Here is a 144,179-nt window from a genome sequence, read left to right as displayed (position 1 = left end):
CCACACAACATAGATTAATTTCATCTGTTTTTATTCTGTTATTTCCCTGATCTTTGAGCTTACTCTGGATGCTACAAATATGAGCAAGGGAGTGTAACTGCTTAGCTTCAGCTAAATAATTAGGATCACAATTTAAGCATTTGAAGTATTATAAGTTTATAAGGAGAAATGTAATAATTCAGATATATGGATGGATACATATAATTTTATAGATGCTAAAAATAATTAATATATTTATATTAATTCTTATCTTTTTTGTAAATCTATAGAGGCATTTTGTAAGATACTTACCCTGCTGTCCTGCAGCCGCCTCATTCAGTCCTCGGCACACTGACTTGGCACTATGGGGATCTCCAATATAAACATCAAAAGTGTCCTGACTGATTCACAAATTACATTGCTGTGCAAAATGGATTATTAATAGTGATGAGTGAATATGTCCTGTTTCGCTCTGCTGAAAAATTTGCCAAATTACTAGTTATAATAGATTTTTTTCATCAGGCATGGATTTGCTGCAAAATTCTGTATTTCGCCATTGCCAGATTTTTTCATGAAGCTGCTACAAAAAAATTGGTGCACCAAGATTTTGACGATTTAAGAAAAAGTTGCGATTGCATTAAAAAAGGTAGTGTTTGCATCAAATAAATCACGGTTGAGTCAAAAAAGTAATGTGGTTGCCACGTTGCAAATTTTTCACCATTTTGCTTTGGCGAAAAATTCGCAACACTGCTGAAAAATCTGCAAAACGGCAAAAAATTCATGACAGATTCGCTTGTCACTAGAAACTACTGAAAAATTCAGCAACAAATTTGCAAAATGCATTGAAGTCAATATGCCTTTCTATGCTCTTTTTTTTCACACAAAACACACTAAAGACCATGGATGTTTTTTTTTCTCACGCAAAATTTTTTTTTTTGGCAAATCAAGTACTGAAAGGGGCACTTGAAATATATAAAACTGGATTATATATACATGTAAATAATATTGCCAATCCAATCAATAACCCAAAGGCAGCAGTGGCAATGTCCATAATTAATACACAGTCAGTTAAGCATCAGATTCCAATGGGAACCAGTCATACTGGCAGATACATTGTATAGTTTTAAGAAGGGGCTGGATGGCTTTTTAGCAAGTGAGGGAATACAGGGTTATGGGAGATAGCTCTCAGTACAAGTGAGGGAATACAGGGTTATGGGGAGATAGCTCTCAGTACAAGTGAGGGAATACAGGGGTAGGGGAGATAGCTCTCAGTACAAGTGAGGGAATACAGGGGTAGGGGAGATAGCTCTCAGTACAAGTGAGGGAATACAGGGGTAGGGGAGATAGCTCTCAGTACAAGTGAGGGAATACAGGGGTAGGGGAGATAGCTCTCAGTACAAGTGAGGGAATACAGGGGTAGGGGAGATAGCTCTTAGTACAAGTGAGGGAATACAGGGGTATGGGAGATAGCTCTCAGTACAAGTGAGGGAATACAGGGTTATGGGAGATAGCTCTCAGTACAAGTAAGGGAATACAGGGGTAGGGGGGATAGCTCTCAGTACAAGTGAGGGAATACAGGGGTAGGGGAGATAGCTCTCAGTACAAGTGAGGGAATACAGGGGTAGGGGAGATAGCTCTCAGTACAAGTGAGGGAATACAGGGGTATGGGAGATAGCTCTCAGTACAAGTGAGGGAATACAGGGGTAGGGGAGATAGCTCTCAGTACAAGTGAGGGAATACAGGGGTAGGGGAGATAGCTCTCAGTACAAGTGAGGGAATACAGGGGTAGGGGAGATAGCTCTCAGTACAAGTGAGGGAATACAGGGGTAGGGGAGATAGCTCTTAGTACAAGTGAGGGAATACAGGGGTAGGGGAGATAGCTCTTAGTACAAGTGAGGGAATACAGGGGTATGGGAGATAGCTCTCAGTACAAGTGAGGGAATACAGGGTTATGGGAGATAGCTCTCAGTACAAGTGAGGGAATACAGGGGTATGGGAGATAGCTCTCAGTACAAGTGAGGGAATACAGGGGTATGGGAGATAGCTCTCAGTACAAGTGAGGGAATACAGGGGTAGGGGAGATAGCTCTCAGTACAAGTGAGGGAATACAGGGGTAGGGGAGATAGCTCTTAGTACAAGTGAGGGAATACAGGGGTAGGGGAGATAGCTCTTAGTACAAGTGAGGGAATACAGGGGTAGGGGAGATAGCTCTCAGTACAAGTGAGGGAATACAGGGTTATGGGAGATAGCTCTCAGTACAAGTGAGGGAATACAGGGGTATGGGAGATAGCTCTCAGTACAAGTGAGGGAATACAGGGGTAGGGGAGATAGCTCTCAGTACAAGTGAGGGAATACAGGGGTAGGGGAGATAGCTCTTAGTACAAGTGAGGGAATACAGGGGTAGGGGAGATAGCTCTTAGTACAAGTGAGGGAATACAGGGGTATGGGAGATAGCTCTCAGTACAAGTGAGGGAATACAGGGGTAGGGGAGATAGCTCTCAGTACAAGTGAGGGAATACAGAGGTATGGGGGATAGCTCTCAGTACAAGTGAGGGAATACAGGGGTATGGGGATAGCTCTCAGTACAAGTGAGGGAATACAGGGGTAGGGGAGATAGCTCTCAGTACAAGTGAGGGAATACAGGGGTAGGGGAGATAGCTCTCAGTACAAGTGAGGGAATACAGGGGTAGGGGAGATAGCTCTTAGTACAAGTGAGGGAATACAGGGGTAGGGGAGATAGCTCTCAGTACAAGTGAGGGAATACAGGGTTATGGGAGATAGCTCTCAGTACAAGTAAGGGAATACAGGGGTAGGGGGGATAGCTCTCAGTACAAGTGAGGGAATACAGGGTTATGGGGAGATAGCTCTCAGTACAAGTAAGGGAATACAGGGGTAGGGGGGATAGCTCTCAGTACAAGTGAGGGAATACAGGGGTATGGGAGATAGCTCTCAGTACAAGTGAGGGAATACAGGGGTAGGGGAGATAGCTCTCAGTACAAGTGAGGGAATACAGGGGTAGGGGAGATAGCTCTTAGTACAAGTGAGGGAATACAGGGGTAGGGGAGATAGCTCTTAGTACAAGTGAGGGAATACAGGGGTATGGGAGATAGCTCTCAGTACAAGTGAGGGAATACAGGGTTATGGGAGATAGCTCTCAGTACAAGTGAGGGAATACAGGGGTAGGGGGGATAGCTCTCAGTACAAGTGAGGGAATACAGGGGTAGGGGAGATAGCTCTTAGTACAAGTGAGGGAATACAGGGGTAGGGGAGATAGCTCTCAGTACAAGTGAGGGAATACAGGGTTATGGGAGATAGCTCTTAGTACAAGTGAGGGAATACAGGGGTAGGGGAGATAGCTCTCAGTACAAGTGAGGGAATACAGGGGTAGGGGGGATAGCTCTCAGTACAAGTGAGGGAATACAGGGGTAGGGGAGATAGCTCTCAGTACAAGTGAGGGAATACAGGGGTAGGGGAGATAGCTCTCAGTACAAGTGAGGGAATACAGGGGTAGGGGAGATAGCTCTCGGTACAAGTGAGGGAATACAGGGGTATGGGAGATAGCTCTCAGTACAAGTGAGGGAATACAGGGGTAGGGGAGATAGCTCTCAGTACAAGTGAGGGAATACAGGGGTAGGGGAGATAGCTCTCAGTACAAGTGAGGGAATACAGGGGTAGGGGAGATAGCTCTCGGTACAAGTGAGGGAATACAGGGGTATGGGAGATAGCTCTCAGTACAAGTGAGGGAATACAGGGGTAGGGGAGATAGCTCTCAGTACAAGTGAGGGAATACAGGGGTATGGGAGATAGCTCTCAGTACAAGTGAGGGAATACAGGGGTATGGGGGATAGCTCTCAGTACAAGTGAGGGAATACAGGGGTATGGGAGATAGCTCTCAGTACAAGTGAGGGAATACAGGGGTAGGGGAGATAGCTCTCAGTACAAGTGAGGGAATACAGGGGTAGGGGAGATAGCTCTCAGTACAAGTGAGGGAATACAGGGGTAGGGGAGATAGCTCTCAGTACAAGTGAGGGAATACAGGGGTAGGGGGGATAGCTCTCAGTACAAGTGAGGGAATACAGGGGTAGGGGGGATAGCTCTCAGTACAAGTGAGGGAATACAGGGGTAGGGGAGATAGCTCTCAGTACAAGTGAGGGAATACAGGGGTAGGGGAGATAGCTCTCAGTACAAGTGAGGGAATACAGGGGTAGGGGAGATTGCTCTCAGTACAAGTGAGGGAATACAGGGGTAGGGGAGATAGCTCTCAGTACAAGTGAGGGAATACAGGGGTAGGGGGGATAGCTCTCAGTACAAGTGAGGGAATACAGGGGTAGGGGGGATCGCTCTTAGTACAACTGAGGGAATACAGGGGTAGGGGAGATAGCTCTCAGTACAAGTGAGGGAATACAGGGGTAGGGGAGATAGCTCTCAGTACAAGTGAGGGAATACAGGGGTAGGGGGGATAGCTCTTAGTACAACTGAGGGAATACAGGGTTATGGGAGATAGCTCTCAGTACAAGTGAGGGAATACGGGGTTATGGGAGATAGCTCTCAGTACAAGTGAGGGAATACAGGGGTAGGGGAGATAGCTTTCAGTACAAGTGAGGGAACACAGGGGTAGGGAAGATAGCTCTCAGTACAAGTGAGGGAATACAGGGGTATGGGAGATAGCTCTCAGTACAAGTGAGGGAATAAAGGGGTAGGGAGATAGCTCTCAGTACAAGTGAGGGAATACAGGGGTAGGGGAGATAGCTCTCAGTACAAGTGAGGGAATACAGGGTTATGGGGAGATAGCTCTCAGTACAAGTAAGGGAATACAGGGGTAGGGGGGATAGCTCTCAGTACCAGTGAGGGAATACAGGGTTATGGGAGATAGCTCTCAGTACAAGTAAGGGAATACAGGGGTAGGGGGGATAGCTCTCAGTACAAGTGAGGGAATACAGGGGTATGGGAGATAGCTCTCAGTACAAGTGAGGGAATACAGGGGTAGGGGAGATAGCTCTCAGTACAAGTGAGGGAATACAGGGGTAGGGGAGATAGCTCTCAGTACAAGTGAGGGAATACAGGGGTAGGGGAGATAGCTCTTAGTACAAGTGAGGGAATACAGGGGTAGGGGAGATAGCTCTTAGTACAAGTGAGGGAATACAGGGGTATGGGAGATAGCTCTCAGTACAAGTGAGGGAATACAGGGTTATGGGAGATAGCTCTCAGTACAAGTGAGGGAATACAGAGGTATGGGGATAGCTCTCAGTACAAGTGAGGGAATACAGGGTTATGGGAGATAGCTCTCAGTACAAGTGAGGGAATACAGGGGTATGGGAGATAGCTCTCAGTACAAGTGAGGGAATACAGGGGTAGGGGAGATAGCTCTCAGTACAAGTGAGGGAATACAGGGGTAGGGGAGATAGCTCTTAGTACAAGTGAGGGAATACAGGGGTAGGGGAGATAGCTCTTAGTACAAGTGAGGGAATACAGGGGTATGGGAGATAGCTCTCAGTACAAGTGAGGGAATACAGGGTAGGGGAGATAGCTCTCAGTACAAGTGAGGGAATACAGAGGTATGGGGGATAGCTCTCAGTACAAGTGAGGGAATACAGGGGTATGGGGGATAGCTCTCAGTACAAGTGAGGGAATACAGGGGTAGGGGAGATAGCTCTCAGTACAAGTGAGGGAATACAGGGGTAGGGGAGATAGCTCTCAGTACAAGTGAGGGAATACAGGGGTAGGGGAGATAGCTCTTAGTACAAGTGAGGGAATACAGGGGTAGGGGAGATAGCTCTCAGTACAAGTGAGGGAATACAGGGTTATGGGAGATAGCTCTCAGTACAAGTAAGGGAATACAGGGGTAGGGGGGATAGCTCTCAGTACAAGTGAGGGAATACAGGGTTATGGGGAGATAGCTCTCAGTACAAGTAAGGGAATACAGGGGTAGGGGGGATAGCTCTCAGTACAAGTGAGGGAATACAGGGGTATGGGAGATAGCTCTCAGTACAAGTGAGGGAATACAGGGGTAGGGGAGATAGCTCTCAGTACAAGTGAGGGAATACAGGGGTAGGGGAGATAGCTCTTAGTACAAGTGAGGGAATACAGGGGTAGGGGAGATAGCTCTTAGTACAAGTGAGGGAATACAGGGGTATGGGAGATAGCTCTCAGTACAAGTGAGGGAATACAGGGTTATGGGAGATAGCTCTCAGTACAAGTGAGGGAATACAGGGGTAGGGGGGATAGCTCTCAGTACAAGTGAGGGAATACAGGGGTAGGGGAGATAGCTCTTAGTACAAGTGAGGGAATACAGGGGTAGGGGAGATAGCTCTCAGTACAAGTGAGGGAATACAGGGTTATGGGAGATAGCTCTTAGTACAAGTGAGGGAATACAGGGGTAGGGGAGATAGCTCTCAGTACAAGTGAGGGAATACAGGGGTAGGGGGGATAGCTCTCAGTACAAGTGAGGGAATACAGGGGTAGGGGAGATAGCTCTCAGTACAAGTGAGGGAATACAGGGGTAGGGGAGATAGCTCTCAGTACAAGTGAGGGAATACAGGGGTAGGGGAGATAGCTCTCGGTACAAGTGAGGGAATACAGGGGTATGGGAGATAGCTCTCAGTACAAGTGAGGGAATACAGGGGTAGGGGAGATAGCTCTCAGTACAAGTGAGGGAATACAGGGGTAGGGGAGATAGCTCTCAGTACAAGTGAGGGAATACAGGGGTAGGGGAGATAGCTCTCGGTACAAGTGAGGGAATACAGGGGTATGGGAGATAGCTCTCAGTACAAGTGAGGAATACAGGGGTAGGGGAGATAGCTCTCAGTACAAGTGAGGGAATACAGGGGTATGGGAGATAGCTCTCAGTACAAGTGAGGGAATACAGGGGTATGGGGGATAGCTCTCAGTACAAGTGAGGGAATACAGGGGTATGGGAGATAGCTCTCAGTACAAGTGAGGGAATACAGGGGTAGGGGAGATAGCTCTCAGTACAAGTGAGGGAATACAGGGGTAGGGGAGATAGCTCTCAGTACAAGTGAGGGAATACAGGGGTAGGGGAGATAGCTCTCAGTACAAGTGAGGGAATACAGGGGTAGGGGGGATAGCTCTCAGTACAAGTGAGGGAATACAGGGGTAGGGGGGATAGCTCTCAGTACAAGTGAGGGAATACAGGGGTAGGGGAGATAGCTCTCAGTACAAGTGAGGGAATACAGGGGTAGGGGAGATAGCTCTCAGTACAAGTGAGGGAATACAGGGGTAGGGGAGATTGCTCTCAGTACAAGTGAGGGAATACAGGGGTAGGGGAGATAGCTCTCAGTACAAGTGAGGGAATACAGGGGTAGGGGAGATAGCTCTCAGTACAAGTGAGGGAATACAGGGGTAGGGGAGATAGCTCTCAGTACAAGTGAGGGAATACAGGGGTAGGGGGGATAGCTCTCAGTACAAGTGAGGGAATACAGGGGTAGGGGGGATCGCTCTTAGTACAACTGAGGGAATACAGGGGTAGGGGAGATAGCTCTCAGTACAAGTGAGGGAATACAGGGGTAGGGGAGATAGCTCTCAGTACAAGTGAGGGAATACAGGGGTAGGGGGGATAGCTCTTAGTACAACTGAGGGAATACAGGGTTATGGGAGATAGCTCTCAGTACAAGTGAGGGAATACGGGGTTATGGGAGATAGCTCTCAGTACAAGTGAGGGAATACAGGGGTAGGGGAGATAGCTTTCAGTACAAGTGAGGGAACACAGGGGTAGGGAAGATAGCTCTCAGTACAAGTGAGGGAATACAGGGTATGGGAGATAGCTCTCAGTACAAGTGAGGAATAAAGGGGTAGGGAGATAGCTCTCAGTACAAGTGAGGGAATACAGGGGTAGGGGAGATAGCTCTCAGTACAAGTGAGGGAATACAGGGTTATGGGGAGATAGCTCTCAGTACAAGTGAGGGAATACAGGGGTAGGGGAGATAGCTCTCAGTACAAGTGAGGGAATACAGGGGTAGGGGAGATAGCTCTCAGTACAAGTGAAGGAATACAGGGGTAGGGAGATAGCTCTCAGTACAAGTGAGAGAATACAGGGGTAGGGGAGATAGCTCTCAGTACAAGTGAGGGAATACAGGGGTAGGGGAGATAGCTCTCAGTACAAGTGAGGGAATACAGGGGTAGGGGAGATAGCTCTCAGTACAAGTGAGGGAATACAGGGGTAGGGGGATAGCTCTCAGTACAAGTGAGGGAATACAGGGGTAGGGGAGATAGCTCTCAGTACAAGTGAGGGAATACAGAGGTAGGGGGGATAGCTCTCAGTACAAGTGAGGGAATACAGGGGTTATGGGAGATAGCTCTCAGTACAAGTGAGGGAATACAGGGTATGGGGGATAGCTCTCAGTACAAGTGAGGGGAATACAGGGGTAGGGGAGATAGCTCTCAGTACAAGTGAGGGAATACAGAGGTAGGGGGGATAGCTCTCAGTACAAGTGAGGGAATACAGGGGTATGGGAGATAGCTCTCAGTACAAGTGAGGGAATACAGGGGTAGGGGAGATAGCTCTCAGTACAAGTGAGGGAATACAGGGTTATGGGAGATAGCTCTCAGTACAAGTGAGGGAATACAGGGTTATGGAGATAGCTCTCAGTACAAGTGAGGGAATACAGGGGTATGGGGGATAGCTCTCAGTACAAGTGAGGGAATACAGGGGTAGGGGAGATAGCTCTCAGTACAAGTGAGGGAATACAGGGGTAGGGGAGATAGCTCTCAGTACAAGTGAGGGAATACAGGGGTAGGGGAGATAGCTCTCAGTACAAGTGAGGGAATACAGGGGTAGGGGAGATAGCTCTCAGTACAAGTGAGGGAATACAGGGTTATGAGAGATAGCTCTCAGTACAAGTGAGGGAATACAGGGGTAGGGGAGATAGCTCTCAGTTACAAGTGAGGGAATACAGGGGTATGGGAGATAGCTCTCAGTACAAGTGAGGGAATACAGGGGTAGGGAGATAGCTCTCAGTACAAGTGAGGGAATACAGGGGTATGGGAGATAGCTCTCAGTACAAGTGAGGGAATACAGGGTTATGGGGAGATAGCTCTCAGTACAAGTGAGGGAATACAGGGGTAGGGGAGATAGCTCTCAGTACAAGTGAGGGAATACAGGGGTAGGGGAGATAGCTCTCAGTACAAGTGAGGGAATACAGGGGTAGGGGGGATAGCTCTCAGTACAAGTGAGGGAATACAGGGGTAGGGGGGATAGCTCTCAGTACAAGTGAGGGAATACAGGGGTAGGGGAGATAGCTCTCAGTACAAGTGAGGGAATACAGGGGTATGGGAGATAGCTCTCAGTACAAGTGAGGGAATAAAGGGGTAGGGAGATAGCTCTCAGTACAAGTGAGGGAATACAGGGGTAGGGGAGATAGCTCTCAGTACAAGTGAGGGAATACAGGGTTATGGGGAGATAGCTCTCAGTACAAGTGAGGGAATACAGGGGTAGGGGAGATAGCTCTCAGTACAAGTGAGGGAATACAGGGGTAGGGGAGATAGCTCTCAGTACAAGTGAAGGAATACAGGGGTAGGGGAGATAGCTCTCAGTACAAGTGAGAGAATACAGGGGTAGGGGAGATAGCTCTCAGTACAAGTGAGGGAATACAGGGGTAGGGGAGATAGCTCTCAGTACAAGTGAGGGAATACAGGGGTAGGGGAGATAGCTCTCAGTACAAGTGAGGGAATACAGGGGTAGGGGGGATAGCTCTCAGTACAAGTGAGGGAATACAGGGGTAGGGGAGATAGCTCTCAGTACAAGTGAGGGAATACAGAGGTAGGGGGGATAGCTCTCAGTACAAGTGAGGGAATACAGGGGTTATGGGAGATAGCTCTCAGTACAAGTGAGGGAATACAGGGGTATGGGGGATAGCTCTCAGTACAAGTGAGGGAATACAGGGGTAGGGGAGATAGCTCTCAGTACAAGTGAGGGAATACAGAGGTAGGGGGGATAGCTCTCAGTACAAGTGAGGGAATACAGGGGTATGGGAGATAGCTCTCAGTACAAGTGAGGGAATACAGGGGTAGGGGAGATAGCTCTCAGTACAAGTGAGGGAATACAGGGTTATGGGAGATAGCTCTCAGTACAAGTGAGGGAATACAGGGTTATGGGAGATAGCTCTCAGTACAAGTGAGGGAATACAGGGGTATGGGGGATAGCTCTCAGTACAAGTGAGGGAATACAGGGGTAGGGGAGATAGCTCTCAGTACAAGTGAGGGAATACAGGGGTAGGGGAGATAGCTCTCAGTACAAGTGAGGGAATACAGGGGTAGGGGAGATAGCTCTCAGTACAAGTGAGGGAATACAGGGGTAGGGGAGATAGCTCTCAGTACAAGTGAGGGAATACAGGGTTATGGGAGATAGCTCTCAGTACAAGTGAGGGAATACAGGGGTAGGGGAGATAGCTCTCAGTACAAGTGAGGGAATACAGGGGTATGGGAGATAGCTCTCAGTACAAGTGAGGGAATACAGGGGTAGGGAGATAGCTCTCAGTACAAGTGAGGGAATACAGGGTTATGGGGAGATAGCTCTCAGTACAAGTGAGGGAATACAGGGGTAGGGGAGATAGCTCTCAGTACAAGTGAGGGAATACAGGGGTAGGGGAGATAGCTCTCAGTACAAGTGAGGGAATACAGGGGTATGGGAGATAGCTCTCAGTACAAGTGAGGGAATACAGGGTTATGGGGAGATAGCTCTCAGTACAAGTGAGGGAATACAGGGGTAGGGGAGATAGCTCTCAGTACAAGTGAGGGAATACAGGGGTAGGGGAGATAGCTCTCAGTACAAGTGAGGGAATACAGGGGTAGGGGGGATAGCTCTCAGTACAAGTGAGGGAATACAGGGGTAGGGGGGATAGCTCTCAGTACAAGTGAGGGAATACAGGGGTAGGGGAGATAGCTCTCAGTACAAGTGAGGGAATACAGGGGTAGGGGAGATAGCTCTTAGTACAAGTGAGGGAATACAGGGGTATGGGGGATAGCTCTCAGTACAAGTGAGGGAATACAGGGGTAGGGGAGATAGCTCTCAGTACAAGTGAGGGAATACAGGGGTAGGGGAGATAGCTCTTAGTACAAGTGAGGGAATACAGGGGTAGGGGAGATAGCTCTCAGTACAAGTGAGGGAATACAGGGGTAGGGGAGATAGCTCTCAGTACAAGTGAGGGAATACAGGGGTAGGGGAGATAGCTCTCAGTACAAGTGAGGGAATACAGGGGTAGGGGAGATAGCTCTCAGTACAAGTGAGGGAATACAGGGGTAGGGGAGATAGCTCTCAGTACAAGTGAGGGAATACAGGGGTAGGGGAGATAGCTCTCAGTACAAGTGAGGGAATACAGGGGTATGGGAGATAGCTCTCAGTACAAGTGAGGGAATACAGGGGTAGGGGAGATAGCTCTCAGTACAAGTGAGGGAATACAGGGGTAGGGGAGATAGCTCTCAGTACAAGTGAGGGAATACAGGGGTAGGGGAGATAGCTCTCAGTACAAGTGAGGGAATACAGGGGTAGGGGAGATAGCTCTCAGTACAAGTGAGGGAATACAGGGGTAGGGGAGATAGCTCTCAGTACAAGTGAGGGATTACAGGGGTAGGGGAGATAGCTCTCAGTACAAGTGAGGGAATACAGGGGTATGGGGAGATAGCTCTCAGTACAAGTGAGGGAATACAGGGGTATGGGAGATAGCTCTCAGTACAAGTGAGGGAATACAGGGGTATGGGAGATAGCTCTCAGTACAAGTGAGGGAATACAGGGGTAGGGGAGATAGCTCTCAGTACAAGTGAGGGAATACAGGGTTATGGGAGATAGCTCTCAGTACAAGTGAGGGAATACAGGGTTATGGGAGATAGCTCTCAGTACAAGTGAGGGAATACAGGGGTATGGGGGATAGCTCTCAGTACAAGTGAGGGAATACAGGGGTAGGGGAGATAGCTCTCAGTACAAGTGAGGGAATACAGGGGTAGGGGAGATAGCTCTCAGTACAAGTGAGGGAATACAGGGGTAGGGGAGATAGCTCTCAGTACAAGTGAGGGAATACAGGGGTAGGGGAGATAGCTCTCAGTACAAGTGAGGGAATACAGGGTTATGGGAGATAGCTCTCAGTACAAGTGAGGGAATACAGGGGTAGGGGAGATAGCTCTCAGTACAAGTGAGGGAATACAGGGGTATGGGAGATAGCTCTCAGTACAAGTGAGGGAATACAGGGGTAGGGAGATAGCTCTCAGTACAAGTGAGGGAATACAGGGTTATGGGGAGATAGCTCTCAGTACAAGTGAGGGAATACAGGGGTAGGGGAGATAGCTCTCAGTACAAGTGAGGGAATACAGGGGTAGGGGAGATAGCTCTCAGTACAAGTGAGGGAATACAGGGGTATGGGAGATAGCTCTCAGTACAAGTGAGGGAATACAGGGTTATGGGGAGATAGCTCTCAGTACAAGTGAGGGAATACAGGGGTAGGGGAGATAGCTCTCAGTACAAGTGAGGGAATACAGGGGTAGGGGAGATAGCTCTCAGTACAAGTGAGGGAATACAGGGGTAGGGGGGATAGCTCTCAGTACAAGTGAGGGAATACAGGGGTAGGGGGGATAGCTCTCAGTACAAGTGAGGGAATACAGGGGTAGGGGAGATAGCTCTCAGTACAAGTGAGGGAATACAGGGGTAGGGGGGATAGCTCTCAGTACAAGTGAGGGAATACAGGGGTAGGGGAGATAGCTCTCAGTACAAGTGAGGGAATACAGGGGTATGGGAGATAGCTCTCAGTACAAGTGAGGGAATACAGGGGTAGGGGGATAGCTCTCAGTACAAGTGAGGGAATACAGGGGTAGGGGAGATAGCTCTCAGTACAAGTGAGGGAATACAGGGGTAGGGGAGATAGCTCTCAGTACAAGTGAGGGAATACAGAGGTAGGGGGGATAGCTCTCAGTACAAGTGAGGGAATACAGGGGTATGGGAGATAGCTCTCAGTACAAGTGAGGGAATACAGGGGTAGGGGAGATAGCTCTCAGTACAAGTGAGGGAATACAGGGGTAGGGGAGATAGCTCTCAGTACAAGTGAGGGAATACAGGGTTATGGGAGATAGCTCTCAGTACAAGTGAGGGAATACAGGGTTATGGGAGATAGCTCTCAGTACAAGTGAGGGAATACAGGGGTATGGGGGATAGCTCTCAGTACAAGTGAGGGAATACAGGGGTAGGGGAGATAGCTCTCAGTACAAGTGAGGGAATACAGGGGTAGGGGAGATAGCTCTCAGTACAAGTGAGGGAATACAGGGTTATGGGAGATAGCTCTCAGTACAAGTGAGGGAATACAGGGGTATGGGGGATAGCTCTCAGTACAAGTGAGGGAATACAGGGGTAGGGGAGATAGCTCTCAGTACAAGTGAGGGAATACAGGGGTAGGGGAGATAGCTCTCAGTACAAGTGAGGGAATACAGGGTTATGGGAGATAGCTCTCAGTACAAGTGAGGGAATACAGGGGTAGGGGAGATAGCTCACAGTACAAGTGAGGGAATACAGGGGTAGGGGAGATAGCTCTCAGTACAAGTGAGGGAATACAGGGGTAGGGGGGATAGCTCTCAGTACAAGTGAGGGAATACAGGAGTATGGGGGGATAGCTCTCAGTACAAGTGAGGGAATACAGGGGTATGGGAGATAGCTCTCAGTACAAGTGAGGGAATACAGGGGTAGGGGAGATAGCTCTCAGTACAAGTGAGGGAAAACAGGGGTAGGGGAGATAGCTCTCAGTACAAGTGAGGGAATACAGGGGTAGGGGAGATAGCTCTCAGTACAAGTGAGGGAATACAGGGGTAGGGGAGATAGCTCTTAGTACAAGTGAGGGAATACAGGGGTAGGGGAGATAGCTCTCAGTACAAGTGAGGGAATACAGGGGTAGGGGAGATAGCTCTCAGTACAAGTGAGGGAATACAGGGGTATGGGAGATAGCTCTCAGTACAAGTGAGGGAATACAGGGGTAGGGGAGATAGCTCTCAGTACAAGTGAGGGAATACAGGGGTATGGGGGATAGCTCTCAGTACAAGTGAGGGAATACAGGGGTAGGGGAGATAGCTCTCAGTACAAGTGAGGGAATACAGGGGTAGGGGAGATAGCTCTTAGTACAAGTGAGGGAATACAGGGGTAGGGGAGATAGCTCTCAGTACAAGTGAGGGAATACAGGGGTAGGGGAGATAGCTCTCAGTACAAGTGAGGGAATACAGGGGTAGGGGAGATAGCTCTCAGTACAAGTGAGGGAATACAGGGGTAGGGGAGATAGCTCTCAGTACAAGTGAGGGAATACAGGGGTAGGGGAGATAGCTCTCAGTACAAGTGAGGGAATACAGGGGTAGGGGAGATAGCTCTCAGTACAAGTGAGGGAATACAGGGGTAGGGGAGATAGCTCTCAGTACAAGTGAGGGAATACAGGGGTAGGGGAGATAGCTCTCAGTACAAGTGAGGGATTACAGGGGTAGGGGAGATAGCTCTCAGTACAAGTGAGGGAATACAGGGGTATGGGAGATAGCTCTCAGTACAAGTGAGGGAATACAGGGGTATGGGAGATAGCTCTCAGTACAAGTGAGGGAATACAGGGGTATGGGAGATAGCTCTCAGTACAAGTGAGGGAATACAGGGGTATGGGAGATAGCTCTCAGTACAAGTGAGGGAATACAGGGGTATGGGGGATAGCTCTCAGTACAAGTGAGGGAATACAGGGGTAGGGGAGATAGCTCTCAGTACAAGTGAGGGAATACAGGGGTAGGGGAGATAGCTCTCAGTACAAGTGAGGGAATACAGGGGTAGGGGAGATAGCTCTCGGTACAAGTGAGGGAATACAGGGGTAGGGGAGATAGCTCTTAGTACAAGTGAGGGAATACAGGGGTATGGGAGATAGCTCTTAGTACAAGTTGATCCAACGACTGGGCCGATTGCCATCTTGGAGTCAGGAAGGAATTTTTTCCCCTCTGCAGCAAATTAGAGAGGCTTCAGATGGGGTTTTTTGCCTTCCTCTGGATCAATTGGCAGTTAGGCAGGTTATATATAGGCATTATGGTTGAACGTGATGGACGTACGTCTTTTTTCAACCCAACTTACTATGTTACTATGTTACTAATATCATAGTCTATGCAGGGCGCAGCCTCCTCAGGTAGTTGGTCAGACTACAGGACTGTACGAATGAATACAAAGAGAGGGCTGCGCATTAAATCAATGGCACAAATGTATTCAATAAAAGTAATGCACTTACAAGCTTTTACAAGTGCTTTCAGCTCATCAGCATATTGGCCCAACATGTTTCATTGTGACTCCATTTTCTCAGCGGCATGTTTAGACTGATATCACAATAGAAATTTAAAGAGTTGGGGCGGACACCAAAGGAAATAACGTGAGCAAGCACAAAGGAAAATGCTCATGTACAAACTGCATAACTAAGGGGAAATGAAGTGTGAAAGGTGAATTTCCGCATTTCACCATTGGCGAATTGTTTTGCGAAACTTCCATGAAAATCTGCCGGCGAAAAATTCGTCAGGGGTCAAAAAAAGTCACATAAAAAAAAAGGGGGGCGGGCGACAAAAATAGAACGCGGATGACAAAAAAAAGTCAGACGACAAAGGCGTTTCTCAGATTTTTCTTGTCATTTCGCAAATTTTATGGCGAAGCAAAATGGGGCAGATTTGCTCATCACTACTTACAAGGAGTCTGCAGTGTGCACTGTTTCCCTACCAGCACTAAATCAAATCAACTGCTTAATGCAGGCTAGACTTAAACCTAGACTTGGCAAATACTTATGGTTAGTGAGTAAAAAAGAAAATTAATTCATACTTACCGAAATTTTCTTTTCCTGGTTAATAGATGGCATCATTTACAAATGGGTAATCTCCACCCCTACCTCTGACTGGACAGAGCACATCCCTTAGCAATTAAATCTTAATTATAGTCTATATATGCAGGCCCCCTCCCCCTGCACCTTCGTCTTAGTGATAAAGCTTATAGGGAGGGTTTTGTAAATGATGCCATCTATTAACCAGGAAAAGAAAATTTCGGTAAGTATGAATTAATTTTCTTTTTTCCCTGGTTAATATGGCATCATTTACAAATGGGACGTGCCGAGCAATGTTGTGGGAGGGTATATTCCAAATAATCAGAAAGAAAACCCAACAGCTTAAATGCTTGAATATAGAATATATTTATTCCTTTCTGGTTTGAACCGTTCTCAACACGCTTTGTCCAAACTCAGTCTCTGACGTTGAACTGACGTCTAATTGGTAATGTCTCAAAAAAGTATTGAAGGAACTCCAAGCTGCCGCTCTGCATACTTCACTTGACGGAACATTCGCTTCCACAGCCCATGAAGCGCTGACTGCTCTGGTGGAGTGTGCCTTAATGCCTAATGGCATTTGTTTCCCCTTAGAAGCATAAGCCTTCTGTATAGTCATCACTATCCAACGACTTATAGTGGATACTGCCGCCGGTTGACCCTTTCTTACTCCCGCTGGAATGACAAATAGCTGTTGTGACTTTCTGTATTTTGCCGTTCTCTTTAAATAAACTGATAAACATCTGACAAGGTCTAATGTACTCCATTTCTTTTCCTGCTCTGATTGTGGCTGAGGAAAAAAGCTTGGCAGTACAATTTCTGAGTTCAGATGAAAAGAAGTCATTACCTTCGGTAGAAACGCTGGGTTAGGCCTCAGAATAACTTTTTCCAACAAGAAAATTGTGTACGGTTCTTGAGCTGATAAGGCTTGTAATTCACTAACCCGCTTCGCTGAAGTTACCGCTGTCAACAAGACTGTCTTGTAGGTCATCATTGTGTCTGAGACTTCTTGTAAAGGCTCAAAAGGTTGCTCCATCAGTGCTTCTAACACTAAAGGTAGATTCCAAGATGGTGAGAGATTCTTTTTCGGAGGTCTTAACCTTAACACTGCGGCCATAAATTGGATAATTGCTGGTTCTTGTGCCCAAGCTTTCCCTGTAAAAGCAGAAATAGCTGAGACCTGTGTCTTCAGTGTCCTCAAACTAAGATCTTTTTCTAAACCCCTTTGTAAAAAATCCAAAATTTCTATAGAGGTGATTTTATCCCCAGACATGTCTCTTTCCTTTAAATATGTCATGAATACCTTCCAAGTCTTTTGATATGTTTTGTAGGTAGATCTTTTTCTGGCCTTTAGCATTGTGTCTACCACCGGTGAAGACAGACCTGACGATTTTAATCTCTCCCTTTCAAACGCCATGCCTTGAGGGCTAGCGTATGGGCTACCGGGTGCTGTACTGGTCCCTGCTTCAGTAACCAAGGAACTAGCGGTAAGCTCATTGGAGCCTCTACCATCATCCGCCTGAGCAGCGGGTACCAAGGCCTCCTTGGCCAATCCGGAATGATCGCTATTACCTCCGCTCGATCTTGCCTTATTTTCCTCAGAACTCTTGGTATCATTGGGATTGGAGGAAATACATATAAGAGGCCTGAGCTCCAATTCTGCATCAAAGCGTCCGTTGCCATTGCTTCTGGCTCTGGTACTCTGGAATAAAAATGCTTCACTTTCCTGTTGGCTTCTGTCGCCATCAGATCTATGTGTGGTCGACCCCATCTGTTGATCATCCTCCTGAATATTTGATGATTGAGTTCCCATTCGTGTCTGTTTAACAGACTTCGACTCAAAAAATCTGCAACCTTGTTCTCCTTCCCTGGAAGGAACATTGCTGACAGATCTTCCAGATTGTCTTGGGCCCAAAGCATGATTGGTTGCAGTATCTGCATCATCTGTCTGCTCTTTGTGCCCCCTTGCTTTTTTATATAATACATTGCCGTCATGTTGTCCATTCTGACTAGCAATGACTTGTTGCCTAGCAAGTGCCCAAAATCTCCTAGGGCTAACGCTACGGCCTTCAACTCTCTGACGTTTGCCGGGAGTACACTGTCTTGTGCCGACCAAAGTCCTTGGGTCACTTCTGACCCCAAATATGCTCCCCAACCTGTTGAGCTGGCATCGGTGGTCATTACTTCCCAAGAAACATCTCCCAGTCTCTTTCCTCTTGATAGGTGACTGTCTTTTAGCCACCATCCCAAGGATATCTTTATTTCTCTTGAGATAACTATCTCCTGTTCCCAATCTGGGTTCGACCTGTCCCATTGGGATAGAAATTCTGTTTGTGGGACCCTGACATTCCATCTTGCCCACTGCATCATTGGTATCACCGATGTTAACAGTCCTATAAGACTCATGAACTGCCTCGCCGTACAGACTGACTTTTCTCGTATCCAAAGCACCATCTGCTTTATCTTTAGCTTCTTGTCTTCCGGTAATGTCACTACCGCCCTGTCTGTACGAAACCTTGCCCCCAAGTATGTCAGATCTTGTGAAGGGGACAACTGACTCTTGTCTAAATTTATTATCCATCCGTGTCGCTGTAGATATGATATTACATAATCTCTTTGTTCTTGTAGGACCTGAGGCTCTCTTGCTAACAGCAGAATGTCGTCTAGATAATAATAGATGTGGATTGCTTTTCTCCTCAATTCTGCTATCAGAGTAACCAACACCTTTGAAAATACCCTTGGTGATGTTGCTAATCCAAAGGGCAGGCAAGTGAATTGATAATGCTGATGGACTCCGATCGTGAACCTCAGAAATTTCTGATGTGACACAGCAATTGGCACATGTAGGTACGCATCTTTTAGATCTATTGAGACCATCCAATCTCCTGGTCTTACTTCTGGAATTATGGTGTATAATGATTCCATCTTGAATTTCTTTACCAATAAATATTGGTTGAGATGTCTGAGGTCTAGTACCGGTCTGAAATCTCCTGTTCTTTTCTTTAACATGAATAGGGGTGAATAAAACCCTTTCTTTCTTTGTGAAATTGATACCACCTTGATTGCTCCCTGAGATTGCAACTGTTTTGCATATTGCAACAGGACTTCTCTCTTTTGCTCTTCTCGCGGAATGTGCGAAACCACAAAATGATCCTGTTGGGGGATTTTCGTAAACTCTAGAAAATATCCTCTCTTTATTGTGTCTAACACCCAGACATCTGATATCGACTTTGCCCAGACCTCTACAAATTTTGATAACCTTCTGGGGATCTTCTCGGTCTGGGCTGCCCCCCTTTCAGAAATATTTTCTAGTACCTCTTGCAGCGGAACCTCTGCCTCTAGAGGATCTGGAAGACATATTGCTGTCTCTTCTCCAGTTCTGTGCCTGTGTATATTCTCTACCAGGCCTATATGTTCTCTGTTCACGAAAGGTTGATCTATCCCGAAAGGACTGCCTTTGTCTATCAGAAGTTAATGATGAAGAAGAAAAACCTTGTCTTCTTTCCTGAGGCAAAAAGACGCTTTTTCCTCCTGTAACTTTCTTTATTAGCTCCTCTAATTTCGCTCCAAAAAGCATGTCCCCCTCAAAGGGCATGTTGCATAAATTTGCTTTAGAGGCCTTGTCCGCATTCCAGGACCTCAGCCATAGCGCTCGCCTCGCTGCTACTGATAATGCTAGAGCTCTAGACGAGGTCTTTACCAAATCGATTGATGCGTCTGCGACAAAATCTGTGGCCAATTTCATTTCTGAAAGAGATTTTATAATCTCCTCTCTTTCCACTCCATGTCTAATCGCTCTTTCTATTCCATGAAGCCAGGATTGCATAGCCCGTGCCACTGACGTTAGGGCAATAGCAGGTCTACAAGAAGCTGCTGTTGCTAAATAATTCTTTTTCAATACTGCCTCCATCTTTTTATCCATTGGATTAGAAAAAGATGAAATATCATCCACTGGAAGAACTGTCCTTCTGGATAGCCTGGCTACCGCCGCATCCACCTTAGGTGGCTTTTCCCAAATCTTTTCTTGGTCCGGCATGAAAGGATATAATCTTTGAATTCTATTCTGTACTGTGAATCTAGCATCTACTTTCTCCCATTCTGCAGTAATTATCTCTTTAATTGCCTCATGCAATGGAAAGGTTGTCCGCTCCTTCTTAAGAATCTTAAAGGGATTGCTTGAAGATGGCTGACTGTCTTGAATTTCTGTTAATTTCAATTCTTGTCTCACTGCCTTGACTAAAGGCTCCACCAAGGCAAAATCAAAACCCACAAATTGTTCTGAACTCTCCTCTTGCTCTTCCTCAGATATTTCTCCTGTTGATGACTCCTCCATTGGTGAATTTTCTCTAGTAAATACCTCTCTTTCCGCTACTCTCTTGCGAATTTGTCTTGAAGTACTTGGTACTGTTGCATCTTTTATGCCTTGAGCCACTGCCTCCTTTATCCAGTTCATGATATCAACAGGTTCTGCAGATGTTTCTCCTGACAGCTTCTTTGAACAGGACTGACAAAACTTTGCATGTCTAGCGGCTGGGTTATCACAAGCTGCACATCTTGGCTTTTCCTTAGTTCTTATTGGGGAAGACACACTGCAGGGGTAAGCAGAGAGTAGGAATAACTATGCAACAATTTCCTCTTTTTTGAATTTCAAAAAAAAAATTTTTTTTTTTTTTTTTTTATTTTTTTTTTTTTTTTTTTTTTTTTTTTTTTTTTTACCTCCTATCCTCTCTACAAGCACCGTCTGGGCTATGCGAATGGCGGGACTCCATGCTGTAGCTGTAACCAAATAAACTCTGGTGAATAGTGTTCCCCAGCAGAGTTTCCCCTAATGCAAAACGCCAATTTCCAAGAGACAAATACCTGCTCTCCAACTTTCGCTCCCTCTCCCACGCTACCGTCTCAGTCTGCCGGCGCTATGCGCCCTAGACGCGCTTCCTTATACGTCACGTTCTCATGCTCACGTGACCGGTAGGGTTCTTGAGATGCGGAAGTCAAAACTCTCATACGCGTCTAGCGTATCGGCATTTGACATTCGTCAGCCACCAGGTCTGACCCTTATTTAGCGCTCGCTGCCTTCACTTCCACCAGGCAAGTACTGCGCAGCATCGGGGAGCTTATACTCTTGACTCGTTGGCTGGCCACCAGGCGTGCCATTAGCGAGTCCCCAGTCATATAGTCCTTAAGTTATTTTCTTTTCGCCTGCCCATATCATAGGCAAGCTTCCTAACATCCAGTCAGTGTCGGACAGAGAAAAAAAAGACGAAGGTGCAGGGGGAGGGGGCCTGCATATATAGACTATAATTAAGATTTAATTGCTAAGGGATGTGCTCTGTCCAGTCAGAGGTAGGGGTGGAGATTACCCATTTGTAAATGATGCCATATTAACCAGGGAAAGGAGTTCATAAGAAATGATCAGAAGCTATCTTTATTGATTTATTCAGTAAAATGAACCCAGTTTATATTGACTTTAGAAAGATTGTAATTAGTTACATATACTATGGTAGATGTGTCATGAGATTACTATTTTATGCCAAAAAACAGGGGTCCTTAATTAGATGGGCACAACGCTCTCCAATTGGATGCATCTAACAAATACACATCTTGAGTTATGGCTTATCTACCCAGATAATGTCCCAAAATGTTTAATGATAGGTGAAAGCCCAGGCGTCAGTGGCTTGCTACTTCAACATGATAAACATGTTAGGCTCTTGTGAATTAGTTTCTTCCTCCTGTTCCTACCTCCTTTCTCCTATCTACAGTATTCACCTTTTAATAAAGTAGAGTTAATCTGGACATATAAACTGACATATAAAAGGTGTCAAATTTATGGCAGGGTGCAATCTGCCATGATATTTTCCTTTTGTACCCTGCCCTGCACCTTGAAAAATTGTCACGGTATTCTGCACTCCAAAATGAGCCTGATTCTACCCACTGATGGCAGCTCTGTATTCATGAGGGGTGGGCAGAGCCACATAGGCCTAAGCACTACAAGATATCATTTAGAGGTGTTATTGGTGCCCTAAATTACACACAGATTTAATATTTGCACAATAACTGTTCACCCACCCAGTTAGGACAGGGGGATCACTAGTCATTTTACCGGTAGTAAAAAAAGTTCACTTTTTGCTACTTATTCAGAATTTCTTAAGTTTTGCAGTCATTTACTTAAGGTATACATAGGGGAAGCCAAATGAGTAACTTGAATAATTAAACCCATGAGATAAAAGACCTTCTCTTTCTGCATTAAACTTCCTATAAATAGAGCTGAGGGATAACCATCTTCGTGTTACTCTGAATGCTGTGTGAAATGTAAGTTGTATTATGTTTGCAGGGAAACTGATCATCTGTGTAATGGTGCACCCCATGAACCTGGATACAATGGCACTGAGCACAAACACCCTCCACAATCACCCAAGTCATTAGCCTTACTACCCAATCATAGCACTTGCTTCATAAGCACCAAGGCCATTGTGCTCATCAGAAGATAATTGCTGGGAACCTGTTTTTTTTTTTTTTTTTTCTTTAAATACCTTTATACATTTGCAGATATTTGTTTGCTGCAATCATTAGTAATGTATTTTTACTTGACATAACACAAGAAGCTTGTTCCCATTTCTCAAAGGTTTCGCAAATGAAAAACCAAACAACTTCAAAATGTTTATACTTTTTTGCATTTTCCAATCATGGAGAAAAACAGCCTCCTCTTTTCATCATATTTTTCTTGATTTATGTGACTGTAGTATTATTGAATCTGGTCATAATTGTTGTTATATACTTGGATAGTCACTTACACACCCCTATGTACTTCTTTCTGTGCTCCCTGGCCTTTGTAGATATCTGTTACCCTACTGTCACTCTCCCTAAACTGATGGACATTTTGCTTTCAGGGAATAACTCAATATCCTTTGTGCAATGTTTTACTCAAATGTACTTTTTTGTGGCATTTTCTGGGTTAGAAGTAACTTTATTGTCTTCTATGGCATATGATCGCTATGTTGCTATTTGCAAGCCCTTAAGGTATCACGTCATTATGAACAGGAAATTTTGTGCACTGGTGATTGCAGGGACCTGGATTTCTGGCTTTGCTAACGCAGCCTTTTTTACAAGTCAAGTATCAAAGCTATTAATTTGTGGTTCCAATAAGATCAGACAGTTTTTCTGTGACATTAAGGCTGTGGCCGACATCTCCTGTGATAGAACTGCATTTTACAATGCCATTTATGTGGAAGTATTTTCATTTGGACTCATGACATTTTCTCTAAATGTAATATCATATATAAATATAATAAGAAACATACTACATATTAAGTCCAAACATGGCAGACAAAAGACTTTCTCCACTTGCACCTCCCACTTTACTGTTCTGATCGTTTTTTATGGCAGTATATTCTGGATGTACATGAGGCCGCCTTCAGAATCGGAGAACCTGGACCCTGTATTCTCTGTGCTTTATCTTGGGGTGACTCCCATGTTAAACCCCCTCATATATAGTCTAAGGAATAAAGAAGTAAAGAATGCTCTGATAAGAACTGTAATGAAGAACCGTCTATAGCTACATTTCAGTGTCTTAAAATTATAGACAAGCAAGCCAGTTCTAGGTTGCTCTAGCAGTAGCAGCATTTTTCCATTTTTACCTGTTTTGTCCAAGTTTACCAATTACACCTAACAAACTGTCTTGGTGTGTTGCATGGAAGACCTTTGAAATTGTGCATTCCCAAATAGATAAAAAGATCTTGCCTGAATATTAATATCATCCAGCAGCAGCACTTGGTGAAACAAGATTTTTTTGGTATCACCAATCACTTCTGAATTGGTAACATTTAAGCAGCAGACATCTCACACCAATTATTTCTTTTCAACTCTTTTTTATCCCTATATTTACACTGCACTTTTTTAAAACATTTTATAGGCCTCCATTTGAGGTCCAAAGCTTGATTAGCTGAACCTTACCTAATAACAAGATTACAGATATACCCTATGGGCAGAGTTCACCTGCTTTTGTAACATTCTCTGCTCTTCTGGGAAGGCTTCCCGCTACTAGATTGTGTAACATTAAATTAGGAATTGTTAAGACTTTCATCATACTCTGTAGCTTTGAAGTCTGCTTTCAGTGAAACCAGGCACCCTAGGCCAAACCATGAAAAAGACTATTATTATTATCCACCATTATGCATTCAGTCAGGGTTATTGACCTGGCATCAACCCAACCCTTACTTGTCCATCAGACTACCTAATGAAGATGCTGTAGTGAGTGTGTAGACATTGCTTCAAGAGACTCCATAGAAAGTGTTTCAAATTAGCTCATTTACTATATGAATATACATTATAGTCATATAATAGGAAATCATTGTTGTGTGTGACTATTTTTAGGAATATATGTGGGGGGGCAACTAATATAAATTCTTCTCAAAATTCGGATTAGTTCAACCTGAGCCTCCCATTTCATTGCTTTAGTTCTCTCTAGGAGCTACAGTTCTATAGTATTGTAAGCTACCCTATATAACACTTTGATCTTTTGATCAAGGCAGGACAGTCTTGGGGGCACATTTATGAATGCTTGAGTATTCGTATCCCAAAACCATGCAGGAGTGCCCAAACTGTTGCGTGGTTTCTCCACCTGAATAGTCCGATTCCCGCAAATCGGGTTTTTCTTTTTTCACAACCAAAAAATAAAACTCTTGGCACCTAAAACCTGCCAAAATTTTTGTTTTTTTGGTTGGGGAAAAGAAAAACCCGATTTGCACGAATCGGACAATTTGGATGAAGAGACCATGTAAGAGTTTGGGAACTGTTGAATGGTTTTGGGATACAAATGCTGGGGCCCGAAGGCTTGAGCGTTCAGAAATGTGCCCCTATGTGTTGTAGTTTTGTACCTACTGTAAATTATTATGTCAGCCCCATAACATCAGGTAATTATCCCTGGGCAGTAGTGATGAGCGATTTTTTTGCCAGATATGGATTCATAGCTAAATTCGCATCAAAAACTGCAACTACTGTACGTCCTTCATTTCTATAAGCAGGGTTTACCTTCCAAAGCTGACTTAAGGGAAAAATGAGGATACCCCTAGAACTAAATTGTCTCTTTAATCGAAGACAATACAGAGGAAATGCTGAATATTTCTCCAGTAGGGACAGGAGGAAGAACCAAAAGGGACATCAATTGAATCACACAAGATATTTCCTACTCATGACATGGTCATTTTGGAACTGAAACCCCTGGGTTGATGTGGTCATCTCAGCACATGAAATATTAAAATGTATCACACACCTGTTTACTAATACAGTTATGTGGGTCATTTATGCCCCACCCTATTTCTGTGTAATATAGTTTATTATTTAAACATATTTTAAGATATAAAAAAAACCTAATATTAAGGATTTTTTAATTTTTTTTCTATTATTAACCTAGTCTAGTCACCAGTCCCTGTAGTTTTAAACTTTTTGTGAAATGGGATGTAGAACACAATGATAGCATTAAAGGGCAAGGTAAGTCATATTCACTGGGGAGGTGTCCAGTTTGGAACCCTTAGTGAATATAATGGCTTATCTTGGACCGCAACAGGCTCTCCCCTTCAATGAAAGATTTGACATAGAAGATAAAAGCTAAGAGGAGATGGGGTCCAAGGTTAGTATTTATATTCAGTGGGGGGTAGTTTACAATATGGTATGTATATACAAGGATACAGAGCTCTGTACAATCTTACAATGTATAAAATACACACAGGGATGACAAGTATTATAATTAATAAAATAAATAAGTATAAATACACAGAGATTAAGTGCCATGTGGCAACAGACAGTAGGAAACAGGTCCCTGACCCATAGAGCTTGTACTAAGTGCCTGTATGTGTCAGGACCTGCCTGTACCAGAACTCTGGACTGTATGTTAGGCAGGTTCAGCATTACCTCACTGAGCCACTGGAGACCTTGAGCACCCAGCCCTGAACTTTCTGTTAACCCCTCTTCTTTGCTTCTGTGTTTACGTTCACCTTCTTCTCCCTTAATTAGCCCAGGTGGTTGTAATCAGTCAATTAACGGGCTTTATAAGCCTGTCACAAGCAACCCCTGGTTGCTTGATCATTGAGCCTTTTACATTCCAGTGACCTTACCTGCTTGTTCCAGTCCCTGTTCCTGCCTGACTCCTGCCCGCATACCTGCCTGATTCCATTCTCCTTACCCTGTTCTACTACTCCTGTTCCTGACCTCTGTTTGATCTCCCGGTATTGACCTCGGCCTGATTATTGGACTCTCCCTGCCTTCAGCCTGCCTTTGACCACTGCCTGTTATTCCGGACCCTTCTTGTTCGCTGCCAGTCCAGACCCTCTGCCTGTTTTACGGATTGTTTTGTCTTCTGCCTGCCTCTGACCACTGGCCTGTTGTAAGGACTTCCATATTCTTATTACTCAATTTTCATTAATAAATCATGTTTCAGCAACATAACTTGTTTCCTGGCTATCCACAAGCGCAGTACCCCCTGTACCCATATTACACGGCATATAAGCTCCTACCTGCCAGCCACTCACCTGTGGCTGCGCCTGACAGTATGGTATCTGCATGACCATCTAGCATTCTTGCATGGCTGCATGTCCCCCCATAGGTGGTGATATCATCAGGAGGTGTCACTGACAGGGTGGAGGTATTGCTTATATAATTACTAGTGATGAGCAAATCTGTCCCATTTCGCTTCACTGGAAAATTTGCAATCTTTCAAAAGATTTGTGAAACAACGATAAATTTGTGAAACAGCAAAAATGTCCTACAGCAAAAAAAAAAATATTGCAACAATTTTTTTTACGCAGGTGTAAAGATGTAGAATATTAAAAGTACGAGATTAAACACATACTTAGATAGTGTTTTATCATAGGATCCCTATTCTGAAACTAAGGGGCAGAGTTATCAAAATGTGAGTTTAAACACTCTAAATAGGAACACCAGGGGTTTACTGAACAGTCTGATGCCCAATTTGCATTTATTTTGCCAAACTATGGGCACCCAAATGGATATTGCAGACAAAATTTCCATCACACATCTGAAAAGATGGCTGCTGCATTATAAGCACCTGGTATGTGTATTATGTGCCATAAGACCTCCTAATAGTATGGAGACCCTAGAAAACCATTATTTTCTAAAAGAACACATTCTTACAATGCCAAAATGGGTACATACATCTTTCTACTACAAACTATAAAGCTATGCTAAACATAGCAGACTTTATGAATTTATGAAAAACATTCTAAATATGAATGCCAGAGGTCTACTCTACTGAAGAGTTTGATGCCCAATATGCATAGATTTACCAAACTATGTGGTGTACAGAGGAACCCAAATGAAAATAAAGTGTTTGAATTTTCACGTCTGACAAGCTGGATGCTGCAGTATAAGCACCATTATGTGCTACGGACAGTAGTGAAGAGGAGCCCGTAAACTGCCGGGAGTACCTTTTAGGTGTAGCAGGAGAGCCCCACCAACCCCGTTGGGGGCAAATTATACAAGGCTTTAGCTAAGATCTATAATCACAGAACCAGCTTGGGCACTTAAAACAAGCAGAAACCAGAATTTAAATTCGAATTTAGCAACAAATGTGACATCAGCATGTCTGCTGACGTCATGTCACAGCGCCGAGTGGCATCAGCGTTACTGTGCATGCCTCCAGAGTGCTTTGAGGACGGACGCCCACAGGAGCACGCTTCACCAGAAGAGACCGGGGTGCATCAAGGTAGGAATGAGCACCAGTCTCCTGGTGCTCCTTACATTATGGAGCCCTTAGCAGTTTTAAAAGCTGCTCCTATGCTTTCCAAAAGGGAAGTGCTGTAGATCGTAGAATCTACGATCTGTGGCACTTCAGTCCCTTTATCCACAGATCATAGACTCTCTGATCTGTGGCACTTAAAGGGTTAAACGAGTTTACAACCCATGAAAATACACATAGTAATTAATCTGCCTCTTCATTTTCCAGTTTAGCTCTTTCTCAAGTGTCACAAGTGTAGTGTGTTCACTTCACAATAAAAACAGCAGATTATCAACACACTGCAAGTAGCTGTCTGATGTATCCTCTACTAAAGAATCAAATATTTAAGTTTCTTTCCAATCTGGGACCTGATAGAGTCTCAGGAATCTCTCTGTATCTATATAGAGAGATTCCTGGGGCTCTATCACGTCCCAGATACCTCCATCCCACAGGCAGGGGTTGAAGAGTTTGGAAATATAGAGGGTGTGGGCTTAAGAATCTGTTGAGGATTTGGGATATGTAATTTGGAATGGGAAGAAGGGTCCCAAACTCAAATTCTGCAGTTATAGCACTGGTTGGGTGGGTCAGATTTGGTCCTCAGTATAATCCACCCCAGCTCAACTACTTTTTCAATCACAGTCATTGTTAACTAAAAGAAAATACTATGTTGTAGCAAATAAAAAAAATCAGCAAAAAGTACAATGTAAATCCAGTAATAGGCATTCTATATTCACTAATGTATACTAAGGGGCACATTTACTAATCCACGAATCCGAATCCGAATGGGAAAAATTCGGATTGGAAACGGCGGGCAAAACTTTCAGACTTTGCATGATTTTGGAAGCCTCCCATAGGACTCAATGGCACTCTGCAGCTCCAACCCAGCCCAAGGAAAGTCTCCCATAGGGCTCAATGGCACTCTGCAGCTCCAACCTGGCCCAAGGAAAGTCTCCCATAGGGCTCAATGGCACTCTGCAGCTCCAACCCGGCCCAAGGAAAGTCTCCCATAGGGCTCAATGGCACTCTGCAGCTCCAACCCGGCCCAAGGAAAGTCTCCCATAGGGCTCAATGGCACTCTGCAGCTCCAACCCGGCCCAAGGAAAGTCTCCCATAGGGCTAAATGGCACGCTGCAGCTCCAACCCGGCCCAAGGAAAGTCTCCCATAGGGCTCAATGGCACTCTGCAGCTCCAACCCGGCCCAAGGAAAGTCTCCCATTGGGCTCAATGGCACTCTGCAGCTCCAACCTGGCCCAAGGAAAGTCTCCCATAGGGCTCAATGGCACTCTGCAGCTCCAACCTGGCCCAAGGAAAGTCTCCCATAGGGCTCAATGGCACTCTGCAGCTCCAACCTGGCCCAAGGAAAGTCACGATACTGAAGCTTGAATGAATCCGAAACTTTCGTACTCGGCGCGACGGCTACAAAAAAGTTGCGACAATTTGCGCAAGTTGTAATGGCTACGAAAAAGTCGCAACAATTTACGAAAAAGTCGTAACGCCTACGAAAAAGTCGCGACAATTTACGAAAAAAATGCAAAATACCGATCATTACGAAAAAAATTCGGACACTTTTCGGACGTTTGTGGATTAGTAAATGTGCCCCTAAATGTTGTATTTTCCATGCAGGTGAATATCCCTTTAAAATACAATATTCTTGCATTAATCAGTCTCTGGAGATTCACTCAAAGTAGATTCTCCCAGTTCTATTTAAAGCTGGTGAATTAGCTGGAGCCCTGGGGTTTCTCAGGTAAAATGTACCTCTGCCAGCAGAAGGAACTATAAAAGTCACAGACGTGGATGCCTAATCAGAAGCCATATTGCTTATCCTATCAGCTCACCATACTGTATTCCTCCCAGCAGCGCTCAGGTATTTTTCCTTTGTTGAAGACTTTTTGATCTGTTTCAGACACTCAGATAATGGTCTCAGCACTGTCACTTCTATTGGGAGAAAATGAAATGTACGTACAGAAAAAACAGAAAAAAATCTTTGGTAAAAGGACAACATACAGCTCCATTTATACTTTGTTCCATTTAGCACAATTGTAGTATACACTACACTTTTATCAATTATTTTGAATATTCCTAAACAGTAACATGTACAGAGGTTGGCTTTCCAAAAACCATGGCCAGGCCGGAGTAAACCAGGCTTTTCCTTAGTAAGCCTCCTACAAGGATCTTACTCATAGGCCTACTGTATGGTTACATTCCTTGTAGTATAAAAAGCCATTTATGTTACTATAATAATCATTTTTCTTTAGTTCTGCCTGGTAGAGAGCTTTATGTTTGCCTCACCAAATTAAGCTCAAATTAAGCCACTTAATGTCTGTGAATGCAGATACGTCTTCACTGGCCGGTGCAACTCTGGAACACAAAGAGCAGAAGGAATCAGGAAGGGTAAAATCATCCAATTTGTATTGTACCCATGTACAACTAAGGCATCTATGTTTTTAATGTTTATATTAAAGATTGGATAATTTTACCCATCTTTTGTTGCTTGTGCTCTGGAGTAGTACCAGCCATTGAAGACTTATCTGCTCTGCTTCCGCTGCCTTTTCCAATCTCCTTTCTATGCCCTATAACCACCAAAGAGTATTCAGCAGAGGTGATACAAGAGGTGTACAAAACAAATTGGGTGTATGGACAATGCCTGCACATAAGAGCTCTATAAAACTTATCAGCTGCTCTCTTCTGCAGGTCCTGCATTTATGACTAAACACATCCCACATAACAGTCAGTTTCTTCTTTTGTTAGTGGACCTATAGAGACCACAAATAAAACATATATTTAAGTTTTTAGTCTGCATCATATCTTAACCTGTTTTACTGAGCCTCAGCAGTGAATAAAACCTATGTACTGAGACATGTATTGCCTACACAATATTTCAGTCCTACTTGTCTGATTTTCATAATGTGCTATTTTGACATGTGCTGACATATCTCAAGGCTACTGATGCATGACAAGCCAGATGGAGGATGTGGATCAGAATGGGAACTATTTGCACTTAGAATGTGTTGTATCCCAAAATATGAAATAAGATCAAAGGGATGAATATATTTACAGTTTTTACATGTGCACTTGCATTACTCTACAATACCATAACATGACTGGAAATGAAGTAAGAAATGTCACATTGCAGAGAGAATTCCACCTCTTGGCATTTCTAAGTCATGAAAAACTACAACTTCTGATCTTTGTTTGGGTGCTACTGATGTACATTCTAACTGTATGTGCAAACCTTATCATTACTGCACTTGTATGTTTGGTGCCCCGCCTGCACACTCCAATGTACTTTTTCCTCTGCAACTTGTCTGTCCAAGACATTGTCTATGTCACTGCCATATTGCCAAAGCTTCTGGCCATCACTATAACAGGAGACAACGGCATTTCTTTCCTGGGCTGTATAACTCAGCTGTATCTACATGTATTATGTGTTACAGTGGATTATCTTCTCCTGACCTCCATGGCTTATGATCGCTATGTAGCCATCTGTATCCCCATGCGCTACTCTCTCATCATGCAGAAATACATATGCCTTCTTCTTGCCTTTGTTCCCTGGATCATTGGTGCTACAAGTGCATCCATGTTTTCTTGGCTTGTTTCTAATTTATCATTTTGCGACCATCAAGAAATCAGTCATTTCTTTTGTGAGCTTAAAGCCATACTGGAGCTCTCTTGCAGTGGCACTGGAAATATTAAAATTGCATTAATTGTAGTATGTATAGCTTTTGGACTCATACCCTTTGGTTTAATTTTGATCTCTTATGGAAACATTATATATTCTGTCTCAAAGATCCGAACTTCAGCAGGAAAACTCAAGACCTTCTCCAGCTGCTGCTCCCATCTCACAGTTGTGGTTCTGTTCTGTGGGACGTGTTTATGTTTGTACATGAAGCCAGATTCTGGGAATCCCCAAGAAATGGATAAGCTGCTGTCTCTACTGTATGTGGCTGTAACTCCATTACTAAACCCATTAGTGTATAGTTTAAGGAACAAAGATATTATCAATGCCATTAAAAATATAATAAAGCTGTATTTCTAATACAAACACTTGGCAGTTAATAATAAATAATGCAAACAATTGTGTTCTTATATAGACCCAGTTATGCACAGAGAGATTCTGCTCCCAAGAACAAACTGCCTGTACTGTTTTGATGTACAAGATTAAGGAAAAGGAAGTTATAGGCCACCTTAGTGATTATTGGATGCAGTTGTAACTCATACGTAGGACAATAACCATATACTTGCCTGTTGCACAACAAAAAATTCTTAATATTGAAAGTTCAATATGACAAAACTTGACTCCATATATATCGTTCACACTATGATGCTGAAATAAACATAGGGTAATGGTTCCCAAGTTGGTGGGTGCCCGGAACTACCAGTGAACTAAAGATTAATCAGGGTAAGATTTGGGGTGAACACTTAGGGGCACATTTACTAATCCACGAACGTCCGAAAAGTGTCCGAATGCGTTTTTTTCGTAATGATCGGTATTTTGCGACTTTTTCGAGCGCTCAATACGAAAAAGTCGCAACAATTCGCGAAAGTCGTAATGGTTATGAAAAAGTCGCAACAATTCACGAAAGTCATAATGGCTATGAAAAAGTCGCGACAATTCACGAAATTTGTAATGGCTATGAAAAAGTCGCGACAATTCGCGCAAGTCGTAACGGCTACAAAATAGTCGCAAAAAATACGAAAAAATCGCAAAATGTTTGTTTTCCAATCAAAATTTTTCCCATTCAGATTTGTGGATTAGTAAATCAGCCCCTTAGTTTCTGACCTAGATATAAATGGCGCTATGGCTAAAATTGTATACTTATATGTCACATTTTATGAACCAAATTGAGCCTTGACCAAATAATGGACCTCAGAGACTCAACATGCAATGCAGTAATAGTTAAAACATGATTTTATAAGTTACATCTGCTCTAAAACTAAACTGCTGTTATGGATCAAAAAGAAACAAGCACTTGCTTTCATAAATGTCACTAGTCGGCCTATCCTGCCCACACACCTTCCATAGTTGAGAGCCTGGGTACATAGTACTGGTAACTGAAGCATAGGGCATACTAGGGTCACAAACAATAAAAAACCCTTCTCATCAAAGGGATGCCATGTCAGCACCGCTGTTCACATGTGTTGGAATTTTTAGGGAAGGTATTTCTTGATAGCAACTAAACAACAAAGACCCAGGACTTGGAGGTCTGTAATATATTTGTATTTATAGTCTTTTGAGGACTTTATGAATCTAACCATCCCATTACTAAGAAATGGAAATACTGACAAAGTGGATTAGGGGCTTACACATAGTTTACTTGACAGGGTCAACATATACTGTACGTTTTCATATGCAAAGTCTGCACGTGTATTTTATTCTTCATTCAGCAGAAATGTCATCATAGAAAAACAGTTACCTGGTTGTCACTAAACAAGATCTCCTATAGCACAACAGTAAACAAATTGAAAGTGCATTGGAAGTCTGGGAAGGATATAAGCGTATGTCTCGGAGATCAAAATTCTTCCTTTCTATTGCTTACTTTCACCCAGCTGGTATGTCCTTACCATGATCTCCCAAATTATTATTATATTATATAGATTAAGAACTGCCTGCACCAAGCCAGAAATACAAACATCTGTAGAGACACTGGCCCAGTTAATCACATGGAATCCCTTTTACTTCACAGTTCAGTAACTTACCCTAATTTAGTGCTCAAACAGGGCATTATTGAGTTAGAGAGGGTCCAGAGAAGGGCAACTAAGCTGGTAAAGGGTATGGAAAGTCTCAGTTATGAAGAAAGACTGGCCAAGTTGGGGTTGTTTACACTGGAGAAGAGGCGCTTAAGAGGTGACATGATAACTATGTATAAATATATAAGGGGATCATATAATAACCTTTCTAATGTTTTATTTACCAGTAGGTCCTACACATGGCAGAGATAAGTTCAGTTGTGAGGTATGAATTGAATAATAATAATGCAATAATATCTGCCATCAAAACTGGTCATCCATCCCAAGACTTAGGAGATAGTAGAGTCATTTACATTGCAGAACGCAGCATGCAACGTGCAAAATAAAGGCCACAATCAGCCATTTTTGCTCTTTGCCTGATGCATCCTGCATTGTCTGATAGAATGAAATGGTGAAATTTTGGTGCAAGTGTGTGGAAAATTTGGCTAGTGACAAAATAGTTCATTTTGATGAGAACCATAATGTTAACTCATTACTGCTGGAGAATGACATTAAGTTTTCTAAATAAGGGATTTTTCTGCAGTGTGCACTTTTCTCATATACAGGTATCAGACCCCTTATCCAGAAACCCATTATCCAGAAAGTTCTGAATTACGGAAAGCCCATCTCCCATAGACTCCATTTTAATCAAATAATTCACATTTTTAAAAATGATTCCCTTTTCTCTATAATAATAAAACAGTACCTGTACTTGATCCCAACTAAGATATAATTACCCCTTATTGGGGGCAGAACAGCCCTATTGGGTTTATTTAATGGTTAAATGATTCCCTTTTCTCTGTAATAATAAAACAGTACCTGTACTTGATCCCAACTAAGATATAATTACCCCTTACTGGGGGCAGAACAGCCCTATTGGGTTTATTTAATGGTTAAATGATTCCCTTTTCTCTGTAATAATAAAACAGTACCTGTACTTGATCCCAACTAAGATATAATTACCCCTTATTGGGGGCAGAACAGCCCTATTGGGTTTATTTAATGGTTAAATGATTCCCTTTTCTCTGTAATAATAAAACAGTACCTGTACTTGATCCCAACTAAGATATAATTACCCCTTACTGGGGGCAGAACAGCCCTATTGGGTTTATTTAATGGTTAAATGATTCCCTTTTCTCTGTAATAATAAAACAGTACCTGTACTTGATCCCAACTAAGATATAATTACCCCTTATTGGGGGCAGAACAGCCCTATTGGGTTTATTTAATGGTTAAATGATTCCCTTTTCTCTGTAATAATAAAACAGTACCTGTACTTGATCCCAACTAATATATAATTAATCCTTGTTGGAGGCGAAACAATCCCATTAGGTTTAATTACTGTTTAAATAATATTTTTAGCAGACTTTAGGTAGGAGATCCGAATTACGGAAAGCCCCCTTATCTGGAAAGCCTCGGGTCCCTAGCATTCTGGATAATGGGTCCCATACCTGTACCACAAAATCAAATAAGCTGCTTTCTTAGACTTGGAGGAGGTCACTTGGAATTACTGGACTTGTAGAAAACTGGCAAGATGAACTCTATGTATGTCATAGGTTCAAAGTCATTATGAAGAAAGGGGTTAATCAGAAATGATCAGTGATTTCCTATTTATAGATTTTTTTAGTAAAATAAACTCAGTTATACCTCTGAAGAAAAATGGGCATTATTTACTAAAAGTAGAGATGATACTTCTTGGTGCCAGCAAACCATGTCAACAAATGCCAAAAAATTAGGGATCCTTGATTATATGGGTTTAAACTCCCCAAATGGATACAACTGATACACGTCTATAGTGAGAATACAGGTCTATGGTGAGAATACAGGTCTATAGTGAGAATACACGTCTATAGTGAGAATCTATAGTGAGAATCTATGATGTATCTAGCCAGAGGATGTCCCAAACAGTTTGATTATAGGCAGAAACCCCAGCTTTAGGGGTTTGCTATCTGCTACCTCTAAGGGATTGACTTTTTAGGAACTAAAATTGAAATTAGTTTCTTCCGCCTGTCCCAGCCTCCTCCTTTCTCCTTTCACACTTTCAAAAAGTAGAGTTGATGGATGTATAAACTGGTAGAGATGTAGCGAACCTCACAAAAAAAGTTCGCGAACCCGTTCGCGAACTTCCGCCAAAAAGTGCGAACTTTTGCGAACTTTGCGAACCCCATAGACTTCAATGGGAAGGCGAACTTTAAAAACTAGAAAAGCCATTTCTTGCCAGAAAACTGATTTTAAAGTTGTTTAAAGGGTGCCACGACCTGGACAGTGGCATGCAGGAGGGGGATCAAGGGCAAAAATTTCTCTGAAAAATACGTTGTTGACATAGCGTTGCGTTTTGTGCTGTAAAGGGCAGAAATCACACTACATTTCTAAACTTGTGTAATAAACTGCTTTAAAACGTCCGGCGTCTACATGCCAATCAAGTTGTGTAACGGTTACAGCCGGTTCACACGCAAAGACAAAACGCCGCAGTAGTGGATACGGAATATATTATTGCTGGTGGAAAAACATCGCTCAGGTGATTTTATTGCAATGCAATGTCACTACTACTATGAACAACAGCAAACAGCACTGGACATGTTAAAGAACAGTAAGTTAAATAAAAAAAAATTAATAATAAAAAAAAGTGATCTCTGGTTGGTGCTGGTGGTGAACTACTAGGAGCAGCACACCAGTCCCCCACAGCTAGACTAATAGCACTGGGCTCTATAAATTACAGTAGCAAAGTAAAAAAACACAAATAAAAAACGTGAATGTGAATGTGTGGTTGATGCTTAGTGCACTACTATGAGCAGCACAGCTGTCTCCAACACACACAGACGGAGCTGCAGTACACAATGAAAAGAAGAGTAACAGTAATCAGAAAATAAAAGCAGTCCTTACAAGGACTATTGGGTTACAGCAGATGAGATCAGCAGGACAGCTGCCCACAGCAGCTACATACAGAGCAGTAGAAAGTAGATTACTAGTCAGCAAAGCTACCTAAACTGTCCCTCAAACCCCTGCACAGCTCTCTCCCTATGCTAACTCATCAAGCACACACAGGCAGAATGTAAAATGGCTGCTGGGCTTCGGTTTAAATATGGAAGGGAGTGGTCCAGGAGGGAGAGCTGCCTGATTGGCTGCTATGTATCTGCTGGCTCTGGGGTGAGAGGTCAAAATTTGGCTCCAGCTAAGGCGAACCCAAAATTGCGAACTTCGCTAAAAGTTCGCGAACTTGCGAACTTGCGAACACCCGATTTTCGTGCGAATTAGTTCTCCGGCGAACAGTTCGCTACATCCCTATAAACTGGCACGTTTTAGGAGTCAAGTGCAAACAAGGGTGCAAGTGGTAAGGCCCAGCACCTTACAAAATGACCACAGCATTCTGCACTCCAAAATAGAACTCAGAGACCTGCTTCTATTCCCTTTGAATACAGCCCTGCCTGCAATGGCAACACTGTGTTCATGAGGGGTAGGCAGAGGCACATAGGCGGAAACACTACAAGTGATCATAAGGGTGTCCCACCAAGCTTGGAAAGGGGATCACTGAAGAGGTAGTACAATATTCACTACTTTCTTGAGTTGTGCCATAATTTACTTCAGCTGTACATTGGGGAGACCTTAAGAGTAACCTGACTAATTAAACCCTTCAGATAAAAGACCTTTGGATGGAGTCATAGAGCACTTTCTGCATTCAAAGTTCCTATAGATAGGACTGTTTTTCCTATAGTAGAGGGATAACCATCTTCATGTTACTCTGAATGCTACACTGCTCGGTGAAATGTAAGTTGCATTATGTTTGCAGGGTAATAATGCAATAAATTCTTATAAAAAGGTGAAAATAGCTGAAATTGTAATTTAGAATTTCTTAAGCCCCAGTAAGATTTGTAATTTTATTTTAAATGTTGCTTTCAAATACAAAATCATTTAAATAAGTGCTGTGCTAAAATATATCACTGACAATCTACTCTGTCCTGTCAATGAAAAACAACTCGATATAAGACTTTAGACTGACTAACCTTAATTTGGAGGAAACTAACTGAACCTTTGGCAACTTCAGCTCATATAATCCAAAGGCAGAATGTAAAGCAAAAAAATAAAACTGATCATCCAGAAGTTTAAGCTAAAGAGCAATAAACATTAAAGAGACAAAACCTCACTGTGTATTGGATAAGATGACCCTCAACACAAACACCCTCCATAATCATCCCAGCCAAAGGCCTTACTACCCAGTCATAGCACTTGCTTCAAAAGCACCAAGGCCATTGTGCTTATCTGAAGACAATTGCTGCAAATTGGATTTTTTTTTCTTCAAATGCGTTTATCCAGATTAGCAAGAAGTATTTGCAGTTGTTTCCTGTAATCATTACTAATTGTTTTACAGTAATGTATTTTATCGTGACATAACACAAGAAGCATTTTTCTATTTCTAACAGTGTCAAAATGTTTATACTTTTTTGCACTTTCCAATCATGGAGTAAAACAGCCTCTACTTTCCATAATATTTTTCTTGATTTATGTGACTGGCATTTTAGGGAATCTCGTTATAATAATTGTTATATACTTGGATAGTCACTTACACACCCCTATGTACTTCTTTCTCTGCTCCCTGGCCTTTGTAGATATCTGTTACCCTACTGTCACTCTCCCTAAACTGATGGACATTTTGCTTTCAGGCAATGACTCAATAACCTGCATACAATGTTTTACTCAAATGTACTTTTTCTTGGCCTTGGTTACTGTTGAAGCCATTATATTGTCCTCTATGGCATATGATCATTATGTTGCTATTTGCAAACCCTTAAGATATCACCTCATTATGAACAGGAGAATTTTTGTGCTGGTGATTGTAGGGACCTGTTTAGCTAGGTTTACTAATTCAGCATTGTTCATATGTCAGGTATCAAAGCTATTAGCTTGTGGTTCCAATAAGATCAAACAGTTTTTCTGTGACATTAAGGCCGTGGCTGACATCTCCTGTGATAGAACTGCATTTTATGGCGCCATTTATGCAGAAGCATTTTCATTTGGACTCATGACATTTTGTCTAAACGTAATATCCTATTTAAATATAATAAGAAACATACTACATATTAAGTCCAAACATGGCAGAAAAAAGACTTTCTCCACTTGTACCTCCCACTTTACTGTTCTGATCATTTTCTATGGGAGTACATTCTGGATGTACATGAGGATCAGAGAACCTTAACGCACTGTTTTCTGTACTTTATCTTGGGGTGACTCCCATGTTAAACCCCCTCATATATAGTCTACGGAATAAAGAAGTAAAGAATGCCCTGATAAGAATTGCGAGGAAGAACTGTCTATAGCTTTAGTTTAGTGTCTTAAACATAGAGATGAGCAAGCCATCACCAAGCACTTGGAACATTTTTATGTAAGGATGTCCGCCGATCCAAAGGTCTCCCCGTGCACGCGTCTAGTAACCGGTGCACGAGAACAAATGCGCGTTTAGTCGCGCGCGGTAAGACTGAAGGTCGGGCGTGCATGTACGCACGCTCCGGCATGCGTCTTGACGCAACACATATATGCGTCTTGTCGCCAGCCTGTAAATAGTCACAAATTACATGTGTTCTTTGCATGGTTATCAAGTTTACTCTGTGCCTGGCGTTTTCCCTATCCTGATCCTTCTGTTTTTAATCTCTGCCTGAATACCGCTTGTGAATCTGTTCTGCCTGCCTTGACTCTGACCCATTTGACCATCCCTTCGTTTGATCCTGCTGTGCTTCGTTTTTGGCTCTCCGGCCTCTCTCCACTACCGTGCTTCCTGTTCTCATCTTCAGGTAAGCCTCCGGTTAGTGTGAGATGTTTGTGGGCTTGCTCGCTACGACCCATCACTCGGCTTGATATCACTCTACAGCCTGACATTTTACCACTTCTAAAATTTTAAAATACCTGTTTTGTCCAGGTTTAGCAAACTGCATTAAAATCTAAAATTGTGCATTCCAGGTAGAAAAAGACAAAAATATATCTTGCCTGTATATCAATACTCTGCAGCACAAGGTAAAAAAGGATTTTATTATTAAGATTTTTATTATGCACCTATCTAGCCTCACCAATTATTAAGTAGCAGACAGAGAAACCCTTCCAACTCACACCAGTTATTTCTTTCCAGTTCTTTTTTATCCCTATATTTATCACATCACTCTATAGCAGTGTTTTTTTTAGACTTTTTCATAGGTCTCCACATGAGTTCCAAAGCTTTATCAACTCAACCTCACCAATAACAAGATTACAGATATACCCTATGGGCAGTAGACATATAGATACCTACCGGCCCAAAACCAAGGGTTTAAATATAAACTACTGTTGTGAGAATGCTTCCCACTACTAGATTTAGGGCTCTGGCACACGGGGAGATTAGATAGCAGCTGCTATCTTAAACAAACGGAGGGAGCTTCTAGGGCTGTGTACTCAGGTATGCTAAAGCTTTCTAAATAATAAATATAGCATTCTAGCTTCCACTAATGTGGCTAATCTATTGGCCACAATGGCCTTTTTCTTTAAGTACTTTGAATTTGAAGTTTCATATTGAGGACAGGAGGCAGAACCAATTGGGCCATCAAATGAATCAAACATGCTATTTCCTGCCCAGTGTTCATTTGCTGGTGTTGACATCTCATCACACACAAAATATGAGAATTTCACATGCACCTGCTAACTGATACAATAATACAGGCCAGTTGCAGATCATGGGTCACTAATGCGTATTTCCCTATTCCTTTGTATTAGAGGATATTATTATTAATTCTTTTAATGAATAAAAAAATGTAAATCCTATTAAGAAAAGATTGTTGTTTTTATTTTCTCTATTTACTTTTTTTATTAAACCGACTCTGACAACTTTTTTCTGCTATTTACCTATTCTGTGCATTTTTAAACTCAGTTTTTTGTTATTAAACTTTGACACCCCACAGTGAGTATAATGGCTTTAACCTTTGGCCCAACAGGCACTCCTCTTCAGTAAAAGATGAAACGGCCGTGGTACTTTCGACGCAAGCTCCTGCGCTGCCATCTAATTTTCCTAGGGGTTCCTTGCCATAATCGAAAAGTGCACAATAGGGTACACAGTGCACTAGCCCTGGACCACCCAAAAAGTTGCAAGAGGACTAATATAGTGTACATTCAGAGCCCATAGAACCCTTTGGCAATTCATTAAAGATGAGTTGACATAAAAGGTAAAAATCTAAGATAAGCACTGGCCCTGGTCCAAGGTTAGTTATATTCAGTGTTGGACATATAGAAATCTACATAATAATCCAGCATGCTTGCATATATACCAATAGGTGGTGTTACTGACAAGGTGGATGTATTGCTTATATAATAACCAGATTTCCCAGTAACCACTGAGTTTTTCTGCGTTTCACTGATTTACAGCAGGTAGAATATTGGAGTGTAAGATGGGTGGGTGATGAATAGACTTGTGTCTGTGGTTATTTTCACATAATAAAAATATGCTCCCGACTAATAGTTCTTGCTCCAATGTCCCCACGAACTTGCCAATGAGTGTTCCAACTGAGGACATTTGATTTTAGAAGGAATGTTCTTCTACTTTTGCCCATATAATATAAGCTATAATAAAGATGTGGAATCTTACAAATACATCATTAAACAAGTATGTTGATAGTTTTTAATGATAGGATCCCCATTCTGAAAATAAGTACTTACTTCTTGAAAGACAAATACCTATCGTGCATTGTTAAATTAACCATTAACACATTCCTATTCTGAAGATTAGAAATGAAAGGAGAAGATTCAGCTAAATTATAGTGCATAATGTATTACCTTAGGCATCCACAATATGGCATTAGAAATGAGCTGTTAGGGTTAAATTTGCTTGTTGTAAATGCACTTGGACACTGCACTCTGTGCAATAGGTATTCGGGGAAAAAAAATATTCAAATGTACAAACTAAGTTTACCTGTGCCAGAAAGCCCTTATACAATACAAATGAATGTCCCAATTCACCTCCCTTCTACAAACCGGATTCCAAAAAAGTTGGGACACTAAACAAATTGTGAATAAAAACTGAACGCAATGATGTGGAGGTGCCAACTTTTAATATTTTATTCAGAATAGAACATAAATCACGGAACAAATGTTTAAACTGAGAAAATGTACCATTTTAAGGGAAAAATATGTTGATTCAGAATTTCATGGTGTCAACAAATCCCAAAAAAGTTGGGACAAGTAGCAATAAAAAAAAAAAAAAGTAAATTTGAGCATAACGAAGAGCTGGAAGACCAAATAACACTAATTAGGTCAATTGGCAACATGATTGGGTATAAAAAGAGCTTCTCAGAGTGGCAGCGTCTCTCAGAAGCCAAGATGGGGAGAGGATCACCAATTCCCACAATGTTGCGCAGAAAGATAGTGGAGCAATATCAGAAAGGTGTTACCCAGCGAAAAATTGCAAAGATTTTGCATCTATCATCATCAACTGTGCATAACATCATCTGAAGATTCAGAGAATCTGGAACAATCTCTGTGCGTAAGGGTCAAGGCCGTAAAACCATACTGGATGCCCGTGATCTCCAGGCCCTTAAACGACACTGCACCACAAACAGGAATGCTACTGTAAAGGAAATCACAGAATGGGCTCAGGAATACTTCCAGAAACCATTGTCAGTGAACACAATCCTCCGTGCCATCCCCCGTTGCCAGCTGAAACTCTACAGTGCAAAGAAAAAGCCATTTCTAAGCAAGATCCACAAGCTCAGGCATTTTCACTGGGCCAGGGATCATTTAAAATGGAGTGTGGCAAAATGGAAGACTGTTCTGTGGTCAGACGAGTCATGATTCGAAGTTCTTTTTGGAAATCTGGGACGCCATGTCATCCTGACCAAAGAGGACAAGGACAACCCAAGTTGTTATCAACGCTCAGTTCAGAAGCCTGCATCTCTGATGGTATGGGGTTGCATGAGTGCGTGTGGCATGGGCAGCTTGCATGTCTGGAAAGGCAGCATCAATGCAGAAAAATATATTCAGGTTCTAGAACAACATATGCTCCCATCCAGACGTCATCTCTTTCAGGGAAGACCCTGCATTTTTCAACAAGATAATGCCAGACCACATTCTGCATCAATCACAACATCATGTCTGCGTAGGAGAAGGATCCGGGTACTGAAATGGACAGTCTGCAGTCCAGATCTTTCACCTATAGAGAACATTTGGCGCATCATAAAGAGGAAGGTGCGACAAAGAAGGCCCAAGACGATTGAACAGTTAGAGGCCTGTATTAGACAAGAATGGGAGAGCATTCCTATTCCTAAACTTGAGAAACTGGTCTCCTCAGTCCCCAGACGTCTGTTGAGTGTTGTAAGAAGAAGGGGAGATGCCACACAGTGGTGAAAATGGCCTTGTCCCAACTTTTTGGGGATTTGTTGACACCATGAAATTCTGAATCAACATATTTTTCCCTTAAAATGGTACATTTTCTCAGTTTAAACTTTTGTTCCGTGATTTATGTTCTATTCTGAATAAAATATTAGAAGTTGGGTGCTGGGTTTACTCGGATGGGTTGAACTTGATGGACAATGGTCTTTTTTCAACCCTATGTAACTATGTAACTATGTAACTATGTAACCTCCACATCATTGCGTTCAGTTTTTATTCACAATTTGTTTAGTGTCCCAACTTTTTTGGAATCCAGGTTGTACTATAAAACTAGAACTCGGCATCTTCCAGTAATTAGAAGCAAGACATATATAATATGCATTGAAAGAAAGACAACGACAAATGGTTGTCCATTATCAGAATAGGACATTAAGGGGTGGGATTTAATAAAACTCTTTTTTTTTAATTTGGATTTCAATTTTTAAGAAACCATGAAATTTCCACGAATGACAGTCATTTATCAAAAGATATGCCATATATTTTTATATTTTAATATAGTTATGCATATACCTGTAGTCATGAAATACCCTATATGATCTATAATTTCTCTCATTTTAACTACTGTAAAATCCACACATTTACTGCATTTTTTGTGGGATTAAGGCCACAAAAAAGTAATTTCACCCCAGAAAGACATATTTTTGGAAAACATGCATTCTCCAAAATTAAAATGGGTTAATATGTCTTTATATTCCAAACTAAAAAAAGCAAAGCTTCCCTTTCCAAGAATCACCTCAAAGCTCCCACTTTGCAATGTCTTGTCTCTAATAGATACAAAATAAAGATAAAACTACCCAAATGTTAATGCCAGGGGTCCACTGAACAGTTTTATAGATTTCCTGATGTGGCATGTAGGCATGTAAAATGAAAATGTCCCATGTGATCTATAATATCTGTGTAATTGGCCTTCCCCTCCAAAGACTGTCCCCACTCTAGTCTATAATGAATACTGCTGCCAGGCTCATACACCTTTCCAACCGCTCCTCCTCTGCCATGCCACTCTGCCAATCCCTGCACTGGCTTCCCCTACCATCCAGGATAAAATTCAAACTAATGACTCTCACATACAAAGCAGTTCATAACTCTGCCCCACCCTACATCTCTGAACTCATCTCTAGGTACCATCCAACCCGCTTGTTACGCTCCTCTACTGACCTGCTCCTCAACTCCTCTCTTATTCCCTCCTCACACGCTCGCATTCAAGGCTTTGCAAGGGCTGCCCCCCTTCTCTGGAATTCGCTCCCACAAACTATCAGACTTTCTCCCAATCTCTCTGCCTTCAAGAGATCTCTAAAAACACATTTATTTAGAGAAGCCTACCCTAATCTAGTTTAGCAATACCCTGTGCCCCACCTCTCACAACTCTGGTCATGCCCATTCCCACACCTTGTGTCTCAATCCTTCCTCCTTGTAGATTGTAAGCTCTTTTGGGCAGGGCCCTCCTCACCTCTTGTATCAGTTATTGATTGCTTTATATGTTACTCTGTATGTCCAATGTATGAAACCCACTTATTGTACAGCGCTGCAGGATATGTTGGTGCTTTATAAATAAATGTTAATAATAATCTGTGATGTTAGCTACTGTAAAATCAAAACATATACTGCATTTATGTGGGGTACAGCTCTAAAAAAGTTCACCCCAGAAAGTTATATATATATATATATATATATATATTAAAAAAGTATACATTCTCTTGAATCCAAAATGGGTAAAATCACATTACAGCTTCCACTTTTGAGCATTTTATCTCCCATGTGTGAATAGACACCAAAATGAAAAGCCCTAAATATGAATGTTTTAGCTCTAATGAACAGTTTGATGCCCATTGTCCCATTACCTATGTATATGCCAAGTAGGAGTAGAAAACTGAAAAGCTCTGCTAAATTAGGCAGTTTTAAAGAAAACTCTAAATATTGCCTAAAATATTAGATTTTACAGCTTCTTATCCTCCACAAATCCTTAATTAAATAATTAAAAAATTAATGCTTGAAGTCTGAAGAGCTTTTTGATGTAAACAGGTTTACCCAAGTACATGACATGTAGAAGCCCCATTTGACTGTTGCAAAATAAGCACCCTTTATGTGACATGAGAGCCCCTAGGAATACACTGACCCCTGAATACCATATATTCATAGCAAACATTTTGACAGACGCAAGACATTTTTCTACTTTAAACTGCCAAACTGCAAAACATTACTAAATATGGCATTTTTGTTTATGACATTTCTGACAAATAGTAATGTTGCAATTTGATGCATTTATCTCACACTATAATTTGATGTCCATTATGCATAGATATTCCAAACTATGTGACCTATAGAGATCCCAAAATAATGCAAAAACCATCAATGCAGAGAGCAACGCTAACAGCCAAAGAATATGGCTTTGTCTGCCAGAATGTAGGAGCTCCATGCTTGGCAGGCAAAGGAATAAAAACAACTCAAACTGGTGCTTAAGTAACTTTGTATGATGCTATTGGCATCCCAATTTTCTAAAAAAGTATAAGACTGTGTAACCCTTTCTTGGCACACTCCAGTAAAACAGACTCAACTCACTTTACCCCTGGTGTATTTTCTGTGGCAATCAGGAAGACCAAGCCTCTTTGGTTATTGAAAGATACTGGGTAAATGGGATTTACAGTGCAGTGCCTCCACCTAGTGGATACTGGGGAGTACACCTCAGGGGAATTCCACTAGAAAAAATAAACACACACAGTTTACTAGCAACAATAATAAACTTTATATAGAAATTAGAATGGGCAACTACAGTAATGCAGAAAATTTGCAGCGGAAAATTGGGCGGTTGCATCAAAATAGGTGCGGTTATGTCAAATTGGGCGCGGTCTCATCCAAATGGCACGGTCACGACAAAATAGGCGCTGTCGCAGCAAAACAAGACGCGAGACAAAAAAAATATGCAGGCAACAAAAAACTTGCTCAACAAACGTATTTCGCTAATTTTCCGCTGTTTTGCAAATTTTTCTGTCAAATTTTTCGGGGGAAGAGAAACGGGACAGATTCGCTCATCACTAACTTCCACTTGCAGACACATACACAATACCTGTCCTTTAACAGGGTCTCCAAAATTGTATCCTTGCCATTATCCCTCCTTTGGTGGCTCACTCACCTGGGTGCTCTCAGAGGCAGATACACTGGTGATTACAAGCAGCTTAGAAGTGCAGACACTCTCCACAGTGGCACCAGTAACCACCTAGATTTCTAGCAGCTTGGCAGGAAACAGGAAGAAAGAGTTCTTTACAGCTGGGGCTCTAACCCTTTCCTCCTGGCTGAGCTACCCAAGTCTAAAGATTAAACCTGTCTGATGTCCTGAAAAGTCTCTTTCACACTGGTACTGGCTGGACACTGCAGCAGGGACCCTTTAAAACCTCTGTTAGTCAACCCCATAAATTTGGCTCCAAACCCTAGCTCTCTTTGGATACTCCTCTTTCCCCAGATGTGCACTGGAGCTCCCAGACAATTGGCTTCTACTCCTGCTTGTAACCAGGTTGAATGATCACAGGCAGAACAGGGGGGAGAGTTATCTGATCCCCTACACTCATTTGATTGGTAATGATTCAAACCCGCTTGGACTTTTATGGGCACTATTTGTTTGCACGCCTGCATATTTGTGTTGTTACACTTTATGGGGATGCAGCTGAAGTGTTTATAGAGGCCCAAGTCAATTTAGAGGTCCTAATGATGCCCTGATTGATGCATAAATGTAATATTTGTCATCATAGTTGCCAAGGTTTAAGAGATTGAGAGGATCTAAAAGTATTTTACAGTAGAGGCAATACGTTTTAGTTTCACCAGCTGTAGTTTATTTAAAGAATTTGCTTCTCGTAAGAAATATGTTTAGTTTTGCAGCCAAATACCAAATGCAGAACGGGACAGCATAAGAAAGAATAACTTGAATAATTAAACCCAAGAGATAAAGGCCTATGGGAAGTGTAGTAGCTTACTTTCTTCATTCAAATGTTCTTATAAATAGGACTAAGCTTCCTGGAGCCCAGCTGGAACCAGCTTTATATCTGAATACTGAATAAGCTGTAAGTTTTTTGCCAGGTAACAATATAGGGAATACTCGTAATGAAAAATAAATGCAAATAGTACTTCAATATTACAGATATTTATCTTTAATATTATTTCTTAAACCTTTCTCTAATGTTTACTTTATTCCAAATTTACTTTGAAATATAAAATCATTTATCCAATGGTTACAGATAATTCTTGCTCTTTTCCAGACCTATTTTTACCATGTATTAGAGATGTAGCTCTGTTTTCAGACCTCCATTACATTACTGACTCATGTCTTTAGGAGAGGAGCATTGACTGAGTATCCACTCTTAAGCTCTTGTCATTTTTTTTCTCCAACATTTTTACATTTAATTGGTTTGAACATGTTCAAATGTCTTCATGCAGATATGCTCTTAAAATAAACTGTTTCATTCCTTTGGTTGATGTGATAACTTGTAATATGTTGCCTTTTTCATAGAATAAAACAACAGACATTTTTTATTTCCTAACAGGAAGCAAAACTGATGGAGAACCAAACAAATTCAAAATATTTATATTTTTTAGCATTTTCCAATCATGGAGAAAAACAACCACTTCTTTCCATTGTCTTTTTCTTGATTTATATAATTGGGGTAATAGGGAATCTGATTATAATAACTGTTATATATTTGGATAGTCACTTACACACCCCTATGTACTTCTTTCTCTGCACCCTGGCCTTTGTAGATATCTGTTACCCTACTGTCACTCTCCCTAAACTGATGGACATTTTGCTTTCAGGGAATAACTCAATAACCTTCATACAATGTTTTACTCAAATGTTTTTTTGTGTGGCCATGGCTGGAGTAGAAATAACTTTATTGTCTTCTATGGCATATGATCGTTATGTTGCTATTTGCAAGCCCTTAAGATATCACCTCATTATGAACAGGAGATCATGTGTGCTGGTGATTGTAGGGACCTGGGTTTCTGGCTTTGTTAATTCAGCATTTCTTACAAGTCTGGCTTCAAAATTGTCAATTTGTAATTCCGATGAGATAAAAGGGTTTTTCTGTGACATTAAGGCTGTGGCAGACATCTCCTGTGATGCAATTTCATTTTACAATGCCATTTACTGGGAAGCATCTTCCTTCGGGGTCATGACATTTTGTTTAAACGTATTATCCTATATAAATATAATAAGAAACATACTACATATTAAATCCAAACATGGCAGACAAAAGACTTTCTCCACTTGCACCTCCCACTTTACTGTTCTGATCATTTTCTATGGAACTGTATTCTGGACATACTTCAGTCCACCATCTAGGAACCTGGACCCAGTCTTTTCTGTGTTTTATATAGGAGTGACTCCTATGTTAAACCCCCTCATATATAGTCTAAGGAATAAAGAAGTAATGAATGCTCTAATAAGAACTGTCCAGAAGAAATTTAAAGTTTCTTTACCACTAACCACTAAGCATGGCCAACCTTCATAACATTACATTATAAAGTAATTTTTGGGGGGGGTTTGTAACTGTCAGACCTTGTTTCACTGTTGTTTTTCAATTAAGACCATTAAAATGTGCTGTTCAGGGATATATCACTGGTTTGGATTGGGCTAAATAGAGCCAATGTACCAGAAATATGTAACATGTAATGCTACTGTTTTAGCGCTCCACCTGTCAGTCTTGGTTCATTAAACATGTTTCCTTAAGCTCAATATTACAAGGAGGTTATTTACTCAAATATGCTGAATGAGAAGAAGATTTATCTTGGGCTGCCTTGTTCCAAAATTATATAAATAGAAAATGATATAAATAATATACAGATTTAATAGAGGAGGCAAACAAACACTATGGAGGCCTAGTATGGCATTACTATAATGAAAGGTTTAGGCAAAGATTGCACCTCACCTAGAAATGATGTGGTAAAAAAGTTGTTGCATTGTGTAGAATGTACAAACATGTTTCCAAAAAAGTAAAATGTAAATAAAATCAGAATGCAATGATCTGCAAGTCATTTAAACCACATATTTCATTCAAAATAGTACATAAATAGTATAAATGTTGACATTGAGAAATGTTATTGTTTTCTGAAAAATATATGCTTGTTTTAAATTTGATGCCAGTAATACAAAAAAGTGAGGCATGGGGTATGTTTTCCACTGTGTCACATCACCTCTTCTTTTTACAACACTTTCTAAGTGGAACAAAAGAAACCAGTTGCTGTCGTTTTAAGTGAAATGTTGCCCCATTCTTGCCTGATAAAGGATTCCAGCTCAACAGTTTGGGGTCTCCTTTGTCCTATTTCTCATTTCATAATACCCAAATGTTTTCAGCGGGTGACAGGTCTGGACTGCAGGCAGGGGAGTTTAGATAAATAAAGACAAAATTTAGATGGAAACATACAGAAAGTTGCTCCAAAACCTTTATATATCATTCAGCATTAATGGTGTCTTCCCAGATGAGCAAGTGCCTATACATTGTGCACTAATGCACCCCCATACCATCACAAATGCTGGCTTTTGAACTGAGTGCTGATAACAAGCTGAGAGGCCCTTCTGTTCTTTAGCCCAGAGAACCTGGCATTTTGGTTCATCAGGCCACAGGACAGTTTTCCACTTTGCCTCAGTCCATCTTAATGTGCATGGGCCCAGAGAAAGCAGCAGTGTTTCTGGATTCCTGAGCCCATGCAGTGATCTCCACTACTGAATTGTTTCTGTTTTTAATTTAGAGGGTCTGAAGTTCACAGGCTTCCAATGTTGGCTTTCGGCCTTGTCCCTTGTGTACTAAGATTTCACTTGATTGCCTGAATTTTTTGATAATATTATGTAATGAAATCCCCAAATTCTTTGCAATTTTATGTCGAGGAACAGAATTTTTAGATTGTTCCAAAATTTGCCCCCGTAGTTTCACATTGTGGTACTCCTACCTCATTTTTATTTCCGACAGCCTATCAGGGATGTGCTTTTTATACTCAATTAATTACTGAATTGTTTCCAATTGGTGTTATGTTCCACCAGTATTACACAACTTTTCCAGTCTTATATTGCCCCTGTCCCAACTTTTTTGAGACATATTGCTGGTATCAAATTCAAAATGTGCCTATATTTTTTAGAAAACAATAACATTTCCCAATTTCAACATTTGGTAAGTTGTATTTGTACTTTTTGTAATTAAATATAGGGGTTAAATGATATGCATATCCTCCCATTCTCTTTTTAATTCACAGAGTCCTAGCTTTGGTGATGGGGTTGTAAGCTCCTAAATGAAATGTTATTGTAAAAATAATACCAAAGTAGTAATAATAAGACCAAAGTAGCAGATCTAATTTTTTATGGGCATTTAATGAGTCTGTAAATGTCAAACAATGTGGGCTCTCTGTTCAGGAGCCCACCCGGCCTTTGGTTTTGCTGAAAATGTTGCAGCTTAATCAAGGCAACAAAGAAGCAGCCGGGCAAGACTGACAACCCCTGTGAATTGATTTAAAATCTTCCCCTGTCCAGAGGTCTATGAAAGTCAGCAGATGCCAGGGAGAAGTTTTAGGTAAGTTTTATACCATCCAAGTTTTATACGACCCAATGAAAATTCAATGTACTCTAGTTGTATGTATGTATATGTATGTATATTTTTATTTATATAGCCCTACTTATGTATGCAGTGCTTTACAGAAGAACAATAACTTGATAGAACAAACAGGGGGGTTATTACAATAATAGATACAAATAAATACAAAGTACAGTTGCATTAAAGATTGCCCAGAGCTAAGTGTCCAAGAGACAAGAAGATTGAGGTCCCTGCCCATAGAGCTTACAATCTAACTTTTTAGTGCTATTATTATTATTAGTGCTGCAGGATACAGTAGGTGGTGCTGCAATATATCTGCCAGTTCCCAGTTTAGGTGATATGTTAGTGCTCCAAGAGGTAGTCTTTGAATTTAGTTCTGAAGAGACTGAGGGAGGATTTTTCTGGAGGAATTCAGGGCTAGCGTTCCAACTGTAAGGGGCAACAAGGCAGAAAGGAAAGCTGGGAATCAGCAGTAGCACTGGGGGTCCTTTTTCCAAGCTCTCCCACCAACTATCTTCCCGTTTCCTACTTCCTTTTGCACCCAAATTGTTGTTAAGGCTCCTGAGGAAGCATGGCAGACCATGTGAAATGAATAGTTGACTTTAGAGGACTTTTTTTTTAGAGACATTTTTTTCAACCTCAACTACTGCAACACTGCAGCTAGACTCATTTATCTATTTGATCACTCCACATCAGCCGCTCAACAATGCATATCCCTTTGCTGGCTCTCAATCTCTACTTGAATCAAATTCAGATTACTGACACTCACATTCAAGGCCCTTAACAATGAAGCCTCTCCATATATTTCAGCTTTGATGTCAAAATACACTCCCTTCCCCAACCTGCCCTCTATTTCAGACCTTTGCCTCTCTTTTCCTCTCATCACTTTATTCCATTCACACCAAGTTAACTTTTATGGTCTAGCATAAAAACTATCCATTAAAAATAAAGTTTCAAGGTCCACATATTTCTTACTGTGCTAATAACTAGACCAGAACCTAGCAATAATCTCCAATAGTCATTGGAAGGAGAGTGGACTGATTGGTCAGATCAGCCAATACATATGCCAAGCCTTGCATCTATCTCTAGGCGCCTGAAGGGGAATTCTACATCTTAATTGTGGGCACTGTTGGACCTGGCGTGCTTACAACCAAACACTACCTCTGCACATCCATGAGTTATCCTGGCATCTCTCTAGGATTTACTGACTGATGTACTGACTGACTATGGCATCCTTTAATGGCTAGTGTGCCATCCAGTAAGAACCAGGAATTAAGCACCATAGCAGTGTGATCAACTTCTAATAGAGAAAAGTATTTCTGACTTAACTCAACTGTATGTATGTATGTATGTATGTATGTATATTTTTATTTATAAAGCGCTACTTATGTACGCAGCGCTGTACAGTAGAATACATTAATACAAACAGGGGTTAATAAGATAATAGATAAATACAAAGTATAACAATAAATACAAATAAATACAAGATACAGTTACAGTTGCAATAAGTTAAGAATCAAAGACACAAGAGGATGGAGGTCCCTGCCCCGTAGAGCTTACAATCTATATGGGAGGGTAACTTACAGACACAAATAGGCAAATATAAGTGCTGTAGGTCACAGTGGGTGACACTGCAATCTAAGTGCCAGTTCCCAGATCAGGTGCTGGGCGAGTGCTCCAAAAGGTAAAACAAGTAACCATTGTTTGTGTAATTACTGTAAGACCCCTGTTACTTATAAATTAATATAAAGCTGACTCTCTATAAATAAATGATGATAGGATAATTTACAAATTTGTCAACATTTAATTACTATGCATTTATAACAGTACAATTGTTAACACTGTTTACCTCTGCTAATTCCTTAATATTATATTTGTTACATAAGTGAGTGTATTTATATATGCTGATTTATATAGGCTCTCATCTTTGTTACCGACGCAGATATTGGAGCAATAATTCATGACTTAGAGGCACTTTAGAGTTTATCATATAAGTGGTGTTGCTACTATTTAGACTCCTTGTTATGGAAACAAAAGTTTTGGAAAAGTCAAAACTATGAAAATGGCTGAATTCCTTTTCTTAACGTATCTCATTTACAGTTTTCTAGGTAACTATTTTGAGTACATTTTAAAAGATGGTCCAGCAACCGAAATATGGGCCAAAAAGAAAGCTCCACAAACTATGTTGAAAGATATTTGATATTTGATTTAATATTGATTTAATTATCATTAAGGAACTATTTTCATTGTACGGAGAAGGTCTGTGGTTCTACCACTACCCATTTAGTTGCCTGCTAAATAAATAATTATAACAGCCAAGAAACCCAACCAAGCTTTCATCTGGAAGACAACTGGAACTAAATGCATCCACTTGGGATTTTTGATCCATACAATCCTGACATTCTTTATCTCTCTTTTTTGCCTAATGTATGAATGGGTGCCTGATCATCCAAATCAATGGATGGGACACTGAAAAGAGAAAACAAAGATACACTAAATAAGAGCTGGTCTCACATATATCTGAAACCTAAGAAGAGCTCCAGCTACCCAGCTTTTGGAAGAACTGGTCCTCGTGACCCATGATTGTCTTAAACTGCTTGGGTGGGATGTGTAATGCTACAATGGTTCTCTTTAAACTTAGGTAAACTGATATGTAGTGTGGGATACAAGTAGCAACAGGTAAAATGCCTGGTTTTACTGCAGGTAATGCTGTGTTTATGTTACTGTCTTAGGAGAAGCCAAATGAATAGGTCCCTGGAGTAAATGGAGGGTTAATTGGTTAGATCCTCCATTCCATACTCCACCTAGTATTTTCATTTGGCCAGCTGTAGGGAGCTGCCTGATTAGGCTGCAGGTGAGCAGCCAATAAAAGGACTGTGTGATTTACACAGAGAGAGAGAATGAGGTTGATTTTGACTCAGAAGGTCACTCTCAGAGCAGGGCACAGGGCAGGAAGGTTGCCTGCATGTGTTAGGAACTCCCATAGGTGCTGGGGGGACCTCCTGCCACTGCAAGAAGCAGAGGGAGTCGAGAACAGTCAGATGAGTGCTGACAGGAGTCAGCAAGGCTTAAGGGGAAGCCTGAGTGTGAGTTACTCTGGAAGGAGAGAGCCCTGAAGAAGGGACAAATCATAATCCTGAACTGTATGTTGATCTGTTGAACTGTCTTATGTTGATGTTGGGAGTAATTGGCCCTAAATAAACCTGTGTTTTGCCTGAAGACATGGTGTCCCTGTCTCTTATGCTCCAGATCCTCTGCATGCCTGCCTGCCTACCATTGCTAATTCCCCCAAAATTGCGTGTACAGGCAGTCAGCATGTTACAGTAGTTAAGAAGAAACCATCCTTATGCATGAAAAAGGGGCCTGGTATTTTGGGCTCTGAGCATAGATTTTATAGGTTCCGATAGGACAAATCATCTTCTCGCTTTTGTTGTCTAATAACACGACCACTCCATTCTAAGTTTATCAGTTTTTGCCCTGTGCAAAAACAACTTATGTGATTTGTTGGCTAGATTAACATCCTCCAGTGACAAAGCACCTGGCGTCTTTTTGCTCAATGAATCTGATTCACTAACCCAGAGCGCCGCAAAAAAGGAAGGTATAACAGCAAAGAGAACATAGAGAAACCTTATGTGCAACATAAGAGGGTCTAATGTATCTTATTGAAGGGGCAATACGTTCTAGTTTATCGTTTCTAGCTATAGTTTAGGTAAAAACTCTGCTTTTCATAAGAAATATGTTTCGCTTTATTGCCAATTACCAAATGCAGAGAGGGGACAGTATAAGAAAGAATAACTTGAATAATTAAACCCAAGAGATAAAGGCCTGTTGGAAGTGACTTACTCTTACTGTCTTCATTCAAACGTTCCTATAAATAGGGCTGAGCTTTCTGGATACCGGTAGATCCACCTCTGAATACCGAACCAGCTACAAGATTTTTGCAAGGTAACAATATAGAGAATAATTGTGATCAAATAAAGGTGCAAATAGTTTTTTCATATTACAGATATGTTAGGTCATTTCTTAATGCTCCCTTTTTGATGTTTACTTTTTTTCAGATTCACTTTGAAATATAAAAATATGAAAATAATCACTGGGCATGAAAGACTTCAAGTGAGAACTCTTGCTCTGTTCCAGACATTGCTTTATATTAGGAATGTATATAATGTAAATTTAGTGACTTAAGGAGTGAGATTGCTGTACGTCATTTTGTAACCATATGGAATAAGTGCAGTGATTGTGGAGTGGTGCCATCCTTGCAAAAAGCCAACTCTAAAACTTGACATGAGACATTAGGCTTCCATTGTGCTGCTGCCTGTGCTGCCGGGGTCTTTTTATAACTGCTGTCACTGAGCGGCTATTTTGAATTCTTGTCATTTGTTTTAATTTTAATTGTTTGAACAGGTCCAAGTGCCTTCATCCAGGTACGCCAATAAAAACGTGTTTGATGTAAAAAATAATATGTTGTCTTTTTCAAAAACTTTTCCTATTTTCCAACAGGGAGCAAAAACGATGGAAAACTTCACAATGTCAAAATGTTTATACATTTTAGCATTTTCCAGTCATGGAGGAAAACTGCCACTTCTTTCCATTGTCTTTTTCTTGATTTATATGATTGCAGTATCAGGGAATCTGGTTATAATAACTTATATACTTGCATAGTCACTTACACACCCCTATGTACTTCTTTCTCTGCTCCCTGGCCTTTGTAGATATCTGTTACCCTACTGTCACTCTCCCTAAACTGATGGACATTTTGCTTTCGGGGAATAACTCAATAACCTGCATACAATGTTTTACTCAAATGTACTTTTTCGTGGTCTTGGGTGGAATAGAAACTATTGTATTATCTTCTATGGCATATGATCGTTATGTTGCTATTTGCAAGCCCTTAAGATATCACCTGATTATGACCAGGAGAGTTTGTGTGCTGGTGATTGTAGGGACCTGGGTTTCTGGCTTTACTAATTCAGCATTGCTTACAAGTCTGGCTTCAAAGTTGTCAATCTGTGGTTCCAATAAGATCAAACAGTTTTTCTGTGATGTTAAGGCTGTGGCCGACATCTCCTGTGAACGAACAGCATTTTACGGCACCATTTATGTGGAAACATCTTTCTTAGGGCTCATGACATTTTCTCTAAATGTAATATCATATATAAATATAATAAGAAACATACTACATATTAAGTCCAAACATGGCAGGAAAAAGACTTTCTCCACTTGCACCTCCCACTTTACTGTTCTGATCATTTTCTATGGGAGTATATTCTGGATGTACATGAGGCCGCCTTCAGAACCTGAGAACCTGGACTCAGTGTTCTCTGTATTTTATGTTGGGGTGACTCCCATGTTAAACCCCCTCATATATAGTCTAAGGAATAAAGAAGTGAAGAATGCTCTGATAAGAACAGTGAGGAAGAATTCTGCATAGCTACAGCTCAGTGCCAACAATAGGAACCTGTATATTATACTGAATAAAATTATTGAATATAATTATGCTGGAAAAAGCAGTGTAACAAGCAGTGTAGAATAAATGGCAAATGTATAAGTGTGAGTAATTTTGTTTGCACAATTCAGGAGCAAATGGTATTTACTGTAGAAACAGCTTAACATTTTCAAGTGGCCACTGCTTTTTACGATGAAAATAAATGCATAACTTTACTATTATGACTTTTGTACATGCTTATGGCACCAATCAGATGGCAACGTGTGGTGTATTTTATCAGGGTGGCTTAGGGGTGCAGGCAGCAAGAAGGGGTGAGTGTAAGTGATAAAATAATCTGTCCCGTTTCGCTTCGCCAAAAAATTCACAAATCTTTCAAAAGATTCACAAAACAGCGAAAATGTTGCGCGTCACGTGCATCAAATTTTTATTTTTTTTTACACGGGTGACAATATTTTGTTGCAAACAAATTTTCATGCAGTGAATTTTGTCCCTCACTAGTGAGTGTGTGTAACGAGAAGGAAAGGTGGGGATGATCATTGGCCAGAAATGTGCTTTTTAACATAAAGGTTTTAACATTTTTAAAACAATATGGCATAAAATAAGTATACATTTGCCTAGTTGCAATTCCTGTGTTTTTTTTTTTATTATTTTTAATGTGCACGTGCAAGAATTAAAGATGGAAGTGAGGCAAAAGGGCTTTCTCATTACAAGAAATAGCTTTATGCCAGTTCAAGTTGGCATAATAGGGCTACCCAGACTAAAGGAAATGGAGGAAGGGGACCTTTGACTGGGTTAGGCAGGCCAGGGAGGGGACGGTTAACCTGCCTGTGACAATCACAAATAGGGGGCGGAGCTAGGGCAGGGAAGAAGGGAGAAAATTGCTGGAAAGCATCAGTTGGTTTCTAGTAGTGGTGGAAGCAGCATCCTATGGTAGCCTTGAAGATAGTGAGGACTTGTAAAAGGGGTTAGTTTTTGTTATGTTGAGTATGCATTATCACAGTCTGGTTAATGGGGGAATGCGTGCTGGAGCAGGGGAATGGGGGTGGTATTCCCCCTATTCTGTAGAGTCTGGCTGATACCACCCTGGGTAATGGTCCTGGGAGGCAAGGGTTTGAATGAGGCTTACAACCACTATTTGCCCATCTGAGTGCAGCAACACGGGATGGTTGGCATGACTGTGGCCGGTTCACTCAGTGAAGTACTATGGGCAAGCGTTCCAGTTGAGTAATTGATTCTATCATTTTATAGTTACTTTTTGGTTAACATTGTTAATAAAGCTGCAGCCTTTTAAGTTCAATCCAGATGTCCCAGTGTCTTGATTTTGTTATCAGGTAATTGGTGGGTCAATAAAGGTAAGGACGAGTAGTAGCCTTAATGCTGTCCAGGTCAGGGGAAACAGAAATATCACACAAAGATCCTCACCAAATGAGCTTTTTAAGGCTGAACCGAATCACGAAAAGTAAGCATTTCCAGCAGTTTCAATGGGCCATTAGCTAGCGGAAACTGCTTATGGAACTGGAATTGGATTGAATTGGAAAGGGACTAAATACCACTTCATGGAGAATTGAATCAGGCCCAATATTTGGTTCTTTGCCTGTTCCTCCCTGCAGTGGGAAGTGGCAGAAGATTTGTACTTACAGTGATTGCTTGGAGAAAAGGAGACTTTTTTTTAATATCATCTGCCATCAATTCTGTCTTTTCTTTCTGGGAAAATTAAACAAAAAAGGAAGTTTTAGATTTGGGGAGTAAGGCAGATTTTGGTATTCCAAGCTAAGCAATACTGTTGTTGGGTATCCATACATGGGAAAAATTTTATACTTCTTAGATTGCCTAGCATGTCACAGTGTAAGAGAGAAATCCAGATTTAAGAATAATATAGTGAATAAAGTAGGCCTTAGGCCTCATGCTTTTATATGGTCATGGAACTCTTCTGTGACTTCTAATATCCTCATATTTTACAACAGGGGGTACATTATTTATTATAATATACAAGTTTTAGTGAGTCATGTGACTAAATGGCGGCTCAAGGGAAAAAGGGCAATATTTACTGATACATCACTGAGCTCCAAATATAACTGATGACATCACTAAGCACAGTTTATAAAGATATAATTTCCTTGGTTCCTTGGTTTGGTCCCATAGGGGAATTACCAAACTGTATATTATATTGTAGCACACAAGTACAAATTAAGCATGTAATGATGCCTTTACACCAAAAGCAAAGTTTACCTAAGACAGCCTGAGAGGAAAAGCTAGGCAAATCAATGTTTGACATATAATGGGAAAAATTATTTCTTAAAAATTCTGTTCTTAAATTATAAATTACTTTCCAGTCCAGATTCCTTACTACCAATTCCTTTTTTTTTTTTTTTTTTGCAAGGCTTGAGCAATCATAAATAGGCCCCTTAATTTTGCTGCTAAACCCTACCAGGCAAAACTGTTTGCTCATTACTACTGGAGAATAACAGTATTTAAAGGAGACATATCATGAAAATATATAGAAGAATTGTACTTAAAAGAGTTTCGGACTGATTTTTTGAGAAATTTCCCCAAACCCCACTAGTCCCACCAATCCGTCCCATTTTCTGCTGGCTGAATTCTCTGGATGTGCAGGGGTGGCGGCGGCTCTCAGCACCCTGCACTGTAGGATAGTAACCAATCAGCAGCTAGCCTGACTTGCCAGGGAACTGAAGCTTGTCTTTGCAAGGCTGTGATTGGCTCTCCCCCTCCTACTGTTCTTCTGGCTGGGACCGTTAGGACACGCCCACCCCTTATTTGAAACATGGACAAAGAACGGATAGAATCTATAGGGAGCTCCAATAAAGGGGCCATTGTTACAGATAGGATTAATGTTTAGCCCAAAGGGAAACTGGCACCATATTATTATTTATAATTGCCTACAAAATTAGGGTTTTTTCCATTTATTCAATATGTCTCATTTAAGTGTGATTTAAATTAATGTACAGTAATGGAATGGCCTTCCCATTATTCTGAACTTTTTGGATAACTGGGTAAGGGATCCCTTGGTTTCTGGGTGAGGGATCCCTTAAAATCCAGGTCAGTCACAGAGCAAATGGATGTAGACATATTTAGTAGTTACTTACACATACAATCCTAACATGTCTCACACACTTTAGCATATGCATACATATTATATTGTCACATTAGACTTTTAAAAGGAACCTGGACTGACATAACTGTATGTGACTTGTCAGCTTACAAAATGTACCCCTCAAGTTACGTAGTATGGTTGGGTTAAAAAATGGCCAAAGTCCATTGAGTTTAACCCCTCCAAGGGAACCCTAGTGCACACATATATACACACTCTGCTTCCAACCTATCTATACACTCTCATTTGGAAATGATAAAGAATCCACGAAAATCTCAAAATCCATGGAAAATGTTTTTGTATAAATGAAAGCGTCTTTTTTTGATGCAACCGTGTCTCTTTTTTCGCGATTAAATTTCGCTGGAGTTTCGAGAAACAATTTGCCAATGCCGAAATGTGAAAATTTGCTGCAAATTCATGCCTGCCAAAACAATTTGCTCATCACTAGTTGTCTTTATTCATTGATTCAGTGACAAAGGTTGGAATCGGTTGATAAAAGTCGAGATGACCAGGAACGATGTTAGATGTTTCATGAGATTACTATTTTATGCCAAAAAATAGGGGTCCTTAATTGGATGGGCTCAAAACTCTTCATATTGATTCAACTGACAAACATGCATCTAGAGTTAGACTGAATGTCTTATCTAGCCAGAGGAAGTCCCAAAAAGTTTGATAATAAGTGGAACTCCAGACTTCCGTGGCTTACTACCTGCTACCTATACCGGATAACTGTTTTAGGTCAGGGGTCTCCAACCTTTTTTACCTGTGAGCTACATTCAAATGTAAAAAGAGTTGGGGAGCAACATAAGTATGAAAAATGTACCTGGGGTACCAAGTAAAGGCTGTGATTGGTTATTTGCTAGCCCCCTATGTGGACTGACAGCCTACAGGAGGCTCTATTTGGCAGTACAACTGGTTTTTATGCAACCAAAATGTGCCTTCAAGCCAGGAAATCAAAAATAAGCACCTGCTTTGAGGCCACTGGGAGCAACAGCCAAGGGGTTGGGGAGCAACATGTTGCTCTGAGCCACTGCTTGGGGATCACTGTTTTAGGCTATAAAATTTGAATTTATTTTTAATCATAGCATAGCAAGTAACATAGCAAGCTGGGTTGAAAAAAGACATACGTCCATCAAGTTCAACCATAATGCCTATATATAACCTGCCTAACTACTAGTTGATCCAGAGGAAGGCAAAAAACCCCATCTGAAGCCTCTCTAATTTGCCACAGAGGGGAAAAAATTCCTTCCTGACTCCATCCTGTTCCTGCCTACATTCTTTCTTTTATCTATTCACATTTTCAAAAAGTAAGGTTAATATGGAAGTATAAACTGGCACATTAAAGGTGTCGAATGCACAGCAGGGTGCAAAGTGCAAAACACGAGTGCAATCTTCCATGTTTTCTGCAGTTTGTACCCTGCCCTGCACCATGAAAAATTGCCACAGAATTGTGCACTCCAAAATGGAGCTCAGAAACCTGCTTCTATCCCCCAAATGGCAGCACTGTATGCATGAGGGGTGGGCAAAGGCACAAAGGCGTAAACACTACAAGATATTATGGTAATGGTGCCCTAAAAGACACAGATTTGATATTTTTATAAAAACAGTTCACCCACCAGATTGGGACAGGAGGGATCATGGAAGAGCAAGTAATTTCAACACTAGTATCTAAAGTTCACTTTTTATTACTTTTTCCAGATTTCTATAATTTTGAAGTCATTTACTTTAGCTGTGCATAGGGGAGACCAAATGAGAAATGTAAATAATTAAACCCATGAGATACTGTAAAAGAACTTTCTGCATTTAAAATTCCTATAAATAGGGCTACTCTCTATAGTAGAGGGATCACCATCTTCATGTTACTCTGAATGTTAGGCTGCTGAATGAAATGTAAGTTGTATTATGTTTGCAGGGTAACAACGCAGAGAATACTAATAACAGGGTTATAGTAGCTCACAAAGAACTTAACAATTAGATCTAAAGCCCCACTAAGGTTTGTAATTGTTTTATTTTTCATTTTGCTTTACAGACAAAGTCATTCAAATAAGTTCCACGCTTAATAAGCATCACTGAGAATCTATTCTGTTCTCTTTTAGCAGTCAGTGAAAAACAACTTGACATAAGACTTTTGATCTAATTACCGTAATTTGCTGAAACTATAACATCAGCTTGTAGAATCCAGTGCCAGAATGTAAACTAAATAATAATAAAATAACCACAGGCCTCTGCGCTCCATTTTGGAATGGAGAGACGGGTGGACTGTGCTTTGAATCAAACACTACCTGCTTTAGTGCCTTACTGAATGAGAACTAAGAGGCATGAATGACCCCTGAAATCTCACTGTGTAATTGTGCGCACAATGAAGCTGGATAAAACCTCTCCTCAATAATCCCACCAAGCACCAAGGCCATTGTGTTGATCTGAAGATAAGTGCTGGAAATCCAATTTTATTTTTGCAGATAAGCAAATGAAACAAAATAAATTGCAATTGTTTTCTGCAATAATTAGGAATTGTTATTACAGTAATGCATTTATCTTGACATAACACAGGAAGCATTTTCCTATTTGTTTATAGGTTTCACAGATGAAAAATCAAACATCTTCAAAATATTTATACTTTTTTGCATTTTCTAATCATGGAGGAGAACTGCCACTTCTTTCCATTGTCTTTTTCTTGATTTATGTGATTGGAGTGTTAGGGAATTTGATTATAATGACTGTTATATACTTGGATAGTCACTTACACACCCCTATGTACTTCTTTCTCTTCTCCCTGGCCTTTGTAGATATCTGTTACCCTACTGTCACTCTCCCTAAACTGATGGACATTTTGCTTTTAGGGAATAACTCAATAGCCTTCATACAATGTTTTACCCAAATGTACTTTTTTGTGGCCTTGGTTACTGTAGAAGTAACTGTATTGTCTTCTATGGCATATGATCGTTATGTTGCTATTTGCAAGCCCTTAAGATATCACCTCATTATGAACAGAAGAGTTTGTTTGCTGGTGATTGTAGGAACCTGGATTTCTGGCTTTGCTAACGCAGCCTTTTTTACAAGTCATGTATCAAAACTATTAGTTTGTGGTTCCAATAAGATCAAACAGTTTTTCTGTGACATTAAGGCTGTGGCCAACATCTCCTGTGATAGAACTGCATTTTACAATGCCATTTATGTGGAAGTATTTTCATTTGGACCCATGACATTTTCTCTAAACTTAATATCATATGTAAATATAATAAGAAACATACTAAATATTAAGTCAAAACATGGCAGACAAAAGACTTTCTCCACTTGCACCTCCCACTTTACTGTTCTGATCATTTTCTATGGGAGTATATTCTGGATGTACATGAGGCCGCCTTCAGAATCTGAGAACCTGGACCCAATGTTCTCTGTGCTTTATGTTGGAGTGACTCCCATGTTAAACCCCCTCATATATAGTCTAAGGAATAAAGAAGTAAAGAATGCCCTGATAAGAACTGTGAGGAAGAACTGTCGATAGCTACAGTTCAGAGTCTTAAACATAAAGATGAGCAAGCCACCACTAAGCACTTTCAATATTTTTGCCAATATTTTTATAACAAAAAAAAAAACATTTGTCCGGGTTTAGCAATTACACCTTCTTGCTAAACTGTCTTGATGTTTAGCAAAAAAAACATTCGAAATTATGCATTTCCTGGTAGAAAAAAAATATATCTGGCTTGTATATTAATATTGTCCAGCAGCACAAGATAAAACAAGATTTTTTCTTTCAGGTCGTATATTATGCACCTATCTGGTTTCACCAATCCCTTCTGAATTGGTAACATTTAAGCAGCTGACAAAATATCCCTTCAACCTCACACCAATTATTTCTTTCAAACTCTTACTTATCCCTATATTTATCAGGTAACTCTATATTTATCAGGTAAACCTCAACCCCTTCCCCACTCTACTACCTCTCTCCCTCTACCCCACTAACTCTTACCCACTTCCCCCCATCTTTCTTTTCTTTATCTTATCTTACCCCAAAAACCACACAATCAACCTCAGCCCGATAGAAGGAAAACGGAAATATCCGCGTAAACAGGGAAAATTACACTGAGCCACTCTGTTACCAATTTTGAAAGGTTTATTGCATAACAAGAAAAACAAACGTTTGAAATGTATAACAATCATAATGTCTGTTTTATCTTCTTTCTTCTTCTGTTAAAGAGAAAAACCAATAAAAAATTTTGAATTAAATGGTGGATCAGGGAAAGGATGTAAAAGGGCAATATTTACTGATATATACAGTGTATATTCCAGTTTGGCGAGATTTAATAGGTCACTTAACATAATATAGACTATCTGTTGGTTACGTATTCATTCCGGGGGTATAGTTTTCCTCTAACTAACTATTTAATGCTTCAAATAAAACAACTTATCTCCAATTTAATATTAACTCCATTTGACTGATCGAAATATAAAAAATAAATGACTGACATCCACAGTAACTCATTTAGACCCCCTTGGCTTTGAGTTGATGCTATGAATTTGAATTATTGTAACTGGATATGGTTGTTAGTAGGAATGCCCTCACTACTGCTATTAATTGATGCTGTTTATACAAATATTAATATAAACATTAATAACAATGTCCTCATTACTTTATAAACTTCAGCTGCTTTATATACTAATATGAAAGTACTTCAATGAGAAACCTAATTATAAAGACTAGCTGTATATAAAGTCTGTGTATATAAAATATGTACAACATCTCAGAGTCAATTAAATTATTTTACAAATGGTAAATGTATGTCAATGGATCCAACTGACAAACACACATAGAGTTAGACTGAATGACGTATGTATCCAGAGGATATCCCAAAACGTTTGATAATAGGTGGAACCCCAGGTTTCAGTGGCTTACTACCTGCTACCTATACCAGATAAATATTTTAGGCCCTAAATGTCCCCATCTTTTTAACCTGTGAGCCACATTCAAATGTAAAAAGAGTTTGGGAGCAACAAAAGCATGAAAAATGAACATGGGGGTCCCAAATTAGGGATGTGATTGGCTATTAGGTAATCCCTATGTGTACTGACAGCCTACAGGAGCATCGGTTTGGCAGTACAACTGGTTTTTATGCAACCAAAATGTGCCTTCAAGCCAGGAATTCAAAAATAAGCCCCTGCTTTGAGGCCACTGGGAGCAACAGCCAATGGGTTGGTGAGCAACATGTTGCTCTAAACCACTGAATAGTAATAAATTAGGTTAAGAAAGGGAATCTAAAAGTTATATCCCACTGATAGGTCTGATGTATCCCACCTCCTCTGATGAAGCACCACTAACGCGTTAGGAAAGTGGGTACCATGAGGCACTGGGATGCACCTATCCATTGTTTGGTATAGTATGTCTTATATGTATGCTTTTTGTTGATTTGTTTAATTTGAGCCGATAAATGTTGTTGTTTTAATTCCACTGATATAGGCTATAAAATTTGAATTTGTTTTTACATCCTTTCTTTTATTTATTCACATTTTCAAAAATTAAGGTTGATATGGAAGTATAAACTGGCACATTAAGTCAAGTGCACAGCAGGGTGCAATTTTCCATGTTTTCTGCAGTTTGTACCCTGCCCTGCCCCCATGAAAAATTGCCACAGAATTCTGCACTCCAGAATGGAGCTCAGAAACCTGCTTCTACCCCCCAAATGGCAGCACTGTATGCATGAGGGGTGGGCAAAGGCACAAAGGCATAAACACTACAAGATATTATGGTAATGGTGCCCTAAAAGACACACAGATTTGATATTTTCATAAAAACAGTTCACCCACCAGATTGGGACAGGAGGGATCATGGAGGAGCAAGTAATTTCAACACTAGTATCTAAAGTTCACTTTTTATTACTTTTTCAGGATTTCTATAATTTTGAAGTAATTTACTTTAGCTGTGCATAGGGGAGACCAAATGAGTTATGGAAATAATTAAACCCATGAGATACTGTAAAAGAACTTTCTGCATTTAAAGTTCCTATAAATAGGGCTACTCTCTATAGTAGAGGGATCACCATCTTCATGTTACTCTGAATGAAATGTAAGTTGTATTTTGGTTGCAGGGTAACAACGCAGACAATACTAATAATAGGGTAGCTCACAAAGCATTTTAGAACTTAACAATTAGATCTAAAGCCCCACTAAGGTTTGTAATTGTTTTATTTTTCATTTTGCTTTAAAATACAAAGTCATTCAAATAAGCATCATGCTTAATAAGCATCACTGAGAATCTACTCTGTTCTCTTTTAGCAGTCAGTGAGAAACAACTTGACATAAGACTTTTGATCTAATAACCTTAATTTGCTGAAACTACAACGTCAGCTTGTATAATCCAGTGGCAGAATGTAACGTAAATGATAGCATGAAACTGATCATTTAGAAGCTTCATCTAAAGAGCATTACGATTACGATCTACACAATTAGTCATTTTTTTTGCCCTGCGCGGGGCATTGTGCAAATAACCGCAGGCCTCTGCTCTTCATTTTGGAGTGGAGAGACCGGTGGACTGTGCTTTGAATCAAACACTACCTGAACAGAGAGCCATGAATGACCCCCTGAAATCTCACTATGTAATTGTGCACACAATGAAACTGGATAAAACCTCTCCTCAATAATCCCACCAAGCACCAAGGCCATTGTGCTCATCTGAAGATAAGTGCTGGGAATCCAATTTTATTTTTGCAGATAAGCAAATGAAAAAAAAAAATGGTTGCAGTTGTTTGTTGCAATAATTAGGAATTGTTATTACAGTAATGTATTTATCCTGACATAACACAGGAAGCATTTTCCTATGTTTCACAGATGAAAAACCAAACATCTTCAAACTGTTTATACTTTTTGGCTTTTTCCAGTTATGGAGACAAACAACCACTTCTTTCTATTGTCTTTTTCTTGATTTATGTGATTGGGGTATTAGGAAATCTGATTATAATAACTGTTATATACTTGGATAGTCACTTACACACCCCTATGTACTTCTTTCTCTGCTCCCTGGCCTCTGTAGATATCTGTTACCCTACTGTCACACTCCCTAAACTGATGGACATTTTGCTTTCAGGGAATAACTCAATAAACTGCATACAATGTTTTACTCAAATGTACTTTTTTGTGGCCTTGGTTACTGTAGAAACAACTGTATTGTCCTCTATGGCATATGATCGTTATGTTGCTATTTGCAAGCCCTTAAGATATCACCTGATTATGAGCAGAAGAGTTTGTGTGCTGGTGATTGTAGGGACCTGGATTTCTGGCTTTGCTAACGCAGCCTTTTTTACAAGTCATGTATCAAAGCTATTAGTTTGTGGTTCCAATGAGATCAAACAGTTTTTCTGTGACATTAAGGCTGTGGCCGACATCTCCTGTGATAGAACTGCATTTTACAATGCCATTTATGTGGAAGTATTTTCATTTGGACCCATGACATTTTCTCTAAATGTAATATCATATGTATATATAATAAGAAACATACTTCATATTAAGTCCAAACATGGCAGGAAAAAGACTTTCTCCACTTGCACCTCCCACTTTACTGTTCTGATCATTTTCTATGGGAGTGCATTCTGGATGTACATGAGGCCGCCTTCAGAATCTGACAACCTGGACCCAATGTTCTCTGTGCTTTATGTTGGGGTGACTCCCATGTTAAACCCCCTCATATATAGTCTAAGGAACAAAGAAGTAAAGAATGCCCTGATAAGAACTGTGATGAAGAACTGTCGATAGCTACAGTTCAGTGTCTTAAACATAAAGATGAGCAAGCCACCACTAAGCACTTTCAACATTTTTGGCACTACTTGCTAAACTGTCTTGATGTTTAGCAAAAAAAACATTCGAAATTATGCATTTCCTGGTAGAAAAAAAATATATCTGGCTTGTATATTAATATTGTCCAGCAGCACAAGATAAAACAAGATTTTTTTCTTTCAGGTCGTATATTATGCACCTGTCTGGTTTCACCAATCCCTTCTGAATTGGTAACATTTAAGAAGTTGACAAAGTAACCCTTCCACCTCACACCAATTATTTCTTTCAAACTCTTACTTATCCCTATATTTATCATGTCACAATATAGCTGACTTTTTTAAGTCTCTATTTGAGGTCCAAAGCTTTATCAGCTCCACCTCACCAATAACAATATTACAGATATACCCTATGGGCAGCATTTAGGCATCTGCCTGTCCAAAACCAAGGGTTATATTTAAAGTTAGTCCTTTGCTTTTGCTAACTGCCTCTGCTCTTCTGGAAAGGTTTCAAACTACTTGGTTGTGTAGTGTGAATATGATTTGCTTTCATCCAGCCACATTAGTAAGGTTAGGCAATGATGCTGAGCAATCAGTCCTTGAGGCCAGGGTTGCAGTCAGAGTTATATGCAGGTCGGTTGGATTTTGACACATCTATTTCAGCCAATTGTATTTGGACCTCGCTTTATGCTCTGGAGCAAGATCTCGTTTCAATATGATTTCAACTAAAAACGAGCTTATTCTGAAAATATGTTGTGTAATTTGTCACAAATAAAGGGAGCTGCAGAGGTTTGTCCATTATTTGATTGGTGCTTAAAATACTGCATGATATACACTGATTGTATCGGTTTTTATTCATTTGTTCAGTAACAATTTGCGTAGAAAACGATTAATGTCAGTGATAGTATTGAATAAGTCAAAGTTTTTTACTGGACAAAAAGTTAGACCTTTTTCTAACACATGCTTTTCATCTGTACTCAGAGGTCTGTCAGATAAGTTCAGTATCTTTTCCTCCCTCCGGCTCTCAATGAGTATTTCGATGTCTTCTGATTTTCCTCTTCTTTGCCGGATTTGCTTGAACGATGACTCCTTTTGTTTTTCCATTCTGTACAAGTGTCCTTTCCGTTTTTTGAAGATGAAGATGTAGAATTTTTTGGTCTGTGATCCCCGTCTGAGAAAGTTTCTTTTATTCTTAAGTCACGGAGGGCCTGGGAAGATAAAGGAGAGGAGCAGCAGCCACCAGTATCTGATTCACAATTACTTTTAAAAGCTATCAAAGTCTGTGCCGGAAAAACTAGTTTTTTCATCTTTGGTTTTTAAAATAGATCTGCGCGTGTTGCTTCTATTCCTGCCAGCATTGAATTTTCTTTGTTTTTGCACATATTGTTTCCAGTTATAAACTGAGTTTGTATCATAATCGTTTTTGTCTCTTTTGAATTTATTGGTCTTAATATCCATGATTTCTCTCTCAGTGTTATACATTTTTGTTGTTAGTTTTTCAGATAGTTTGTTATAATCAGAAAGTTTAATGAGATCAGTATGATTCAAACCTAAATCCAACTTCTACCCCGTTTATCTTAGAGACCAGACCATTAACATGTTCCAGAAAAATATTGAACTAGAACTTACTCAAAAAATTCCTAATAATAATAATCTCACTATTAATGTATCTAGAGCCCTTGAAAACATAGGCGGATTTTCCATAAGGCCAGGGGAGGCTAAGCCTCCCCAAACCTGCTTGGCACATTAAAAAACAAAACAAAACAAAAAAACCTTACTCCGTTTCTGCACTGTGCTGGAAATCTGTACCTGCAAGCCCATTTTGCTGTGCTCCGATTGGATCTTTCTTCTTGTGGATTCTCCAATCAGAGCACAGCTTTCTTGAAAGACAGTAAAATTGACCAATCAGAGCACAGATGCACACAGGGATCGGGAGATTTTGCAAACTGGAAGCAGTGTGAGCAGAAATGAGGACTGAAAAGAAGAATCTGCAGCTGTAACTTTACCTAAGAACCAACTCTCAACTTTTGCTGCAGTTTTCATCCCACAGGTACTATACACAGGCACTATACACAGGCACTATACACAGGTACTATACACAGGTACTATACACAGGCACTATACACAAGTACTATACACAGGCACTATACACAGGTACTATACACAGGCACTATACACAGGTACTATACACAGGCACTATACACAGGCACTATACACAGGCACTATACACAGGTACTATACACACAGGTACTATACACAGGCACTATACGCAGGTACTATACACAGGTACTATACGCAGGCACTATACACAGGTACTATACACACAGGTACTATACCCAGGCACTATACACAGGTACTATACCCAGGCACTCTATACACAGCTACTATACACACAGGGTACTATACACACAGGTACTATACACAGGTACTATACACACAGGTACTATACCCAGGCACTATACACAGGCACTATACACAGGTACTATACCCAGGCACTCTATACACAGCTACTATACACACAGGGTACTATACACACAGGTACTATACACAGGTACTATACACAGGTACTATACACAGGCACTATACACACAGGTACTATACACAGGTACTATACACAGGTACTATACACAGGTACTATACCCAGGCACTCTATACACAGCTACTATACACACAGGGTACTATACACACAGGTACTATACACAGGTACTATACACAGGTACTATACACAGGTACTATACCCAGGCACTCTATACACAGCTACTATACACACAGGGTACTATACACACAGGTACTATACACAGGTACTATACACAGGTACTATACACAGGTACTATACAGTTCTAAAGAATCACTAGCTGACATTAAATTGTTTTTTGCCTGACCTGACATCTATAATAATTTATAATCTATCCCCTACCCTAACAGATGGAGGGTACGTTAACTCTTTCCCTCTGAAAAAGCTCATTGTGTGTTTATATATTTGTTGATGTTTTTTGCACTTACTATTTTTTTTTTGTCATTGTTTTGTTCATTTATAGTAAGTTACAGTGGGGCCAATGTTGTGTATCCGTGCCAGTGTTATAGTGCCAGGGCCTGAATAGCTGCCATCAGTACCCACTGCTTCTCACTGTATATAATGTGCTGGTTTTGTAAATACGGACTGCGTCTCACTGTATATAATGGGGAGTCAGTACCCACTGCCTTTCTTGCTATAAAACAAACATAAACACATCTAAAGGGGTGGTTCACTTGTAAGTTAACCTTTAGTATGTTATAAAATGGCCTATTCCTAGCAACTTTGCAATTGGTCTTCCTAATTAATTCTTTTGAATAATTTGCCTTTCTCTTCTGCCTCTATACAGATTTCAAATGGGGGCCAAAAAATATTGCTCTGTGAGGCTACAATTTTATTATTATTATAATTTTGTATTACTTATTTTTCCAAGTAGGCCCCTTAACTATTCATATTCCCATCTCTTGTTTAAACCACTACCTGGTTGCTAGGGTAAATAAGACCCTAGCAACCAGTTAGCTGCTGAAATACCAAATGGAGAGCTGCTGAACAAAAAGCTAAATAACTGAAAAACCATTAAAAATAAAAGTGAATTAGAATGCGAACTACCCCATTAAGCTAACTGATCACAAACACAAATGTTTGCAGATCCCCTAACAGAAGTGCGCGTATGAATACTTTTACATCCTAAACATTTTAGGGTAAAAAAAAAACACCCCCACCCGCACTTTTGCACAGTATCCCTGGGAGTCAGTGGGAACGGCAAGAGGTAGTTGGGAGGTTAACTTTTTATGCCAGCAGCTAATCCACTAAGTGTCACATTAGCTGTAGGTCAGTCTGTGTACGGCCCATATTTAGCCTGCCCAAACAAAAAAGTCACCCTCCGCCTATGCTTGAAAACCTAAAAAAAGATAAGAATATAGTTAGCAGAAGGTCAAATAGTGATACTGAATAAGGAAAACTACCTCACTGAAGCTCAAAGACAACTATCTATTACAGACTCATATAAAAAGTTGAATTACAATCCGACTTTAGCATATAAATCTGAATTAGATACCCCTTCTACAGGATGCACTTAAATGTAATATTATTGATGATGGTATTTATACCTTCTTAAGACCTGGGAACCCTTTTAGGTATGTACTTTACCTAACGTACATAAAAAGGAAAGACCCCTTATAGGTAGACCTATCATTGCTGACATTGGCTCGCTAGGAGAAAATTTATGTGAATTTGCGGACTATTTTTTTACAACTTCTTGTACTTCCAAGTTACCTGAAAGATAGTGGACACCTTATACATGCTTTAAATAACTTTGTCTAGTTAAATGGGCATCTATTGATGTAGTATCCCTTTATTTATGTATTCCACATTATTTAGGCCTAGAAGCAATCAAATATCATCTTTATAGCACTTACAATGAAAACCTAATCACTTTTATTCTAAATGCCATCCAATTTTTGCTTACCCATAATTATTTTATTTTTGATACTACTTACAAAGCTGTGGCACCACAATGGGAGCGAAATTTGCACCTTCCTATGCAAATCTCTTCCTAGGATGGTGGGAGGAGAAAAATATCTTTAATAACACCTTCCAATCACTTTTCGAATACTATGGTTGTTATATTGACGATATCATAGTGATATGGTCAGGTACCATAGATCAGTTTGAAGACTTCATCTCTGTAATAAATTCTAATACTTATAATCTAAAATTCACTTTTGAAATTAATTCTTTTTCTCTTAACTATTTGGACATCACCCTCTCATCCGAGGAGCACAACATTATCACAACAATTTTTAGAAAAGAATGTGCAGCCAACACAATACTTAATGCCACCTCTAGTCATCCCAAACATTTAATTAATAACATCCCAAATAGCCAATTTCTGCGACTTAGGCGCATCTATTCCAAAGAAAAAGATTTCCTTTTGAAATCCATGGCCCTCTTTCATAGACTTAAAGAAAGAGGTTACCCAACTGATATTCTTAATCAAGCTTTTCAGATAGATATAAGTCAAACTATGAGACTAGAACATCTCTTAGCACTAATATTGTACCCTGTGAAACAAAATATAAACGTAAATATCCGAAGAATAAAGATGATCAGAATAAACCCTTTCAAACGTTATCTTGTGTACTTACCTTCAGCCCCTCATTCAATTTTATAGACAAGCAGAAGTGGGGCTTCCCCTGGATTACCATATATACTCGAGTATAAGCCGATCCCAAGATAAGCCGAGGTACATAATTTTACCTAAGAAAACTGCAAAAACGTATTGACTTGAGTATAAGCCTAGGGTGGGAAATGCAGCAGCTTCTGCTAAGTTTTAATAATCAAATTAAATACCTATAAAATTACATTAATTGAGGCATCAGTGGGGTATATGTGTTTCAATATTTATTTAAAAGAAAAACAGTAAACTAGCTCTGTAAGCGGAGAAGAGGGTCAACAAAAACAATATGAGTACTACCCCACGCTCATTGCACATTGGCAAACTGGCAGCACACCCGGTCCCGGAGGGATGTAAGGGGAAATAAGTATTGCTAGTGGGAGCCTGGGCCAGGGCACTGGAGCGTCTGGTTGCGGGTGGCCTAATTTGCACACAAAGGAGAGAGGGTGCTAGTTTAGAGGGACCCATGGCACCCGACTTGAGTATAAGCCGAGGGTGACTTTTTCAGCACATTTTGGGTGCCGAAAAACTAGACTTATACTCGAGTGTATACAGTAAATTCTATTGCAGGTAGAATCTAATAAAACTCTTAGGGGCACATTCATGAAAACTTGAGTTCGAATCCCGAATGGGACAAATTCGGATTGGATACGAAAATTTCTGAAGATCGCAAATATCATGAAAATGCTTCAGAAAAAATCGTATTAGTCACGATAATATCGTATTGGCGATCCGAAAGTCACGAAATTTTCATACCGAACGATTGTAAACAGCGGGAAAACCTTTCTGATTTTTTCGCGCAAGCGTACAAAGAAGTGTCTTTGTAAATCCGAGCGTTCGTGTCTTAGTAAATCTGCCCCTTAGGGTAGTGAAATTGTCTTCTTTTGCTTTAAAATTGGCTCATGTCTCCACTTACCAGGGGTTTATGTTTTTCTCAAACAACAAAATCACACAAATTCTCTGTAGTTAAGGACCTACATTTGTTTGCAAGAAAGTAAATGGCACACCAATAATGGTGTTGATTGCACAATAAATGATCAAGTCGCTATAAATAATCATTTCAACATACAAAGGGAAAATGAGAATTCTGTATCAGCATTAGCTGAACTGGAAATGACAGAAGCTTTGGATATTGGTTATACTGACATTAAATCTTGTTCACGTTCGCCTCCTAGTCTAACCAGGTATTCCAATATATATAGTTTTGTGATTCTTGTGGAGGGGGACTTAGAAAGGATGCCACTCGGAGAGATTTTGTGGCACAACTTGAATAAAGGGGAATGCGGGGCTCTCAGAGAACTGAAACACCCAGAAGTTGTTATTAAAATGTCGGAACGGGTGGGTAAAATGCATTGGAATTATGTTGCTGAAATTAATAAGCAGGTGGCATCAGTATCAATCGCTCAGCTAAACCAACATATCAAAGAAATAAAAAACTGCAAGGTAGATTACAAATGGCCTTAGGAAAAAAACATCTTTAATAAAATCAAGTTTGATTATGTTTGTGCCAAATCCGAGAGTTACAACTTTTTACACCTTCCCCCAAAATCCACAAAAATGCATAGGGAGGCCAATTGTGCCAGGGATTGTTGGAGAGGCCAAGATGGAAAGTCACTATTTAGACTGGTGTATCTGCCTTTTTCTAAAAACCCTTTCTTTTTTTCTGAAAGGCACAAACAATGTAGCTTGAGAGGATACTTAAGGTACTTTAGGATTTGCTAAGTGGTGATCAAGTTCTAACTGGAGAGAGACATCTATGACTGCAAGGTGAGCCCAGAATGTGTGTGAGTATTTGTGTAATAGCCTCTTTTGAAGTCCCTTTGCCTGCAAATCAGTTTCGATTTTTTTGGTCGAAAACATTTTCAAAAATGTAAAAGCTGTGGGAGATGTACGGCATGTAGCTGTGCCACTCAGGCTTGTGACTTTGTAAATGTCAAGAATGGCGCTTTCAAGATAAAACCAAATGTGTGGACATTAAGGGACCAGTGTAAATGAAAACAGTACATTACACATTTCCTGGATATGCACAGAACCAATACTAATTTGTTTTTATGGCTGTCGGAATCTTGCCTGAAGATCCAATGTAACACATCCAAAGGGATTTTGGAGTGAGAACCTCTATTTAAATTGACAGTGCAATAAAGGAGCGCTTGAAGATTTCAAAGACTTAAACTGTTAGTGAGATACAGTAGCTTGCACTGTTAGTTAGTAAGGCCCTCTTTGCCATTTAGGAGTGTTTTATGTATTAGATTCCCTTTTACTTTCAGATTAAAAGTTCATCAAGTAGTGTGTTTGCATTATTATTGTTCCTAGTGGGGCCACCTGTAGGTGCACTCCCAGATCCCACTAGGTGGAGGCACTACGCTAATAAGTATCAGGTACCCAGTCTCTCCCAATACCACTGCAGAGTGATTCAGGTTTGTCCCGTGCCATCAGGTAAGCGCCACACATGGAGAAGTGGTGTGGATAGGGTTACACTTCCTACTCTCTACCCTGCATTTAATTTCAGCCACAGTGGGGGGGGGGGGGGGATTCGACTAATCAAAGTTTGGTTAAACCTATGAACCTGCGCAAGTGGTTTGCCCAGCAAGAAGATGCTTGGGTCAACTGGTATTGAGACGCATAAAATCCTATTCATCAGCTCAGAGACCTCAGATCGTATTGGAAGTATGACTGGACAAGTCAAAAAGTTATGGGATAGTGGTCGTCTCCTCACAGTTCCTCCAGCAAAAAGAGTAGTGGCCTGGGAATAGTGTATGTAACTTAGCAGAGTATGATCCCAGAACATCAGAATGTTCTTTTTGTCTCAGGCAGATAGTCATCCTTTTTGGGTTCTCCCAAAGAGAGGACCATTCCCCATCTGAAAGAGGTTAAGAGAGAAACTGATCCTATTTAATCATAAATGGGTGTTTGGAAGTGGGGACTAAGGTTTGGAAAGTAATTGATAGACCTTAGAAATCAATCATTTCCGTGGGATGCCTGAGCTGGTAATAGTTTGAATGATGCAGGTTAAGCCTTTCCACATGATCGTTGTAGGACTAAATAAAGTGCCTTAGTTGAAAATATTTAAAAAAATTTAAAGAACTCTGAGGGGCTTTCTGTCAGGGATGGTCAAAAGGTAAGTCCTCTTTAGGTATAGGGTGCAGCAAACCGCCTATAGTCTGAATATAATTTCATAAGAAATAAGTTTCGTTTTGCAGACAATTACCAAGGGCAGAGAGGGGACAGCATAAAAAAAGAGTCATTTGAGTAATTAATCCCAAGAGAAAAAGGCCTATGGGAAGTGAAGTAGGTTGTTTTCTTCATTCCAACTTTCCTATAAATAGAGCTAAGATTTCTAGAACACAGGTAGAACCACCTTTATGCTGAACAGCTGTAAGTTTGTTGCAAGGTAACAATATAAGGAATTCTCCTAATGAAAAATACATTATAATAGTACTTTCATATTGCAGGGATTAATTTCTTGAACCTCCCTGTCCGAATATTTTTTTTTAATTTTCTTTGAAAAATAAAAACAGGTAACCAAGGAAATTCCTTTTCTGTTCCAGACATATCTTTACTATATATTAGGGATGTATCTACATTTTCAGACTTCCATAACAACTGACTCATGTCTTCAGGAAAGGAACTCTGACTCAATGAGTGACATTTCTCTACTTCATTTTGTAACCAAATGGAATCAGTGCAGCGCTTGTGTAGTTGTACCCATCCTTGCAAGCAATAATCCACAGAAAAATCAAGTTAAAACTTGACATGAGACTTTGAATGTGCGGCTGCCTGTGCCACTGGGGAGTCTTTACAACTGCTGTCACTGAGCGGCCATTTTACAGATTCATTAATAAGACAATCAGACACTCTAAGTTCTTGACATTTTTTCCCAACATTTATATTTGTTTGAACAGGTCTAAATGCCTTCATCTAGAGGCTAATAAAAAGGAATCTTTTTTATTTGTTATTTAGTTGATGTAATAAATTGTAACATGTTGACTTTAGCAGAGAATAACACAACAAGTGTTTCTTCTTTCCCAACAGGGAGCAAAACTGATGGAAAACCAAACACATTCAAAATGTTTATTCTTTTTAGCATTTTTCAATCATGGAGAAAAACTGCCACTTCTTTCCATTGTCTTTTTCTTGATTTATGTGATTGGAATATTAGGGAATCTGATTATAACAATGGTTATATACTTGGATAGTCACTTACACACCCCTATGTACTTCTTTCTCTGCTCCCTGGCCTTTGTAGATATCTGTTACCCTACTGTCACTCTCCCTAAACTGATGGACATTTTGCTTTCAGGGAATGACTCAATAACCTGCATACAATGTTTTACCCAAATGTATTTTTTCTTGACCTTGGCTGCTGTTGAAGCCATTTTATTGTCTTCTATGGCATATGATCGTTATGTTGCTATTTGCAAGCCCTTAAGATATCACCTCATTATGAACAGGAGAGTTTGTGTGCTGGTGACTATAGGGACCTGGGTTTCTGGCTTTGTTAATTCAGCATTTCTTACATTTCTGGCTTCAAAATTTTTAATTTGTGGTTCCAATAAGATCAAACAGTTTTTCTGTGACATTAAGGCTGTGGCCGACATCTCCTGTGATAGAACTGCATTTTACGGCGCCATTTATGTGGAAGCATTTTTCTTTGGATTCACAACATTTTCTCTAAATGTAATATCGTATATAAATATAATACAAAACATAATCCATATTAAATCCAAACATAGCCGACAAAAGGCTTTCTCCACTTGCACCTCCCACTTTACTGTTCTGATCATTTTCTATGGGAGTGGATTGTGGACATACTTGAGGCCGCCTTCAGAATCCAATCAGAAGTTGGACTCAGTGTTCACAGTGCTGTTAGTTGGGGTGACTCCCATGTTAAACCCCCTCATATATAGTCTAAGGAATAAAGAAGTAAAGAATGCTCTGATAAGAATTGTGAGGAAAAAATCTTCATGCCCATAGCTGAGTGGGACCTTGTTACGATGCTGGGTACAATTATTTATGCTGGAAAAACAGCATGAGAACTAGTGAAAACAGCGAAAAATAAATGACAAATGTTGATATTTCCTTTTATAAAAAAGCTTTAACCCTTTTAGTGCCACAGGATGTAGAATCTACGTCTTGGGTATCAAAGTACCTAAGTGCCACAGAACGTAGATTCTACGTCCTGCTGCACTTCCAGTTTTGGGAGCCTCCAGACAACAGTCAGAGGTGGGGAACGAGTGGCCCCTGGGTCGTGATCGCCCAGGGGCCCCATAGGACATACCTGGAATCCATGTGGCTTTCATGGGCAGTTTCTCTCCCTTCTGCAGCTTCCCCCTCTGGCCCCCCCTGCTTCCTGCCCCGCCTACTCACATGAGCTGCTGTGCCAGATCGTGTATGTTCTGCAGATCCTGACCTTCTAGACCCGAAGTAAGTGGCAAATACACACACAAACACACAATCACACACTTATTACACTAATACACACTAATACTCACACAATCACACACATGCATTTTTAGGAGGGGTTAGGGGTTTTAAACATTCACAGCACATATATATATAAAGCACTCACACACATGCACACAAAACACATTTTACCTAATGTACACACACACTTACATACTTATGTAATTTTGTCATTTATTTTTTTATCGCATCATTTTTATTCTTGCCTGAAAAAATTTTTTATTGCCATTGCGGATAACCGCACTGCGCAATACCTTTTGTGTATTATTTTGGTGTTTCTACTACATTTTCTATTTTGGGGTATTTTATTGCATTTTTAGCCATTTTACTGCATTTTCAGTTATGTATAGTTGTTGTTCACTTGACTTTGTCTGTGAAACTTATTTGCCCAAGCCAAAATACTCAAAAAAAAAAATGATTTTAGTGATTTATTTTTATTTTTTATCAATTTTATTGCTTTTTACATTGTTCTTTGTTACTTGTCTTTGCACATGGCCATTTTGTCTGCTGTATTTCAATTTGGCATCCTTTGTACCCCACATAATTTGGTAAATCTATTCATATTGGGCATCAAACTGTTCAGTAGACCCCTGGCGTTCATATTTAGAGTGTTTTATGTTGGTACATTACGAAATGTGGGGAACATAATGGGACAACATGCAAGCTTTGTGACGATTTTCAGAAATGTCACAAAAACCGTTCTGTTTAGTATAGCTTTGTAATGTGGTAGTTTGCAGTAGAAAGTTTTATTTACCCATTTTTGTTTTGTCAGAATGTGTACTTTCAGAAAATATATGGTTTTCTAGGGTCTCCTTACTGTTAGGGGGTCTTATGGCACATACTGTAATACACATACCGGGTGCAAAAACTGCATGAGCCAAATCATCTTATGTGAAAATTCATATGCACTATTTTTACTTGGGTGCCCCTGTACCCCGCATAGTTTGGTAAATCTATGCATATAGAGCATCAAACTGTTCAGTAGACCCCTGGCGTTCATGTTTAGAAAGTTTTATGTTGATACATTACAAAATGCGGGGGTACATAATGAGGTAAAATGCAAGCTTTGTGATGATTTTCAGAAATGTCATAAAACCCGTTCCGTTTAGCATAGCTTTGTAGTTTGGTAGTTTGCAGTAGAAAATTTTATTTACCCATTTTTGTTTTGTCAGAATGTGTACTTTCAGAAAACATATGGTTTTCTAGGGTCTTCGTACTGTTAGGGGGTCTTATGCCACATAATACACATACCGGGTGCAAAAATTGCATGAGCCGGAGTATCTTATGTGAAAATTCATATGCACTATTTTTATTTGGGTGCCCCTGTACAGCACGTAGTTTGGCCAATATATGCATATAGGGCATCAAACTGTTCAGTAGACCCCTGGCTTTCATATTTAGAAAGTTTTATGTTGATACATTACAAAATGTGGGGGTACATAATGAGGTAAAATGCAAGCTTTGTGACAACTTTCAGAAATGTCATAAAAACCATTCTGTTTAGCAAAGCTTTGTAGTTTGGTAGTCTGCAGTAGAAAGTTGTATTTGCCCATTTTTGTTTTGTCAGAATGTGTACTTTTGGAAAATGTATGGTTTTCTAGGGTCTCGGTACTGTTAGGGGGTCTTATGCCACATAATACACATACCGGGTGCAAAAATTTCATGAGCCGGAGTATCTTATGTGAAAATTCATATGCATTATTTTTATTTGGGTGCCCCTGTAGTTTGGTAAATCTATGCATATAGGGCATCAAACTGTTCAGTAGGCCCCTGGCGTTCACATTTAGAATGTTTTATGTTGATACGTTACAAAATGTGGGGGTACATAATGTGGTAAAATGCAAGCTTTGTGACAATTTTCAGAAATGTAAAAAAAAAGTTCTGTTTAGCATAGCTTTGTAGTTTGGTAGTTTGCTGTAGAAAGATGTATTTACCCATTTTTGTTTTGTCAGAATGTGTACTTTCGAAAAATGTATAGTTTTCTAGGGTCTTCTTACTGTTAGGGGGTCTTATGGCACATAATGCACATGCCGGTAGCTTATATTGCAGCGTATACACTTTGTATGCACTAACTTCCTTTTGGGGTCTCTAAATGCCAGATACATTAGAGATCCTATGCACAATGGGCATCAAACTGTTCAGTGGACCCTTGGCTTTCATATTTAGGATGTTTTTTCTTGGTACCTAATGTTATGTGGGAGATAAGGTGCTTGAAAGTGGAGGATTTTATGTGATTTTTAGGTATTTCATCAAAACTGGCAATTTTGGGAAAGCACTGCGACTCTTTAGTTTGGAGTAGAAAGACATGGGTACCAGTTTTGAATTTGTCCGAATGTGTACTTTCCAAAAATATATGGTTTTAGGGGGTCAATGTATTTTTTTGTGTTTTTATCCCACAGAAAATGCAGGAAACGTGTTGAATTGTCAGTAGCTAAAGAGACCTCTGTGGCAATTTCTATGCACTAACTTCCTTATGGGGTCTCTAAATGCCAGATACATCGGTGATCCTATGCACAATGGGCATAAAACTGTTCAGCGAACCCTTGGCTTTTATATTTAGGGTGTGTTTTCTTGGTACCTAATGTTATGTGGACGATAAGGTGCTTGAAAGTGGAAGATTTGATGTGATTTTTAGGTATTTCATCAAAACTGGCAATTTTGGGAAAGCACTGCGACTCTGTAGTTTGGAGTAGAAAGACATGGGTACCAATTTTGAATTGGTCCGAATGTGTACTTTCCAAAAATATATGGTTTTGGGGGGTCAATGTATTGTTTTGTGTTTTTACCCCACGGAAAATGCAGTAAATGTGTTGAATTTTCAGTAGCTAAAGAGATCTCCGGGGCAATTTGTATGTACTAACTTCCTTTTGGGGTTTCTAAATTCCAGATACATCGGTGATCCTATGCACAATGGGCATCAAACCATTCAGTGGACCCTTGACTTTCATATTTAGGATTTGTTTTCTTGGTACCTATTATGTGGGAGATATGATGCTTGAAAGTGGAAGATTTGAGGTGATTTTTTAGAATTTTCATAATTTTTTATAGAAAATGCTAAATTCAGTAAAGCATTGCCGTTTGGTACTTTAGAGTTGGAAGACATAGTTACCCATTTCAGATTCGGCAGAATGTGTACTTTTCAAAAATGTATGGTTTCCTGGGGTAAACCTAATGTTCCAGGATTTTTGGCTTTGGAATTTTGGTATGCCGTATTCTGCTGTGATGCTATGAAAATTTAGTAATTTACTTCTGGGAGTTTTTGATCTATAGAAGTCAGAAATCTCAATAAAACTATACATATCAGGTATTGGCACGTTCGGGAGACATGAGGCTTTCCAAATCAGTTGAATTTTTGTCCATAAAAAAAAATATGTTTCTGGTATAAATCCCTATATCATGAAAAATAGCATTTTTTCTTTTTTTTTTTTTGTATTTCAAGCTCTAAATCTTGTTCCAGAAGTGGAAATACACAAAAACTCAGGCAGATTTGGAAAGCTCAGGTTCTCCTGAAAAAAACAATATATAGTATGCCTACCTAAACTTAACCCTGCCCCCAGTAAAAGCCCCTAAATTGAGAGACCACAGAATGTTTACAAAACGTCTGGCACTGAGGGGAACCGAAATGTCAAATTCTGCTGGCACTTAAAGGGTTAAAATGGCAATGTATGGTGTTTTAAATAACTTTTTTTTGCACAGCTTCCCTGCTGTTTTTATAAGTTACCCCTTTTAAAAAGGCTATTTCCGAGGGAGGGTAGACTTTAATATGTATTGCTAGATGCAAAGAAATATAGGAATGCAATTTTAACTAACCACCTGAAGTAGTACTTGCCTGTATATAAACATTCCCCAGCAGGAGTACAAGATGGAAGAATATTAGGGGCAAGTCATACACAAGGGGACTGGTATGGGTAGAGTCATGTGAAAAATGCACCAGTGCAGATGGCAATGTAGCTACAGGTATGGGATCCCTTATCCGGAAACCCATTATCCAGAAAGCTCCGAATTACGGAAAGCCTGTCTCCCATAGACTCCATTTTAATAAAATAATTCAGAATTTTAAAACTGATTTCCCTTTTCTCTGTAATAATAAAACAGTACCTTGTAATTGATCCCAACTAAGATATAAATAATCTTTGTTGGATGCAAAACAATCCTATTGGGTTTATATAATGTCTAATTGATTTTTTAGTTTTTAGAGTTTTTGAAACCACCACTAAACTCATTTCCAAATAAGCCACAAATTTCTGGATCCGAATTGATAAAGCACAAATGAAAAAAAGATGCGGGAAAAAAACCTGCAAACACAGTAACTTTTTTAAATTGTTGCTCCAAATGCAAGTGTAAAAAAAAAGAAACCCTCTAAAACCATGAAGCAAAGAAAGATCTTCCAGCTGTAAAAAGGACATCTGCTATTGACTTCTACATGATCTTGTTTCAGTTTTGTCACATAATAAATTACAAAAAAATTGCATTTTTTCTATGCCAAAATTATATTTTGACACAAAAAATAATTAATTGTAAAAAATATTTTATCAAATATTGATAAATTTACCCAATTTATTAGTATTGAGTATATCTACTGCAATAAAAACAAGTTAGGACTTGGCTGGCCAGCCTACCAATATTCACGATCACATAATTACAGTAAATAGTAATACCTTGCTTTAATCCATATAAAGCAGGAAGTTCACAAATTATAAAAAATTATAAAAATTGGTAGACAAAAATTCAAAAGTTCCAAAATAGTCAATAAAAATTGTCCAATTCTTCTTTAAGAGAGAGAGGCTTAATTTCAAGGTGTGCCAGACTGCGAGAAGAGGATGTGTCGCAAGTGAGAAGCGGTGGAGGAACTTGAACGAGGAGAGACAAGAACAAGTAGAATATGAGTCATTTTTAACTGGTGGGAGAAAGTGAGTAGGGAGAGACGGTTACCAGCGGGAGAGATAAGAGCTGTGTGAATTCAAAAATTGAAAACCAGCAAATGGGAAACACTACATCCTCAAAATGGGTGACATTGTTCTGCTTTCATATCTATATATTATTCTTTACGCTACACAGATATAGCGACTGGGGGATGCCCACTAATAGTTGCTGGTGTATGCTCGGTTTTTGGCTACTTTTAACCAAGTGGAACTTGTGCACTATATAAGCTCTTGTGGTCACCTTGAAATTAAGCCTCTCTTAAGAAGGAGAATTGGACATTTTTTTTTTTGACTATTTTGGAACTTTTGAATTTTTGTCTTTACCACTTTTATTTTTTTATTTTTACAATTCTTTATAATTTGTTAACTTCCTACTTTATATGGGTTAAAGCAAGGTATTACTATTGACTGTGATTATATGTGATCGTGAATATTGGTAGGCTGGCCAGCAAAGTCTCAACATGTTTTTAATAGATATACTCAATACTAATAAATTGTGATTTTTATTTTTTGCATTTTTCTGTAGAAAATGGCCCCTATCTTTTAGTATTAAGATTAGGGGAACCCTCTATTGGAATAATTCTGAAATATGATTGGTAAATTTCCCTCTTAGACTTTTATGGGCACTTATCTATTTGCATAGCTGCCTTAACATGCAGCCCATGGCCATAAGCTTATATTAAGATAAGAGCATCTAAAAGGTCCTATTGGTGTCCTTATTGATACACAAATGCAATATTTGTCATTTAACCAATCATGATTTCCATGGTTTTCAAGATAGGAAGGGTCTAAAGGTATTTTAATGAAGGCGCAATAAGGGGCAGGTTTATCAAAGTGTGAAATTACAAGTCGTCACAGAAAATGTCACCCACTTTCTATGTATTCCTATGGTAATACTCACCCATTGATAAATATGCTTTTAAAAATTCCACTGGAATAAAAAGAAAAGGGAAGATTGTTTCATACAACGTACTTACCCACGTTCTATTCATTCCTATGGGATTTTTAGAAAAGTATTTATCAATGGGTGAAAGTTAGAACTTTGGTGAGTTTTTACGTCTTAAGTTCTGAACTCATGTTTTGAGTCCTTTAGGGTACATATTGTCAAAGGCAACACCCTGGAAAGAGAGTCCATTAAACATAACAGCTTGACACTTCTAGCAGTGAGAAACATGGTGACATCAAATGAAATGGTAAATACTTATTCCCCTACTCACCAGGAGGCGCACACCACATGTGTGCTTAGTTTCAGTGCAGATCACAAGGCACCTGTAAGAAACGCTTAGTAGAAGGGAGAACCCCAAAACAGGCCTTGAATAGGTATGACCCTATAGACATTTTAACAAGACACACAGGGCACTATGGGATACACCTGAGGTATGTATGATAAATACTGACTAAAGGTAGACAGCTGTTTAGTAACCAGATCTGTTCAGAACTGAAAGCTGATCCCAAAAAACAAGTTCAAGGGCCCCTAGGGTGAGAAGCACCTACACAGTGTAGGATCCTGTGTGTGGAAACTAACAATGTAAAACCCCAGTACCAGCTTCATATACAGTAAGCTAAGCCCTGTGGCACCCAGACCAACTACTTATGAAAAAAAGAACCATTGTTGGATGCCAGACCATAGCAACTTTATGAGAAAGGTCTTCCTGGTTACCACTAAAGGTTTTCAGGTCCAAAATAAAATAACCCCAGAGGTGCCTAAAAAGCAATCATATGAGCCAGGGAGACTGGCTGTGGCACCAAGGCAAATGGGCAGGATCATGCACAAAAATCCAGTCCTTCTTTATCCTACATACAAGAACATAATTACCTGTAGAAAAATCCTACATAATATAAACCCCATACATCAAGCTGACCCTGGGACTGGATTGACTACTTGGTTATACCAGTAATGTCAGAATGGCTGCTAATCCATCAGACTAGAGCTTTATTGGGACAGATGACCAAGTGTACTTGAAACCATAATGTATTCTAAACCCCAGTCCAGGAGTGACCAAGCTTCATGAGGTAAAAACTTACCTCTACAAAGCATCAACATAATGTGAAAGCCCATGAACAAAGAGAAACCACCCAAGTGCGCTATCTCGAACATTACCTAGACAGAGAGCCTATGCAACCTAGACTCAACATGTACAGCCAGAGTAGACGACACTGTGAAAGGATCAGTCAGTCAATCTTGTACGAACAGACAAAACTTCTCCAAACATCCTGTTGGGAGTTTGACAAATAGCATTACCAGCGACCTAACAATTATCTCTATTTCTCTACAAGATAAAAACCTACAATGCAGGTAGAAGCTGGGGTAAAACTACCCTGTAACAACTGGAACACCTTAAGCAAGGTGAAAACTATGATACTGCATGTTACCAAGGTTCAAGGCATTATATCCAAAGGCAATAAATAAGGTAATAAATACAAAAATGAAAGCTCAAAGTCCACTTGTAAATGATTAAAAAAAAATTTTTTACATTTATTCAATCCAATAAAAACAGCAAAACAACCCCCTGCATGCAATCTGTTTTCAGAATGGGTTCCAAAATAGAAATTGGTGCCAACGGAGAAGGAAAAGGAGAGTATAATGGATCAATTATGCTTTCTCTCTAAATTTTGACTGCAACTTTCAACATAGGAATCAAATTTATGTAATTATTCTTAACACCTTCACCATCTGACCATAGTAGTTTATCCAACGAAAATAGTTTCAGTAGAGTAGTTTCAGGGTTATGTGTCAGAGGGGTAAGTGGTGATTTAGGCGACATCATGTTTGCTCGATACTTCAAAGATTCCCACATATTTAGAACGTAGCTTATTAACGGATGACTGTCTAAAAGAGCTTTTCGCTTTCCAGGGTGTAACCACAGAAGGAACTTTAATGGTTGAACTGCATATGATTGTTCAATAGCTATCCAGGTTTTAAAGTGGTCGAAATAGGTCCAGTCTAGGAGGCATTGTAAAATGCAAGCTTGATGATATAGCTGGAAGTTTGGTAATCCTGTTGTTTGTTTTAGTGCGTTGGAGGGTGGATTGCTGGATCCGGGGCGATTTGTTGCTCCAAACAAATTTATTAACTAGTTTGTTTAATGTGGTAAAAAATTCTGGAGGAGGTTTCATTGGGAGAGACTGAAATATATACACAGTCATTTCGGGAGAATGTTCATTTTAAGAGCATTTATTCTGCCAAACCAGGATAACATTTTATTTGTCCACATATTTAAATCCTGTCTAATCTCCTGAATAATAGAGCCATAAGTAATACGAACCCAGTCTTTATAGCTTGCAGTCAAAGAGATGCCTAAGTAGGTTAATTTGTCTTTAGTCCAGTGAAATGGGAACCATTCTGTCAGAAGTGCTACCGTAGAGGCAGGGAGGCTAACATTGAGTTTACTTGATTTTTCATAGTTTATTTTGAAATCGCTGAGCTGGCTATATGTGCTAATTTCTTGTAGTAAGTTTGGTAAGGAGATCAAAGGCGGGGTAAGTGTGAAAAGTAGATCATCCGCGTAGGCACATATTTTATGTTGGGTATTATTTATAGTCACTCTGTTGATATTGGGATTTTGGCAAATGTGAGAGAGGAGTTCCTCAAGGGTCAATACAAAAAGAAGTGGGGAAAGAGGGCATCCCTGTCTTGTACCATTCTTAATGGAAACATGCTCTGAAAGGGAATTGTTTATTTTCCGCCTGGCTGTGGGATTTGAATAAAGAGATGTTTTTTAGGATATTGGGGCCCAATCCTATATTGATATTGAAACATGAAATCCCAACGCACTCTATTAAACGGCTTTTCGGCGTCTGTTGATAGTAAAAAGAGCGGGGTGCCATCTTGTTCAGCTGATAAAATAATGTTTAGTAATTTTTTGAGGTTATCTCTAGTTTAGCTTTAATTTTTGTATTTAGTCGTTTAACCCCCCTTTGGTCACCAGAGGGAGTGTTGCCTTATACTACTTTGTATTAGTTGCCCACTTTCATTTTTTTCCAGGCATTTCTGATATTTTTGGATTTTGTAAAAAATAAGGTAAAACACACAGGAATGTAGTTGCAAGAAGCAGATTCCACTACTGCTGGTGGCTCAGGAGGGCTCTGATATATAAGAGGAGGTAGGAGTCACCACTCACCAGATGCTATCATCATCTGAAATCTAAACCAGTTACCTACCTGATATGCGCACACACAACAAGCCCAGTATCCTGAATAAGCAGCTTTCAGCCCGTACCATCCATAATTTCATAACCTGGCAAATCCCACTGCCAGAAGTGCTTATTTGGGTCAGGCTAATTACCAAGCAATGGATATCTACAACTATGCATCTGTAGTGTCAGTATGACAAAAACAGATCTACTAACAGAAAAATAAGCTTAAGGAGTATGTTTAAAATGATAACCCTGTAAAGAACCTCTAGCTCGCAGGTGGCAGAGAACCCACACAACTAAGGGCACACCCAAATGTAGGGTTATCTCAGCCAAGAATTAATAGATCAGTGTCCTTAAGTCAAGTTATCAGTGATCAAACACATAACATCACAATATGGTGATCCAAGTTTATGTAAAAGCGTAAACTTTATACATGCATAAAATACATATCCATGCATATGTACATACACACATCTATTTGCCAGCTTGGTAGGATCTTTGGTACACCTACATATATCTCAGTTAACTGGTTAAGCATTCAGTCTGAATGTATATACTTCCTTAGGATATGCATAGACATACCTGTACATTTTGCAGATGGCTGTAGACACCTAACCATATTAAATCAACAAATAAAGGATCCTCTGAACCCACAAAGAGGACATGGAGCCATGGCGCTAGCATGTGATAAGCCATATGTTCTATATTATAGCAGATATTGCCTCTGCCAGGGCCCTGAGATACAGCTCTTAGGCTAGGTACACTGGCAACCCCATAGTCCCAGCCATGGACAGTGAAATACACTGTACCTTTTCTTTGTAATAAGAAGCCCATGACTTGACCATCTATTCCTGCCAAGTGAATTGGAAACATGATGCTGCTGGGACTGGATAATCTTACCGACAAGGGCCACAATATTGTTGTATAAAAATACATGCAGTTCATTTGTGAAGTAAGAAAACCTCATAACAAACATACAGGCTGCAAAGTGTGAGCCTTGATGAAACATACCTACTGCAGGAAGAACACTGCCATATGAAATATATTTGTTTGCTTATTTGAGTAAGCAATACCTTACCCAGCAGCATTACATTTTGCTGAAATGTGTAGTAGGACATACAGATGTAGGTATATTAGACATGGATAAAACCCAGCTACAAAATCACAAAACTTGTACTAATTAGTTTATAATTTAGGTTAGACCAAGCGTAAAAGTGAAGACTTGCGTTTTTTTGGCGGATATCGGCTATATGTGCCTGCACCCAAGTGTATTCCATTCATTTGGGTGCAGGCACAAGGTAGGCCAAATTTACAGCAGCAGAACGTATTTCGGCTTATTTCAAACGTAACAAAAAAATTGCGCGACAAACGATTTGTGGATTTCTCACCATTTTGTGCATTTTTCGGTGAAGCACAACGGGACAGATTCCCCATCAATAGTTAAAAGGCTTAGAGAGATTTTTTTTTGGAAGAATACCTCAGCCGTAGGAAAGTCTGTTGAGGGAGGCAGCTAGCCATGAACCTTTCCTCCATTGAAAAGAAAAAACATATATTCATTGCTTGGGAATAGTGATGAGCGAATCTGTTCCGTTTCGCTTCGCCGAAAAATTCGCGAATCTTTGAAAAGATCCGCGAAACGGCGAAAAAATTCGCGAAACGGCGAAAATGTCGCGCGGCTATTGTTTTGTCGCGCGGCTATTATTTCGTCGCGCGCGGCTCTTGTTTCGTCGCCCGCGGCTCTTGTTTCGTCGCGCGGCTCTTGTTTCGTCGCCCGCGGCTATTGTTTTGTCGCGCGGCTATTATTTCGTCGCGCGTGGCTCTTGTTTTGTCGCCCGCGGCTCTTGTTTCGTCCCGCGGCTCTTGTTTTGTCGCGCGGCTATTATTTCGCCGCCCGCAGCTATTATTTTGTTGCACGGCTATTGTTTTGTCACGCGCGGCTATTGTTTCGTCGCCCACGGCTCTTGTTTCGTCGCGTGGCTCTTGTTTCGTCGCCTGCGGCTATTATTTTGTCGCGCGCTATTGTTTCGTCGTCCGCGACTATTCTTTTTTGACGCCGGCGACAATTTTTGGACGTGCGGCGAATTTTTACGTGGCGAAATTTTTCATCCGTTTCGCGAAACAATCCGCCAATGGCGAAACGCAGAAATTCGCAGCGAATCCATGCCTGGCGAAACTTTTCGCCCATCACTACTTGGGAACAAAGAAAAAGTAACAGGAGGTATTAAGGCTCAGGTCCCTTACTAACTATGCCTAATTACTAACTGACCCTACGCTAACTGCCACCTCCCTCGCCCATCTGTAAAAATAAAGGGGTGTAGGGGCCAGATACACCATTGCCACAGGATGCCTTTTGGGCAGGCCTGGAGGTCACACCCAGGTGAGGGGACAAGCCCTTGCCACCAAATGCTCCGATGGCAATACAGGAAGGCAACTGAAACACAGGCAGACATGGCTACCAAACATTGCACAAGAGTGCCCTACCTAGTCCAGGAGTTGGAACCCAGAAGACTCCAAGATATGAGGTAATGTGCTGGGGAATAAAAAAGGTCCCATAGACCAAAAAACCCCTGTCCCTTGGAAGCTTATGGGCAGGTCCAATGCTTTCCTGAGGTTAAAAAGAAAATTTTGCTTCTAGTGGGAGCAGAAGCATAAGGACACCAGTAAGTGGGTGTGGTTGGTGTTTTAAAGATTTGGGGAGGGTCCTTCTGATGGTAGCAGGAGGTAGGGGCTATCCCGGTAGGTACTGACATGGAGTTCAGCTAAGGAAATTGGGTTTTCTGTGTCAGCGGGGGCCTTCGGCACCCACGGGGAGGGTGAAGTCAGGATCAAGGAGGAAGGGCGCTTCCAGCGAGTCCGAGCGAAGTACAGATGCAGGGTAATCCAAAAGCAAGGTCAGGTTCAGGCAAAGGTCACTTAAGGCAGGCAGCAAGGTTCAAGGTCAAGAACAGGCAAATAAACAGCAACAGGAAGGCAGATGAGACAAATAGAGACCCAGGAACACAATAGGTAAATTGAGCTATACTCGGGCATTGAACCTGGGTCTCTGGCATCCTTTTAAGTTTGAATTTGGCGCCATAGCGCGTGACGTCATCGCGCCGGCGTCCTTGCGCCCACGTGGAGCCCTGGGCGCCGCCATCTTGGATTCGCCGCGCCGGGAGGAAGGACGCCGCCGCACAGGAGCAGGTAGGGAGCGTCGCCGATCCATGACAGTACCCCCCCCCCCCACGGGGGGCCACTGGACCACTAGGCCGAGGCTTCTGAGGAAATTGATCATGGAATGCCTTCACAAGATGAGGAGCATGTACATCAGAGTCTTTCTCCCAGGAGCATTCCTCAGGGCCGAATCCCTTCCATTGGACTAGGTATTGGAGTGATCCCCTGGAGAGCCTAGAATCTAGAATCTTCTCAACTTCGTACTCTTGCTGACCATCCACGAGGACGGCAGAAGGAGGGGACTGAGCAGAGGAGAAGTGATTGAGCACCACTGGTTTCAACAGGGAGACGTGGAACACGTTAGGAATCCGCATCTCTGGGGGAAGTTGTAGCCGGACTGCTACGGGATTGATCACCTCAGAGATGGAGAAGGGACCCAGGAACTTGGGACCCAGTTTCGGAGATGGTACCTTCAAGCGGATGTTCCTGGAAGAGAGCCAGACTTTTTCACCAACCTTGTATGGAGGGGAAGGCTTTCTCCGACGATCAGCGAAGGTCTTGTGTACCAAGGAACTTTTTTCCAAATTAGACTTGGTGGCAGCCCAGATAACAGACATGTGAGCCGCCAGGTCATCTGCAGCGGGAACTTCGGAGAGAAGCAAATCTTGAGGGAAGGCCAAAGGATGTTGACCATACACCGACAAGAAAGGAGATCTTCCAGTGGAGGAGTGACTGGCATTGTTGTGAGCGAACTCTGCCCACGGGAGTAAATCCGACCAGTCGTCTTGGCAAAGGGAAACATGGTTTCGCAGAAACTGTTCAAGAGCTTGGTTTACACACTCTGCTGCCCCATTGGTCTGAGGATGATAGGCCGAGGAGAACTGAAGAGATACTCCCAGAGACTTGCATAAGGAGCGCCAAAATCTGGAAACAAACTGGGACCCTCTATCGGAGACAATTTCCACAGGGAAACCATGTAAACGAAAGATATGCTGTATGAAGAGATGAGCCAGTTCTACAGCCGAGGGGAGTTTCCTCAAGGGTATGAAGTGTGCCATCTTGCTGAAGCGGTCTATCACTACCCAAATGACAGTGTTACCACAGGAGGGCGGCAGCTCCACAATAAAGTCCATACCCAAATGCGTCCATGGGCGAGAGGGTATTGGCAATGGATGCAGAAGACCACAGGGTCGAGAGTGGCTGGCTTTAGAGGTGGCACATACTGTACAAGCTGCGACAAAGTCTCGGACATCCTTGCGGATGGTCGGCCACCAAACTAGGCGTCGAAGAAGCTCAAGAGTTTTTTCAGAACCCGGGTGGCCAGCTTGTTTGGAGCTATGAGTCTGCTGGAGAATAGGAAGGCGTAACTCGGGAGGTACAAATGCCATTCCTATGGGAGTATCGGAAGGAGCGGCAGACTGGCTTAGCAAAATTTGTACAGCAAATTGGGGCAATACAGAGGCAATGATCCTGGAAGGAGGAATGATAGGCTCTTGCTCTATAGGTAGACGATCTTCGGGGGAGAAACTTCGAGACAGAGCGTCTGCCTTCCGATTCTTGGTCCCAGGACGATACGTCAGGACAAAATTGAAACGGGAGAAGAAAAGCGACCACCTCGCCTGACGGGGATTCTGTCTCTTGAGAGACTGAAGAAATTCTAGGTTCTTATGATCAGTATAGATCGTGACCGGATGAGATGCTCCCTCTAAGAGGTGTCGCCATTCCTCGAAGGCGAGTTTGACAGCCAGGAGTTCACGATTCCCAATGTCGTAATTCTGCTCGGCGGAGGAAAACTTCTTGGAGAAGTATGCACATGGATGGAGCTTACCATCAGCAGAATGTCTCTGGGAAAGGATAGCACCTGCTCCTACATCAGAGGCGTCGACTTCAATAAAGAAGGGTAAATGAGGTTCTGGGTGTCGAAGAACAGAGGCCGAAATGAAGGCATCCTTCAGGGACTGGATGGCTTCAAGGGCCACAGGAGGCCAACAATTGGGTCTCCCTCCTTTGCGGATGAGGGAAAGGATAGGAGCAATGCGGGAAGAAAAGCCTTTAATGAATTGGCGATAATAGTTCGCAAATCCTATAAACCTCTGGATTGCTTTAGTACTCTGGGGAAGTGGCCACTTCTGGATAGCAGATACTTTGGCAGGATCCATTTCGAAGCCCCTAGACGAGATAATGTAGCCCAGGAAGGAGATCTTTGGTACTTCGAAAGTGCATTTCTCCAACTTGGCGAAAAGGAAATTTTCTCTAAGGCGAGAAAGGGCTTCTTTGACTTGGGAGCGATGGGTCTCCAAATCTTGAGAGAAGATGAGGATGTCATCCAGGTACACGACAACAGACTTCCCCAGGAGGTCCCGAAAAATATCGTTAACGAACTCTTGGAAGACGGCTGGAGCGTTGCAGAGGCCGAAGGGCATCACGAGGAACTCGTAATGCCCATCACGGGTGTTGAAAGCCGTCTTCCACTCATCGCCCTCTCGGATCCTGATGAGATTATAGGCCCCGCGGAGATCCAACTTAGAGAAAATCTTGGCCCCTTTAAGTTGGTCAAAAAGTTCAGAAATAAGGGGTAATGGATATCTGTTCTTAACAGTTATTTTATTGAGACCCCGGTGGTCAATACAGGGGCGGAGTCCACCGTCCTTCTTTTCGACAAAGAAGAAGCCAGCTCCTGCTGGGGAGGTAGAAGGACGGATAAATCCACGCTGGAGATTCTCAGAGATATACTCCTTCATGGCAGCCGTCTCTGCAGGGGATAAAGGATAGGTCCGCCCACGGGGTGGCATGGTTCCAGGAAGGAGATCAATAGGGCAGTCATACCGCCGATGCGGGGGAAGAAACTCTGCTGACTTTTTACAAAAAACATCAGAAAAGTCCCTGTAGACGGAGGGTAGAGCTGAAAAACTCGTAGAGGAGACTGTAACCCGCTGGAGTGGCTGAGGAATTAAACAATGTCTTTGGCAGTACTGACTCCAACGGGAGATTTGACCTGATGACCAGTCAATGGAGGGGTTATGGAGTCGTAGCCATGGCAACCCCAGCACAACAGGAGACGAAGGAATGATCAGGAATGACATCTTTTCCAGATGTAGTGCTCCAATCTGGATAGATAGTTCACCGGTGGTTAAAGTGATGGTGTCCGTGGAGAGAGGTCTGTCATCGATGGCGAAGACCCAAATAGGAGGAGCCACTGGAAAGAGGGAAATGCCAACCTTTTTTGCGAATGCCAAGTCCATAAAGTTTCCTGCAGCTCCGGAATCAAGGAAGGCTGAGACTGAAATTGCCTGGGAGGACAACCGGATCTGCACAGGAACATGAAATTGGTGAGATTGTTCCACTGACTTAGGAACAATACTACCAGCAAAAGAAACAACAGTCTTACTTGAAGCAGGAGTATTCCCCAGCTTGACAGGGCAGGAAGCCGCTAAGTGGGATTGTCCGCCGCAGTACAGACATAGGCCGGAAAGGCGTCTCCGAAGCTTCTCTTGTGCGGATAGTCGAGCCTTCCCAAGTTGCATGGGTTCCTCCGAAGGGGAAGTGGTAAACTGCGGAGAAGACGGGGGTATCATAGGGTTCTGGAAGCGCGGAGCCAGGACTGGATGAGACTTTTTACTCCGCTCTTTATCAGCCTGATGTTCTTTAAGGCGAGTGTCCACCTTAATAGCGAGAGCAATCAAATCTTCAAGGGAGTCAGGTAGATCTCTGGATACCAGGTCATCCTTCAGACGGGACGATAGGCCTTGGTAGAAGACTGCCTTATACGCCTCCTCATTCCAGGAAGTTTCCGCCATGAGGGTTCTAAAGTCTATGGCATACTCACTGGCACCGAGACTGCCCTGGCGGATTTGCAGCAGGCGTGAAGAGGCAGTAGCGACCCGACCAGGGGCATCAAAGATGGTTCTGAACATCTGTAGAAATTCCTTCACATCAAATGTCAGGGGTGACTGACTCTCCCAGAGAGAAGTTGCCCATTCCAGTGGTTTGCCCTCCAGACGAGACATAACGTAGCCCACCTTCGCTCGCTCACAGGAGAATTGGGAAGGTTGGAACTCAAACTGAATCTGGCATTGAGTCACGAATCCCCTGCAGGCCTGCGGATTGCCACTGTAACGCGGAGGAGGAGGTATTCGTGGCTCACGAGCTGGCGACATCGCTGGCAGAGGAACCACCACAGCAGGAGGAATTTCCGCGACAGCGGGAGTAGCGGGCAAACGGGACAAAGTGGAATCAAGTACTTGCCCAATTCTGACTTGCTGGGATTCATACGCCTCCATACGGGACGCCAGCCCGCGAAGGGCTCTTCCGACGTCCGGTACCGCTTCCTCGGGATCCATGGCCCGAGTATAATGTCAGCGGGGGCCTTCGGCACCCACGGGGAGGGTGAAGTCAGGATCAAGGAGGAAGGCCGCTTCCAGCGAGTCCGAGCGAAGTACAGATGCAGGGTAATCCAAAAGCAAGGTCAGGTTCAGGCAAAGGTCACTTAAGGCAGGCAGCAAGGTTCAAGGTCAAGAACAGGCAAATAAACAGCAACAGGAAAGCAGATGAGACAAATAGAGACCCAGGAACACAATAGGTAAATTGAGCTATACTCGGGCATTGAACCTGGGTCTCTGGCGTCCTTTTAAGTTTGAATTTGGCGCCATAGCGCGTGACGTCATCGCGCCGGCGTCCTTGCGCCCACGTGAAGCCCTGGGCGCCGCCATCTTGGATTAGCCGCGTCGGGAGGAAGGACGCCGCCGCACAGGAGCAGGTAGGGAGCGTCGCCGATCCATGACATTCTGTAATGAGCTCATATTTCATACTTTGATAAATCTGCCCAAAGTTCTAGGTTAACCAGCTGTTAATAATGTAAAAAGTTTGCTTTTCATAGGAAATAAGTTTAGTTTTGCAGCCAGTTACCAAGGACAGCATAAAAAAGAGTCATTTGAGTAATTAATCCCAAGAGAAAAAGGCCTATGGGAAGTGAAGTAGCTTGTTTTCTTCATTCCAACTTTCCTATAAATAGAGCTAAGATTTCTAGAACACAGGTAGAACCACCTTTATGTCTGAATACTGAACAGCTGTAAGTTTGTTGCAGGGTAACAATATAAAGAATTCTCCTAATGAAAAATACATTTTAATAATACTTTCATATTGCAGGGATTAATATTATTTTCTTAAACCTCACTGTCCGATTACTTTTTTCAATTTTCTTTAAAAAATAAAAACAGGTAACCGAGCATCTCAGAAAATTCCTTCTATGTTCCAGACATATCTCTACTTTATATTAGGGATGTATCTAGGTTTACAGACCTCCATGACTGACTTGTGTCTTCAGGAAAGGAACTCTGACGCAATGAGTGACATTTCTCTACTTCATTTTGTAACCGAATGGAATCAGTGCAGCGCTTGTGTAGTTGTGCCATCGCTGCAGGCAATAATTCAGAGAAAAATCAAGTTAAAAACGCAACATGAGACGTTAGACTTTGAATGTGCTGCTGCCTGTGCTGCTGGGGAGTTTTTACAACTGCTGTCACTGAGCGCCCATTTTACAGATTTGCCTTTCATTAATCAGACAATGAGACGCTCTAAAGTTCTTGATATTTTTTTCCCAACATTTTAATTTGTTTAAACAGCTCTAAATGCCTTCATCTAGAAATCTTTTTCACTCATTTGGTTTATGTAATAAATTGTAATATGTTTTTCAGAGGATAACACAACAAGTGTTTCTTGTTTCCCAACAGGGAGCAAAACCGATGGAAAACCAAACAAATTCAACATGTTTATTCTATTTAGCATTTTCCAATCATGGAGAAAAACAGCCACTTCTTTCCATTGTCTTTTTCTTGATTTATGTGATTGGAGTATTAGGGAATCTGATTATAATCATTGTTATATACTTGGATAGTCACTTACACACCCCTATGTACTTCTTTCTCTTCTCCCTGGCCTTTGTAGATATCTGTTACCCTACTGTCACTCTCCCTAAACTGATGGACATTTTGCTTTCAGGGAATAACTCAATAACCTTCGTGCAATGTTTTACCCAAATGTACTTTTTCTTGGCCTTGGCTGCTGTTGAAGCCACTTTATTATCTTCTATGGCATATGATCGTTATGTTGCTATTTGCAAGCCCTTAAGATATCACCACATTATGAACAGGAGAGTTTGTGTGCTGGTGATTGTAGGGACCTGGGTTTCTGGCTTTGCTAATTCAGCATTTCTTACATTTCTGGCTTCAAAATTGTTAATTTGTGGTTCCAATAAGATCAAACAGTTTTTCTGTGATATTAAGGCTGTGGCCGACATCTCCTGTGATAGAACTGCATTTTATAACGCCATTTATGTGGAAGCATTTTTTTTTGGACTCATAACATTTTCTCTAAATTTAATATCGTATATAAATATAATACGAAACATAATCCATATTAAGTCCAAACATGGCAGACAAAAGGCTTTCTCCACTTGCACCTCCCACTTTACTGTTCTGATCATTTTCTATGGGAGTGGATTGTGGACATACTTGAGGCCGCCTTCAGAATCAGTGAAGTTGGACCCAGTGTTCACAGTGCTGTTAGTTGGAATAACTCCCATGTTAAACCCCCTCATATATAGTCTAAGGAATACAGAAGTAAAGAATGCTCTGAAAAGAATTTTGAGGGAAAAAATCTGCATGCCCATAGCTGAGTGGGACCTTGTTACGATGCTGGGTAAAATTATTTATGCTGGAAAACAGCATGAGAACTAGTGAAAACAATGAAAAATAAATGACAAATGTTGATATTTCCTTTCACACAATTAAGGAGACAACGGTGTTTGCTTTATAAAAAAAAGCTGTAAAATGACAATATCATGGTGTTTTGAATAACTTTTTTTACACAGCTTCTCTGATGTTTTTATAAGTTACCCCTTTAAAAAGGCTATTTCCGAGGGAGGGTAGTCTTTAATATTTATTGCTAGATGCAAAGAAATATAGGAATGCAATTATAACTAGCCACCTGAATTAGTACTTGCCTGTATATAAACATTCCCCAGCAGGAGTACAAGGTGGAAGAATATTAGGGGTAACTCATACACAAGGGGACTGGTATTGGTAGAGTCATGGGAAACATCCACCAGTGCAGATGGCAATGTAGCTACTATGTTATTGGCAGTTAGAGCCTTTGTCTGCCAAAATGTAGGCAGTTGCATCACACTGATAAGATCTTCATTCAATGCAGCCCCATTCAATGCAGTCCTTCCATAATATGCTTTCATGTGGAACTTTACCATGTTAATCAACAGAGATTTCAAACTGTTATGTGAGTTGAACCTTTGAGATGAAAGGTGGTGGTTGCTTCTTGGAGGTGGGGAATTTCAGAGAGTAGGTGCAGTTTCTTGGCTGAAGCATGTCTTATTATTTTTGAGATCACAATTCAGAAGTGTCTGAATAATTATAAGACCATATGATTAGTAATAATTCATACAAACGGAGTAATAGTTAGGGGCAGATTTATTATCATTCAGATTGTTGTGGTTTTAGAGTTTTCGAAACCACCACTAAACTCATTTCCAAAAAAAAACACAAATTTTTACATAAATGAAAAAAAGATGTGGGAAAAAAACCTGCAAACACAGTAACTTTTTTATATTGTTGCTCAAATGCAAGTGTAAAAACAAATGAAACCCTCTAAAACCATGAAGCAAAGAAAGATCTTCCAGTTGTAAAAAGGACATCTGCTATTGACTTCTACATGATCTTGACAGCTCTTAGATGGCTTATTTTTCTTTCGGATTGGATAAGAGAGTCCATTAAACATAACAGCTTGACACTTCTAGCAGTGAGAAACATGGTGACATCAAATGAAATGGTAAATACTTATTCCCCTACTCACCAGGAGGCGCACACCACATGTGTGCTTAGTTTCAGTGCAGATCACAAGGCACCTGTAAGAAACACTTAGTAGAAGGGAGAACCCTAAAACAGGCCTTGAATAGGTATGACCCTATAGACATTTTAACAAGACACACAGGGCACTATGGGATACACCTGAGGTATGTATGATAAATACTGACTAAAGGTAGACAGCTGTTTAGTAACCAGATCTGCTCAGAACTGAAAGCTGATCCCAAAAAACAAGTTCAAGGGCCCCTAGGGTGAGAAGCACCTACACAGTGTAGGATCCTGTGTGTGGAAACTAACAATGTAAAACCCCAGTACCAGCTTCATATACAGTAAGCTAAGCCCTGTGGCACCCAGACCAACTACTTATGAAAAAAGGAACCATTGTTGGATGCCAGACCATAGCAACTTTATGAGAAAGGTCTTCCTGGTTACCACTAAAGGTTTTCAGGTCCAAAATAAAATAAACCCAGAGGTGCCTAAAAAGCAATCATATGAGCCAGGGAGACTGGCTGTGGCACCTAGGCAGATGGCCAGGATCATGCACAAAAATCCAGTCCTTTTTTATCCTACATACAAGAACATAATTACCTGTAGAAAAATCCTACACAATATAAACCCCATACATCAACCTGACCCTGGGACTGGATTGACTACTTGGTTATACCAGTAATGTCAGAATGGCTGCTAATCCATCAGACTAGAGCTTTATTGGGACAGATGACCAAGTGTACTTGAAACCATAATGTATTCTAAACCCCAGTCCAGGAGTGACCAAGCTTCATGAGGTAAAAACTTACCTCTACAAAGCATCAACATAATGTGAAAGCCCATGAACAAAGAGAAACCACCCAAGTGCGCTATCTCGAACATTACCTAGACAGAGAGCCTATGCAACCTAGACTCAACATGTACAGCCAGAGTAGACGACACTGTGAAAGGATCAGTCAGTCAATCTTGTACGAACAGACAAAACTTCTCCAAACATCCTGTTGGGAGTTTGACAAATAGCATTACCAGCGACCTAACAATTATCTCTATTTCTCTACAAGGTAAAAACCTACAATGCAGGTAGAAGCTGGGGTAAAACTACCCTGTAACAACTGGAACACCTTAAGCAAGGTGAAGACGATGATACTGCTTGTTACCAAGGTTCAAGGCATTATATCCAAAGGCAATAAATAAGGTAATAAATACAAAAATGAAAGCTCAAAGTCCACTTGTAAATGATTAAAAAAAAATTTTTTACATTTATTCAATCCAATAAAAACAGCAAAACAACCCCCTGCATGCAATCTGTTTTCAGAATGGGTTCCAAAATAGAAATTGGTGCCAACGGAGAAGGAAAAGGAGAGTATAATGGATCAATTATGCTTTCTCTCTAAATTTTGACTGCAACTTTCAACATAGGAATCAAATTTATGTAATTATTCTTAACACCTTCACCATCTGACCATAGTAGTTTATCCAACGAAAATAGTTTCAGTAGAGTAGTTTCAGGGTTATGTGTCAGAGGGGTAAGTGGTGATTTAGGCGACATCATGTTTGCTCGATACTTCAAAGATTCCCACATATTTAGGACGTAGCTTATTAACGGATGACTGTCTAAAAGAGCTTTTCGCTTTCCAGGGTGTAACCACAGAAGGAACTTTAATGGTTGAACTGCATATGATTGTTCAATAGCTATCCAGGTTTTAAAGTGGTCAAAATAGGTCCAGTCTAGGAGGCATTGTAAAATGCAAGCTTGATGATATAGCTGCAAGTTTGGTAATCCTGTTGTTTGTTTTAGTGCGTTGGAGGGTGGATTGCTGGATCCGGGGCGATTTGTTGCTCCAAACAAATTTATTAACTAGTTTGTTTAATGTGGTAAAAAATTCTGGAGGAGGTTTCATTGGGAGAGACTGAAATATATACACAGTCATTTCGGGAGAATGTTCATTTTAAGAGCATTTATTCTGCCAAACCAGGATAACATTTTATTTGTCCACATATTTAAATCCTGTCTAATTTCCTGAATAATAGAGCCATAAGTAATACGAACCCAGTCTTTATAGCTTGCAGTCAAAGAGATGCCGTAGTAGGTTAATTTGTCTTTAGTCCAGGGAAATGGGAACCATTCTGTCAGAAGTGCTACCGTAGAGGCAGGGAGGCTATTATTGAGTTTACTTGATTTTTCATAGTTTTTTTTTTAAATCGCTGAGCTGGCTATATGTGCTAATTTCTTGTAGTAAGTTTGGTAAGGAGATCAAAGGCTGGGTAAGAGTGAAAAGTGTGATCATCCGCGTAGGCACATATTTTATGTTGGGTATTATTTATAGTCACTCTGTTGATATTGGGATTTTGGCAAATGTGAGAGAGGAGTGGCTCAAGGGTCAATACAAAAAGAAGTGGGGAAAGAGGGCATCCCTGTCTTGTACCATTCTTAATGAAAATATGCTCTGAAAGGGAATTGTTTATTTTCCGCCTGGCTGTGGGATTTGAATAAAGAGATGTTTTTTTAGGATATTGGGGCCCAATCCTATATTGACATTGAAAAATGAAATCCCAACTCACTCTATCAAATGCCTTTTCGGCGTCTGTTGATAGTAAAAAGAGCGGGGTGCCATCTTGTTCAGCTGATATAATAATGTTTAGTAATTTTTTGAGGTTATCTCTAGTTTAGCTTTAATTTTTGTATTTAGTAGTTTTACCCCCCTTTGGTCACCAGAGGGAGTGTTGCCTTATACCACTTTGTATTAGTTGCCCACTTTCATTTTTTTCCAGGCATTTCTGATATTTTTGGATTTTGTAAAAAATAAGGTAAAACACACAGGAATGTAGTTGCAAGAAGCAGATTCCACTACTGCTGGTGGCTCAGGAGGGCTCTGATATATAAGAGGAGGTAGGAGTCACCACACCAGATGCTATCATCATCTGAAATCTAAACCACTTACCTACCTGATATGCGCACACACAACAAGCCCAGTATCCTGAATAAGCAGCTTTCAGCCCGTACCATCCATACTTTCATAACCTGGCAAATCCCACTGCCAGAAGTGCTTATTTGGGTCAGGCTAATTAACAAGCAATGGATATCTACAACTATGCATCTGTAGTGTCAGTATGACAAAAACAGATCTACTAACAGAAAAATAAGCTTAAGGAGTATGTTTAAAATGATAACCCTGTAAAGAACCTCTAGCTCGCAGGTGGCAGAGAACCCACACAACTAAGGGCACACCCAAATGTAGGGTTATCTCAGCCAAGAATTAATAGATCAGTGTCCTTAAGTCAAGTTATCAGTGATCAAACACATAACATCACAATATGGTGATCCAAGTTTATGTAAAAGCGTAAACTTTATACATGCATAAAATACATATCCATGCATATGTACATACACACATCTATTTGCCAGCTTGGTAGGATCTTTGGTACACCTACATATATCTCAGTTAACTGGTTAAGCATTCAGTCTGAATGTATATACTTCCTTAGGATATGCATAGACATACCTGTACATTTTGCAGATGGCTGTAGACACCTAACCATATTAAATCAACAAATAAAGGATCCTCTGAACCCACAAAGAGGACATGGAGCCATGGCGCTAGCATGTGATAAGCCATATGTTCTATATTATAGCAGATATTGCCTCTGCCAGGGCCCTGAGATACAGCTCTTAGGCTAGGTACACTGGCAACCCCATAGTCCCAGCCATGGACAGTGAAATACACTGTACCTTTTCTTTGTAATAAGAAGCCCATGACTTGACCATCTATTCCTGCCAAGTGAATTGGAAACATGATGCTGCTGGGACTGGATAATCTTACCGACAAGGGCCACAATATTGTTGTATAAAAATACATGCAGTTCATTTGTGAAGTAAGAAAACCTCATAACAAACATACAGGCTGCAAAGTGTGAGCCTTGATGAAACATACCTACTGCAGGAAGAACACTGCCATATGAAATATATTTGTTTGCTTATTTGAGTAAGCAATACCTTACCCAGCAGCATTACATTTTGCTGAAATGTGTAGTAGGACATACAGATGTAGGTATATTAGACATGGATAAAACCCAGCTACAAAATCACAAAACTTGTACTAATTAGTTTATAATTTAGGTTAGACCAAGCGTAAAAGTGAAGACTTGCGTTTTTTTGGCGGATATCGGCTATATGTGCCTGCACCCAAGTGTATTCCATTCATTTGGGTGCAGGCACAAGGTAGGCCAAATTTACAGCAGCAGAACGTATTTCGGCTTATTTCAAACGTAACAAAAAAATTGCGCGACAAACGATTTGTGGATTTCTCACCATTTTGTGCATTTTTCGGTGAAGCACAACGGGACAGATTCCCCATCAATAGTTAAAAGGCTTAGAGAGATTTTTTTTTGGAAGAATACCTCAGCCGTAGGAAAGTCTGTTGAGGGAGGCAGCTAGCCATGAACCTTTCCTCCATTGAAAAGAAAAAACATATATTCATTGCTTGGGAATAGTGATGAGCGAATCTGTTCCGTTTCGCTTCGCCGAAAAATTCGCGAATCTTTGAAAAGATCCGCGAAACGGCGAAAAAATTCGCGAAACGGCGAAAATGTCGCGCGGCTATTGTTTTGTCGCGCGGCTATTATTTCGTCGCGCGCGGCTCTTGTTTCGTCGCCCGCGGCTCTCGTTTCGTCGCGCGGCTCTTGTTTCGTCGCCCGCGGCTATTGTTTTGTCGCGCGGCTATTATTTCGTCGCGCGTGGCTCTTGTTTTGTCGCCCGCGGCTCTTGTTTCGTCCCGCGGCTCTTGTTTTGTCGCGCGGCTATTATTTCGTCGCCCGCAGCTATTATTTTGTTGCACGGCTATTGTTTTGTCACGCGCGGCTATTGTTTCGTCGCCCACGGCTCTTGTTTCGTCGCGTGGCTCTTGTTTCGTCGCCTGCGGCTATTATTTTGTCGCGCGCTATTGTTTCGTCGTCCGCGACTATTCTTTTTTGACGCCGGCGACAATTTTTGGACGTGCGGCGAATTTTTACGCGGCGAAATTTTTCATCCGTTTCGCGAAACAATCCGCCAATGGCGAAACGCAGAAATTCGCCGCGAATCCATGCCTGGCGAAACTTTTCGCCCATCACTACTTGGGAACAAAGAAAAAGTAACAGGAGGTATTTAGGCTCAGGTCCCTTACTAACTATGCCTAATTACTAACTGACCCTACGCTAACTGCCACCTCCCTCGCCCATCTGTAAAAATAAAGGGGTGTAGGGGCCAGATACACCATTGCCACAGGATGCCTTTTGGGCAGGCCTGGAGGTCACACCCAGGTGAGGGGACAAGCCCTTGCCACCAAATGCTCCGATGGCAATACAGGAAGGCAACTGAAACACGGGCAGACATGGCTACCAAACATTGCACAAGAGTGCCCTACCTAGTCCAGGAGTTGGAACCCAGAAGACTCCAAGATATGAGGTAATGTGCTGGGGAATAAAAAAGGTCCCATAGACCAAAAAACCCCTGTCCCTTGGAAGCTTTTGGGCAGGTCCAATGCTTTCCTGAGGTTAAAAAGAAAATTTTGCTTCTAGTGGGAGCAGAAGCATAAGGACACCAGTAAGTGGGTGTGGTTGGTGTTTTAAAGATTTGGGGAGGGTCCTTCTGATGGTAGCAGGAGGTAGGGGCTATCCCGGTAGGTACTGACATGGAGTTCAGCTAAGGAAATTGGGTTTTCTGTGTCAGCGGGGGCCTTCGGCACCCACGGGGAGGGTGAAGTCAGGATCAAGGAGGAAGGGCGCTTCCAGCGAGTCCGAGCGAAGTACAGATGCAGGGTAATCCAAAAGCAAGGTCAGGTTCAGGCAAAGGTCACTTAAGGCAGGCAGCAAGGTTCAAGGTCAAGAACAGGCAAATAAACAGCAACAGGAAGGCAGATGAGACAAATAGAGACCCAGGAACACAATAGGTAAATTGAGCTATACTCGGGCATTGAACCTGGGTCTCTGGCATCCTTTTAAGTTTGAATTTGGCGCCATAGCGCGTGACGTCATCGCGCCGGCGTCCTTGCGCCCACGTGGAGCCCTGGGCGCCGCCATCTTGGATTCGCCGCGCCGGGAGGAAGGACACCGCCGCACAGGAGCAGGTAGGGAGCGTTGCCGATCCATGACAGTACCCCCCCCCCCACGGGGGGCCACTGGACCACTAGGCCGAGGCTTCTGAGGAAATTGATCATGGAATGCCTTCACAAGATGAGGAGCATGTACATCAGAGTCTTTCTCCCAGGAGCATTCCTCAGGGCCGAATCCCTTCCATTGGACTAGGTATTGGAGTGATCCCCTGGAGAGCCTAGAATCTAGAATCTTCTCAACTTCGTACTCTTGCTGACCATCCACGAGGACGGCAGAAGGAGGGGACTGAGCAGAGGAGAAGTGATTGAGCACCACTGGTTTCAACAGGGAGACGTGGAACACGTTAGGAATCCGCATCTCTGGGGGAAGTTGTAGCCGGACTGCTACGGGATTGATCACCTCAGAGATGGAGAAGGGACCCAGGAACTTGGGACCCAGTTTCGGAGATGGTACCTTCAAGCGGATGTTCCTGGAAGAGAGCCAGACTTTTTCACCAACCTTGTATGGAGGGGAAGGCTTTCTCCGACGATCAGCGAAGGTCTTGTGTACCAAGGAACTTTTTTCCAAATTAGACTTGGTGGCAGCCCAGATAACAGACATGTGAGCCGCCAGGTCATCTGCAGCGGGAACTTCGGAGAGAAGCAAATCTTGAGGGAAGGCCAAAGGATGTTGACCATACACCGACAAGAAAGGAGATCTTCCAGTGGAGGAGTGACTGGCATTGTTGTGAGCGAACTCTGCCCACGGGAGTAAATCCGACCAGTCGTCTTGGCAAAGGGAAACATGGTTTCGCAGAAACTGTTCAAGAGCTTGGTTTACACACTCTGCTGCCCCATTGGTCTGAGGATGATAGGCCGAGGAGAACTGAAGAGATACTCCCAGAGACTTGCATAAGGAGCGCCAAAATCTGGAAACAAACTGGGACCCTCTATCGGAGACAATTTCCACAGGGAAACCATGTAAACGAAAGATATGCTGTATGAAGAGATGAGCCAGTTCTACAGCCGAGGGGAGTTTCCTCAAGGGTATGAAGTGTGCCATCTTGCTGAAGCGGTCTATCACTACCCAAATGACAGTGTTACCACAGGAGGGCGGCAGCTCCACAATAAAGTCCATACCCAAATGCGTCCATGGGCGAGAGGGTATTGGCAATGGATGCAGAAGACCACAGGGTCGAGAGTGGCTGGCTTTAGAGGTGGCACATACTGTACAAGCTGCGACAAAGTCTCGGACATCCTTGCGGATGGTCGGCCACCAAACTAGGCGTCGAAGAAGCTCAAGAGTTTTTTCAGAACCCGGGTGGCCAGCTTGTTTGGAGCTATGAGTCTGCTGGAGAATAGGAAGGCGTAACTCGGGAGGTACAAATGCCATTCCTATGGGAGTATCGGAAGGAGCGGCAGACTGGCTTAGCAAAATTTGTACAGCAAATTGGGGCAATACAGAGGCAATGATCCTGGAAGGAGGAATGATAGGCTCTTGCTCTATAGGTAGACGATCTTCGGGGGAGAAACTTCGAGACAGAGCGTCTGCCTTCCGATTCTTGGTCCCAGGACGATACGTCAGGACAAAATTGAAACGGGAGAAGAAAAGCGACCACCTCGCCTGACGGGGATTCTGTCTCTTGAGAGACTGAAGAAATTCTAGGTTCTTATGATCAGTATAGATCGTGACCGGATGAGATGCTCCCTCTAAGAGGTGTCGCCATTCCTCGAAGGCGAGTTTGACAGCCAGGAGTTCACGATTCCCAATGTCGTAATTCTGCTCGGCGGAGGAAAACTTCTTGGAGAAGTATGCACATGGATGGAGCTTACCATCAGCAGAATGTCTCTGGGAAAGGATAGCACCTGCTCCTACATCAGAGGCGTCGACTTCAATAAAGAAGGGTAAATGAGGTTCTGGGTGTCGAAGAACAGAGGCCGAAATGAAGGCATCCTTCAGGGACTGGATGGCTTCAAGGGCCACAGGAGGCCAACAATTGGGTCTCCCTCCTTTGCGGATGAGGGAAAGGATAGGAGCAATGCGGGAAGAAAAGCCTTTAATGAATTGGCGATAATAGTTCGCAAATCCTATAAACCTCTGGATTGCTTTAGTACTCTGGGGAAGTGGCCACTTCTGGATAGCAGATACTTTGGCAGGATCCATTTCGAAGCCCCTAGACGAGATAATGTAGCCCAGGAAGGAGATCTTTGGTACTTCGAAAGTGCATTTCTCCAACTTGGCGAAAAGGAAATTTTCTCTAAGGCGAGAAAGGGCTTCTTTGACTTGGGAGCGATGGGTCTCCAAATCTTGAGAGAAGATGAGGATGTCATCCAGGTACACGACAACAGACTTCCCCAGGAGGTCCCGAAAAATATCGTTAACGAACTCTTGGAAGACGGCTGGAGCGTTGCAGAGGCCGAAGGGCATCACGAGGAACTCGTAATGCCCATCACGGGTGTTGAAAGCCGTCTTCCACTCATCGCCCTCTCGGATCCTGATGAGATTATAGGCCCCGCGGAGATCCAACTTAGAGAAAATCTTGGCCCCTTTAAGTTGGTCAAAAAGTTCAGAAATAAGGGGTAATGGATATCTGTTCTTAACAGTTATTTTATTGAGACCCCGGTGGTCAATACAGGGGCGGAGTCCACCGTCCTTCTTTTCGACAAAGAAGAAGCCAGCTCCTGCTGGGGAGGTAGAAGGACGGATAAATCCACGCTGGAGATTCTCAGAGATATACTCCTTCATGGCAGCCGTCTCTGCAGGGGATAAAGGATAGGTCCGCCCACGGGGTGGCATGGTTCCAGGAAGGAGATCAATAGGGCAGTCATACCGCCGATGCGGGGGAAGAAACTCTGCTGACTTTTTACAAAAAACATCAGAAAAGTCCCTGTAGACGGAGGGTAGAGCTGAAAAACTCGTAGAGGAGACTGTAACCCGCTGGAGTGGCTGAGGAATTAAACAATGTCTTTGGCAGTACTGACTCCAACGGGAGATTTGACCTGATGACCAGTCAATGGAGGGGTTATGGAGTCGTAGCCATGGCAACCCCAGCACAACAGGAGACGAAGGAATGATCAGGAATGACATCTTTTCCAGATGTAGTGCTCCAATCTGGATAGATAGTTCACCGGTGGTTAAAGTGATGGTGTCCGTGGAGAGAGGTCTGTCATCGATGGCGAAGACCCAAATAGGAGGAGCCACTGGAAAGAGGGAAATGCCAACCTTTTTTGCGAATGCCAAGTCCATAAAGTTTCCTGCAGCTCCGGAATCAAGGAAGGCTGAGACTGAAATTGCCTGGGAGGACAACCGGATCTGCACAGGAACATGAAATTGGTGAGATTGTTCCACTGACTTAGGAACAATACTACCAGCAAAAGAAACAACAGTCTTACTTGAAGCAGGAGTATTCCCCAGCTTGACAGGGCAGGAAGCCGCTAAGTGGGATTGTCCGCCGCAGTACAGACATAGGCCGGAAAGGCGTCTCCGAAGCTTCTCTTGTGCGGATAGTCGAGCCTTCCCAAGTTGCATGGGTTCCTCCGAAGGGGAAGTGGTAAACTGCGGAGAAGACGGGGGTATCATAGGGTTCTGGAAGCGCGGAGCCAGGACTGGATGAGACTTTTTACTCCGCTCTTTATCAGCCTGATGTTCTTTAAGGCGAGTGTCCACCTTAATAGCGAGAGCAATCAAATCTTCAAGGGAGTCAGGTAGATCTCTGGATACCAGGTCATCCTTCAGACGGGACGATAGGCCTTGGTAGAAGACTGCCTTATACGCCTCCTCATTCCAGGAAGTTTCCGCCATGAGGGTTCTAAAGTCTATGGCATACTCACTGGCACCGAGACTGCCCTGGCGGATTTGCAGCAGGCGTGAAGAGGCAGTAGCGACCCGACCAGGGGCATCAAAGATGGTTCTGAACATCTGTAGAAATTCCTTCACATCAAATGTCAGGGGTGACTGACTCTCCCAGAGAGAAGTTGCCCATTCCAGTGGTTTGCCCTCCAGACGAGACATAACGTAGCCCACCTTCGCTCGCTCACAGGAGAATTGGGAAGGTTGGAACTCAAACTGAATTCACGAATCCCCTGCAGGCCTGCGGATTGCCACTGTAACGCGGAGGAGGAGGTATTCGTGGCTCACGAGCTGGCGACATCGCTGGCAGAGGAACCACCACAGCAGGAGGAATTTCCGCGACAGCGGGAGTAGCGGGCAAACGGGACAAAGTGGAATCAAGTACTTGCCCAATTCTGACTTGCTGGGATTCATACGCCTCCATACGGGACGCCAGCCCGCGAAGGGCTCTTCCGACGTCCGGTACCGCTTCCTCGGGATCCATGGCCCGAGTATAATGTCAGCGGGGGCCTTCGGCACCCACGGGGAGGGTGAAGTCAGGATCAAGGAGGAAGGCCGCTTCCAGCGAGTCCGAGCGAAGTACAGATGCAGGGTAATCCAAAAGCAAGGTCAGGTTCAGGCAAAGGTCACTTAAGGCAGGCAGCAAGGTTCAAGGTCAAGAACAGGCAAATAAACAGCAACAGGAAAGCAGATGAGACAAATAGAGACCCAGGAACACAATAGGTAAATTGAGCTATACTCGGGCATTGAACCTGGGTCTCTGGCGTCCTTTTAAGTTTGAATTTGGCGCCATAGCGCGTGACGTCATCGCGCCGGCGTCCTTGCGCCCACGTGAAGCCCTGGGCGCCGCCATCTTGGATTAGCCGCGTCGGGAGGAAGGACGCCGCCGCACAGGAGCAGGTAGGGAGCGTCGCCGATCCATGACATTCTGTAATGAGCTCATATTTCATACTTTGATAAATCTGCCCAAAGTTCTAGGTTAACCAGCTGTTAATAATGTAAAAAGTTTGCTTTTCATAGGAAATAAGTTTAGTTTTGCAGCCAGTTACCAAGGACAGCATAAAAAAGAGTCATTTGAGTAATTAATCCCAAGAGAAAAAGGCCTATGGGAAGTGAAGTAGCTTGTTTTCTTCATTCCAACTTTCCTATAAATAGAGCTAAGATTTCTAGAACACAGGTAGAACCACCTTTATGTCTGAATACTGAACAGCTGTAAGTTTGTTGCAGGGTAACAATATAAAGAATTCTCCTAATGAAAAATACATTTTAATAATACTTTCATATTGCAGGGATTAATATTATTTTCTTAAACCTCACTGTCCGATTACTTTTTTCAATTTTCTTTAAAAAATAAAAACAGGTAACCGAGCATCTCAGAAAATTCCTTCTATGTTCCAGACATATCTCTACTTTATATTAGGGATGTATCTAGGTTTACAGACCTCCATGACTGACTTGTGTCTTCAGGAAAGGAACTCTGACGCAATGAGTGACATTTCTCTACTTCATTTTGTAACCGAATGGAATCAGTGCAGCGCTTGTGTAGTTGTGCCATCGCTGCAGGCAATAATTCAGAGAAAAATCAAGTTAAAAACGCAACATGAGACGTTAGACTTTGAATGTGCTGCTGCCTGTGCTGCTGGGGAGTTTTTACAACTGCTGTCACTGAGCGCCCATTTTACAGATTTGCCTTTCATTAATCAGACAATGAGACGCTCTAAAGTTCTTGATATTTTTTTCCCAACATTTTAATTTGTTTAAACAGCTCTAAATGCCTTCATCTAGAAATCTTTTTCACTCATTTGGTTTATGTAATAAATTGTAATATGTTTTTCAGAGGATAACACAACAAGTGTTTCTTGTTTCCCAACAGGGAGCAAAACCGATGGAAAACCAAACAAATTCAACATGTTTATTCTATTTAGCATTTTCCAATCATGGAGAAAAACAGCCACTTCTTTCCATTGTCTTTTTCTTGATTTATGTGATTGGAGTATTAGGGAATCTGATTATAATCATTGTTATATACTTGGATAGTCACTTACACACCCCTATGTACTTCTTTCTCTTCTCCCTGGCCTTTGTAGATATCTGTTACCCTACTGTCACTCTCCCTAAACTGATGGACATTTTGCTTTCAGGGAATAACTCAATAACCTTCGTGCAATGTTTTACCCAAATGTACTTTTTCTTGGCCTTGGCTGCTGTTGAAGCCACTTTATTATCTTCTATGGCATATGATCGTTATGTTGCTATTTGCAAGCCCTTAAGATATCACCACATTATGAACAGGAGAGTTTGTGTGCTGGTGATTGTAGGGACCTGGGTTTCTGGCTTTGCTAATTCAGCATTTCTTACATTTCTGGCTTCAAAATTGTTAATTTGTGGTTCCAATAAGATCAAACAGTTTTTCTGTGATATTAAGGCTGTGGCCGACATCTCCTGTGATAGAACTGCATTTTATAACGCCATTTATGTGGAAGCATTTTTTTTTGGACTCATAACATTTTCTCTAAATTTAATATCGTATATAAATATAATACGAAACATAATCCATATTAAGTCCAAACATGGCAGACAAAAGGCTTTCTCCACTTGCACCTCCCACTTTACTGTTCTGATCATTTTCTATGGGAGTGGATTGTGGACATACTTGAGGCCGCCTTCAGAATCAGTGAAGTTGGACCCAGTGTTCACAGTGCTGTTAGTTGGAATAACTCCCATGTTAAACCCCCTCATATATAGTCTAAGGAATACAGAAGTAAAGAATGCTCTGAAAAGAATTTTGAGGGAAAAAATCTGCATGCCCATAGCTGAGTGGGACCTTGTTACGATTCTGGGTAAAATTATTTATGCTGGAAAACAGCATGAGAACTAGCGAAAACAGCAAAAAATAAATGACAAATGTTGATATTTCCTTTCACACAATTAAGGAGACAACGGTGTTTGCTTTATAAAAAAAAAGCTTTAAAATGACAATATCATGGTGTTTTGAATAACTTTTTTTACACAGCTTCTCTGATGTTTTTATAAGTTACCCCTTTAAAAAGGCTATTTCCGAGGGAGGGAAGTCTTTAATATTTATTGTTGGATGCAAAGAAATATAGGAATGCAATTATAATTAGCCACCTGAATTAGTACTTGCCTATATATAAACATTCCCCAGCAGGAGTACAAGGTGGAAGAATATTAGGGGCAACTCATACACAAGGGGACTGGTATTGGTAGAGTCATGGGAAACATCCACCAGTGCAGATGGCAATGTAGCTACTATGTTATTGGCAGTTAGAGCCTTTGTCTGCCAAAATGTAGGCAGTTGCATCACACTGATAAGATCTTCATTCAATGCAGCCCCATTCAATGCAGTCCTTCCATAATATGCTTTCATGTGGAACTTTACCATGTTAATCAACAGAGATTTCAAACTGTTATGTGAGTTGAACCTTTGAGATGAAAGGTGGTGGTTGCTTCTTGGAGGTGGGGAATTTCAGAGAGTAGGTGCAGTTTCTTGGCTGAAGCATGTCTTATTATTTTTGAGATCACAATTCAGAAGTGTCTGAATAATTATAAGACCATATGATTAGTAATAATTCATACAAACGGAGTAATAGTTAGGGGCAGATTTATTATCATTCAGATTGTTGTGGTTTTAGAGTTTTCGAAACCACCACTAAACTCATTTCCAAAAAAAACACAAATTTTTACATAAATGAAAAAAAGATGTGGGAAAAAAACCTGCAAACACAGTAACTTTTTTATATTGTTGCTCAAATGCAAGTGTAAAAACAAATGAAACCCTCTAAAACCATGAAGCAAAGAAAGATCTTCCAGTTGTAAAAAGGACATCTGCTATTGACTTCTACATGATCTTGACAGCTCTTAGATGGCTTATTTTTCTTTCGGATTGGATAAGAGAGTCCATTAAACATAACAGCTTGACACTTCTAGCAGTGAGAAACATGGTGACATCAAATGAAATGGTAAATACTTATTCCCCTACTCACCAGGAGGCGCACACCACATGTGTGCTTAGTTTCAGTGCAGATCACAAGGCACCTGTAAGAAACACTTAGTAGAAGGGAGAACCCTAAAACAGGCCTTGAATAGGTATGACCCTATAGACATTTTAACAAGACACACAAGGCACTATGGGATACACCTGAGGTATGTATGATAAATACTGACTAAAGGTAGACAGCTGTTTAGTAACCAGATCTGCTCAGAACTGAAAGCTGATCCCAAAAAACAAGTTCAAGGGCCCCTAGGGTGAGAAGCACCTACACAGTGTAGGATCCTGTGTGTGGAAACTAACAATGTAAAACCCCAGTACCAGCTTCATATACAGTAAGCTAAGCCCTGTGGCACCCAGACCAACTACTTATGAAAAAAGGAACCATTGTTGGATGCCAGACCATAGCAACTTTATGAGAAAGGTCTTCCTGGTTACCACTAAAGGTTTTCAGGTCCAAAATAAAATAAACCCAGAGGTGCCTAAAAAGCAATCATATGAGCCAGGGAGACTGGCTGTGGCACCTAGGCAGATGGCCAGGATCATGCATAAAAATCCAGTCCTTTTTTATCCTACATACAAGAACATAATTACCTGTAGAAAAATCCTACACAATATAAACCCCATACATCAACCTGACCCTGGGACTGGATTGACTACTTGGTTATACCAGTAATGTCAGAATGGCTGCTAATCCATCAGACTAGAGCTTTATTGGGACAGATGACCAAGTGTACTTGAAACCATAATGTATTCTAAACCCCAGTCCAGGAGTGACCAAGCTTCATGAGGTAAAAACTTACCTCTACAAAGCATCAACATAATGTGAAAGCCCATGAACAAAGAGAAACCACCCAAGTGCGCTATCTCGAACATTACCTAGACAGAGAGCCTATGCAACCTAGACTCAACATGTACAGCCTGAGTAGACGACACTGTGAAAGGATCAGTCAGTCAATCTTGTACGAACAGACAAAACTTCTCCAAACATCCTGTTGGGAGTTTGACAAATAGCATTACCAGCGACCTAACAATTATCTCTATTTCTCTACAAGATAAAAACCTACAATGCAGGTAGAAGCTGGGGTAAAACTACCCTGTAACAACTGGAACACCTTAAGCAAGGTGAAGACGATGATACTGCATGTTACCAAGGTTCAAGGCATTATATCCAAAGGCAATAAATAAGGTAATAAATACAAAAATGAAAGCTCAAAGTCCACTTGTAAATGATTAAAAAAAAATTTTTTACATTTATTCAATCCAATAAAAACAGCAAAACAACCCCCTGCATGCAATCTGTTTTCAGAATGGGTTCCAAAATAGAAATTGGTGCCAACGGAGAAGGAAAAGGAGAGTATAATGGATCAATTATGCTTTCTCTCTAAATTTTGACTGCAACTTTCAACATAGGAATCAAATTTATGTAATTATTCTTAACACCTTCACCATCTGACCATAGTAGTTTATCCAACGAAAATAGTTTCAGTAGAGTAGTTTCAGGGTTATGTGTCAGAGGGGTAAGTGGTGATTTAGGCGACATCATGTTTGCTCGATACTTCAAAGATTCCCACATATTTAGGACGTAGCTTATTAACGGATGACTGTCTAAAAGAGCTTTTCGCTTTCCAGGGTGTAACCACAGAAGGAACTTTAATGGTTGAACTGCATATGATTGTTCAATAGCTATCCAGGTTTTAAAGTGGTCAAAATAGGTCCAGTCTAGGAGGCATTGTAAAATGCAAGCTTGATGATATAGCTGGAAGTTTGGTAATCCTGTTGTTTGTTTTAGTGCGTTGGAGGGTGGATTGCTGGATCCGGGGCGATTTGTTGCTCCAAACAAATTTATTAACTAGTTTGTTTAATGTGGTAAAAAATTCTGGAGGAGGTTTCATTGGGAGAGACTGAGAATATATACACAGTCATTTCGGGAGAATGTTCATTTTAAGAGCATTTATTCTGCCAAACCAGGATAACATTTTATTTGTCCACATATTTAAATCCTGTCTAATTTCCTGAATAATAGAGCCATAAGTAATACGAACCCAGTCTTTATAGCTTGCAGTCAAAGAGATGCCGTAGTAGGTTAATTTGTCTTTAGTCCAGGGAAATGGGAACCATTCTGTCAGAAGTGCTACCGTAGAGGCAGGGAGGCTAACATTGAGTTTACTTGATTTTTCATAGTTTTTTTTTTAAATCGCTGAGCTGGCTATATGTGCTAATTTCTTGTAGTAAGTTTGGTAAGGAGATCAAAGGCTGGGTAAGAGTGAAAAGTGTGATCATCTGCATAGGCACATATTTTATGTTGGGTATTATTTATAGTCACTCTGTTGATATTGGGATTTTGGCAAATGTGAGAGAGGAGTGGCTCAAGGGTCAATACAAAAAGAAGTGGGGAAAGAGGGCATCCCTGTCTTGTACCATTCTTAATGAAAATATGCTCTGAAAGGGAATTGTTTATTTTCCGCCTGGCTGTGGGATTTGAATAAAGAGATGTTTTTTTAGGATATTGGGGCCCAATCCTATATTGACATTGAAAAATGAAATCCCAACGCACTCTATCAAATGCCTTTTTGGTGTCTGTTGATAGTAAAAAGAGCGGGGTGCCATCTTGTTCAGCTGATATAATAATGTTTAGTAATTTTTTGAGGTTATCTCTAGTTTAGCTTTAATTTTTGTATTTAGTAGGTTACCCCCCTTTGGTCACCAGAGGGAGTGTTGCCTTATACCACTTTGTATTAGTTGCCCACTTTCATTTTTTTCCAGGCATTTCTGATATTTTTGGATTTTGTAAAAAATAAGGTAAAACACACAGGAATGTAGTTGCAAGAAGCAGATTCCACTACTGCTGGTGGCTCAGGAGGGCTCTAATATATAAGAGGAGGTAGGAGTCACCACACCAGATGCTATCATCATCTGAAATCTAAACCACTTACCTACCTGATATGCGCACACACAACAAGCCCAGTATCCTGAATAAGCAGCTTTCAGCCTGTACCATCCATACTTTCATAACCTGGCAAACCCCACTGCCAGAAGTGCTTATTTGGGTCAGGCTAATTAACAAGCAATGGATATCTACAACTATGCATCTGTAATGTCAGTATGACAAAAACAGATCTACTAACAGAAAAATAAGCTTAAGGAGTATGTTTAAAATGATAACCCTGTAAAGAACCTCTAGCTCGCAGGAGGCAGAGAACCCACACAACTAAGGGCACACCCAAATGTAGGGTTATCTCAGCCAAGAATTAATAGAGCAGTGTCCTTAAGTCAACTTATCAGTGAGAAAACACATAACATCACAATATGGTGATCCAAGTTTATGTAAAAGCGTAAACTTTATACATGCATAAAATACATATCCATGCATATGTACATACACACATCTATTTGCCAGTTTGGTAGGATCTTTGGTACACCTACACGTGTCTCAGTTAACTGGTTAAGCATTCAGTCTGAATGTATATACTTCCTTAGGATATGCATAGACATACCTGTACAGTCTGCAGATGGCTGTAGACACCTAACCATATTAAATCAACAAATAAAGGATCCTCTGAACCCACAGAGAGGACATGGAGCCATGGCGCTAGCATGTGATAAGCCATATGTTCTATATTATAGCAGATATTGCCTCTGCCAGGGCCCTGAGATACAGCTCTTAGGCTAGGTACACTGGCAACCCCATAGTCCCAGCCATGGACAGTGAAATACACTGTACCTTTTCTTTGTGATAAGAAGCCCATGACTTGACCATCTATTCCTGCCAAGTGAATTGGAAACATGATGCTGCTGGGACTGGATAATCTTACCGACAAGGGCCACAATATTGTTGTTTAAAAATGCAAGCAGTTCATTTATGAAGTAAGAAAACCTCATAACAAACATACAGGCTGCTGTGTGTAACAGACAAGTGTGAGCCTTTTTGTTTGCTTATTTGAGTAAGCAATACCTTAACCCAGCAGCATTACATTTTGCTGAAATGTGTAGTAGGACATACAGATGTAGATATATTAGACATGGATACAACCCAGCTACAAAATCACAAACCTTAAATTCTAATTAGTTTAGAATTTAGGTTAGACCAAGCAAAAATGTGGCGAATATCGGCAATATGTGCCTGTGTCACGGTCGGCACCCTAAACCAGAACTGATGCCAAGTTCCCTGGTCTCGGCTCGGCTTCACCAGTAGTGTGACCGCCTTTGGCTTCGGGAGGAGCCCTCAGCTACTCGGATGCCACCTGGACTTAACGAGGGGAACAAGGCGAGGAGTTCTGGCAAGCAAAGGGGCACGACTGTAGATAAAGTCAGTTAGGCCAAAGATCACAGTACAAATAGGGTTAAGCAAGTTCGTCGTCAGGCAGGCTGGGTCGAGGCAGGCGGAAAACAGGGATCGTCAGACAGGCAAGGGTCAACTGGATAATTAAGCAGCAGGATAGGCAAAATCGGAGTCAAGAGTACAAGCCAGGGTCAGGTTACAGATTTCAGGATAGTCAGGAGCAGGCCCGGTCAAAACAGGAGAAATACTAGCAGGAATGCAGGAACAAGAATGCACAAGGCTCAGGAAAGCACCAGGAATCAAATCCTATCACGGGCAACGAATGTAAACACTTAGGAAGGAGCCGGCACAGAGGGAGAACGGCGCCAGCGTGCGTCATGACGCCAGCGTGCATGTGCCTTTAAAATGCGGAAGTGCGCGCGCGCGCACACTTAGGAAGGAGCCGGCACAGAGGGAGAACGGCGCGGCGGGTGTCCCCGCCGATGGCAGCGTGGCGGGCGTCCCCGCCGCGCTGGTAAGTGTTTTTTTTTTTACATTACCCCCCTCTCTAGGGGGGGCCTCTGGACCCCCAGGCTTCTCAGGAAACTTTGAATGGAATTGCTTCCTGAGGAGATCAGCCTTGATGTCATCAACTGAGACCCAAGAGTTCTCCTCAGGACCGAAACCTCTCCACCTGGTGAGATATTGTAACTTACCTCTCACCAGACGGGAGTCGAGGAACTCCTGGATCTCATACTCAGGCTGACCCTCAACCAACACCGGGGGAGGAACAGACAGACAACGAGTATTAGAAGCAGGTTTTAGAAGAGAAACGTGAAAGGTATTAGCAATCTTGAAATTAGGAGGTAACTGAAGACGGACAGAAGATGGGGTAATTATTGCAATGATGGGATATGGAACAATGAACCTGGGACCCAGTTTGGGAGAGGGAACCTTCAACTTAATATTTTTGGTTGATAACAACACCAAATCCCCCACCTTGTACTGGGGAGCCTCCCTACGGGATTTGTCAGCAGCTTTTTTCTGGGCTAGGGAAGCTGCCGACAATGAATCATGAACTGACGACCAGATTTCAGAAAATTTTAAGACAGAGGAATTGGCAGAGGGTACCGGGGAATTAGAGTCAGAAAAAGAAAATGCTTTGGGGTGCAACACATAAACGACAAAAAAAAGGAGACCTCCCTGAGGAGGAATGGGTAGCATTATTGTAAGCAAATTCTGCCCAGGGAAGCAGTTCAGACCATGTGGACTGGTTATCGGATACATAGCACCTGAGATGCTGCTCAAGGGACTTGGTTCACCCTTTCGGTTTGACCATTAGTTTGGGGGTGAAAGGCAGAGGAAAAAGACAATTCTGTACCAACCAAAGAACAGAAAGCACGCCAAAATTTAGAAACAAACTGAACCCCCCTGTCAGAAACAATATTTTCAGGAAACCCATGAAACTTAAAAATATGTGTAATGAACAAGTCAGCCAGAGCTTTAGCAGAAGGGAGTTGTGGAAGAGGAATAAAATGAGCCATCTTACTGAACCTATTGACCACCACCCAAGTCTTACCCTGAGAAGGAGGCAATTCCACAATAAAATCCATAGAAATGTGAGACCATGGTTTCACTGGGATGGGTAAGGGATTTAAGAGACCCTGGGACAGATGATGAGATGACTTAGAGCGTTGGCAGACTGCACAGGAGTTGACAAAAGTTTTAGCGCCCTGTTTAAAGGAAGGCCACCAAACATGACGGGACAATAAAGAAACAGTTTTTGCAATACCTGGATGACCTGCTACTTTAGAATCATGAACCTCTCTTAAAACTTGTTCCCTAAGTTCTTCAGGAACAAACCATTTTCCTGATGGGGTTTCAACAGGGGCAGAAGATTGTAAAGGAGACAAAAAGGAAGAGAGATCGGACTCCAAGGTTGCAACAACAATCTCCCTGGGGATGATGGGAGTACATTCACTAGGGTCGGAGGAAACAGAATTGAAACTCCTAGAGAGTGCATCTGCCTTGATATTTTTTGAACCGGGCCTAAAAGTTATAACAAAATTGAATCTTGAAAAGAATAAAGCCCATCTGGCTTGTCTTGGGTTCAAGCGCTTAGCGGACTCAATGTAAAGTAAATTTTTATGGTCAGTATAGACCGTCACTGGATGCTTAGCCCCCTCTAGAAGATGACGCCATTCCTCAAAGGCCAATTTGACCGCCAACAACTCCCTGTTCCCTATATCGTAATTTACCTCTGCGGGTAAAAACTTTTTGGAACAAAAGGCACAGGGATGCTATTTGTTGGTCATCGGGTGTCTTTGAGAAAGGACTGCCCCAGCTCCCACCTCAGAGGCATCTACTTCTACAATGAAAGGGAGTGCAGAATCGGGGTATTTAAGGAAAGAGGCAGAACTCAACTCTTTCTTGAGAGTTTCAAAAGCCTGAACAGCCTCAGGGGACCACATGCTGGGATCAGCGTCCTTCTTGGTTAGATTCGTGATGGGGGCTACAATAAGAGAAAAATTCTTAATAAATTGACGATAATAATTGGCAAAACCAAGAAACCTTTGTACTGCACATAAAGAAAGAGGTTGTGCTCAATCCAGGACCGCTTTCACCTTACCAGGGTCCATCTCTAGACCTTTGCTGGTAATAATAAACCCCAAAAACTGGACCGAAGAGACCTCAAAGATACATTTTTCTAGTTTCGCATACAGGTTATTCTCCCTTAGCCTTTTTAAGACTTCACAGACATGGTTACGATGTTCATTGAGATTAGACGAGAAAATAAGAATATCGTCCAGGTAGACCACTACAAATACCCCTAGTAAATCACGGAAAATGTCATTGACAAATTCCTGAAAAACTGCGGGGGCGTTACAGAGCCCGAAGGGCATTACTAAATATTCGTAGTGGCCATCTCTGGTGTTAAAAGCAGTTTTCCACTCATCCCCTTCTCTAATACGGATGAGATTGTATGCCCCTCTAAGATCGAGCTTGGTATAGACTTTGGCGCCCTTGACCTGATCGAACAACTCGGAAATTAGAGGAAGGGGGTAGCGGTTTTTAACTGTGACCTTATTTAAACCTCTGTAGTCAATACAAGGGCGAAGACTACCATCCTTCTTACCCACAAAGAAAAAGCCCGCACCTGCAGGAGAACTAGAGGGCCGAATAAAACCCCTTTCGAGGTTTTCCTGGATATACTCCCTCATAGACTGAGATTCAGGTAGGGAAAGAGGATATGTGCGACCCCGAGGAAGGGAGGTGCCTGGAACCAGGTCAATGGGACAGTTATACTGTCTGTGCGGAGGTAAAGTTTTGGCAGCCCTTTTGGAAAAAACATCAGCAAAAGCCGAATAGGCTGCAGGTAAACCCTCTAGTGAAGTGGTCGCAATAACAGGAGGAATACAAATACCTCTACAATTATCACCCCATTGAGTGACCTCTCCCTGTAATCCAGTTAATTAGGGGGTTGTGAGGGTAACCCCAAATGAGAGGAGAAGAGGCACCTTCAATGAGAAAAAGGGTTATCTCTTCACTATGAAAATCATTTGCACATAAAGATAATTTACCACCCCAGAACCTAGAGGTCTTTTATCCACCGCTAAAATTCTCATGGGGATATCCAGAGGGACCACAGGAATGCCATGACTGGCTGCAAATGAGGCATCTAAAAAGTTACCCTCAGCCCCAGAATCCACAAAATTGGACAAGTTTATAGAGCCCGAAGGCCAGGTCAGTTTGACTGGTAACTGAACCTTAGAACCTTAGAGGCAAATTGGGGAGAGGATACGCCTGCACCCAAATGAAGCTCCCCCTCTTCATTTAGGCTGGGGCGTTTCCCGGCCTCTTAACGCAGTGTTTGAGAAAATGACCTTTATCCCCACAATATATACATAACCCAAGGGTCCGTCTGCGACTCTTCTCCTCAGGAGAAAGATGGAATAAGCCAAGTTGCATCAGCTCTTCCTGAGAAGGAGACACAGAGGAGACAGACGACTTAACATTGGACCCAAAATCTGGTTTCACATGAGTAACCCCGGCGAAATTAGTATGACCCCTCTCATTCCTTCTTTCCCTCAGTCGCCTATCAATCTGGATGGCTAGGGACATGATGTCATCCAGACTAGACGACGAGGGGTAATTTACCAGGCTATCCTTAATAGAGTCAGATAACCCAATACGGAACTGACTGCGCAGGGCCGCATAATTCCACCCAGTTTCTGCTGCCCACCGGCGGAATTCAGTGCAATACACCTCCGTATCCCGTCTCCCTTGGCGCAGTTTACGAATCGCCGAATCGGCAGATGATGTGCGATCCGGGTCATCGTAAAGATTTGATATGGAATGAAAGAACAAATCTAGGGAGAAACGGGCAGGATCAGCAGGAGGCAGTCTAAGGGCCCAAACCTGGGGTTCCCCCACAAGAAGGGTCATGACAAATCTTACTTTTTCCTCACCAGTAGGAAATGAATGTGGGAAAAAGCTAAGATAGTTTACACGCCTCTTTGAAGACAAAAAACTTAGTCCTATCCCCAGCAAATTTTTCAGGAAAGGCAATCTTAGGCTCTTGGGGTCTAGATGTGTTTCCCCACATAGAAAGAGAGCCTACAGGAGGGGAAGGACTAGACATAGGCTGCTGCGGGTTAGACTGTGGAAACCCTGCAGGAGATAATTTTGCTTCTGCTCCTGATCCTCCAAGCGCTGTAGTAAAATAGCAAGAAGCGCTTCAGTAACAGATGGAGCGGACGAAGCAGCAGCGGACTTAACGTGATCTTGGTCCTCCATTTCGGCCCGTGATAATGTCACGGTCGGCACCCTAAACCAGAACTGATGCCAAGTTCCCTGGTCTCGGCTCGGCTTCACCAGTAGTGTGACCGCCTTTGGCTTCGGGAGGAGCCCTCAGCTACTCGGATGCCACCTGGACTTAACAAGGGGAACAAGGCGAGGAGTTCTGGCAAGCAAAGGGGCACGACTGTAGATAAAGTCAGTTAGGCCAAAGATCACAGTACAAATAGGGTTAAGCAAGTTCGTCATCAGGCAGGCTGGGTCGAGGCAGGCGGAAAACAGGGATCGTCAGACAGGCAAGGGTCAACCGGATAATCAAGCAGTGGGATAGGCAAAATCGGAGTCAAGAGTACAAGGCGGGGTCAGGTTACAGATTTCAGGATAGTCAGGAGCAGGCCGGGTCAAAACAGGAGAAATACTAGCAGGAATGCAGGAACAAGAATGCACAAGGCTCAGGAAAGCACCAGGAATCAAATCCTATCACGGGCAACAAATGTAAACAAAGGTCCCTTTAAATAGTTTGAATTGCGCGCCATTGCGCGCTGACGTCATGACGCCAGCGTGCATGCGCCTTTAAAATGCGGAAGTGCGCGCGCGCGCACACTTAGGAAGGAGCCGGCACAGAGGGAGAACGGCGCGGCGGGCGTCTCCGCCGATGGCAGCGCGGCGGGCGTCCCCGCCGCGCTGGTAAGTGTTTTTTTATTACAGCCTGTACCCAAGTGTATTCCATTCATTTGGGTGCAGGCACAATGTACCCCAAATTTACAGCAGCAGGACGTATTTCGGCTTATTTCGAAAATTGCACGACAAACGATTCGTGGATTTTTCACCATTTCGTGCATTTTTCGGCGAAGTAAAACGGGACAGATTCGCCCATCACTAGTTAAAAGGCTTAGAGAGATTTATTTTTTTGGAAGAATACCTTAACTGTAGGAAAGTCTGTTGAGCGAGGCAGCTAGCCATAAACCTTTCCTCCATTAAAAAGAAAAACATATATTCATTACTTGGGAACAAAGAAAAAGTAACAGGAGGTATTAAGGCTCAGGTCCCTTACTAACTATGCCTAATTACTAACTGACCCTACCACCTCCCTCGCCCATCTGTAAAAATAAAGGGGTGTAGGGGCCAGATACACCATTGCCACAGGATGCCTTTTGGGCAGGCCTGGAGGTCACACCAGGGGGGGGGACCAGCACTTGCCACCAAATGCTCCGATGGCAATACAGAAAGGCAACTGAAACACAGGCAGACATGGCTACCAAACATTGCACAAGAGTGCCCTACCTAGTCCAGGAGTTGGAACCCAGAAGACTCCAAGATATGAGGTAATGTGCTGGGGAATAAAAAAGTTCCCATAGACCAAAAAACCCCTGTCCCTTGGAAGCTTATGGGCAGGTCCAATGCTTTTCTGAGGTTAAAAAGAAAATTTTGCTTCTAGTGGGAGCAGAAGCATAAGGACCAAAAAGACACCGGTAAGTGGGTGTGGTTGGTCTTTTAAAGATTTGGGGAGGGTCCTTCTGATGGTAGCAGGAGGTAGGGGCTATCCCGGTAGGTACTGACATGGAGTTCGGCTAAGGAAATTGGGTTTTCTGTAGTGAGCTCATATTTCATACTTTGATAAATCTGCCCAAAGTTCTAGATTAACCAGCTGTTAATAATGTAAAAATTTTGCTTTTCATAGGAAATAAGTTTAGTTTTGCAGCCAGTTACCAAAGACAGCATAAAAAAGAGTCATTTGAGTAATTAATCCCAAGAGAAAAAGGCCTATGGGAAGTGAAGTAGCTTGTTTTCTTCATTCCAACTTTCCTATAAATAGAGCTAAGATTTCTAGAACACAGGTAGAACCAGCTTTATGTCTGAATACTGAACAGCTGTAAGTTTGTTGCAGGGTAACAATATAAAGAATTCTCCTAATGAAAAATACATTTTAATAATACTTTCATATTGCAGGGATTAATATTATTTTCTTAAACCTCACTGTCTGATTACTTTTTTCAATTTTCTTTAAAAAATAAAAACAGGTAACCGAGCATCTCAGAAAATTCCTTCTATGTTCCAGACATATCTCTACTTTATATTAGGGATGTATCTAGGTTTACAGACCTCCATGACTGACTTGTGTCTTCAGGAAAGGAACTCTGACTCAATGAGTGACATTTCTCTACTTCATTTTGTAACCGAATGGAATCAGTGCAGCGCTTGTGTAGTTGTGCCATCCTTGCAAGCAATAATTCAGAGAAAAATCAAGTTAAAAACGCAACATGAGACGTTAGACTTTGAATGTGCTGCTGCCTGTGCCGCTGGGGAGTTTTTACAACTGCTGTCACTGAGCGCCCATTTTACAGATTTGCCTTTCATTAATCAGACAACGAGACACTCTTAAGTTCTTGATATTTTTTTCCCAACATTTTAATTTGTTTAAACAGCTCTAAATGCCTTCATCCAGATATGCTAATAAAAAGAAATCTTTTTCACTTATTTGGTTGATGTAATAAATTGTAATATGTTTTTTAGAGAATAACACGTGTTTCTTCTTTCCCAACAGGGAGCAAAACCGATGGTAAACCAAACAAATTCAACATGTTTATTCTTTTTAGCATTTTCCAATCATGGAGAAAAACTGCCACTTCTTTCCATTGTCTTTTTCTTGATTTATGTGATTGGAGTATTAGGGAATCTGATTATAATCATTGTTATATACTTGGATAGTCACTTACACACCCCTATGTACTTCTTTCTCTGCACCCTGGCCTTTGTAGATATCTGTTACCCTACTGTCACTCTCCCTAAACTGATGGACATTTTGCTTTCAGGGAATAACTCAATAACCTGCGTACAATGTTTTACTCAAATGTACTTTTTCTTGGCCTTGGCTGCTGTTGAAGACATTTTATTATCTTCTATGGCATATGATCGTTATGTTGCTATCTGCAAGCCCTTAAGATATCACCTGATTATGAACAGGAGAGTTTGTGTGCTTATGACTATAGGGATCTGGGTTTTTGGCTTTGCTAATTCAGCATTTCTTACATTTCTGGCGTCAAAATTGTTAATTTGTTCCAATAAGATCAAACAGTTTTTCTGTGACATTAAGGCTGTGGGAGGCATCTCCTGTGATAGAACTGCATTTTACGCTGCCATTTATGTGGAAGTATTTTTTTTTGGACTCATGACAATTTCTCTAAATTTAATGTCATATATAAATATAATAAAAAACATACTAAATATTAAGTCCAAACATGGCAGACAAAAGGCTTTCTCCACTTGCACCTCCCACTTTACTGTTCTGATCATTTTCTATGGGAGTGGATTGTGGACATACTTGAGGCCGCCTTCAGAGTCAGTGAAGTTGGACTCAGTGTTCACAGTGCTGTTAGTTGGGGTGACTCCCATGTTAAACCCCCTCATATATAGTCTAAGGAATAAAGAAGTAAAGAATGCTCTGAAAAGAATTGTGAGGAAAAAATCTGCATGCCCATAGCTGGGTGGGACCTTTTTACGATGCTGGTAAAATTATCTATGCTGGAAAAACAGCATAAGAACTAGTGAAAACAGTGAAAAATAAATGACACAATTTCACACAATTTAGGAGACAACAGTGTCTCCTAAACAGATTTGGGGAGGGTCCTTCTGATGGTAGCAGGAGGTAGGGGCTATCCCGGTAGGTACTGACATGGAGTTCGGCTAAGGAAATTGGGTTTTCTGTAGTGAGCTCATATTTCATACTTTGATAAATCTGCCCAAAGTTCTAGATTAACCAGCTGTTAATAATGTAAAAATTTTGCTTTTCATAGGAAATAAGTTTAGTTTTGCAGCCAGTTACCAAAGACAGCATAAAAAAGAGTCATTTGAGTAATTAATCCCAAGAGAAAAAGGCCTATGGGAAGTGAAGTAGCTTGTTTTCTTCATTCCAACTTTCCTATAAATAGAGCTAAGATTTCTAGAACACAGGTAGAACCAGCTTTATGTCTGAATACTGAACAGCTGTAAGTTTGTTGCAGGGTAACAATATAAAGAATTCTCCTAATGAAAAATACATTTTAATAATACTTTCATATTGCAGGGATTAATATTATTTTCTTAAACCTCACTGTCTGATTACTTTTTTCAATTTTCTTTAAAAAATAAAAACAGGTAACCGAGCATCTCAGAAAATTCCTTCTATGTTCCAGACATATCTCTACTTTATATTAGGGATGTATCTAGGTTTACAGACCTCCATGACTGACTTGTGTCTTCAGGAAAGGAACTCTGACTCAATGAGTGACATTTCTCTACTTCATTTTGTAACCGAATGGAATCAGTGCAGCGCTTGTGTAGTTGTGCCATCCTTGCAAGCAATAATTCAGAGAAAAATCAAGTTAAAAACGCAACATGAGACGTTAGACTTTGAATGTGCTGCTGCCTGTGCCGCTGGGGAGTTTTTACAACTGCTGTCACTGAGCGCCCATTTTACAGATTTGCCTTTCATTAATCAGACAACGAGACACTCTTAAGTTCTTGATATTTTTTTCCCAACATTTTAATTTGTTTAAACAGCTCTAAATGCCTTCATCCAGATATGCTAATAAAAAGAAATCTTTTTCACTTATTTGGTTGATGTAATAAATTGTAATATGTTTTTTAGAGAATAACACGTGTTTCTTCTTTCCCAACAGGGAGCAAAACCGATGGTAAACCAAACAAATTCAACATGTTTATTCTTTTTAGCATTTTCCAATCATGGAGAAAAACTGCCACTTCTTTCCATTGTCTTTTTCTTGATTTATGTGATTGGAGTATTAGGGAATCTGATTATAATCATTGTTATATACTTGGATAGTCACTTACACACCCCTATGTACTTCTTTCTCTGCACCCTGGCCTTTGTAGATATCTGTTACCCTACTGTCACTCTCCCTAAACTGATGGACATTTTGCTTTCAGGGAATAACTCAATAACCTGCGTACAATGTTTTACTCAAATGTACTTTTTCTTGGCCTTGGCTGCTGTTGAAGACATTTTATTATCTTCTATGGCATATGATCGTTATGTTGCTATCTGCAAGCCCTTAAGATATCACCTGATTATGAACAGGAGAGTTTGTGTGCTTATGACTATAGGGATCTGGGTTTTTGGCTTTGCTAATTCAGCATTTCTTACATTTCTGGCGTCAAAATTGTTAATTTGTTCCAATAAGATCAAACAGTTTTTCTGTGACATTAAGGCTGTGGGAGGCATCTCCTGTGATAGAACTGCATTTTACGCTGCCATTTATGTGGAAGTATTTTTTTTTGGACTCATGACAATTTCTCTAAATTTAATGTCATATATAAATATAATAAAAAACATACTAAATATTAAGTCCAAACATGGCAGACAAAAGGCTTTCTCCACTTGCACCTCCCACTTTACTGTTCTGATCATTTTCTATGGGAGTGGATTGTGGACATACTTGAGGCCGCCTTCAGAGTCAGTGAAGTTGGACTCAGTGTTCACAGTGCTGTTAGTTGGGGTGACTCCCATGTTAAACCCCCTCATATATAGTCTAAGGAATAAAGAAGTAAAGAATGCTCTGAAAAGAATTGTGAGGAAAAAATCTGCATGCCCATAGCTGGGTGGGACCTTTTTACGATGCTGGTAAAATTATCTATGCTGGAAAAACAGCATAAGAACTAGTGAAAACAGTGAAAAATAAATGACACAATTTCACACAATTTAGGAGACAACAGTGTTTGCTTTATAAAAAGGTTTAAAATGGTGGATATCCAATGGCAATGTATGGTGTGTTGAATATTTTTTTTTTTACACAGTTTCCGTGATGTTTTTAGAAATTACCCATTTAGAAAGGCTATTTCCAAGGGAGGGTAGACTTTAATATTTATGGCTGGATGCAAAGAAATATAGGAATGCAATTTTAATTAACCACCTGAATTAGTACTTGCCTGTATATAAACATTCCCCAGCAGGAGTACAAGGTGGAAGAATATTAGGGGCAACTCATAATTATTCTCCTGAAATCATACAATAATTGGTTCTTTGCCTGTTCCTCCCATGAGTGGGAAGTGGCAGAAACAGGAGAGAATTTTTTTATCTACAGTCATTGAAAAAAACGAGCCTTTTTCAGTCATTTCTTCCTGTGAAGGCCTTTTCTATATCATTCACCCCATCTTTTGTCTCTTTAAGAATCTCGGGAGCATAATTAAAAAATGAAGTAGTTGATTTGTGCAGTAGGGCAGGTTTTGGTTTAGTGTGCAGAAATAAACAGATATTCTGTCACTGTTGGGTATTCATTTATTGGGAAATGTAGTTCCTCTCTATTCAAACAGTCAATGATTTTATAGTAACACAGATTTAAGAACACCACTAAAAAACAAAATACAAATTAAGTATAAACTGATGCCTTTGCATGTTTTTAATTTTCTCAACAAGAACCTTAGTATAGAACAAGGCTCAAAAGACAGGTTCTTTAGCATAAAAGGCAACTTGATCATCAAAAGTTAAATATAAGGAAAAAAACCCTACATCAATAGAAGTTTTCCTAAAATGTTTCATAGTATCAGCCTTTGTACAGCCTTGAATGTCATTTTTCTAACTTCAAAGTAGATTTTCTGATGACTAAATGGTAACAGCTTATACTAGTGGACAAAGTTCCATGTGGAATTGAAATTAGTGTGTAAAATCTGATCCTTGTAGTCTTTAAAAGACTCCTTTCTCTCATTTGCCTTAGTTAGTCTTTATAGGGGACACTATGGGTTTTTATATGTCCCTTTATACAGACTTTTACCTGTCTTAAATGAGTTTCTCCAACACACACCAAAAGCAAATTGATTTGAGATAGACAAACCATTTTTTGATATACAATAGAAAGAAATATTACTTTGAACACAAAAAATATAGTTTTTGAATGATAAATCACTAGATTTTGCAATATACCTTACATTGCTGGAGAGCCCCAAGTACCCTGGGACATATGATTTTTAACTTGTTCTCTATAATCACACTCAGTGTGGGCTACAGTTAAAAAAATAGTTTTTAAAGTACTTCTTAACGTTGAGACTGAAATCAACCATCTGTATTGGTCTTCCACAACAAACATTTACCAGCTAAAAATACTAAGATTTCTCTATCGATAATCCTGCTGAATACAGTAAATTTATTGATCCCTAGACCAGGGATCCCCAACCTTTCTTACTCGTGAGCCACAGTCAAATGTAAAAAGACTTGGAGAGCAACACAAGCACCATAAAAGTTCATGGAGGTGCCAAATAAGGGCTAAGATTGGCTATTAGGAGCCTCTATGCACACTATCAGCTTACAGGGGCTTTATTTGGTAGGAAATCTTGTTTTTATTCAACCAAAACTTGCCCCCAAGTCAGGAATTCAAAAATAACTCCCTGGTTTGGGGGCACTGAGAGCAACATCCAAGGGGGTGGTGAGCAACATGTTGCCCCCGAGTTACTGGTTGGGGATCACTGGTCTAAGGAATAAAGAAGTAAAGAATGCCCTGATGAGAATTTTGAGGAAGAGATTGACATAGCTTAAGTTCAGTATTTCAACAGTAGGGGCTTGTATGTCATGCTGAATATAATTTATGTGTGTGGCCAAATCCATGCTTGCCGAAAAAATTCGCTCATCACTAATTTATTCATGTGATATTTTTTTTTATATGATTTCACCCAATCCATTCTCTCCTTAAGAAGTCTCTGGGGGGATTAAACAAAAAAGAAAGTTGTGGATTTGAGGAGTAAGGCAGGTTTTGGTATTCAAAATCACACATAAGTGTGCAGAACTATAAAGATGTTAAAAAACTGTTTCATTATTGGGTATCCATTTATTATGGAAATATAGTCCCTCCCAATTCAAGTAGCCTACGATGTCACATTGTAAGACAATAATCTAGATTTAAGAATTATACTGTAGTCGACAAATGCAAATAAAGTATAAAATGATGCCTTCACACCAAAAGCAAATTGAGCATTTTAGACAGCCAGGAAAAAAAAACTACATAAACCATTTTCAGCATGCAATGGGAAACATTTTTCTTGTTGAAAAACACAGTTCTTAAATTATATTTACCAAATTGTTTCCCAATATACCTTACACTGCTAGAGATTAGTGAGGGCTCCAGGTATCCTGGCACATATGTTTATTTTAACATGCCCTGTATTAATTACATTGTGGGTTACAGTTAAAAAAGTGCAAAAACTCTGGAATTTCTATTATGGTTTCCAAAGCTTGAATGTATGATATTTATTAAGCACAAAAAGTTCTGAAAAACTTGAATGTAAAACATGGGCATCTAAAAGCTTGCGAGATCATGGAAGTTGTCCTAGGCAAAATTTGTGCGGTTTTTCAATTTGCATTTTTATTTATTTTTTTGTAGTTTGTAGGCTCTTAGGTAGAATACAAATACAATGCATACGTTTTTCTCACTGTTTAATTCAATCAAGTTTTTTTTAATTCAATTTTTCTTTTAATAAATAAGCATAAAAAAAATTCAAGTTTAGTAAAATGTAAAGTTTATTAGAATTATTTATTAGAAAACTCCAAAATTCACAAATTTAAAAATTGATAAATAAGCCTTCCCAACTGAAATGTAATCATCTGCATTGGTCCTCCCTGATTTTAATAACTCTGATAAATACAGCCTAGTTATTAATTCCTAGACATTTCTAGGTGATATACATGAATAATATCTATTAAAACATCTATGTAAAAAATCAGAACTTTGTATATTTAATACCAGAAAAAAACACATCAGATATATAAGCATGACCTAATATAATTTTACTAGAACCAGTTTGGATAATCAAAAGATTATAAAATACTTACTGAACCAGAATAAAATACAAAGGTTGCCCTACACAGCCTTTGGGCTACAACCTGTAACCCAGCCCTTAGTAAATCTACTGCTAACTGCTAACACGAACAATAATTTGGGACGAGAGAAATTTTTCAGCTTGCGTGGATTCACAGTGAATTTCCGCGTTTCGGCATTGGTGGATTTTTGTTGCGTTTTTTTCAAAGATTTGCACATTTTTTGGCGAGGTGAAACAGATTCGCTCATCACTAACAATAATACATCCAGTCCTTTCTTGCCTTTTGCCTTTTTGCACAATGTTTATTGAACTGTTAGGACTTCGTTTAAATAAAGATTTTTTTTTTACTCTGGGTACCCAACAAGTGTTTTTTCGGAGGTCATTTGATAGTGCTAACTTCTGAACTGAAAAAATAAAGAGACAATTAACACAAAAAAGGTTTTCTTGAGTGGAAACACAAACAATCACTGGCTAAAAAGACCTTTTTCCAACTACAATAAAATTAAAGTGTTTCTAATACAGTTATGAGACCTGTTATCCAAAATGCTCGATACCTGGGGTTTTCTGGATAAGGGTTCTTTCTGTAATTTGGATCTCCCTACTTTAAGTCTACAAAAAATAATCTTAATTTTTTAAGTATAATAGGATTGTTTTGCCTCCAATAATAAGTAATTATACCACAGTTGGAATCAAGTACAAGGTACTGTTTTATTATTACAGAGAAAAGGGAATCATTTAACCATTAAATAAACCCAATAGGGCTGTTCTGCCCCAATAAGGGGTTATTATATCTTAGTTGGGATCAAGTACAGGTACTGTTTTATTATTACAGAGAAAAGGGAATCATTTAATCATTAAATAAACCCAATAGGGCTGTTCTGCCCCCAATAAGGGGTAATTATATCTTAGTTGGGATCAAGTACAGGTACTGTTTTATTATTACAGAGAAAAGGGAATCATTTAACCATTAAATACACCCAATAGGGCTGTTCTGCCCCCAATAAGGGGTAATTATATCTTAGTTGGGATCAAGTACAAGGTACTGTTTTATTATTACAGAGAAAAAGGAAATCAGTTTTAAAATTCTCAATTATTGATTATAATAGAGTCTATGGGAGACAGCCTTTCTGTAATTCGGAGCTTTCTGGATAACAGGTTTCCGTATAAGGGATCCCATACCTGTACCTTGCTTTAATCCATATAAAGCAGGAAGTTCACAAATTATAAAAAATTATAAAAATTGGTAAAGGCAAAAATTCAAAAGTTCCAAAATAGTCAATAAAAATTGTCCAGTTCTTCTTTAAAGGACAATGAAAGGTTAATATAAATTAAAAGTAAGTCTAAAGGCATTCTTTTTAAGTACTTACTGCATATCTAAATTCCCAGATCCCTGCTTGCTTCTCTGAGATATGGTGCTGGCAGCCTACAGCAGAGTGAAGCCTACAGTGACATCACTGAAATCTCTCTCCCCTTCCTGTAGGTGCCAGCGGCAGCCTTCCTATTCTCTGAGCATGTGTGTAACTTGATCCTGTCTCCTGTTCTGAGCTACACATGCCCACCAGCCAATCAGAAGCAGATCTGCTGGGGGGGAGGGAATGAAACACATGTGCAGTATGAAGCAAGGAGAAGCAAGGAGGGAAAGGAAGGGAGAATACTTTTATAAAGATGGCTGCCTGTTCTAGAAAACAGATAGAAAATGTGAAGTAAGTGTAAGAGTAAATATTTGATTAGGTGAGCCAAAAGTGTGGCGTTTTTACTAAACAATAGGAGGACTATTGGGCAGTATGCTTTTTACATTTTGACTTGCATTCTCCTTTAAGAGAGAGAGGCTTAATTTCAAGGTGTGCCAGAATGCGAGAAGAGAATGTGTCACAAGTGAGAAGCGGTGGAGGAACTTGAACGAGGAGAGACAAGAACAAGTAGAATATGAGTAATTTTTAACTGGTGGGAGAAAGTGAGTAGGGAGAGATGGTTACCAGCGGGAGAGATAAGAGCTGTGTGAAATCAAAAATTAAAAAAATGGCAAATGGGAAAGACTACATCCTCAAATTGGGTGACATTGTTCTGCTTTCATATATATATATATATATATATATATATATATATAATTCTTTACACTACAGAGATATAGGGACTGGGGGATGCCCCATAACAGTCGCTGGTGTATGCTGGGTTTTTGGCTACTTTTGACCAATTGCGACTGCGGTTATAGTCACTTATGGTACATAATAGAAACATCAGTTACTCTATAAACTTGCCGGTTGTGGTATCATCACTATATATAACATAACGGGCGATAAGAATCTGTATATCGCAGCTGATAAAATTCTTTACAATCCCGCTGGCTATATTAAAGGATTGGGACTTTTGCAATTAACAAATGCTGTTGGTACCATTCTGCTAAAAAAAATCAGTTATAACAGCACTGACCATCCAAAGTATGAATCCTGTAAATATTCAATCTCCCACGAATCCCACCAGGGTAACTGAAGTGGAACTTGTGCACAATATAAGCTCTTGTGGTCACCTTGAAATTAAGCCTCTCTTAAGAAGGAGAATTGGACAATTTTTTATTGACTATTCTGGAACTTTTGAATTTTTGTCTTTACCAATTTTTTTTTGTTTTTATATTTTTACAATATTTTTATAATTTTTAACTTCGTACTTTATATGGATTAAAGCAAGGTATTATTATTGACTGTAATTATATGTAATCATGAATATTGGTAGGCTGGCCAACTCAATACGAATAAATTGTGATTTTTATTTTTTGCATTTTTCTGTAGAAAATGGCCCCTATCTTTTAGTATTGAGATTAGGGGAACACTCTTTTGGAATAATAGTGAAATATAATTGGTAAATTCCTCTTAGACTTTTATGGGCACTTATATATTGGCATAGCTGCCTTAACATGCAGCCCATGGCCATAAGCTAATAATAAGATAAGAGCATCTAAAAGGTCCTAATGGTGTCCCAGTCCAGCTTCATATCCAGTAAGCTAAGCCCTGTGGCACCCAGACCAACTACTTATGAAAAAAAGAACCATAACAGACCATAGCAACCTTATGAGAAAGGTATACATGGTTACCTCTAAAGGTTTTCAGGTCCAAAATAAAATAACCCCAGAGATGCCCAAAAGGCAATCATATAAGCCAGGGAGACTGGCTGTAGCACATAGGCAGATGGGCAGAATCATGCACAAAAATCCAGTCCTTCTTTATCCTACATACAAGAACAAAATTACCTGTAGAAAAATCCTACACAATATAAACCCCATAAATCAACCTGACCCTGAGACTGGATTGACTACTTGGTTATACCAGTAATGTCAGAATGGCTGCTAATCCATCAGACTAGAGCTTTATTGGAACAGAAGACCAAGTGTACTCGAAACCATAATGTATTCTAAACCCCAGTCCAAGAGTGACCAAGCTTCAGGAGGTAAAAACTTACCTCTACAGAGCATCAACATAATATAATGAACAAAGAGAAACCACCCGAGTGTGCCATCTCGGACATTACCTATACAGAGAGCCCTCTAAAGAGATACCTAAGTAGGTTAATTTGTCTTTAGTCCAGTGAAATGGGAACCGTTCTGTCAGAAGTGCTACCGTAGAGGCAGGGAGGCTAATATTGAGTTTACTTGATTTTTCATAGTTTATTTTGAAATCGCTGAGCTGGCTATATGTGCTAATTTCTTGTAGTAAGTTTGGTAAGGAGATCAAAGGCTGGGTAAGAGTGAAAAGTAGATCATCCGCGTAGGCACATATTTTATGTTGGGTATTTTTTATAGTCACTCTGTTGATATTGGGATTTTGGCAAATGTGAGAGAGGAGTGGCTCAAGGGTCAATACAAAAAGAAGTGGGGAAAGAGGGCATCCCTGTCTTGTACCATTCTTAATGGAAATATGCTCTGAAAGGGAATTGTTTATTTTCCGCCTGGCTGTGGGATTTGAATAAAGAGATGTTTTTTAAGATATTGGGGCCCAATCCTATATTGACATTGAAACATGAAATCCCAACGCACTCTATCAAATGCCTTTTCGGCGTCTGTTGAAAGTAAAAAGAGCGGGGTGCCATCTTGTTCAGCTGATATAATAATGTTTAGTCATTTGTTTAGGTTATCTCTAGTTTAGCTTTAATTTTTTTATTTAGTAGTTTAACCCCACTTTGGTCACCAGAGGGAGTGTTGCCTTATACCACTTTGTATTAGTTGCCCACTTTCATTTTTTTCCAGGCATTTCTGATATTTTTGGATTTTGTAATAAATAAGGTAAAACACACAGGAATGTAGTTGCAAGAAGCAGATTCCACTACTGCTGGTGGCTCAGGAGGGGTCTGATATATAAGAGGAGGTAGGAGTCACCACTCACCAGATGCTATCATCATCTGAAATCTAAACCAGTTACCTATCTGATATGCGCACACACAACAAGCCCAGTATCCTGAATAAGCAGCTTTCAGCCCGTACCATCCATACTTTCATAACCTGGCAAATCCCACTGCCAGAAGTGCTTATTTGGGTCAGGCTAATTACCAAGCAATGGATATCTACAACTATGCATCTGTAGTGTCAGTATGACAAAAACAGATCTACTAACAGAAAAATAAGCTTAAGGAGTATGTTTAAAATGATAACCCTGTAAAGAACCTCTAGCTCGCAGGAGGCAGAGAACCCACACAACTAAGGGCACACCCAAATGTAGGGTTATCTCAGCCAAGAATTAATAGATCAGTGTCCTTAAGTCAAGTTATCAGTGAGCAAACACATAACATCACAATATGGTGATCCAAGTTTATGTAAAAGCGTAAACTTTATACATGCATAAAATACATGTCCATGCATATGTACATACACACATCTATTTGCCAGTTTGGTAGGATCTTTGGTACACCTACATATATCTCAGTTAACTGGTTAAGCATTCAGTCTGAATGTATATACTTCCTTAGGATATGCATAGACATACCTGTACATTTTGCAGATGGCTGTAGACACCTAACCATATTAAATCAACAAATAAAGGATCCTCTGAACCCACAGAGAGGACATGGAGCCATGGCGCTAGCATGTGCTAAGCCATATGTTCTATATTATAGCAGATATTGCCTCTGCCAGGGCCCTGAGATACAGCTCTTAGGCTAGGTACACTGGCAACCCCATAGTCCCAGCCATGGACAGTGAAATACACTGTACCATTTCTTTGTGATAAGAAGCCCATGACTTGACCATCTATTCCTGCCAAGTGAATTGGAAACATGATGCTGCTGGGACTGGATAATCTTACCAACAAGGGCCACAATATTGTTGTATAAAAATACATGCAGTTCATTTGTGAAGTAAGAAAACCTCATAACAAACATACAGGCTGCAGTGTGAGCCTTTTTGTTTGCTTATTTGAGTAAGCAATACCTTAACCCAGCAGCATTACATTTTGCTGAAATGTGTAGTAGGACATACAGATGTAGATATATTAGACATGGATACAACCCAGCTACAAAATCACAAACCTTAAATTCTAATTAGTTTAGAATTTAGGTTAGACCAAGCAAAAATGAGGCGAATATCGGCAATATGTGCCTGTGTCACGGTCGGCACCCTAAACCAGAACTGATGCCAAGTTCCCTGGTCTCGGCTCGGCTTCACCAGTAGTGTGACCGCCTTTGGCTTCGGGAGGAGCCCTCAGCTACTCGGATGCCACCTGGACTTAACGAGGGGAACAAGGCGAGGAGTTCTGGCAAGCAAAGGGGCACGACTGTAGATAAAGTCAGTTAGGCCAAAGATCACAGTACAAATAGGGTTAAGCAAGTTCGTCGTCAGGCAGGCTGGGTCGAGGCAGGCGGAAAACAGGGATCGTCAGACAGGCAAGGGTCAACCGGATAATCAAGCAGCGGGATAGGCAAAATCGGAGTCAAGAGTACAAGCCGGGGTCAGGTTACAGATTTCAGGATAGTCAGGAGCAGGCCGGGTCAAAACAGGAGAAATACTAGCAGGAATGCAGGAACAAGAATGCACAAGGCTCAGGAAAGCACCAGGAATCAAATCCTATCACGGGCAACGAATGTAAACAAAGGTCCCTTTAAATAGTTTTAATTTCGCACCATTGCGCGCTGACGTCATGACGCCAGCGTGCATGTGCCTTTAAAATGCGGAAGTGCGCACGTGCGCACACTTAGGAAGGAGCCGGCACAGAGGGAGAACGGCGCGGCGGCCACTGGACCCCCAGGCTTCTCAGGAAACTTTGAATGGAATTGCTTCCTGAGGAGATCAGCCTTGATGTCATCAACTGAGACCCAAGAGTTCTCCTCAGGACCGAAACCTCTCCACCTGGTGAGATATTGTAACTTACCTCTCACCAGACGGGAGTCGAGGAACTCCTGGATCTCATACTCAGGCTGACCCTCAACCAACACCAGGGGAGGAACAGACAGACAACGAGTATTAGAAGCAGGTTTTAGAAGAGAAACGTGAAAGGTATTAGCAATCTTGAAATTAGGAGGTAACTGAAGACGGACAGAAGATGGGTTAATTATTGCAATGATGGGATATGGACCAATGAACCTGGACCCAGTTTGGGAGAGGGAACCTTCAACTTAATATTTTTGGTTGATAACAACACCAAATCCCCCACCTTGTACTGGGGAGCCTCCCTACGGGATTTGTCAGCAGCTTTTTTCTGGGCTAGGGAAGCTGCCGACAATGAATCATGAACTGATGACCAGATTTCAGAAAATTTTAAGACAGAGGAATTGGCAGAGGGTACCGGGGAATTAGAGCCAGAAAAAGAAAATGCTTTGGGGTGCAACACATAAACGACAAAAAAAAGGAGACCTCCCTGAGGAGGAATGGGTAGCATTATTGTAAGCAAATTCTGCCCAGGGAAGCAGTTCAGACCATGTGGACTGGTTATCGGATACATAGCACCTGAGATACTGCTCAAGGGACTTGGTTCACCCTTTCGGTTTGACCATTAGCTTGGGGGTGATAGGCAGAGGAAAAAGACAATTCTGTACCAACCAAAGAACAGAAAGCACGCCAAAATTTAGAAACAAACTGAACCCCCCTGTCAGAAACAATATTTTCAGGAAACCCATGAAACTTAAAAATATGTGTAATGAACAAGTCAGCCAGAGCTTTAGCAGAAGGGAGTTGTGGAAGAGGAATAAAATGAGCCATCTTACTGAACCTATTGACCACCACCCAAGTCTTACCCTGAGAAGGAGGCAATTCCACAATAAAATCCATAGAAATGTGAGACCAAGGTTTCACTGGGATGGGTAAGGGATTTAAGAGACCCTGGGACAGATGATGAGATGACTTAGAGCGTTGGCAGACTGCACAGGAGTTGACAAAAGTTTTAGCGCCCTGTTTAAAGGAAGGCCACCAAACATGACGGGACAATAAAGAAACAGTTTTTGCAATACCTGGATGACCTGCTACTTTAGAATCATGAACCTCTCTTAAAACTTGTTCCCTAAGTTCTTCAGGAACAAACCATTTTCCTGATGGGGTTTCAACAGGGGCAGAAGATTGTAAAGGAGACAAAAAGGAAGAGAGATCGGACTCCAAGGTTGCAACAACAATCTCCCTGGGGATGATGGGAGTACATTCACTAGGGTCGGAGGAAACAGAATTGAAACTCCTAGAGAGTGCATCTGCCTTGATATTTTTTGAACCGGGCCTAAAAGTTATAACAAAATTGAATCTTGAAAAGAATAAAGCCCATCTGGCTTGTCTTGGGTTCAAGCGCTTAGCGGACTCAATGTAAAGTAAATTTTTATGGTCAGTATAGACCGTCACTGGATGCTTAGCCCCCTCTAGAAGATGACGCCATTCCTCAAAGGCCAATTTGACCGCCAACAACTCCCTGTTCCCTATATCGTAATTTACCTCTGCGGGTAAAAACTTTTTGGAACAAAAGGCACAGGGATGCTATTTGTTGGTCATCGGGTGTCTTTGAGAAAGGACTGCCCCAGCTCCCACCTCAGAGGCATCTACTTCTACAATGAAAGGGAGTGCAGAATCGGGGTATTTAAGGAAAGAGGCAGAACTGAACTCTTTCTTGAGAGTTTCAAAAGCCTGAACAGCCTCAGGGGACCACATGCTGGGATCAGCGTCCTTCTTGGTTAGATTCGTGATGGGGGCTACAATAAGAGAAAAATTCTTAATAAATTGACGATAATAATTGGCAAAACCAAGAAACCTTTGTACTGCACGTAAAGAAAGAGGTTGTGCCCAATCCAGGACCGCTTTCACCTTACCAGGGTCCATCTCTAGACCCTTGCTGGTAATAATAAACCCCAAAAACTGGACCGAAGAGACCTCAAAGATACATTTTTCTAGTTTCGCATACAGGTTATTCTCCCTTAGCCTTTTTAAGACTTCACAGACATGGTTACGATGTTCGTTGAGATTAGACGAGAAAATAAGAATATTGTCCAGGTAGACCACTACAAATACCCCTAGTAAATCACGGAAAATGTCATTGACAAATTCCTGAAAAACTGCGGGGGCGTTACAGAGCCCGAAGGGCAATACTAAATATTCGTAGTGGCCGTCTCTGGTGTTAAAAGCAGTTTTCCACTCATCCCCTTCTCTAATACGGATGAGATTGTATGCCCCTCTAAGATCGAGCTTGGTATAGACTTTGGCGCCCTTGACCTGATCGAACAACTCGGAAATTAGAGGAAGGGGGTAGCGGTTTTTAACTGTGACCTTATTTAAACCTCTGTAGTCAATACAAGGGCGAAGACTACCATCCTTCTTACCCACAAAGAAAAAGCTCGCACCTGCAGGAGAACTAGAGGGCCGAATAAAACCCCTTTCGAGGTTTTCCTGGATATACTCCCTCATAGACTGAGATTCAGGTAGGGAAAGAGGATATGTGCGACCCCGAGGAAGGGAGGTGCCTGGAACCAGGTCAATTGGACAGTCATACTGTCTGTGCGGAGGTAAAGTCTCGGCAGCCCTTTTGGAAAAAACATCAGCAAAAGCCGAATAGGCTGCAGGTAAACCCTCTAGTGAAGTGGTCGCAATAACAGGAGGAATACAAATACCCCTACAATTATCACCCCATTGAGTGACCTCCCCTGTAACCCAGTTAATTAGGGGGTTGTGAGCCTGGAGCCAGGGTAACCCCAAAATGAGAGGAGAAGAGGCACCTTCAATGAGAAAAAGGGTTATCTCTTCACTATGAAAATCATTTGCACATAAAGATAATTTACCACCCCAGAACCTAGAGGTCTTTTATCCACCGCTAAAATTCTCATGGGGATATCCAGAGGGACCACAGGAATGCCATGACTGGCTGCAAATGAGGCATCTAAAAAGTTACCCTCAGCCCCAGAATCCACAAAATTGGACAAGTTTATAGAGCCCGAAGGCCAGGTCAGTTTGACTGGTAACTGAACCTTAGAGGCAAATTGGGGAGAGGATACGCCTGCACCCAAATGATGCTCCCCCTCTTCATTTATGCTGGGGCGTTTCCCGGCCTCTTAACGAGTGTTTGAGAAAATGACCTTTATCCCCACAATATATACATAACCCAAGGGTCCGTCTGCGACTCCTCTCCTCAGGAGAAAGATGGAATAAGCCAAGTTGCATCGGCTCTTCCTGAGAAGGAGACACAGAGGAGAGACGACTTAACATTGGACCCAAAATCTGGTTTCACATGAGTAACCCCGGCGAAATTAGTATGACCCCTCTCATTCCTTCTTTCCCTTAGTCGCCTATCAATCTGGATGGCTAGGGACATGATGTCATCCAGACTAGACGACGAGGGGTAATTTACCAGGCTATCCTTAATAGAGTCAGATAACCCAATACGGAACTGACTGCGCAGGGCCGCATCATTCCACCCAGTTTCTGCTGCCCACCGGCGGAATTCAGTGCAATACACCTCCGTATCCCGTCTCCCTTGGCGCAGTTTACGAATCGCCGAATCGGCAGATGATGTGCGATCCGGGTCATCGTAAAGATTTGATATGGAATGAAAGAACAAATCTAGGGAGAAACGGGCAGGATCAGCAGGAGGCAGTCTAAGGGCCCAAACCTGGGGTTCCCCCACAAGAAGGGTCATGACAAATCTTACTTTTTCCTCACCAGTAGGAAATGAATGTGGGAAAAAGCTAAGATAGTTTACACGCCTCTTTGAAGACAAAAAACTTAGTCCTATCCCCAGCAAATTTTTCAGGAAAGGCAATCTTAGGCTCTTGGGGTCTAGATGTGTTTCCCCACATAGAAAGAGAGCCTACAGGAGGGGAAGGACTAGACATAGGCTGCTGCGGAACTTGCGGAGTCTCCAGCTGGCGGGTTAGACTGTGGAAACCCTGCAGGAGATAATTTTGCTTCTGCTCCTGATCCTCCAAGCGCTGTAGTAAAGTAGCAAGAAGCGCTTCAGTAACAGATGGAGCGGACGAAGCAGCAGCGGACTTAACGTGATCTTGGTCCTCCATTTCGGCCCGTGATAATGTCATGGTCGGCACCCTAAACCAGAACTGATGCCAAGTTCCCTGGTCTCGGCTCGGCTTCACCAGTAGTGTGACCGCCTTTGGCTTCGGGAGGAGCCCTCAGCTACTCGGATGCCACCTGGACTTAACGAGGGGAACAAGGCGAGGAGTTCTGGCAAGCAAAGGGGCACGACTGTAGATAAAGTCAGTTAGGCCAAAGATCACAGTACAAATAGGGTTAAGCAAGTTCGTCGTCAGGCAGGCTGGGTCGAGGCAGGCGGAAAACAGGGATCGTCAGACAGGCAAGGGTCAACCGGATAATCAAGCAGTGGGATAGGCAAAATCGGAGTCAAGAGTACAAGCCGGGGTCAGGTTACAGATTTCAGGATAGTCAGGAGCAGGCCGGGTCAAAACAGGAGAAATACTAGCAGGAATGCAGGAACAAGAATGCACAAGGCTCAGGAAAGCACCAGGAATCAAATCCTATCACGGGCAACGAATGTAAACAAAGGTCCCTTTAAATAGTTTGAATTTCGCGCCATTGTGCGCTGACGTCATGACGCCAGCGTGCATGCGCCTTTAAAATGCGGAAGTGCGCGCGCACACTTAGTAAGGAGCCGGCACAGAGGGAGAACGGCGCTGCGGGCGTCCCCGCCGATGGCAGCGTGGCGGGTTTCCCCGCCACGCTGGTAAGTGTTTTTTTATTACAACCTGTACCCAAGTGTATTCCATTCATTTGGGTGCAGGCACAATGTACCCCAAATTTACAGCAGCAGGACGTATTTCGGCTTATTTCGAAAATTGCACGACAAACGATTCGTGGATTTTTCACCATTTCGTGCATTTTTCGGCGAAGTAAAACGGGACAGATTCACCCATCACTAGTTAAAAGTCTTAGAGAGATTTATTTTTTTGGAAGAATACCTCAGCTGTAGGAAAGTCTGTTGAGCGAGGCAGCTAGCCATAAACCTTTCCTCCATTAAAAAGAAAAACATATATTCATTGCTTGGGAACAAAGAAAAAGTAACAGGAGGTATTAAGGCTCAGGTCCCTTACTAACTATGCATAATTACTAACTGACCCTACCACCTCCCTCGCCCATCTGTAAAAATAAAGGGGTGTAGGGGCCAGATACACCATTGCCACAGGATGCCTTTTGGGCAGGCCTGGAGGTCACACCAGGGGGGGGGACCAGCACTTGCCACCAAATGCTCCGATGGCAATACAGGAAGGCAACTGAAACACAGGCAGACATGGCTACCAAACATTGCACAAGAGTGCCCTACCTGGTCCAGGAGTTGGAACCCAGAAGACTCCAAGATATGAGGTAATGTGCTGCGGAATAAAAAAGTTCCCATAGACCGAAAAACCCCTGTCCCTTGGAAGCTTATGGGCAGGTCCAATGCTTTTCTGAGGTTAAAAAGAAAATTTTGCTTCTAGTGGGAGCAGAAGCATAAGGACCAAAAAGGCACCGGTAAGTGGGTGTGGTTGGTCTTTTACAGATTTGGGGAGGGTCCTTCTGATGGTAGCAGGAGGTAGGGGCTATCCCGGTAGGTACTGACATGGAGTTCAGCTAAGGAAATTGGGTTTTCTGTAATGAGCTCATATTTCATACTTTGATAAATCTGCCCAAAGTTCTAGATTAACCAGCTGTTAATAATGTAAAAATTTTGCTTTTCATAGGAAATAGGTTTAGTTTTGCAGCCAGTTACCAAAGACAGCATAAAAAAGAGTAATTTGAGTAATTAATCCCAAGAGAAAAAGGCCTATGGGAAGTGAAGTAGCTTGTTTTCTTCATTCCAACTTTCCTATAAATAGAGCTAAGATTTCTAGAACCCAGGTAGAACCAGCTTTATGTCTGAATACTGAACAGCTGTAAGTTTGTTGCAGGGTAACAATATAAAGAATTCTCCTAATGAAAAATACATTTTAATAATACTTTCATATTGCAGGGATTAATATTATTTTCTTAAACCTCACTGTCTGATTACTTTTTTCAATTTTCTTTAAAAAATAAAAACAGGTAACCGAGCATCTCAGAAAATTCCTTCTATGTTCCAGACATATCTCTACTTTATATTAGGGATGTATCTAGGTTTACAGACCTCCATGACTGACTCATGTCTTCAGGAAAGGAACTCTGACGCAATGAGTGACATTTCTCTACTTCATTTTGTAACCGAATGGAATCAGTGCAGCGCTTGTGTAGTTGTGCCATCCTTGCAAGCAATAATTCAGAGAAAAATCAAGTTAAAAACGCAACATGAGACGTTAGACTTTGAATGTGCTGCCGCCTGTGCCGCTGGGGAGTTTTTACAACTGCTGTCACTGAGCGGCCATTTTACAGATTTGCCTTTCATTAATCAGACAACGAGACACTCTTAAGTTCTTGATATTTTTTTCCCAACATTTTAATTTGTTTAAACAGCTCTAAATGCCTTCATCCAGATATGCTAATAAAAATAAATCTTTTTCACTTATTTGGTTGATGTAATAAATTGTAATATGTTTTTTAGAGAATAACACGTGTTTCTTCTTTCCCAACAGGGAGCAAAACCGATGGTAAACCAAACAAATTCAACATGTTTATTCTTTTTAGCATTTTCCAATCATGGAGAAAAACTGCCACTTCTTTCCATTGTCTTTTTCTTGATTTATGTGATTGGAGTATTAGGGAATCTGATTATAATCATTGTTATATACTTGGATAGTCACTTACACACCCCTATGTACTACTTTCTCTGCACCCTGGCCTTTGTAGATATCTGTTACCCTACTGTCACTCTCCCTAAACTGATGGACATTTTGCTTTCAGGGAATAACTCAATAACCTGTGTACAATGTTTTACTCAAATGTACTTTTTCTTGGCCTTGGCTGCTGTTGAAGACATTTTATTATCTTCTATGGCATATGATCGTTATGTTGCTATCTGCAAGCCCTTAAGATATCACCTGATTATGAACAGGAGAGTTTGTGTGCTTATGACTATAGGGATCTGGGTTTTTGGCTTTGCTAATTCAGCATTTCTTACATTTCTGGCGTCAAAATTGTTAATTTGTTCCAATAAGATCAAACAGTTTTTCTGTGACATTAAGGCTGTGGGAGGCATCTCCTGTGATAGAACTGCATTTTACGTTGCCATTTATGTGGAAGTATTTTTTTTTGGACTCATGACAATTTCTCTAAATTTAATGTCATATATAAATATAATAAAAAACATACTAAATATTAAGTCCAAACATGGCAGACAAAAGGCTTTCTCCACTTGCACCTCCCACTTTACTGTTCTGATCATTTTCTATGGGAGTGGATTGTGGACATACTTGAGGCCGCCTTCAGAGTCAGTGAAGTTGGACTCAGTGTTCACAGTGCTGTTAGTTGGGGTGACTCCCATGTTAAACCCCCTCATATATAGTCTAAGGAATAAAGAAGTAAAGAATGCTCTGAAAAGAATTGTGAGGAAAAAATCTGCATGCCCATAGCTGAGTGGGACCTTTTTACGATGCTGGTAAAATTATCTATGCTGGAAAAACAGCATAAGAACTAGTGAAAACAGTGAAAAATAAATGACACAATTTCACACAATTTAGGAGACAACAGTGTTTGCTTTATAAAAAGGTTTAAAATGGTGGATATCCAATGGCAATGTATGGTGTGTTGAATATTTTTTTTTTTACACAGTTTCCGTGATGTTTTTAGAAATTACCCATTTAGAAAGGCTATTTCCAAGGGAGGGTAGACTTTAATATTTATGGCTGGATGCAAAGAAATATAGGAATGCAATTTTAATTAACCACCTGAATTAGTACTTGCCTGTATATAAACATTCCCCAGCAGAAGTACAAGGTGGAAGAATATTAGGGGCAACTCATAATTATTCTCCTGAAATCATACAATAATTGGTTCTTTGCCTGTTCCTCCCATGAGTGGGAAGTGGCAGAAACAGGAGAGAATTTTTTTATCTACAGTCATTGAAAAAAACGAGCCTTTTTCAGTCATTTCTTCCTGTGAAGGACTTTTCTATATCATTCACCCCATCTTTTGTCTCTTTAAGAATCTCGGGAGCATAATTAAAAAATGAAGTAGTTGATTTGTGCAGTAGGGCAGGTTTTGGTTTAGTGTGCAGAAATAAACAGATATTCTGTCACTGTTGGGTATTCATTTATTGGGAAATGTAGTTCCTCTCTATTCAAACAGTCAATGATTTTATAGTAACACAGATTTAAGAACACCACTAAAAAAACAAAATACAAATTAAGTATAAACTGATGCCTTTGCATGTTTTTAATTTTCTCAACAAGAACCTTAGTATAGAACAAGGCTCAAAAGACAGGTTCTTTAGCATAAAAGGCAACTTGATCATCAAAAGTTAAATATAAGGAAAAAAAACCCTACATCAATAGAAGTTTTCCTAAAATGTTTCATAGTATCAGCCTTTGTACAGCCTTGAATGTCATTTTTCTAACTTCAAAGTAGATTTTCTGATGACTAAATGGTAACAGCTTATACTAGTGGACAAAGTTCCATGTGGAATTGAAATTAGTGTGTAAAATCTGATCCTTGTAGTCTTTAAAAGACTCCTTTCTCTCATTTGCCTTAGTTAGTCTTTATAGGGGACACTGTGGGTTTTTATATGTCCCTTTATACAGACTTTTACCTGTCTTAAATGAGTGTCTCCAACACACACCAAAAGCAAATTGATTTGAGATAGAC

The 144,179-nt window shown here is 41.2% G+C and overlaps 2 protein-coding genes across 2 annotated transcripts in view; both read left to right on the top strand.

Moving 5' to 3' along the window:
- Positions 1-27,368: 27,368 nt before the first annotated feature.
- On the top strand, positions 27,369-130,950 carry LOC116409556 (putative olfactory receptor 2B3). Its single transcript, XM_031898232.1, has 3 exons — positions 27,369-27,492; positions 30,939-31,450; positions 130,837-130,950. Exons 1-3 carry the CDS (start codon positions 27,369-27,371, stop codon positions 130,948-130,950), a joined length of 750 nt encoding a protein of 249 aa, XP_031754092.1.
- A 9,099-nt stretch (positions 130,951-140,049) lies between these two features.
- The window catches only part of LOC105946865 (olfactory receptor 998), an 18,882-nt gene continuing 14,752 nt past the window's right edge, over positions 140,050-144,179 (top strand). The window contains exon 1 of the mRNA XM_012960101.2: positions 140,050-140,154. Coding sequence (XP_012815555.2) covers positions 140,050-140,154 — 105 coding nt within the window. The remainder of the gene's footprint in view (positions 140,155-144,179) is intronic.

Source organism: Xenopus tropicalis, chromosome 3 (assembly GCF_000004195.4).
Source record: "Xenopus tropicalis strain Nigerian chromosome 3, UCB_Xtro_10.0, whole genome shotgun sequence".
NCBI lineage: Eukaryota > Metazoa > Chordata > Amphibia > Anura > Pipidae > Xenopus > Xenopus tropicalis.
The sequence above is the reverse complement of the archived record's forward strand: the minus strand, read 5'-3'. Positions and strand labels throughout refer to the sequence as shown.

Excerpts from the sequence above, each read along its gene's own strand:
- LOC116409556 (XM_031898232.1), top strand. The coding sequence starts at position 27,369 with ATGTCTGCTGACGTCATGTCACAGCGCCGAGTGGCATCAGCGTTACTG. Across the intron at positions 27,493-30,938 it reads AGAGACCGGGGTGCATCAAG|TGGATTATCTTCTCCTGACC; the intron begins GTAGGAATGAGC and ends TATGTGTTACAG. Across the intron at positions 31,451-130,836 it reads TGTCTCTACTGTATGTGGCT|AGAGAGAGGCTTAATTTCAA; the intron begins GTAACTCCATTA and ends TTCTCCTTTAAG.